This window comes from Pipistrellus hanaki (genome assembly GCF_964339955.1).
Source record: "Pipistrellus hanaki genome assembly, chromosome: 3".
Taxonomy (NCBI): Eukaryota; Metazoa; Chordata; class Mammalia; order Chiroptera; family Vespertilionidae; genus Pipistrellus; species Pipistrellus hanaki.
Genome location: NC_140505.1, coordinates 179447889 through 179550186, shown reverse-complemented (window position 1 = coordinate 179550186; position 102298 = coordinate 179447889). Strand labels below are relative to the sequence as shown.

The 102298-nt window shown below is 39.1% G+C and overlaps 1 protein-coding gene across 2 annotated transcripts; it reads right to left on the bottom strand.

The window, feature by feature from the left end:
- Positions 1–582: 582 nt before the first annotated feature.
- Positions 583–94151, bottom strand: POLR3B (RNA polymerase III subunit B). 2 transcript variants are annotated; one of them, XM_084880111.1, is made up of 28 exons: positions 93897–94150; positions 90069–90101; positions 88634–88690; positions 88489–88553; positions 86363–86438; positions 82404–82504; positions 78307–78398; positions 76661–76778; positions 74659–74767; positions 67833–67955; positions 64627–64746; positions 63721–63855; positions 55471–55632; positions 51428–51628; positions 49436–49598; positions 48431–48584; positions 46338–46412; positions 45433–45531; positions 41829–41956; positions 32977–33186; positions 30128–30286; positions 28041–28158; positions 26451–26593; positions 15411–15514; positions 14623–14789; positions 8485–8598; positions 5729–5902; positions 583–1017 (listed from the first exon to the last, which is right to left on the bottom strand). In XM_084880111.1, the coding sequence occupies exons 1-28, from the start codon at positions 93966–93968 to the stop codon at positions 888–890; spliced, it is 3402 nt and encodes a 1133-aa protein (XP_084736237.1). In that variant the 5' UTR covers positions 93969–94150; the 3' UTR covers positions 583–887. The 2 variants fall into 2 exon arrangements, with proteins under 2 accessions (XP_084736237.1, XP_084736238.1); XM_084880112.1 differs by lacking the exon at positions 8485–8598 and having other exon boundaries at positions 93897–94151.
- Between the last annotated feature and the right edge of the window lie 8147 nt (positions 94152–102298).

The following is a 102298-nucleotide window of genomic DNA, read 5'->3' as shown; positions in this document are numbered from 1 at the left end:
ACTTGATTCAAAATAGTAGCAATTAAGTCCATAAGATAAAGCGACATACTTGGCAAATTTGCTTCAGATGGTAGGAATATGTTTATTATATTTCATCAAGCTTAAAGTTAAGAATTTTGGGTGTATAAAGATTCAATTTTTAGAAATATTTATCCTCTCACAGTAGCAGATAAGTAAGCCTCTGCTCTATCAACTTGGCTCCCCACAGTTCTTCCCTTCACATATTGCTCAGATCACAGTTAACCAATTCAGATTCTTTTTTAAAAAAATATTTTTTATTGATTTTTTTTAGAGAGAAAGGAAGAGGGAGAGAAGAAACATTGATGACGGAGAAACATTAATTGGCTGCCCCCTGTATGTCCTCCATTGAGGATTGAGCCCAAAACCTAGGCATGTGCCCTGACTGGGAATTGAACCAACAACCTTTTGGTGCATGGGGCAATGCTTAATCCATTGAGCCACACTGGACGGGTTCAAACAGATTCTTTATATGCAAGTTTCATACAAACCTTTGAGTTTTATTTAACCCCCAAACAATCTTTTTAAGGAGGATGGTTTTTCTAACAAGTAAATGTCAAGATACCAGAACAGAAATAAAAGTTTATTTATCTTTTATGTCATGTCCATTTGCAAATCAAATTCAGTACATGAACGAGGACCTGCATTACAGTCCACATTGCTGGCATCTCTTCCATGGCCCGAGGCTCACTGATCAAGGGGTGTTCAGTCAGTCTTCTAGTGTTAAAAAATCCTTTCCATTGATTTTCTTTTTTCCCGAGAACATTCAAAGGAATTATTCACAGGAGCAAACATGGTCCTCGGTCCCTTCTATTTTGCACTGCGTTGGACATATGGTTTGTTCTCCTTAAATAGTCACCTTTCCATCCTCACTCATTGTACTTGGCCAGTTTTAACCTGGGGATAATGTTCATGGACTGCAGTTCCTGGAAGAGCAGCTTGCAGGCGTACGGAATACGAAGGGAAGACACGTGACAGGACGACTTGCAGTAATGGCACCTGAAACCCAAGTCGGCATGTATTAGAGGGACAACGACTCAGAACAAAGGCCTGCATGCAGGAAGTGAGAATGCTAACAAATTCTCTTGCCATTCCATCCAGTTGGTTTTCTATTCCTCCGTGTTCGGCCACGCTATCCAAAATGTACTTGTGTCCCCAAAGTAAAAAGAAGCCTCCAAAGAAGCAAAATCCAAAACAAAACAATGACCACTACCCCGGTTTTAAAAAACATACTTTTAATCAGGTAGTACTATGCTTCTTAGATCTTTCTCCTTAAAATGTAAAACCTCTGCCAATATAGTTGTTTTGAATAAGCCCCCGAAATCTGAACCATCTGAAAGTTACTCAGATATAGATTTTTCATTGTTAAAAGCATTTTAAACAGATTCAGTCTCCATGTATTGAGAAGCATCTACTACAATGTACTATTCTAGGCAAGAGCTCCACATTTACCACTTGACTTCTGTCACTGAGAGACTTGAAGCATGCTGGGAAAGATGGAACTTTCATAGAGAAAGGTGGTGGTGCACATATTCCCATTTAATCCTTACCACAGCCTACATTCCTAATCAACACGCTTACTATGCTATTAGGATTACCTTTTCTCTTCCTTCAGCCAGGGAACTTAAAGCCATCGATTCGGTCTTTATCAATGGCTACAAGTGAAGAAAGATCCCTGTCGAGAAAATGAACTATTCTGTCAGGTTTCAGACCAAAAGAGCCTCACCCTAAACCTCAAGGATTGGGGCACCTGGGACAGTAAGTACCCAGTACAAATTCTGAGACTGAATAGGTAGAAAATTAGGTCTTACCAGGAAACGGGAGAATGTGAGTGCAAGAGGAACAGCACCAAGGCTTGGAAGAGGCAGCGCTAACTGGGAACTGGAGGAAGATCCCTCAGGGAACAAGAAAGACTATTCTGGAGGGTGCTAAGGCACATGTGTAAAAAATGTAAACACGCATATTACTGAAATAATCACAAAAGTGGCAAAGATGTGCACAAGAATGTTCGCGGTCACATGATTTATAACAGCACGGAGCAGGAGGGTGCTCAGATAGTTCTGCGAGTGCAGGACACGTATGCAGGAGAACCCTGTGCAGACACTGAATGCAATGGTGCAGGCCCACATTTACTGAAATGTAAAGGTGTCCAGGACACACTGTGAGGTGGAAAAAGCAGTTTGCTAAACAGCATGGTCCCAAGCGGGTCCTCAAATGGTTTTCAGTAAAGGAATGAAATCCCCAAAATCTTATGTACCACGATTTTTTTGGTATGTATTTGAATCTCCCTGCTATTAACAATCTCAAAAAAAATTCGTGATTTAAAAACAAAAATGGTAAGAACAACTGGCAAACAGAGATGTCCCCGAAAGTCACTAAAATATTAATGGGGTCATCTCTGAGTGGCGAGAATTCTGACTACTTTTATTTTTTTTGTAACTGAATATTTTATAAAGAGCAGAGATCATTTTTGTAATCAACAAAATAAAGCTTGTATTATTTCACAAAAGAAAATCATGGAGGTGAGAATTTGAATGTGCTGGTGAGTGACTATGCAGACAGGAGCTTCTTGAGGAGAAGAGAATGGGATCCATGCTTGGGGCCCTACCAGGGGGCTGCGAGAGCTTAAGCTGCAGAGTATTTGACTCTATCCACAGTAATAAATATAAACATGGGAATTACTTTTCCTAAAAGATTACCTAAAGATTTTCTTAATGCATGACAGTTTACAAATTATGTTTTTAATATGCCTGGGTTGGTCTAATTTATTCAAGTATCATGTTCATGCCTTCACTGAATTGGAGAAATGCATTTAGCTGGAGCAACTTCTTGCAGATTCTCCTGTCATTATCCTGTGAATTCAATCCAGGCTAATCTACTTAAAATTTCTATATGTGCTGATTCACGATTCAGAAAGCCCACTAACCTTCTCTCTTATGAACTATTTATCCACTATTTAAAGTGTTCCAATGCATATATACACATATATGCATACACAAATAAAAATACATACATATATAAATAGGAATATGTAAATTACCTTACCCTGGTCTGAACAACTCCCAAAGAAAGAAATTTGACCCAAAACAATAAATAAACTGATTTTTCAGGGCAAAGCCGGCAAAAAGAAGAGGCTGTGGCTTCACATGAGAAATGACTGTCCAGTGAAATATCCTCCATGAGCTAATTATCCTAATAGGGATTTTCTTTTCTCTGCAGTTTTCCTTCTGGATCTCTCTTTTGTGATTTATACCCTTCGTGTCTGCTGTAGAACAGTCTTGCTGTAAACATCCCCATAGCAATGCCTTACTAATGTGCAAATCAGCGACAAAAGGCCAGTTTCAAGGTTCTGAGCTGCTCTAATTACCCAGCCTCCATTGTGCTGTTCATTAAAGAGCGACTCCCTCCAACAGACGCCCGTACTCCATCCCACACAACCCAGCACGCACGTCAGGTAACACGGGGAAAGGACAGCATCATTATGCTCCTCTGCCTGAGCGCAGCACACGGAGCCTGCCAGCCCTGCAGACTGGATGAGGATGCTTTCCTGTTGGCAACAGGGTGTAAGTAGGCCATTCAAAATCAGACAGGCAGTGCCCCCAGGTCTGTGTAATTACAGTAAAGACCCTTAAACTGTGTAACCCGATTTAGTGCTCCTTAAAGGATTTCAAATACAACACACACTGAACACTAGAGCTTCAAAATCAGGCACTGCCATCAGATAATCTTTAAATGTGACAGAAATGAAGCAGCAAAGAAGATATGAAGTTAACAGAATAACATAGAGACCAATTATTGCTAACTTTCGTTTTTCCGAGTATTCAGCATAAGAGGGCAAGGTTTTCAAAGTGCATGAGTAAATATGATCGTTCTTTTCTCCTATCCTTTTCTCTTTTCCCTCCTTTCTTCCTCAGTCTTTCTTCCGTTTTCTTCTTTTGTTCTCGCCCCCCTTTCTTCCCCCACTTCTTTCTTCTTTTTCCTCTTTCCCTCATTCCCTCTTTTCCTTTTTTTTAATTTTTCCTCTTAGTCTTCCTCCTTTTTCTTCCCTCCCTCCCTCCCTCCCTCCCTCCCTCCCTCCCTCCCTCCCTCCCTCCCTCTTTTCCTTTTCCTCACTCTTCCTCTTTTTTTGGGGGGGGGGCACATGAGAGAATGTAAGAGAATAGAGAAGAAAACAAACTCTTTTTTGAAGTTTCATGACCCCTATTGGTAATAAAATGACTCTTCTGAACCATTTTTTTTTTCCCCCCAAAGTAAATTACTTAAAAATCTTTGTGCCCAATTTGAAGATTTAGCCATAGTGGAGCTAAGTTCCAGGCATTTTCCTATTATATTACTTACACCTTGTTGTTGTTACACAGGACAATAAAAGGCAAACTCAATATTCATTTCAAAAGACCATGTCACTGATACGAGAAAGAGCTAAATTTATGCTAGAATATTGTCACCCCATCTCTGCAACCTTATGAAAGGCAAATGGCCACCTCTGGTGCCAGTTTTTAAAATGAGATAATTTCTTCACAGACAGGTCTCAGCGACTCTTCTGCACCAAAATAATAAAATAATTGATTTTGGCTAAAAGGATTTGACATTTAACTAGCAAGGTATACACTGTGTTCTAAGGACACTCATCCTTTTTTTCCTTCACTGTTGAGAGTATAACAGACATCCCCTTTTAATTTCTCCCATCATTCTGACTCTTAATTTGCTTTATTCAACCAAGAAACTGGCAGCTTAAGATGGCAAGAAGTTGGGGGGACTCATAAGGAAAATGTGGCCCATGTTACTAACCGTCAGGCTCTGGCAATGAATGCTGATCTGGGCATAACTACCCCTCTGGGGACTGCCCATCCCCAGGGAAAGGGGCTCTGGAAGGGAAGTGAGGGCGATGAGGAGGATAAAGCTACTTCCCATCCCTGCAGCACCTGCCTCAGATGTTGTCAGACCTGCTCTCTGACAGAAAAGTGAGAGAGAGACTGGGGAATGCAGGCCCTCCTGTCTACAGGGTATTCTGGGTTCTGGATCATGACCCACGCTAAGCAGAGCAGTGGTTCTTTGGTGATGCAGTGGAACCATTAAGAGGAGAAAAGATGCTCTAACAACACAAACAGAAGGCATGCAGCATCACCTTTTACAATGGACTTTGTGTACTGACTGTACTGAACTAATAGACTGTGAATCACATTTACCTACTGACAATCCTAGTGCCAGTTAGCGATATGGTCTCTGCCATCATGGGATTCGCCGTCCAAGTGGAAAGCAGACAAAGTACAGACAAGGGATCAGGGTACCAGGTTCTGGTCCTGGTCTGTCACTAATTTGCTATAAGATCTGGGGCAACACACCTGGCTCTTTAGGTTTGAAGCTACATGGGGGCATTCGACACAATCTTCTCTAAAATGCTTCTATTAACAATATGCCATAATTATAACACCTACCAAGGACTCTGCTAGGATTTTTACAGGTGGAGTGTTATAAAAGGTACTGGAGATAATAGTAACAAGATGATAAAGTCCTTGGGAGTTTAAACTCCAGCTGTGTAAAGAGCAGGACATTAGGCAGACAAAGTGAACACGTACACACAGAATCCCCAATTCCAGGAAAGCACGGACTGGAAGGTTGGTGAATATGTAGGTATGATCTAGAGTCAATTCTCGAGCTGTGATTTAAGAGGCAGTGGGTGTAGTATGAAAGACATATGGTATCCACTTACCAGCCGGAATACCCCAGAAGTCCACACTGCCCACAGACATCAACCTCAAAGGCATCACTTGAAATCATTAGTCGCTCTAGTAAAAGCATACTGGCTCCATAACCAATTAAACAGTCACGTTCCATTTCTCCAAGACGCAAACCACCATCACGAGATCGACCTTCAGTGGGCTGCCTTTGAAACAAGTTAAACAAATGTGTTATTATATTACACAAAGAGGCCACATCACATGCTGGCTGAGAGTTCAGCACTCTGGAGCAGGGCTCACCTGGATTCAAATCACTTATTAGGCAGTGACCTTGCACATGCTGCTCAGCCTTCCAGCCTCATTTATAAAACGTACATATGACTACCTGTTCCAAAGAGCCTTAAATGAGCAGAGATGTGATCCTAGTGGTTGGTTGCTATTTTTATTTTTAAATAGAAATAAGTAATTATATAATAATAGACACACAGCCTATAAAGTACCAGTGCTAGCATTACTATCACTATTAAAATCACTATCATTATTATTAGGAAGGGGTGTCTTTTGAGTATTTTCAGAGATGTCTTAGTTCTTTGTTAAAAACAGAAAAAGTGAGCAGATCAGAGTGTAGAAGAAACCGGGTCCTCTAGCAGTGATTCCCAGGCCTCAGGGAGGAGCTTTACTATTAAATAAACATGGAAAGAAGCAAATGGGTTTCTATAAAATTTGGAATAGGTTAGGACTCATCTGGAGCCAGATGGGAGGTTGCCCAGAGACCTACCTCCCCAGCCCCCGGTGTGTGTCCCATACGAACCCTTCCTTCGTGTGTGAAAATGCTCCATTCCTTTTCAGAGAGAGCACTTGAACTGGGCAGCTATTAGCCCCTGACTGGACTCCCTGTGGCTTATGTATCTGCTGGGCTTGAGAATACTTTAAAAGATTAAGAATCCAGGACCCAGAGATGCAGGTAAAATTAAGAGATTCTGAAACAACTTATACGCCGTATTTTCCAGAGTATAAGATGACTTTTGAACTGAAAAAAAAAAGTCAACTGAAAATCGGGGGCAAAAGACCAAAATTGCACAAAAATTACCTGCAGATCTTGACGGCAAAGTAAGTCTTTTCTTTGAAGTGGGGGTAGTCTTATACAGCGAATATAGGCCTAAACCTATGTTTTAACTGTAAAATTAGGGGGTCGTCTTATACGCCGGAAAATACGGTAGGCAATCCCACCTCGGTACTGGTGACACAAATCATCAGTGAGAGAGAGACAGAGAGTCATGAGCATCCTGGCCAGCTTATTTTGGAGTGACACTCCTTGGAGGTACTCTGAGCAGGGGTGGACTATATAAAGCTCTTGTTTGCTTTATTCCACAGCATCTTTTAATCTTTGCTATTGCTGCTGCCAGATTTCCAGAGTTAAGAAGGTAAACACATGATGGCCAGCACATGCTGAAATGTTAACTTGTGTTGTTGATAGTTACAATGGAAAATCAATTTAAGTTGTATATTATTTGTGGAAAGAAAATCTACATATGAAAAATTCATAAGTAGATCTCAATGAACACACTGCAGTGGAAACTTGATAGCTGAGCACAACATATATACTGTATGCTTTTATCTGCTAGCAGAAGCCCCCAGGGACAGGGGAAGGATCCTTCCACCTGTGCTCACTGGACAAGTGAAGGTGGTCAGATCACATGTGGGCAGAACCCAAAACTTGAATTTTAACCAACTGAGATAACTGACTATAGACAAATGCACTCCAGGCTGTCTTCATATGGAATACACAACAGTAATACTAAAGTAATAACCTTTTTTTATACAACAAAGTAAAACATAGGAAATAACTGCTTTGATATTTATATTACTCTGAAATGGTTTTTGGATGTTGTAATACAAGTTCCGGAGGGGACAGTATGCAGGGGAAAGATACACGTAATCCACGTAGGGTCTCACTGCTGAAGTCAATACTGGCTTGAAAAATGTAGTAGTAAGGACACATAAACTTGATATTTATATCAATTCGTCAAATCCAACATTGGGCTTGAATTGAGGATACACTGGTGAAGGAGTATACATGGATCTGGAGCTTATGTAAATAAGCAGGCAACTACAGGTACCTTATGCTCCAATCACAGAAGTTTTAAAAAAATGACAACTGTGGCTTAGGCTACCAATAATGTGTGCATATGTTTTCTGGGCACACATGGTACCTAAGATGCACTGCTATGCCATTAATGTGTGTGTGTGTGTAAGTGTACCTACATTCTTATAAAGGAACTGTTCTGAACAGGACCATACTTGGAAACTGGTACACAGTAAACGATTACATAGGAGAACACTGTGAAGACCTACGGAGGGTTTGCTTGTGCCTGTAAAGTGATTTTTAAAAAATATATTTTATTGATTTTGTACAGAGAGGAAGGGAGAGAGACAGTCAGAAACATCGATGAGAGAGAGTTATCGATCAGCTGCCTCTTGCACACCCCCCCCCCCCCCCCCCCCGGGGATGTGCCCGCAACCAAGGTACATGCCCTTGACCTGAATCGAACCCAGGACCCTTCAGTCCCCAAGCTGACACTCTATCCATTGAGCCAAACCGGTTTCGGCCTGTAAAGTGATTTTTAATGTAAATCAGACATATATAATTTTTGTTGATGCCTAATACCCCAAAGTTTGAAATCTCAGGAAAACAGAAACTTGGTTGAGTCTGCTTATTGCTGTACTTGGAAATACAAGGGAGATTTGACTGCCCTGTAAATTCCTTCTGTACGTGCTCTTCTCTTACCTGGTGAGGACAGCGCGCGGTCCCCGGGCACGGGCATGCATCTTATCCAGCACCATGTGTTTCAGCTTCTGGTAGTACACGGGGCCGAAGTAAATGTATGCTTCCAAAGGCTCACTGAAAGAAAGGCCAGAGTTTGGGGTTAAGAAACTAAGCTGGGCTAGCAGGAGACAGCCTTGTCTAGGTCTCAGCACTGACAGGCCCTTATTTGTCTATGAACAGATTTATGCGTGAGTGAAAAGAAAATGAAAAGGCTAGATCTGAAAATATAAAAAGTACCACGGATACATTAAAGCAGGGGTAGGGAACCTTTCTTTTGCTAAGGGCCATCTGGATATCTATAGCATCATTCATGAGCCATACAAAATTATCAACTTAAAAATTAGCCTGCTATATTTAGTCAAATGTTTAATTAACGCACCCCGAGTGCTTTGGCAGAGCCAGACCAAATGATTTGGCAGGCCTTATATGGCCCGTGGGCTGGATATTCCCCGCCCCTGCATTAAAAGGCACAGAGTTTAATTAAGAAATAAAATTTAAACAGCTTGTGAAAATGTGTGCGGAACGGTGCTTCCTTCACTGCTCCCACCCTCGCCAGGCCGCCATCCTTTCTGCCTGGACTACTGCAGTTAATCTTCTAGTTGGTCTTCCTGCTTTTACTCTCCCCTCTCAACAATCTCTTCTTCACATAACAAGCCAGAACCATTCCTTCTAAAGGGTAAATAGCAGCAGGTCACTCTTCTGCTCTAAATTCCCAGTGGTTTCCCATTGAATCCGTATCATCCAAATTTTGCATGCAGCCACAAGGTTTAAGGTAATGTGGCTCCTGCCCACATTTGACTCATATACTACTTCCTTTCTCCATCGCTCATTCTACTCCCTAACACTGGCCCCTTCATTGTTCCTCAGATGTAGTAATGAATCTTTAGAAATATTGTAGCAAGAGTTTAAAGGAGTGAATATTTTAGTGCTTTGACAGAAGAAACCTTTTTTTCTTAAGTCTGGAGCAAGAGTAGCCAGAGGATCGATGACTTTAAAATTATTTTTACTGCCGAAACTGGTTTGGCTCAGTGGATAGAGCGTCGGCCTACGGACTGAAAGGTCCCAGGTTCGATTCTGGTCAAGGGCATGTACCTTGGTTGTGGGCACATCCCCAGTAGGGGGTGTGCAGGAGGCAGCTGATTGATGATTCTCTCTCATTGATGTTTCTAACTCTCTATCCCTCTCTTTTTCTCTCTACGAAAAATCAATAAAATATATATTTTTTAAAATTATTTTTACTGCCCTAGAGTTTTCTTCCAAAAACAAAACAAAAAGAAACTACCATGTGTCACTTAATCTATAACTTAATCTGTATAAAATCTGTCATCCCTATTTTTAAGATGAAGAAAAAGGCACAGAGGGTCCAAGAGGTTAAATAAGAGCTGGTGAGTGGTTCAGGAAGCTCCAAACCCAGGGCTCGCCCTGCCATGCTGGCCAGTCTTGAGCCAGGTAAATGACTAAGAGTGGGAAGAGCAAAAGGCATGGCAGAGAGGCACATAAATACATCTGTGCCAGCTTGCTTGCTAAACCTTATACTTTCTATATCATTAGCAAAGGCTTTTGCACTTATCAAGCCATTCCGTTAGCTTAAGCACAACTAGATTCTTGGAAGACCCGAAGTGGAGTGGAACAGGGTGTCAGGAGACCCTGTTCTTGTCTCAGGTTGTCACATAGTAATTATATGAGTTCTTTACCTCAGTTTTCTTAGTTGTACAACAAAGTGGTTGGACCAAGTTTCTTTCTAGCTCTAATAATAAATGATCCTATTCCTCCAGAGTACGATTGCTCATGGTAGAATTTATGGAACTCTGTCACCATTTCATCATTAGCTGATTAAGGCCATAAGCAGTTTTCCCTCCTAGCTATGCTGAAGAATGTGACCAAGGGTGAAAGCTGGTAGGTGAATATGTTTGCAAGCCCTTTGTAGAACACTGAGATAATTGGGAGAAAAATGAAAACACTGGCTGGGTGTAGAGGACAGTGATGTAGACATAGCTATTAGCTATCTAGAGGAAGCAGAGCATAAGCCATTCAAAACTTTCAGTAAAATTATGGTCAGAAGGTCCACCAAAATGGCTCATTTGTTTTGCACACTTTCTGGGCGAGAAGCAAAGACTAAGATGATTAGTGTTGCAATAACAACAGCATTTTCTGAAATGGACCTTAGCTATTTTGCTGAATTATTTTTTAAATGGACCATTACTCTTTCCCAGTAATGTGATTTTCTATAACATCTCAAGTATGATACAGCTAAAGAAATCCATATTATCATAGGCTGGATAAATCATTTTAGAAAGCACTCAATGCTTTTAACAGATACAGTTTTGACCATTTTAATCACATCTGGATAGCCCATTTGCAGCACTGAAATCAAGCTGTGTGTTCTCACACATGCTTCCACACTGAGTTTCAGTTGTGCCTTTCAGGTTTAAAACCTCAGAAGAACAGTATAAACACTGTGTCCCAGAGTTTTACCTGGCATAAAAATACTGAGTGTGTCTTAATTTAAACAACCAACTTGATTCTTTAAAATCATGTCCAAGTTTCAAAACCGTGTCTTTCACAATAATTTCAGGGATATCTGTTTCTTCCAGATAAAAAGAAAAGCCATCCCTCTGCCTGTGTGAACTGCTCTTCCCTTTCCCCAGCCTCACTTCAGGCTGCACCACTACCTCCTCACTGCACGGCAGCTGGGCTGGCCTCTTCCAATTCCCGAACCTGCCAAGATCTGTCCCTTGTTAGGAGGTAAATATGCTTTTCCTCTGCATGAAACACTTCAGAAGCTTCACTCTTCTTATCCTTCACATTTCTGCCTTCCAACAGGGGTCTCACCTTCCCACAGTGATCCTCTAGCCTACTCTTTGTCTTCATTCAGGTGAGAGCTATTTGTATTTATTATTTGTTTTCATTCCTTTATTCAACAAATATTTATGGAGTGTGCGCTGTGTGTCAGGCTCTATGATAAACACTAGAAATAAAACAGTAAACGAAACAGATAAGCCCTGCTCTCAAAGAGGTTACATTATACTTGGGGAGACAGACAATAATATTACATAGTATCCTATCTAATAAAAGAGTGATATGCAAATTGACCATCACTCCAAGACACAAGACGGCCACCTCCATGTGATCAAAGATGGATGCCCCCATGTGGACACAAGATAGCCGCCACTAGATAGCCAGCAGGGGAGGGCAGTTGTGGGCAGTTAGGAGTGACCAGACCAGCAAAGGAGGGCAGTTGGGGGGAACCAGGCCTGCAGGAAAGGTCAGTTGTGGGCAATCAGGAAAGCAGGGAGGGCAGATGGGGGTGACTGGGCTGGCAGAGAGGGGCAATTGAGAGAGACCAGGTCAGGAGGGGAGGGCAGTTGGGGGGAACCAGAATTGCAGGGGAGGGCAATTGGGGGAGGGGCCAGGTTTGCAGGGGAGAGCAGTTGGGGTGGGGATGGGGCCAGGCCTGCAGGGAAGGGCAGTTAGGGGGACTAGACTGGCAGGGGAGGGTAGTTAGGGGTGACCAGGTCGGCAGGGGAGTGGTTAGAGGGTGATCAAGCTGGCAGGCAGAAGTGCTTAGGGGCAATCAAGCAGAGGCAGGCAATCAGTTAGGGGACAGCAGTCCTGTGTTGTGAGAGGGTGCAGGCTGGGCTGAGGGACACCATCCCTGTGCACAAATTTCATGCACTGGACCTCTAGTTATTATATAATCTACTAGAGACCCAATGCATGAAATTCATGCAAGTGGCTTGGCCCTCGCAGTCCTGACTTCATCCAGAAGGTCATTTGGAAGGACATCTGGAAGGTCATTTGGCTGTCCGGTGTAATTAGCATATTACGTTTTTATTATTATATATATAAAAGCCTAAGCGATCAAACAACCAGTCAACTGGTCAATCGGTTGCTATGATGCACACTGACCAACAAGAGACAGATGCTCAATGCCCAGGATCAGGCTCCCTCCTATCTGGATTGGGTCTGTGGGGATCAAGCCTGCACTGGCTATCTGACATCCCCTGAGGAGTTCTAGATTGCGAGAGGGCACAGGCCAGGCCGAGGGACCCTACTGATGCATGAATCCGTGCCCTGAGCCTCTAGTCCTATCTAATAAAAGAGTAATATGCAAATAACATCACTCCGCTATACCCATAAGACACACCCACCAGCCAATCAGGAGTGAGTATGCAAATTAACCCAACTAAGATGGCTGCGGCCATGGAAAGCGCAGGAGGCTTGGGTTTCCCCAGCAATGGAGGAAGCTAAGCTCTCTGTACACCCTGGCAGGCCCAGGCCTCCATTCAAGACTACAAAGTTTCAATTATAGAAGATAAAATAAATCCCAGGTACCAGGGCCTCTGCTTGGGTTAGAGGGGGTGGGGGAGGGGTGCATGGCTGGCTTGCAAACCACCATAGGCCCTCACCCAGGCCACCTCATATCCCAAGGGAACCCCCATCCTGCCCCAGGACACCCTTCGGGGCAAACCAGCGGCCCCCACCCGTGCATCAGGCCTCTATCCTATCTAATAAAAGAGTAATATGCAAATTGACCATCATTCCAACACAGAAGATAGTTGCCCCCATGTGGACACAGGATGGCCGCCACAAGATGGCCAGCAGGGGAGGACAGTTGGGAGGGACAAGGCCTGCAAGGAGGGTAGTTGGGGTGACCAGGCCTGCAGGGGTGGGCAGTTAGGCGCAAACAGGCTGGCAGGGGTGCAGTTAGGCATAAATTAGGCTTACAGCAGAGTGGTTATGGGTGATCAGGCTGGCAGGCAGAAGCAGTTAGGGGCAATCAGGAAGGCAGGGAGCCAGCAGTCCTAGATTGTGAGAGGGATGTCCAACTGCCGGTTTAGGCCTGCCTGTTTAGGTCAGTCGGACATCCCTCAAGAGGTCCCAGATTGAAGAGGATGCAGGTTGGGCTGTGGGACACCCTCCCTCCCCCCATGCACGAATTTCATGCACCAGGCCTCTAGTCCTATATAATAAAGAGTTAGTATGCTAATTAGACCACATGGCAGAACAGCCTTTCAGAACAACCAGTGGGTGGGGCCACAAGGCAGCTGGGGCTGTGAAGGCCAAGCCCCTTGCACGAATTTCATGCATCAGGCCCCTAGTATGGTTGATAATGATGAATCCTACAGAGAAAAATAAGGCTGGAAATAGGCAATAGTGGATTGCAGTATTAAATTAAGTAGTCAGGATAGGCCTTGCTGAGAAGCTAACTTTTATTTGTTTGTTGTTGTTTTTTTAATGTCTAATAAAAAAATCTTCACAGTCAGCTTACGGACCATGTCTATTTTGCTCATTGTTATAAACTTAGCACCTAGCTCATGCTTGGTATTTAACATGCCTTTATTCTGTGGATTGCAAAGTAAGGCCTCAGGCCTCTGACAGAGCACTAATTATCTAATTCTTCAACAGCTAAAGAATTTTACATTATATATAATTGACTTGTTACTTAAAGTTGTGTAGAAATCCTATTTTGGTAAATTATGTTTTCTATATTTTAAACGATAGTCCCACTAGTAAAACAACACTTCTTAATTTATCAGTTTCCTAAGTTTGGATTTTCTTTTCTCCCCATCCCTGTTTTATTGATATATAATTAACATAAGACAATATGCAAGTTAAAGGTGTACAACATGTTGATTTGATACATTTATATATTGTAAAATGATTACCACCATAGCTTTAGCTAACACCTCTATCATAAATCTGGATTTTCTTATATCAGATTTCTTAAAGTAGTAAAGTTGATTATCTTAAGGGCTCATATCTCTTCTCTTAATAAAATCATACTTTTTTGTTTTGTTAATCCTCACCAGAAGATTTTTTTTTTTCTTTGATTTTTTTAGAGAGAGTGAGAGGGAGAGGGGGAGAAAACGAGAGAGAGAGGGAGAGAGAAAGAAAGAAACACTGATGTGAAAAAGACACATCAATTGGTTGCCTCCCACATACACCTGGACCAGGCCAGGGATCAAACCTGCAAAGCAGATATGTGCCCTTGACCAGAATCAAACCTGTGACCCTTTGGTACATGGGGCCTTCACTCTTAAGCACTGAACCACACTGGCCATACTTTTACTTTAAGACACCTAAACACACACTTACCCTGTGATGCCAGATGTAACATAGTCTTTCCCCAAGTAGTTATAACCATGGCGAACGAGGTCTTCACACACATCCTTCACTTTACTGCCTCCAAAGGCAGTGCCGTAGTGAAATCTGCCATCTAACACGCCTGCCTTGCCCGCCAACAGCTCAATTAACTTTCCCACCTGTGGGATTGAGCAAATTAAGTGAGTACCTTCCTGTGGTATAGAAATCCTGTTTGTCTATTTAGCTCTGGCCTATTTCCCTAAAGAATTATGGAACTATCAATACTATTAATAGGAGTGATAAATTAATAGTAAATATTTACCTCTCTCTTACTGTGTGACTGACTGTTGGAAAAGCTTGCCATGTGTGATTTAAGTTTATGTCCCCAAACTGCTAGGAGATAGGTACTGTTATTTCCCTGACTTTACCTATGAGGAGACTGAAGTACACAGAGGTTAAGCAACTTTCCCAAGTCATATAGCCAATAAGTGCTGGGGCCAGGATTATAAAACAGTAACCACAGAAAGGAAGATGCATTAGGTTCAATACAAAGGGCTCTTTTTTTCAGAGGGGTAAGTTTGCCACCCAGAAGACTGCTCTCAAGGAAGGGAAAACCTCTCCACATTTGCTCTGTAGAGGACAGTAGTCCAGCATCGTTAAGAGCTGAGAACCTAGTTATTTGATTAGGGGTCAAAGGGCCCTTTCTAAGTATCAGTTGCAGGGTCTCATCACATCCACTAACTGCAAACCAACTGCCAGCTTTCTTCCTTAAGAGCAGTGCCTCTGAAAGCCATCCCGACCGTCATTCGTGATGGGAAGCCGTGAGGGTTCATTATGATGTCCGGGCAGATGCCAGAGTCACAAAACGGCATGTCTTCTTGAGGGACGATCAAACCGCAGACACCTGGGGAGAGAAGATTTCATGCAACGTAAGCAAACTGGCAGAAAGGAAGAATACAGTAGTTAATTGGGATCTCCCTGCCACTATCTCTATTTTCACTACACTCAAACCTGCCCCATGGTCTCTATCAAGAGTAACAAAAGCAATTTCCAATAATCCCGCTAGATGGATAGTTCAAAAATGGCTGTCCTTGCAGAAGGGCAGTGCAGCCCGTGGCCTGGCCTACTGACGTGACACTCAGTGCTGCTGCCAGGCAGCTCGCCCAATCTCTTGTGCCACCGAGATGGCAGAGCAGCAACTTCACTGGGTCTTTGCCCTGTCAACGCCTCTGAAACTTCAATTCAGCAGCAATTTCACTCCTTGTCAGCTTGTCCATGATCTGCTACACACTGCACTCAAATCACAGGAATGCAACTTCTCTGACCACCAAACCCAGAACTGACTGAATGAGAGGGGTGTTTAAATTATGGTTTTAATAACCTGTGACAAGAAGTACTCGTGTGTGGCTGACGTGCTAATGGGACTATCTATTGGCCGCAGAGTGCTGGCTGGTTGGCCGATTTTGCCAGGCTTCTCTGGTGAAGTCTAAAGTGCCCTAAGGAATTTTAATTCCTATAGCTTATAACACATTACAAAAGTGATCTTTGATTGAAGTTGTAAAGTTGAACAATAAAGTTATTCTTGGAAGAAAACACTAAAATTATAAATATATTCTAAGAATGAAAATAGAACAAAACAAAAATCTACCAACTCTGCACACCACTAATGGTCTCTTAAACTAACTGTACTTTATTACTCCTTTAACAGTATTCTAACTTGTAGGAAATTCTGTTGATTAAAAACTTGGTAATTCCTCTTATATCCTTTTCTTGGTAGGAGGAATTCTATATAATAAAAGGCTAATATGCAAATTGTCCCCTCAACTGGGAGTTTGACCAGGAGTTCTACCAGGGGGCAGGGCTGGCCAACCAACTGCCTGCATACCCTTGGCCCTGATCAGGGAGGCTGGCCAGACCCCAACTGTGCACGTATTCGTGCACCGGGCCTCTAGTAGGAGTATAATTTAGATTAGGGGTGTCGAACTCAATCAGAGAAGGGGCAAAAATCTAAAATCCAGCCTAAATCGCGGGCCGAATGGTTTACTGAACAGTCATAAACTGACAATGTCATAAACTGACAGCGGAGTGCAGTGATGACAGCGCGGTGCGGGCCACATTGCAAGGCCTGGCGGGCTGGATTTGGTCCGCGGGCCTTGTGTTTGACATATGTGATTTAGATTGTTAACCACAATCTATTATATAATTTAGAATTGAAAAACTAGTATACAATGGCATTGGACCTAAAAAATGCTTATATATTTAGTAAGATAAAATTCCTTTTTCTGTGTATATAAATTATCTGTATCTATTGAAAAGAAATTGCTCTCAAAGAAACTTTTCATTGCTCAGTTTGATTTCTACATACATACACTATTTTAAAATAAAAGTTTGGGGATGTTCAAAGAAAAAGAATGCCATTTGTGTATTTAATATTGGTTATTGATATTCTGATTTCTAGTGGCTGCCAACAATATGGCAATTAGGTTTGTGCAGTTGAATTCCACTGTATGTAGGTAGTTTAACTGGCTTTTTGGTTGAAATTACATTGTTTATTATAAAGAAAGCATGCTTTCCTACATGAAGAACAGAAACATTCAGTTCCCTTTATTTCAAATTCAGCTACAACATGCTAGAATTTAAATTAAGCACAGTGTGTGACCCTTATCTCTTCCCTCCGTAAATCCATCTTGTCCACACTGAAATTATCTGACAAAGCACTAGGGCTACTGTGAAATCCACTCTGAGAGAGATGAAATTGTAAATCTAGGTGCACAGATAGCAACACCGTTTGGCAGGGAACAAAATGTTACAAACAGCCAATCTTCAAGAGGCCAGTGGTGGGATGTGGTTGGGTGAGAATGTCACTTTGGGCTGGTGTGGCGATGGACAGTTCGGCTACATCCCTTAAAAACAAACCAAAGGAAAACTTCGGCGCCCTTCCAGCAGTATTTCACAGGGGGACGGATGCCTGCGGCTGCTAAGGAGGAAGCTGCTTGTTCACCCTCCAACAAGAGAAGGTGGAGTGAGGGGCAGGAGGTACCAAACCCAGGGAGGAAGCAGGGCGTACTTATACTGGAGGCGGGTAAGGAGAGGGATATTTGCATTTTGCATTTTCAATTTTAGCCAACAGATTAATTCCAGCAAATTAACTTTAAAATGAAAGCAATGCTCTTCCCCCTAAAATCCGAATCTCTAATAACCCTGCTTGAAATCTGATTAATATTTAGCATAGAACTTCCTCTTGGGAAATTTATTTTCTAACTAGCACTTTTCTGACATTGCACTTAAAACTACATATAAGTAGCTTTCAGATTTTTTTCATTCCCATTAGAGCAGTGGTCGGCAAACTCATTAGTCAACAGAGCCAAATATCAACAGTACAACGACTGAGATTTCTTTTGAGAGCCAAATTTTTAAAAACTTAAACGTCTTCTAACGCTACTTCTTCAAAATAGACTCGCCCAGGCCAAAGAGCCACATATGGCTCTCGAGCCGCAGTTTGCCGACCACAGCATTAGAGGTACGGCATTGGCCACATCTGAATCAAGGGCACCTGTAAGCCAAAAAATTAAATCTAAGCTAACTTAAAATTACTTTCGGCTCTGAAACCCTTTTATATGCCAAGACGGTTCCCATAGCAGACAGCCCTGTGTTGTTTGTTTTGTGTGAAAGTGAATGATAAAAGATCCATGAAATCGACACAGAAAGCCAGAACAGCAGAAAGAACTGAGGGCTCTCCATCACTGCGGCTTCTACCCTCTGCTGACTTGCAGAACAATGGAAGCTACACATCCAACTGCAGATCTAACACAGCTGTGCATTTCATTAGATGAAGAGCACTAGTGACACAAGTAAATAATTAACTTATTCTGGTCCGCTGGCTGTGCTTATGAGACCAGTCATAGCTGACAGATTTTAATACAAGTTAACACAAAGAAAACATAATGAGCTTAGAAGTTAAAACAAAATATTTAGACAGAATTTGATGATCTCAAATCTCAAATTAGACGGATGACTGTTAAAAGTTCGCATTTTACTGAATTCATTAGAGGAGAAGAGAGTTAGTTCTCAATCTCAGAACCAGACCTTTTTTTTTTTTTTTTTTTTTTTTTTTTTTTTTTTTTTTTTTTAAAGAAATGGTATTTTTCTGTTTCAGAATTATTCAAATCCTTAGTCATCGCAGGAAGCTTTCTTTTATTTTCAAATAAAAAAAATCCCAGGGATAGAGCATAAAATCTCTTTCTATAAATAAACTCTTTAAAGTAATAGTCACTTTTCTTTAAATGCTGGTTTAAAAATGTAAATGATATGCATTACTCCCTGGGTCCTTGAAAAGATGATGGACTACAAATAAACCATATCTAATGGAAGCTGTTGTAGAACAATTACTGATTCATACCTTAAATGCTTACACAGCATTTCAGATTTTAAAATAAAATTTCATCCCCTGGCCCAGGCCTGTGTCTCAACCCCATTGTATATAGCACAACCTCCTGGCAATGAAATGCAAATACACCAGTGTAACAGGCCCCAAAACATTTAATGCACTTAAAGGGGCCACTGAGAATTAGACCATAGACTATACTACAGAATTTTAACAAGTGAAAATAGACAATAAGGAAAAACTGGCACACAAAAAGAGCAGAAAGGTTCTACGGAGACCCAGTCAAAATGAAATTATTCTATCACCATCTATCTTATTTTCAAGTTGTAAAGGTGAGAATTTAGGGAGTCTAAAGAAACTACAAATCTGACCGCCAAGCCACTCAGGAAAGACAAATCTGGGGAGCCACGGTCACAGTTCCCTCAGCGTCATGACCCAGACACTAGAGGCCCTTACACTAATTTGTTATTTCTATTTTCATGGCCTACCAGGACAATATATAAATCATTTAAAGAATAGGTTTACCCAGCAAAAACAAAAACAAAAACAAAAACACAAAACCGTTAATCTGATGAATCATTCTTATGAAGTGTTTCCAATTATAAACAGCAACTGACTTGTTCAAAAGTCTTTTTTTTAAATTAGTTTTAGTGTAATGGTCCTATCACAATTCAATTAGAAATAAAGGCGGTCAGGATATAATAAAAATGGTAAGGAGAAACTAAAGCATTCTCATACCGTATGGAGAAAGGAAAGCAACTTGATAACAGAAGACAACTTAATAACATCCTGATTCCAGAGATGTTCTGATGGGATTTCAATGTTTTAGCAACAACAAATGGTTCTCTACCTTGTCGACAGCCAGGTCTCATTTTAATATCACACTGTTTCACTTTTTAACTTAAAAATGTTTTCCTTTAGCAAGTCTACCTTCCAGAACCACTTTGGGATTGAATGTACCACTCTAAGGTTGATATATGTTTTTACTCTTCCTTTTTTTGAGCAAGGAAAGAGAGACTAATTTCCCTCAATTACCAAGCATATGCTATGTGACAAGGGCTGTGATGGAGGTGGGGACATATGAAGAGGGCTCAGGGATACGACGCCACTTAAGAGGAGTCCTGTACAGATTTATCTGACCGAATATGGAAAATTAAAACGTTTATGCAATTCAGCTTGCCACATTCTAATGCTCTGCTTTCTTCAAGTACCTGTTAGACAAGGCTATTTATTCTGCCGAGTTTGACACTTTGCATGAAATGAAGGGTGAAATGATACTGAGATTTCTCTCTGTCTGTCATAGAGCAGGAAGCGGACTGATATTCGGTAAAGGAGTGATCACTGTGCAATGCCTGGTCTTAATGAGGTTCATAAATGTGTGTGTGTGGGGGGTGTAATCTGTAAAGGACTCATCAACTCCTGGACTCTCAGATCTATGTAGGGCAGGAGATCAAGGAATCCGGGTGACCTTTATTTGACTCTGTGCTGTTCCACTGACATTGTGTTTCCTGAGGATGGGGGAGGGGGGGGGCGCGGTTGGGGGGTGGTAGGGGGCACCACTTTCTAGCAAGCCTTAGTTGTTTGGTCTTTGTAATGGGGATAATTAGCACCTATCTCATGAGGCAATTGTGTCAAAAGCACAGATGAGAGGTACTAATGTTTGAGAGGTACTTTGAGGTCCTTAGAGAAAGGCAGCATCTAAATCCAAGGAATTATTATTATATAAGAAACCTAATTATTCTCAGCAGGAAGCAAACCAGCAATAATGAATGGGAGAATCAAGTGCAGTTGCACTAACTTTGGCTGAAGAGCTGAAAAGGAGCTCACTCCGGCTGGGCTGTGCAGACCGTTTCACACGACTGGGACAGTGTCTCCTAATAACTTAAGAACTTCACAGGGCTTGGGCTGAGGATTTCCAGTGCGGAGCAGTTTACTGCTGATGAATATAGTGGTAAATGGAGCCAAAGAAGCAGCAGGAATGCTTTCAAGTTTGACTGTTCGTATTAAGCAAAAAAAAAAAAAAAAAAAAAAGTTTTTGCTTTGAATAAGCTCATCTCCATAAGCCTTTATATATTCAGAAATGTAAATCTCTAAATCAAAACGTGAAAGCTAACACAGGTGGTTACTCCCTTTCTTCCTTTCCCCCTTCCCTTTCCAGTGATTGAATTAACCTTCTTTTCTTTCCCTCACCACCACCTTAAATAATCCCAAGGGGGAGGGAAGGAGACAAAAACTGTTGAATCATATTAGCTTTGTTCTGCTGTTGAATCACTTCCAGATCTATCACATCACTTGCCACTAGCCCGGTTGACATAATTTTAATTTGGCTCTCCCTCACATGTTAACAGATAAATAATGCATAAGAAAACTTGATTAGCTTTCTTATTAAAACATCACTCTAAATGAGAGGAGGCGCTAGAAGACAATACAGTTTTTACATGGCTTTCCCATGAGCAGTTGAATGGTTGATGTGATAAATTTGCATAGTCTGAAGCACACAAAGGGCTGATTAATTGAAACCCTTACAATGCTTCTGGAAGCAGCTATTGTAAAACAATAACCATAGGAACTTTACAAAACACACACGGCTGAATGTGTCAAGAGCTTAATAAAATGTGTTGGGGCTACACTATTTGGAAACAGAACTGGAGATTTTTATTCTGGGCCATAAAACACTAACCCACCCTAATTTCAAAGCTTTAGTTGGATATTTACTGAAAGGTCAGAGGGTTACTGGCTAGCTACTGAAGACCAAAACTTGTTGTTAAAATAGTAAATTAAATAAAATCTCCTCGCAAAAAAAGGTGTCTATATGGACAAAATAATCCTGATTTCGAACATTTAAGCAACAGCTGCCAGAATTTCTTTTTGGACCCAAACTCTGAGGGATCATTTGGCAACCCACACCTTATCTTGGGGCTCACGCTATTAGCTCCTTTGGCCCCTCTCCCCTCCCACTTGGACTCTTTCATTCAAGCAGGATCAAGCAAAGTAGGGAGCCAAAGATATCCCACTTTGAAGCTTCAGTCTAGCAGAGAGGATTTTAGGCAGTCTCAAGTGCTACATGAGTACAAGGTGTTATTATTATTATTATTATTATTATTATTACTTTAAATCAGAGTCTTTTCATTCTGTTTTAGAAACATAATCTACAAAAAGGAAATCCGTAAAGGTGTGGAAAAAGCAAAATTTTTACCCAAACCTTAACAAATAAACATTCCTCTCGGCTTTCTGCCATACATAAATTAAAATTTTCCTATTTCCCACAGGCTCTTCCTACCTAGTATATAAAATGCTTTAATCAAATTCTTAATAAATTAATTCACCAGGTTGTTGAATCACTTTTTAAATGCAAAGTGAAAGCATGTGACCTTATATGAAAATTCTGTTTAACAACAGAGGGTCAACGATGAATCTTCCAAACATTTTTATCCATAAATGCATAATCCTTATGCACCAAAGATACACAGGATCATCCCATTAAAAAAGTCTTTTGATAAGACTGTACTTCTACTTTAAAACAAAGGGTGACTTTACTCTATTTGAAAGAGCTATCTGAGGATTTAGGGGGAGATCCTGAGGAGTGTGTGCCATTATCTCAGATTTGCAGTTATTAAAAAACTTCTGTTTGCCAGGACACTCTTGCTCAAATACAGTTCTTCCTCTCCTTAAGAATACTGTTTGGTATTGCTGCCCAATTCTGTGATCTACAGGACCTTTGTTGAGGTGCTAATCCTTTTTCACATGAGAGACTGAGAAATGTTCTTTCAGGGAAGTGATATATTGCTTTCCCCCCACATCAAAGGAATCCACAGTTTCCTCCCTCGTTGTGAATAGCAGCAAAAGTAAGAGGAAAATATAATAATTTGGTTTGCCTGAGCATAGAAATTAAACTTGGGAATTTCTTAGGCTGACAGATAATTTTTGTTAAAGAATTAAAAAAGCAAAAGAGCTGGAAATCTGCTCACCCTAATAAGTGAACTAAGCATCAGGAAAAGCAAGGCCCAAGATAAAGATGTCTGCTTTTGATGAGTTACCTTCGCACAGAACTTATACCAAAGAGGCTTACATAAGTTATTTTGATTTTAATAAATAGTCTAGTTCCAAACATGACTCCAATACACAATATATGTGGATGTCTCTTCCTATCTTTAACTGTTTCTGTAAAGGGATCAAGAAAGAATATAAAGAGAAAACATGAAGAACATTCCAAACCCACACTCTATTTCCCTCTATGGAGTATCATTACGCATCTCTCATATAAGTCTGGCCTCAAGGTATCCAGAAGTCCAGAACATTTGGAAAGGAGATTAAGACTTCAGGGTTTTACTATTTATTCGCAACTGAAATTAAAACGAAACTAAAAAACCTTCCTTCCCTTGTAAACAAATTCACAACTTCGGTGCACAGAAGGTTATTACTAAACTAGGGGTCTGGTGCATGAAATTCGTGCACAAGTGGGGTCCCTAGGCCTGTCCTATCAGGGCCTGGCAGCTGTCGGCTGAGACCTGGGGACCTGCTGTCTGGTGGGGGGATTGAGGGGAGGGACCGAGGGAGGTTGGCTGGCCGTGAGAGGCTGGCCATGAGTGCACACTGCCCCCTGGTGGTCAGTATGTGTCATAGCAATTGGTTGACCGGTTCAATATTAATAGTTGTTTAAGCTTTTATATACTAGTATATAGATCATCACATCTTCCTCAGTAGTTTGCATTCCACAAAAGGATGAACTGTTGAAAGATTCTTATCAAAGACCCAGCTCTTTTGGGGGGGGATTCACTGTGCATTTATTGACGAGGTATATGTGCTCGCTTTGGCGGCAAATATACTAAAACATTGATGAGGTACATAATGGACTTTTAAAGACCCAAAGAGGACTGTACTTTATTAAACTTTGAATTTCTCATTAGAAAACTACACTGGAATTTCATTATCTAGAAGGTGTGCTGTGAGTGAGCCCTGACTGCTTCTCAAGCTGGAGTAGTCTTTATGTTATTTGGGACCCCTCTTCTTTATGAAACACTTTCTCCTTCCTGCATGCTTGGCTTTCTACTTTGTCATCCTCCATTCTTGAGGTCCTAGACGGCAACACTACTTACTGGGTCACATTTTTAACAGCTACTGATCAAACACTTTCACTTCAATGAGACTTCTCTGATCAATTACACCCAATCTTTGCTTATGGCACAGCGCTGATACTGATCCCCAAATAATAAGTACTAATTCTCCTGCTCCAGTTCATCCACTCATTCTGTCCTCTTCAATCTTTCTCAGCTCTTTTATAACATAAACCACTCCAGTTTAGTCTCCTCTTCACATTTATTTCATTTAGCTACTGATTATCCTACCACCTTTAAAGTGGTCAGGCTACACACTCATGTTCTGTGACATTAAATCAAGACTCCTCTGATTATTAGAGAGGATATTTTAAGAGGCATTACGTGCAGAAATTCAACCTATACACTATGCATAGACCAAAAGAATCTCTAACAACAGCTCTCTCAAAGTCAACTTTTAACAAAAGATAAAAATTGCTGGCATTTTATAAGAATATCAAGCTTTGCTCTTGTCCAAATAATAGGTCAAGTAAAACTGTGCCTGTAAATAAGGTTATAATGACCCCAGAATGACTTAGGGGTGCATCTCAGAAAGTGTCAAAATCAAGAGAGAAGAAGAAACAGAGAATTTCATTGTCACTGGTAAGCAGCAGAAAAAGCTAGAATCTCAAAATACCTTTAAAAAAAAAAAACAACCCTCAAAAGTATTAAGAGTTAGCATCTTAGAAAATTGTACAAAGCAAGGTGTCAAATTTATACTTATAATGGAACAACTCTTATAAAAAAAAAATGATAGGGTAAAATAATTCTGCATCTGTCAACTCAACTAAAATGCTTTTGATGAAATAGTATCTTAGTCTGAAAAACTTACATTGATGGAATGACAACTAAGGCTGGATTGATTTGACCAAACAAATTGTAATATTGGATATGCTTGCTAGGCAAATAAACAGTTAAAATCAGTAAGAATATTATAATATTACCAATTTTTAAAAAAAGATATCCCACTAGCAATTTATAAGCAAAAGTGAGGGTAAGATTCAAGGTTGAAAAGAGTAGAATGAGTAACAGCCACTGTTAATGATCTTGCTATCCTTTTTTACCATTAAATATGTATGTGTCAGGCACAATGCTCACTGCTTAATAATCAGAATAGTAGTTTAAGAGCATGGATTCTGGAGCCAGTCTGCCAGGGTTCAAAAACCAGTTCTGCCAACAAAATGGGGACTTTGGGCAAGCTGCTAATCTTTCTGTGCCTCCGTTTCCTCATCTATAAAATGAGGATGACAACAGTCCCTACCTCCTAGTACTGTGTGAGAAGTGAGTGCTGGAAACATAGTCACGCACACAGTACTACAATAGTGTTAGTTGCTGCTAATGCTGAAATTAGAAAGCAGTAGACAAAGCCAAAATTCAAACCCTAGGACACACTTTCTCTCTCTTAAACAATATATACATTGACTAAAAGAGACCATAATAATAGTGAGTTCATTAATAGTGACACAATGCTTTGGGTTTCGAAGATAAAAGAACAAAACCACAAATGGATGAAAACCCAACAGTAGCCATCAATGAAAAGAGTGAGGCCTGCCTGTGGGATCATATGGAGAAACACCATTTAGGAGGGGGAACACTGTGCAGTGGACAAAGCACTGCACTGGAGGTGGGAGACCTGGGTTCTTACACCACCTCAGCAACCGACTAATCGGGTGCCCCTGACTGGCCACTTAACATGCAGGATAGGGTCTCAACTGCCTTATCTGTTACATAAAGGGGAAGATAACTCTAAGGCAGGGGTCCTCAAACTTTTTAAAGTGGGGGCCAGATCACGGTCCCTCAGAGAGCTGGAGGGCCGGACTATATGAACTACTAATTCCTACTGTAACACCTCGGCTGCGCTCACTGCCCAAAAAACCTGGCGGGCCGGATCAGACTCCTCTGCGGGCCGCATGTGGCCCACGGGCTGTAGTTTGAAGACCCCTGCTCTAAGGTATCTTCTAGTGCTGACACCCTATAATATTATGACCCAACAGAACACATAGTAGTTTAAATATGTACCTTTCATTAAAAAATAGGTATTACTATTGGTTTTTTGAACAGCTACCTATATTTTAATAGGTACATCACCGAAATGTATTTATAGTTATAACTTCGGTCATGAAGTTGCAGGAAAATGAAATAAATAGCACAGAGAAGCAATTCTACAGTATATTTTAAAATATAAACAGATTAATTTGAGAAATAAAACAAGAATAATTTTGATGGCAATGTAATAATTTTTCAAACATACTAAATTTTTTAATAGGGGAAAGATATCAAACATCTCTTACATATGTGGTTAATAAATATTTTAGTATATTCAGTTTTATAATATACTAAAGCTGAGAAATGAAGCAATTTACCTTTTTGCCCATGACGACTGCTGAATTTGTCTCCAATTTCTGGACGCCTTGTCTGTCTCAGAAGCATTTTGATTAGGAAAGCATCTTCGGCATTTGAAGATATCATCACTTTTTCAATATATGAATCCGTTGCCCCTTTGTAGCTAGAGGAAATCAACAAAACAGAGTTCCAAACTGCCAAACCTATCATCCCCAGACCACAGATTTTTTTAATACATACCCCAGAATATTCTGACATTCCCATTTGGGCTCTTTACTTTCCTTTTTAGTATTAACTCAATTATAATTTCCCATTTCTAGTCGTAGTTTAAAATGGCTAACATTTACTAAGCATTTATTATGAGGAAGACATAATGCAACTTAATCTTCACAACACATATTATTTACATATTGTTATTCCCTATTACAGACAAGGAAAACTAATGCTTAGATGCCCCGGACATATGAAGTGGACTTGGGATTTGAGCTGATGCCTGTCAGACTTGACTCCAAGTTCTTAACCACTTTTACTGACTGAGCTTTCCGGGGAACTTTTTCACATACTTTGCCTCTTCTCTTACCTGTTTTTCATACAATAAAAATTAAGAGTCTGCTCTGTCAGACCCTTTTAGTTTCTGAACATACAAAGATTAAATAGACATGGCTACTGCCCGAAGGAACTCATAATACAACAAAGGATGAGAAAAAGGCAAATACAGTGAAGATGCCAGGAAAGACATAAGGGAGACAACAGTCCATCCTGTTAGGGGTTGGATATGGCAGTAGTGATGGGGAGGGGCAGGCTGTCAAGACTGCTCCATGAGGAGGTGACCCTGAGGCTGAGACTTCACCAGTTAAAGGGCATTCAGGTAGGGGGAGCAATGGGAGCAAGTGCTGCAGGCCTGCAGTAGGATGATATGTTATGGAGAATGAGACAATTCACTAGAAATATGGGGCCCAGTGTGCAAGGGGGTAAGGCTAGAGAGGTATGCTGAGGATCACAGTCAGGCCTTTTCGTATTATTATTTTGTTTTGGCCTTTATCCAGCAGGCAACATTGTCACTGGGAGTTGTACTCAATCTACTCAAGTTTTATTCTATTTATCCAAGAGAATCCCATGACCCGATAAGTAACTTAGAAAAAGGAATCACTCTGGCAGTACCATAGAGATGGCCTAAGAGATGGGGAGGGTGCAGAGCTGGAGCAGATGTGCAGTTACGATTAACTAGGAGTGCGCAGGAGAGGAGGACTAGAACTCAGACGGCAAGCACTGTCATCCAGAGGATAAGGGGGAACTAAGGAGACTGAGCCTATACATTTTGCTGAACCTCCAGGCTTTAGGCTTTGTGTGGCAGGCAAAGGAAGAGTCAGGTTTGTGTTGCAGGTGACTGGCTGGATGGTGGTGCCACTCATCAAGAGAGGGACCCTGGAGGAGCCTGTTTGGGGTGGAGAGGATGGTTTTGGTCTGGATATGGGACCCTGTAAAGCCGTGCAAGTATGGAGCTGAAACCAGGCAGGTGTCTATCTGGAAGTCAGCGGCAAAAGGAGAGTGAGTGGAGCACTGTGAGGGTGAATCTTTCTGTGTCTTTCCAAGGCACAATCAATACATACGTGATGGGCACATCTTTGTACTGTGGTTGCTGCGGCACATTGCTTCCTTCCAAGGGGATCTGAGTTACTGTGGGCATGGATTTATTTACGAGCACTTGTTTGTTTTCTACTTTCTCACCTAAGAAACAACGGTTAGACAAATCATTACCATCTATGTGATATGCAAAGATTACTGGGGCATAAAACAATGCGATTAGACTTGGTCCATGAAGTCTAGACATGGGGAAAAAATGAGTTCATATAGTGGGAACCAAAGTCCAACAGGGCTCGCTTGTAATTCTGTGAGCCCAATTAAAAACAAATCAAAGATTCAGATTACAGTGTACTTAAAATTAAGCGACTGATTTAGGAACCACATTACAAGAGAAATGTAGCAGTTTTAGATCTCTTAGGTCGTCAGAACAGATTTGGATCATTTGTTTTTATTAATAGTTATTTCAACCAGTAATAAGTCACTGCCAACTTAACTTGGGCAAAAGAAATAAAAAGATTTCTTTGATTTTCCTGCTGTTGTCACCTTTGCTTTGCATGTTTGGTAAGCTCCAAAATCAACTCTTACAGTACTGGCCCAGCACTTATTTCCCAGAACTGAGTGAAGAGAGGAAAATTCTCCAAGAAGGGGAAGCCATGCACCATATGGCTCAGGGCACCACAGTGGATGCAGTACTCACCACCCATGCATCATCATGGCAAGGTGAGGCAGATTTCCCTCCTAAGAACCTCCTCCACCCAGCCCTTCCCTCCACATCACCACAGTCCTGTCGTCTGGTCCTCTGTGAGAGCTCTCAGTTGGTCCTCCTTTATTTTGGCTCCCCTTCTACTCTTCTCCCCGTGGTAGTCAGGATGATCATGAAAATACTAATATGGCTACAATGCTTTGCATAAGGCCCCTGCAACCCCCTCATTTCCTTCTCCCTCTAAGACTCATGTTCACCATGCTTCCCGATACTCTCTTTGTTGTAGTTACACTGGCCTTCTTTCAGATCCTTTAACTATCAAGCTACAGGACACTTGCGCAAGCCCTTCCCATTGCTTAGAACACTCTCTCCCCTCTTCATTGGTTGACTCCACTTATCCTTGATTTCACCTCACTTCAGAAGGAAGGCTACCCCAATATTACTGAGTCAAATACTCTTGCTGTAAAATGGCTTCATAGCTTCTTATATCTTTCCTTTATCTGGTTGTAATTTGACATGTTTATATGTGCTTCTTTGATCAATGTATTTCCCACATAGTCCATAAGACTCAGGTCAGGGGCTGTAGACTGCATCAACAAAATTCATTATCCTATATAATAAAAACCTACTATGCTAAGTGTCTGGTCGTCTGGTTGTCAGTTCAACCAATCCAAGTGTAATATACTAATGATATGCAAGGCCACTCAACTGTTCGCTATGATGTGCACTGATCACCAGGGGGCAGATGCTCAATGCAGGAGCTGCCCCTTGGTGGTCAGTGCGCTCCTACAGGGGGAGCACTGCTCAGCCAAAAGCCAGGTTCAGGTGAGAGCAGTGGCCATAATGGGAGCCTCTCCTGCCTCCACAGCAGTGCTAAGGATGTCCAACTGATGGCTTAGGCCTGCTCCCCTGCCATCAGTCAGATATCCCCCAAGGGCTCCTGGACTGTGTCAGTGTACAGGCTGGGCTGAGGGACCCTCCTACCCACCCAAGTACATGAATTTCATGCACTGGGCCTCTAGTAAGCTTATAATTACAATAGAGTCACACTTTTTAGAGGCATTAGATTCTAAAGTCAGTCTGTGAACTAAGTGACAAATAATGATATGCTCAGGCAGATGGTGGAACATGACCTTCTTATTTTAAATATTTCCTTAAAGTGGCTTTTCTATGATTTAAAATTATAACTAGGAAAGTAGAATTAGAATAGATTACTGCTATGTAAAATTATATGCATAAAAAGACAGAACTGAAATTCACCAAATAATGAACATACTAGTACTGGCTGAGTTAGGACAGTGGTTTCATTCGTTGATTTTTTTCTATCCCATTTACCAAGTATTTTAATATATTATTATATAACTTTAATAATTTCAAAAACCACACATTAAATTTTTTTAAGGCTTTTACCTGGAGAACATATACCATCTGCATCTAAAATCTCATGTCGCCAGATGGGTTTCCTTGTGGCAGCATCCAAAATCGGCCCCATCACTTTATCAAAAGTCTGATTGGTATATCGTTTCAATGTGCACTTAGCATTTTTATATACAAGGCAACGCCCAAAACCTGAAGTGAAATCAAAATGGGTATGAGAACCACCAGTAATATAAAACTGAGAAAACACAGATTTGTGTTATTCAACAACCCACCCCATTCCTATTGTACTCCCCTTCCTCCCTCCCAAAAAAACAAAACTGTTCTACATTTGGATAATCTGGGACTGGCCAAACCAAATAACAATCTACTAATCTGAAGAACTAGCTCAGGAATTCTCTTCCTATCTACTGTCCATATAAACACTGGAATTCCTACAATAATTTTCAGCATGGACTATACATATTTTACCACAGAGGAAGGTGAGAGATTCTTTCAAAGAATTTTAAATTCTTTCAAAGAATTTTAAAATTTAGAGCACAGAGCCACAGAATGTGAGAAATGAAAAGGGCCTCAGAGATCACCTAGCATAACCCCTCTATCTATCAGGTGCTACAAGTGAAGTCCAAAAAAATTAAATGGTCATGGTCACCAAGCAAGTTGGTGGTAGAATTGAGACAGACCAGGTCTACTGATCATCCAGGGTTTTTACTAGAAATCATTTTGATGCATAACTTTGCTAACCTTATCTGGAAAGTTTTTCTTTTTCTGATATTAGCATGTAGAGAAAGTCCCAAAGAAGCACATACAAAATTAGTTTTTCTTCAAAGAGCACAGAAATTGAAAAGAAGCAATCAAATGACTTTAATGGCAGAAATAGTTCACTTCTATCCTGAAGATTAGTTTACTTTGATTATATTTTTAGATCACATTTATTTAGTGGATGAAGGAAAAGGCCCGAGACTAACTAACAATCTAAACATGAATAAAAATAAGCAAAATGAACAGAAGAACACCTTTAAGGGGACAAAAAACTCAACCACCGAATCGCACAAAAAGATCCATCAGCTATAGCATTGCAAAAAAGAGCTGTCATTCCTTCAACACTAAATATATTTTCCCAAGGCTTTGTGACTGATTTGTTTTTTTCTCCCACTTTGCTTTGGTTAAGCAGATTTTATTTTATTTAAAAAAAAATGTTTTTAATTGATTGTTTTGTGTGTAATCCTCACCCAAGGACATGTTTTTATTGATTTTAGAGAGGAAGAAAGAGAGAGAAATATTCATTGGTTACCTCCTGTATGCACCCCAATTAGGGATCAAGCCCACTGGTGGGGACTTGAACCCCCAATCTTTTGTTGTACGGGATGAGGCTCCAACCAACTGAACCACCTGGCCAGGGCTGTTCCCCTAACCCCTATACAGTTATTTCAAACTGGATTTTCTCTCTAATCACTTCAGGACATACTGAGCCAAGTCAAGAGTTTACTTAAATAGGAAAATGTCTCAGGATTAAATGCTAGATATTGCTGATGAAATACGCGCATGGCTGTAAAATCCTTCCTTTAAAACTCTCCAGCAAAAGCAGAACACTTTCAAGAAATCTAAGAATATGAATTTAGAAAATCAGTGAAAAGTGGATTTCTAAATAAACTATCCTTGCTCTAACATAAATTTTTAAATATGAAGGTGACCGTTCAATGAAACATCACATTTCTACAAGTGGACAACAGATAAAGACATTTGTGTATCTCTGAAAAAGGTCTTAGTCATTATGGCTCCTAGTTAATTGTGTATGGTCATAATACACCCTGCTCCAAGAGACAGCTCCTCTGGAAACATTACATGATCTTCAGATTTTGTACAATGGCCATTAACTGCAACATGCTGGAGTGCAATGTGAATCAGAACTGCATGAAATCAAGAAGTGTTTTCTTCTAAGGGTAAATGGACATTTTATTTACAGGTGGTAGCTTCAAAGCTAGTGGACAGTAAACTCTAATCGTTAAATTGTGCTGTGGAGTTTCTGACAGATATCACAAAGTCTTCAGATTTCCACATAAACGTTACCAGTTAATCAGAAAAGAAAACATCCAGTTTTAAAGCATGGCTGTTGTCATTTGGAGGAAAAAAAAGAGGCATAAATTAAGTGCAGCCAACATTAATGCCAAAGACACATGTCTAGGAGTACTATTATGGCTGCCTAGCAACTACAAAGAGGGAAGGGAAGGCAGAGTGGGTATGCCAGAGAGCAGAAAAAGAAATACAGATTATGAAGACACAAGTCAGACTTCAGATCAGGTGATGGCTAACAAACCATTAAGTGGTGACCTGCAAAAGCAAACTATCAAGAAACTGAGAAAGAAAATCGTAAATACTGTAAGTCAGGGTTGATATATGTGTATTTTTAAACTTTCATAATTTTGCCAACAAAAAGGTCTAACATTATGGGATTGAGATATACAATAAATAAAATAGCCTTTTATTAGGTACCTACAAATACTGCTACCACCTTACCAAATAGGTTTATTGTTAAATATATATCTAGATATATTAAAAAAATTTCATTTATTATAATTTCTGCTGGAAAGTAAAAAAAATTGTTACATGTTTTCTGTTGAGGAATTGCCTCAAGTCACCAATAAAGTAAAATAAGAAAGAAAAAAGACTACTGAATAATACACTTAACAAACTACCTCTATATAATGTTCATTTTTAAAAAATCAACACAACATAACTGCCTCTTGTTTGTATATTATAAAATTATAATCACTCGAAACTGACATTAGCATTTTGACACCAAGTGATTTTTACACTGATCATCCCTACATCTAATTCTGTACCAGGCACTTTTGGTGTCAGAGCTTTGGAAACTCACTCACCTCTGTCCAGGGAGGCCTTGTTTAAAACAAGAGCATCTTCAATATCATAGCCACTGTAACTCATCACAGCAACCGTTGCATTCTGTCCAGCTGGCAGTTTCTCAAATTCTATCAACTCAATGGTTTTTGTTTTAACCATAGGCTTTTGTGGGTATGCTAGCAGATACATGAGAGTATCAATTCTGTTCCGCTGGTTATATCCAATGGTACCTTCATCGACATTGAAAAAAAACCAAAATGCAATATTCTATTATGTCAAATAATTAGGCAGCAATGAATACAGTGATAAACACATTAATTTCACTAATTGCAATGAAGAAAATCTTCAGGTCAAACATTTCAAAAGCAATACCCTCATAGTGGCTAACAACTTTTAAAAGCATTTTTTTCCTCATCAATATTAAAATTCTCCCACAAAGAAGAAAAACCACACTCAGGTATACTAATCTAAATAATTTTAGGCTTTAGATTTATACAGTTAATCCCAGTTGAGGAATTTAAGTCTCCATTGGTTAATATAGCAAGTAAGTCAGCAATTCTGCATTGGGTCCTACTATATTGCAGGCGTATGTCCAGTTGCTGGGGGAAGGTAACGGGAGAAGGACACCCTGGGCTGAGGCAAGGAGTTTATACAGGCAGACAAACATACAAAGAGACCAACAATTATGAAAGTTTTAAATGAAAAAGAAAGTAGGAGAAACAGAATAGAGAAGAGGAAAGTGAAAGCAGAGGAGAACAGGCTTATTCATTTGCTTACCCATTCATTTATCAAGCAGTTAAACACCTACTCTGCCCAGCAGTGGAGATAAAAAGGACATGCCCTTCCTTTAAGGAATCTAAGGTCCCGCTGAATCAAGCATGGGCTCTTCCCTCACTAGCAATCAGCCTGTCCATCTGATTGGTCCTTGAAATAGGTTTATTGTTAAATATATATCTAGATATATTAAAAAAATTTCATTTATTATAATTTCTGCTGGAAAGTAAAAAAAATTGTTACATGTTTTCTGTTGAGGAATTGCCTCAAGATGGACCAATCAGCCTGTCCATCTGATTGGTCCTTGAAAAGGTATAACTGTCAACTAAAAATGAAATTAAATCCAAGTGTTACCTGCCTCTCCCTTTTCCCTCTAGGGGTTTATGAGGGTTCACAGACCTGCCTGGGGGAAAAAGAAAAAAAAAAAAAAGCCTTCACTCTCAGGGGCCTGCTCCTACTCAGAGACCTTAGAACTGGGAAACGAATGTTTACCCTCCTGCTGAGCTTGAGTGTGGGCCCCCGAGCCTCTTTATCTCTCTGGAGTCTCTCTTCTTTTCCCCCTTGAGTAGCTAAGAAGTCGCTCTCTTGCATGTGCTTCTCCAGCGATACGTCCACCACACCCATACCCCAAGATGCCTATGTGCCACTTAATGGAGTTAAGCTCTAAGGCAAGCCGACACTAAAACTCACTACTTCCTTTACCTTTTTCTCTTTCCTCATGTCATTAAATCAATGGTGATTTCAATTCAGGGATGAAAATAACCTATTCAGATGTGATGAGAGAAATGCTGAAATCTGTCGAGTACTAAAGAAATGAGCGCCTAGTACATCGCTGGGTTCACTATAGATGCTAAACAAATGTCAATAAATGAAATTGAAGAACTGCATTATATTCTTTACTACAGTATATGTGTTTAAATCTCTAGAAAATTTATCAAAATTCAGCTGAAATACAATAGCTAATGAACCTTTTGTCCAATTTACACTCTATATTGCCAATTAATTTGTTATTTCAGTGGCAACTAATAAAAGGGACAGGATAGATCCCTTACTGTAATAGATCGCTTACTGTTTTAGAAATAAAATTACTGCTGCTCGGACCGTGGTAAAGTTCACTGGCAGTAAGTTTGTCCTTTTACATGAAATCATTTAAAATTTATGTTGAGATTTCAGTTCCAATTGTACACTTTAGCCACTGTCCCACCAGGCTGCCAAACATGTCTTCTGAACCCTGAGACAAGCATTATTATGTAGCAGGGGAGCATAACGGCTGCACCTCTAAACAATGATGAGAGAGACTGGATCCTGTTGTAAATTTTATCAGGCCCAGAACATAATTCTTGAACATTACAACTGACCACTGAATGGATGCACAGCAACGCAGTTTAGCAAATGTTTGGTGCTTATAATCGTATCAGAAATTTTTCTTTAAAGGCTTTTAAAATAAATGGAAGGTATATACATGTAAATCCATTTTTAGCAGCACTGACAGTGGTGTCCAGGTTAAAACATGATTTATCAATCATGACTTCTACAGTGAAACACTTCAAAATGCCACCACACCCCATATAATTGTTATAAAAATTACAATGGACTAGTTAGCTACTTTGCCAATAATAAGTTTTTTGAGAAAATGTCATACAGAAATTAAATTATAAGACTAGTCTGGGTGAAGCACATGTTCAAATTAGAATGTCTCTATTAATGTTTTCAGCTTCCTTAAAAAAAACATTATATATATATTAGAGGCCCAGTGCACTCGGGAGCGGTGGAGGTGCGGGAGCTCCTCAGCCTAGCCTGCACCCTCTCGAAGTCCGGGAGCCCTTAGAGGAGGTCCAACTGATGCCTGAGGGCAGTGGTCAGCAAACTCATTAATCAACAGAGTCAAATATCAACAGTACAACGATCAAAATTTCTTTTGAGAGCCAAATTTTTTAAACTTCTTCTAATGCCACTTCTTCAAAATAGACTTGCCCAGGCCGTGGTTATTTTGTGGAAGAGCCACACTCAAGGGGCCAAAGAGCCGCATGTGGTTCGTGAGCTGCAGTCTGCCTACCACGGGCTTAGGGGGATGTCCTAAGCCAGCACTTGGACATCCTAACCGCTGCTGCAGAGGCAGGAGAGGCTCTGGCCACCAGTGCTGCGCTCGCCAGCTGGGAGTCCAGTTCAGGACTTCTGACTGAGCAGTACTCCCCCTGTGGGAGCACAATGACCACCAGGGGGCAGCTCCTGCATTGAGTGTCCACTTCCTGGTGGTCAGTGTGCATCATAGCAACCGGTCATTCCACCCTTCAGTTGATTTGCATATTAGCTTTTTATTGTATAGGATATTGACAATAAGAATATCTATAAGCTAAATTATTCTTTTACAGACCATTTTGCCACAACTGTAGGTCACCAATGATGTCAATTTTGTACTATCAGGAGATAATTTTTCTTACAAAGTCTTATTTTCTTGATCATAACTTTCTTAAAAAGTCATAAGTTGGCACAGCAAGGTATCCAAATGTAGGTTAAAATAGTGAAGAAGTTTATTTTTAAGGTGGGATGAAAATGGTTAGTAAGAATGCACTTAGCAAAAAAAAAAAAATGTATGCTGGGGAAAAAATGAAGTTTCATGCATTTAATTATTTTTCTGTCTTCGTTTGCCCAATTTCCCTTCATTAAATCAACATATTGAATACAAAAAACTTCAACTGATGAGTTCTGACAGATATATACATCTGTGAAACCACCACCACAATCAAGATCTAGAACATTTCCAACTATCCCAAAGGCCTGCCTCTGTCCTTGGCCCTGGCAACCACTAATCTAATTTTATCATTATGGATTAGTTTGCATTTTCTAGAACATTACATCAATGGAAAAATACAATATGTATATTCTTCTGCTACTTCTTTCATTTAGCATAATGATTCTGAGATTCATCCATGTGGTTGTGTGTATCACAGATCATTGCTTTTTATTACTGAGTACTACTCCATTGTATGAATATACATTTTGTTTATCCATTCACCTACTGGTGGGTTTGGGTTGCTTCCACTCCTGGGATATGGTGAATAAAGCTGCTCTGAACCTTCATGCACATGTCTCTGTGGTCATTTCTCTTGAGTAAATATCCAGGAGTGGAATTTCTTGGTGGTTTGATAAGGGTGGGGTTAACTTAAATAAACTGCATAAGAATTTTCCAAACTGATTTTTTACATTCTCACCAGCAGTATATGAGCATTTTGGTTGCTCCACATCCTAACCAACACAGTATGTCAGTCTTTTTGCTTTAGTCATTCTAATGAGTATGTAGTGGTATCTCGGTTTTAATTTACATTTACTTGATGACTAATAATATTGAATATTTTTTTCATGGACTTATTGATCATTCCTATTACTCTTTGTGAAATGTATGGTTTTTGTTTTTTCTATCTTTTAACTGAGTTGTCCTATTAGAAAGGGGTTCTTTCTACATACTGGATACAAATCCTTTATCAGATAGATGTATTGCAAATAACTTGCTCCCAATATGTGGTTTAAGGTCTCTTTCATATTAACAGTGTCTTTCAAAAGCTTAATTTTGAGAAAGTCCAAGTATTCACTTTTTTTTCTTTTATAGTTTGTGCTTTTCATATTCTATCTAACAAATATTAAGTTATTCAAGATTATGAAGGTTTTTGCTCATTTCCTTCGGTAAGTTTTATGGTTTTTAGCTCTTACTTTTAGGGCTTGATTCATTTTGTGTTAATTTTTGTATGGTATGAGGTAGGAGATGATACTCGTTTTATTCTACATAGATATACAGAGACATTTTATTTTATTGAAAAGATTTTCCTTTCCCTGAATTACCCTGACATGTTCATTAAAAAAATAACTGTCCAAAAATATGTGGTCTATTGCTAGATTCCATTGATCTACATATTTACCCTCATGTCAATATCATACTGTTTCCATTACTATGGCTTTAGAGTAAGTCTTAAAATCAGTTTGTATAAGCCTTCAAACTTAGTTTGTTTCAAAGAGTCTTTTAAAAATATCACCTAATTTCTTAACCATATTAATGTGCTCAAAGATTCATTCATTCATTGTGGAAACATTGATTACTTGCTATGCTCTACCTACTTAAGCTGGCACTGTGCTGAAGTTATAAATAACACACAGTCCTTATCCTCAAGGAGCTTAGAATCCACAGTCTAATAGGAAAGGCCCCTGGATTATGATCTACATGGAATAGGAAAAAGTGAGGGAAGAAATTAGCTTCAGTTGAGAAGAATTTTAATAAGTTTTATAGATGGCACTGCACAGATGTCATCTTTTAAAAGATTCACTTGCTTTGTTAGAAACAAAAAATGCATGCATTTTATCTCACAGCCTTACTATTGTATTATGAATAGAAGAAGAAATGCACATGTATCATTTGGTTATTCAATAAGTAGCAACATTCATCATGACTAATATTAATAATAATAATAATAAAATCATGTATCCCATCAGCCTGCAATGTCACCCATTCTACCTCCAACTCTGACTTATATACTGTATTTTAATTTCACCTCCATAAGTACTCATTATTCACACACTAGCTGCAAGAAATTATTATATCAGCTTACATCTAAATTAGTTAATAAAGATTTTAATTTTTTTTAACCAATAGCAAAATTCTAAAACAAGAATTGCCAGGGGCAAATTGAGCAAGACATCTTTTCATTTTTGTACTCCTAAGTGGGTAAAGAATTCATTCTAAAATTTCAAACAGAAAGTGGGGGAGGAAATGTAAAATAAAACAAAACTTTATGAGGATCTTTGAATATTTTGTGTTTTGAGTATCTCCAGACATCCCATCCTACTGCGAAGTGGGAAATACAAGAGAGGAGACTATCTGCTTAGGAATGGAGTCTATTGAAAACAACAAAATTAGAAGCTGCATTAGGTCCTGAGTTAAAAAAGAAAAAAAGAAAAAAGTGCCAGCAATCTGAAACTGAAGGGAAGGGGGTGGTGAGAAGCAGCCAAGACGAGGGGAGGCATGTGATGCATATTTATTAACAGAGCTGATAATGACTGAAAGATCCTTTTAAACAGGAGAAGTTGTCCCATTAGAGGACTGCCAACTAATAAAACAGGCAGATAAGAAAGCGTGAGTCATGTGAACTTGGCGTCTGGTGCCAGGGAGAGTACATACAATGCGGCTCCAACACACAGTCCTTACTTGTAGCAGGGAGTGACCTGGAGACCTCGCCACGTCCACACGCGTCTCCTTGATTCTTGCTCTGAACCAGGTCACAACAAACAGAGCCGTAGCCGTGGGAGGGAGGTGTCGCTCACTAGCACAGTAAGATGCGGTATGGAAACTTTATTAGAACCTTAGATATAAGAAACACCCTCTGCCGGGGTTTCATGTTGGATTAAAGTCAGCGCTCTCATGTATAAGGTAAGGCTTTCAGTCTCTGTGGTTTGTGCTAGTTTTGGTCTCCTTCGCAGTGACAGAAAGTGACTTTCACTCATTTCTTTACTCTGTCCCACGGGAGGAGTTTGTAGTGAAAGGCAGACAACAAATTTTCCAGAGAATATTCAGTGCATTAATTCTACTGTCCTCCGCCTTCCACATGGACTAATGGATGAACAGCATATAGTCTTCAGTGCATTTTTAAAATGGGAAAGTGCGCCTTTGACTTATCAGTTGTCAAGACTGCATAGAACCAAAATGACTCAGAGAAACCCAACTCAAAGTGCTGGGTCTGCTTTAAAGAGCCAGGTCTGAGCTGCGGGTTTTCGCCCTCTGTCAGCCTTTCCCCTTTTGTGATTTGTCGGTATAGACCTCACTCAAGACTTCTGCAGCTATTTCAGTGTCCAAAGAAAAATGTGGCCACATTATGTGCAAACGTTAAACGTACTTTTATCTCTCTGCTTTTCTTTCCAGTCAGGTGTTTTATAATAACAAACAGCAACAAAAGCTTTTTTTTTTTTTTTTTTTATTACTTAAGATATTCAGCAGCTTTTGTCTTCCTAGCGTCAGCAGTAACGTCAGAGGATTGTATCCAAGGAGCTAAATGTGCAGGACCCAGGGTCAGAGCAGCTGAATACACCAACCTCAGAAAACACAGACAATGAATTGCAAATGACACTCAAAACAAAACGAGGAAAAAAACCTTCACACAGAAAACTACAAAAGAACTCTACAGACACTGAATTGGCTTTCTGTACACACTGATCCTGCTTAACTGTGTGTGGTAACTAACCGAATGTTTCAGATACTCATGGCCACAAAATAAAGGCTTGAGGGTAGGAAGGGGGGGAATGGAGAGAGAAGTTACAAAAAATAAAAATATTATTTCTTTCCTTCAAGTCTCTTATTTTAAAAACACACACATACCATTCAATGAGTGGAGATAGATGCAGCCCTTTCTATTTCACTCTTCAAACAAACACACTAAAGAAACACACTAAAGAGCGGCATTAGCGATGAAGTGATTAGTCTTCCGTTAATTCTGCTGAAGGTTCTACACAAAAGGTGTATTGTTTCAGCTGGGATTCACATCATGAAACAAAATGGTTTGGTAAACCCAATGGAAGTGATAGCCCTTTCATGACACACAGGGTTCAGTACTGTATATTTCAACTTGTTAGCAAGTCAGAAGCGCAAGCGGGAAATCGGCCCCTGCTGCAGCTGAGGATGAATGGGAAAGGCTAAATTGATGAGCGGCTGTTTAGATTTTCCCACTGGGAATTATTCTGAACTGTCGAGGCATTACATCATTCAGGTAAATGGTAGCAGGACAACATGCTTCTTATTTCTTCATGGCCCACCAAAGGGCAATATAAAAACTTGAAAAGAAATACAGTCTCTTTATCCGTAATGAGAAATAAAATTCCTTAATTGTCAAGTTATAGTCAATTGCAGCTGATTCTTGGTAACTGAGAGCTAACTGCATTCTGGTTGTAAACCAAACACAATGCAAAAAACCTTTTAGAGATTTTTTTTAAATGAAGTTCCTTACACCATACTTTAAATCAGAGACAAGTCATATTGATGTCATAGACATATGTGAAAATAAAATTTACATTTATTAGGATTTAAATTATTTTTAAAAAAACCATTTCAAATGTTTATAAGCAAAACTTTTTTTGCCTGGTATTCTCTTTGTATCAAATTCAAGATAAAAGCCAAACTCATTAATATACGGCATCTCTACACCTATAATACACTAAATAGCCACATCAAAGTAGCAAGACTTTCTCATGAAATGGTTGCTTATAATATCCATTATCATAAGGATACCAGTGTCTTTTAAGACTTAGTTCAGTTCTCCTCTTCAGAAACAGCCTACTCTCTAATCTTAAGTGACCTTCCTGCTCTTCTTCCCTTAGATTCTGGCTATGAGTCTATTATAGAATTTATCATACTATATGAATTACATTTTATTTGTTAATCTCTCCTACTAGAGTGTGAGCTCCTTGAGGACAGGGCTCTGTCCTCATCTCTATATTTTCAGGTTCCAGCCTCACTATCTGAGCTATAGTTGATGCTCAATAAATGTTATAGATGGGTATATAGATAAATTAATAGATGGGAGGATAAAAAGAAAGCAAAATATAAGAAGAAAGGAAAATGAGTTCAGAAACTGGTGTGACATGAATTGGACATTTCAAGAGCTATAGGAGTAATTACATGAATGTAATGGGTCCAATGACTATCATCCAGACAATTACTAAATACATTCTAATACACACCATGCATCTTTATTTCCTTTTCCTCTCAACCCTTAATCTTGAGTTTTCCACTCTTTCTTCCATCTCTTTGGATTAACAACTTACATTTCACAGGGCTTTCTCTTCATACTTACCCCTTCATAATTCTGTGACGTTTATGGTATGTCCCTTTGTTTAGTCAGGGGGACGAGTTCAGAGAAGTTTTCTCCATTTTTGTTTAAGCTTTAGACATGATAGGGGCAGCTGCAAATATTGCAGAATTCCTTAGGCAACCCTATGAGTTAGGTTAACACTTAGGTGTTAGCAATGCCTGATTAGCCAGACACACAATAGTAGTGAAGTAAGAATAAAGTCATGTCTTTTATCCAAGAATTTAGAAGCAAATTCAAGAAAGGAATCTTACCCATGGCTTGTTTTCCCATAGCACACTGATACGTGTTTCTTGGGGACTGGTTATGATGAGGGTATGGAATCAGGCCCGCGCAAACTCCGAGAAGAGTAAAGGGTTCAATCTCCAAGTGAGTGGTATCTCTAGCAAGTTAATTAAGAATTAGACATCTTAGGCAACAAGGATAAAATAAATATCACTGAAAGGGTATGAGAATATTACTATCTAAGTCCCCATAGGATCTAGATAATAATATTTACATTTATATAAATATATATAATAAATTTATATAATAAAACCTCAATAACAAAATTTGATGAAAGCAAAACTGATAAATATATAAACAAATTTCTTAATGAAAGAAGTTTCTATTATTTGTAGAAAGATAAGAGGAGGAAAACAGTATGGAACATCTGTATAAAAAAGTATTATTATATACTAACTACTACTAACAATAACTAGCATTTATAAAGAAATTATTAATTGAGCATAGAGAAATGCAGATCAAAAATATCCACATGGATAAGTAACTTGCTTTTCTTCACTTTTCCAACTTAGATCAATGAGAAAATTGTATCACCATTTTATTTTATTTATTTTAAATATGTCTGTATTGATTTCAGAGATGGATAGGGAAAGAAAAATAGAAACGTCAATGATGAGAATCATTGACTGGCTGCCTCCTGCACGCCCCTCACTGGGGACTGAGCCCACAACCTGGACATGTGCCCTTGGCCAGAATTGAACCCCGAACTCTTCAGTCGCAAGGTGTCGCTCTATCCACTGAGCCAAACCAGCTAGGGCTATATCACCATTTTAGAGGGAGAAATACATCCCCTTTAAGAATCCTATATAATAAAAGCCTAATATTCAAATTGTCCCCTCTGGCGGTTGTTTGACTGGGAGACTGGGAGTTTGACTGTTTGCTATGACATGTGCTGACCACCAGGGGCTGGCACAAAATATGGTGGGCATCAGCAACAAGGTGTTGGCAGTGGGTGGCAGTGGAGGCACTGCAGGCCCTGATGGGCCCCAATGAGAGTGGGATTGTGGTGGGACAGTGGAGCACGTGAGTGGGCAGTGCTAGGCCAAGGTGGGTGCCAGCGGGGCCCAAATGTCCTACAGACAGCAACCAGCAGTAGCAGTGGGGCGTGAGGTCACTGCCTGGTTCCCAGGCGCTAAGAGGGGGGGGGAGGGGGCAGCTGAGGAGCAGGTGAGGGGGTGGTGCCAGGCGGTGCTGTGGAACTGTGAAGCTGGGGGCATAAGTTAGGGGCCCGATCTCCGCAAGCTACCCCAAGGGACCCCACCCATGCATGAATTCATGCACCAGGCCTCTAGTAGTTATTATAGTCCTAAAGGGGCCAATGCATAGTTGTTAAGCACTTGAAAAGTTAGACTAGTATGACTAAAGGACTGAATTTTTAAATTTTATAATCACGTTACATCTTATTAATTTTAGAGAGGAAGGGAGAGGGATAGACAGAAACACTGATGAGAGAAAAACATCCATCAGCTGCCTCCTATACGCCCCCTACTGTGGATCAAGCCTGTAACCCAGGCATGTGTCCTGAATGGAAATTGAACTGGTGGCCTCGGTTCATGGGTTTACTCTCAACCACTGCACCACACTGGCTGGGCTAATCACCTTAAATTTTAAAACTCATATTTAAATTGAAATAACTTAGTTCAATCATTTTAAACCTTTTAGTTACGTTTGTAACAACTTAACATTTGTGAGTCTACTTTTTCCAACTGTGTTAATGAGTTCAGATCAAGAATTTCAAATAAAATTTAGCATACAAATTGAGATGTGCTATTAGTGCATACCAGGTTTTAAAAACTTAAAAGAAAATGTGAGCCCTAACTGGTTTGGCTCAGTGGATAGAGCGTCGGCTTGCAGACTCAAGGATTTCAGTTTAGATTCTGGTCAAGGGCACATACCTTGGTTGTGGGCACATCCCCAGTAGGAGGTGTACAGGAGGCAGCTGCTCAATGTTTGTAACTCTCTATCCCTCTCTCTTCCTCTCTGTAAAAAAATCAATTATATATATATAAATATATTTTATTGACTTTTTACAGAGAGGAACAGAGAGGGATAGAGAGTTAGAAATATCAATGAGAGAGAAACATCAATCAGTTGCACACCCCCTGCTGGGGATGTGCCCGCATCCAAGGTACATGCTCTTGACCAGAATCGAACCTGGGACCCTTCAGTCCACAGGCCGACACCCTATCCACTGAGACAAACCAATTTCAGCAATAAAATACATTTTTTAAAAATGTAAAATATCTCTATTTTTTCATACTGATTACATTTTGACATGACAACATTTTAGATATATTGGGCTAAATAAAATTACTGAAATTAGTTTCATCTGTTTCTTTTTTACTTTTTAAATGTGGCTGCTAGAAATTTTAAGTTATATAGGTGGCTTGCATTTTATTTTTTATTGAACAGCTCCACTATAGACATTGAACACAAAATAAGACTTTACATACTAAGTGTCAGAATCTTTGTTACTTTCATAATACATTTTTGCAGAGAATTCAGTTTTGGCTAAATGTTTAAGCGATTCAGAAAATATCTGAGAAAAAGCAGCCAATTATGTTTAGGTCTTTGCTGAAAGTAACAGATCACAGCCAGGATATGTGGTTGATTGTCTATGCCTTTCTCAAGTGTTTCTGAAGCATACCGGTAACTTTAATAATTTCAATGGCTTATAGTACCTGTAAAGAGAAGTAATTTCCAAGATAACCCAATCCATCATAAAAAAATAATTACAACACACATGACAAAGGACTCCTGCTTATTGATCTTTTTGTGTATTGAATTATGTCTCTAGTTGGGTTATAGAATGAACACCAATCCTTTTAAACACGTTAGACCTTTGTCAGGAGAAGAAAAGTACTTTGAGAGATTCATACCTTTAAGGATTTAAAATTCTGATTGAAAGCATTATTAACTAACTTATAAGTAGACAAAAATAAAGTAGTATATTTCATTTGGTAGCAGGAAACAGAAAAGTACTTGCCAGAGAACATAAATAGTTATCAGCTGGTAGTATTAAACTCCCTATTTAACAATATATTCCCACTTCAGGTAAGCAGTACATCAGTAACATGAAGCAGGCAGCAAGTTATATAAATGTCCTCTAATGCTTCTAAAAATACCACTGTTCTAGCAGAAACACTGTAAACATAGCATCATTTCATGTTTATATTACACGTAAGTTTAGAGGCATCTTAACTGCATACTATGTAGAGAAGAATTCAAATGTTCACTGATAAAATCCTCTCGAGAAGAGATAAATACATCTTCTACATATCCTGATTCATTAGTTCAATTTTGTTAATAATTAAATATTAAAATCAGAGCAGCAATTCCTTTTAAAATATAAATACTAAGTATAATGCATATGAAAGATAATTAAGTCTAAAAATGACTTGTTCGCAATTTTGTTATAGTCTTATATTGAGATAAATGATGGGTTATGATTTATTATAAAACAGTATACTTCTAGCAAAGCACACAAGAGAAAAATTGAAGATGAAATGGAATGAGAAGGAAGTTCCTAAAAGCAGACAGGTTTTACTTAAGGTTGTTATGGATCCTACTTACTTATTAATTGTATGCTCATAGAGTGCAATGTTACAATCATTTTCTTCATTCACATCTAGATATTCAACCAGACTCTCATGTAAGAAATCCTCAAAATTCCTGGGAAAATATAGGTAAAACATACATTACTAAAAAGCATTTCAATACAATATTATATACTATGTAATAATGGAAGATCTGGCTTTCATTTACCCAAAGCACCTTTCTCTCCCAGAGAGTTTCAGAACAATGAGATACTTGTAACATGCTGTTCTTGGGTCCTACAATGATCACAAATCACGATCAGTAAAACATCTGTGATTCTTGTCAATCCAATCCCCATATCTAAAAGTATCTTTGATGAGTTTAGGAACTCCATATGATGAGAGCCCAGTGTCTATTTCAACATATTAATGAAAGTCTGTCTTTTACTACAAATACTTAATAGTACATTAATTTACACCAAGAATCTGGAATCCTCATGATCTAAGTTGATAAATATTTTATAATACCCAAGCAAGTTCACATAGTGAAAAATTGATTTTTAATAGGCTAATATATTTAGTGAGGAATTTAAGGGTTAAAAGTGAAAAGATACTATTCTTTTTAAAAAATATATATTTTATTGATTTTTTTACAGAGAGGAAGAGAGAGGGACAGAGAGCCAGAAACATCGATGAGAGAGAATCATTGATCAGCTGCCTCTTGCACACCCCCTACTGGGGATGTGCCCGCAACCAAGGTACATGCCCTTGACCAGAATCGAATCCGGGACCCTTCAGTCTGCAGGCCATCGCTCTATCCACTGAGCCAAACTTGTTTCAGCAAGATACTATTCTTAAAAGCTCAGATAAAATAATGTTACTGCTGATTATATCATATGAATACTAAGGAGACTCAGAAGTTTTGCTTTCGGCCACACTTACCTGTACCCCTGAGCCAGCTCTTCCATATGCTTATTCGTGACTGCAGGCTTTCGTTTCTTAACAATTATGTAGGGTCTGGAATGGAAAAATAAATTCATAGTAGGTCAACAGAAAAATTAAGTTAGCACAAAAGTTTACTATAGGGAAATGAGGGAATTTTTAAGTATAAGCAAACTTATTTCTGCATTGCTTGAGGACAACAGGTAATTTTTACAGGTGCATGCACAGAGGCTTCTTTTCTCTCTCTCACATGCACATGCACAGACATATCAGCCCATGTCTGTATGTGTGCACAGATTCATGTATACACATCCAGTGCTTTTCCAAGTATCTTGGGTAATGCGTGGTTCTTAGTGAAAAGACAATTAAAAATGATTCTCAATAAAGTCTAAAAAGGATATAAATCCTTTAGTGTCATATCTGAATCTGTGTAAATGCATCATACTAAAAGCATCTCCTATTTCATACTGGAAATATGTCATCTTCTACCCAAGAAGTCAGCAGAGAACGGTCACTGAGGTTTACAACGGCATTTTGCAGTGAGAGCCTGATGACTATCCGCTTGTTCAGAGTGATCTGCTTTAGGATAAACATCACTGGGCTACAGAGCAGGCTACCTGAGGCTACACATGACCAAAAAGAGTAGCAGTCAGTTTGCAGAGAATAAAGCCTTTTTACTTTGTAATTTTAGCAGCGTCCTGGGTATAAGGTAGAGAGCTTTGGTCTACATGCTCTGGTAGATTAAACTGTAACTGTCTGCTGATTTGCCTTTGAGGGCTTCGCCACCACGAGGAACACCGACACAAAGGATGGCATGTGGCACTGAAACGTCAAGGGCTGCTGCTATTTGGATAAGCAGCTCTTACAGAGGAGCAAGGCACCAGCAGACACTTGTGCGGCCCACCCTAACATCCAAATGACCACTGGAGGACTAATGAGTGCTTTTAAGCAGTTACGAGGAGCTGTGCAATTACGAGTTGCTGAAAAATGAACAGGGTGAACTTTTTGTGGAAATAATCTACAAGGGCTGCAGTTTACTAGAAGTTCAGGTTAAGGGACCCAGAAGTGATGACAGAGCAGTAGGAGAGGGAGAGGTTCATATTTGGCTATTTCAGTTACCTTTTACTTTTACTCAGTATATTCTAATTCTTCCTGCCAAATCTATGATATGCCATTATAAAATTACTTCTAAGAAAGAATTGGTTTTCTTTTAGACTATGCCATATTATTTTAGATGTAAGGAAAGAGGAAAATCCTAAAGGAGTAACCAAGAAAATGCCATTGCCTTTCCTACCCCTAATCAGGGGTCCTCAAACTTTTTAAAGTGGGGGCCAGATCACGGTCCCTCAGAGAGCTGGAGGGCCAGACCATATGAACTACTAATTCCTACTGTAACACCTCAGCTGCGCTCACTGCCCAAAAAACCTGGCGGGCCGGATCAGACTCCTCGGGCCGTAGTTTGAAGACCCCTGCAGGTCAGCCACAAATAAGCACTTACTATGTATGCTCTGCACCCTACAAGGCACTTCCCACAATCCATGATTTTTCTTCTTGCCATTCCTTAGCTTTTCTCCTTCCCTCCAAGCAACATAATCCTACTCATCCTTCAAAACTCAGTTTATAGTGATAGAACACAGTGTGTAAAACAATGAGTGTTGAGTCAAATAAACTCCAAAGACTTTCCAATAAAAAGCAAACTCTACCAGTATCTAGCTTTGGGTAAGTTACGTAGTTTCACAAAACCCATTTCATTTGTTAAATGAAAATAATAATAGAACCATAAAGGGTTGAAGGTAAAGCCTTACATATAAAAACATCTATTAACATAAAATAATAAATAATGACTATCATCTACTTCTAACATAGTTGGCTGTTATTATTTTTGCTTTTGCCAGCAGACTGAGCTCTCTGACGGCAGAGACGCATTAATCTTTGAATCTTCAGTAGCCAGGATGCATATTCATGAGGTGTTTGCTGAATGAGTGAAATTTATCTTAACAATAAAAGAAGTTAAAGCAGATTCAAAAATAAAAAAGTCTATTTCTTTCCAAAGTAAACATAGATTCTTGAAAACTCTTTTTAGCAACTTATACCTGCACAACCTTCCTCCATCAGAAGAAATATAGACACATCGATCTGTAAGATTTGTTGAGATGGAAACAAATTCATTGATGTATCCTGCTCTTCGCATCAGTCGAAATGTATTCACTAGCTTCTTATGGTCTCGAATGACACCCAGGATGTTACCTAAGCAGTAAGAAGAATATTTAAGACAGAAATAAAATAAAAACTACTATTATTAAATAGCTCTTGTTGTGATCATCATCTGTGAAATAAGGAAGGTAGATTTCCCTTCCCAGGGTTAGCTTGAGGATTCTTAGAGGTGCTGGCAGAAAGTGAAGAGTAATAGCTCACTCAATGTTGGCCGTTGGGATACACTAAATGAGGCAGTCAGTTAATCGACATTTTCCTACTCACCAGCCCATGCAGTAAAGGACTGAGTCCTCCCAGAGCGAGAGGAAGAGGAATGTTGGGGCTAAGTGGTCAGGAGGAGCACATGGAGCACAATGGTGAGGTGATGCCAACGAAACCACCAAATCTCAAGTAGAAAGACCAAGGCACATTTGCTAAGAGTTTTGGAGGACTCTGAAGGGGGTAGCAAGGGGTAGGTGAAAGGAACGACTAGAGCATGAATGGAAGGAAAGGGACCTTTTTGCCACAGCTGTTGACAATCAACTCACTGTCAGGGCTGATCTGTTTATTTTTGCAGAATGCCACACATATTTACCTTCAACTTAAAGATATCATGTTGAGGCTTATTCCACTGTGTGTATGCTGATAGCTGCGAAAGTATACAAAGCAGCCAGTCTTTGCAATGTTACCCTCTGGCTCTGATAGCTGTATCCTTTCAGAACCTGGATGATCCAGCCAATGGGATAATGATTTCTGATACCCTTTCATACCTTTAAATTAAGGTCAACCTGGGCCCAGGATACTAGCAAAAGTATATTTGTGTTTTAAATACATAAATAATAATGGCTTCCCTTCCCCTCCCCCACAGACTGTTTATGATCAACATGTTTCCATAGTATGCTCACCATTGAGGAAGACGAGAAACACATTTGGGTAAGAGAGCTCTTCTCCACATAATAAATTCACATCTTCTACTCCCAGGTTACTGGCTAATTTAACAATGGGTCCATCTTCCATGTCAGTCGTGATGTGCGTCATAAGGGCCAAGTTTTTAACCAAACCACATGCCTAAAGAACAAAACATAGTCATTTCTAAGAATGAACACTAGTGATACAAAGTTCAATTTGTGTCTAAAAATAGTTCGACTTTTTGCTGACGTAATGTAAAGCAGTGCAACCTTGTAGAGGACAGGTTGGCAATTTATACAAAAGTCTTAAAAAAAAGTTCATACCCTTTAACCAGAAGAATGTATCTTAAGGTCACAAGAAAGGGTATACACATAGATTGAGTGACAGAAATGCTTAGCATTGTACTATTTCAAACTGCAAATAATGAGAGCATCATAAACACCATCATCCCCAAAAGAAAATGATTTCATAAATTGTTATCCCCAGACAATAGAACATCATAGTCATTAAGATGCATTATATAAAAACATTAAAGAAAAACATTGATAAATAAGGACACATAAAATTTTTGGCCTGAAATGAGAGATAGTCTACAAAACAATGGCCAGTACTCTATAAAGTTTCTTGGTCATAAAAGGCAAAGAAAGACTGAAGAACTGCTCCAGATTAAGAGACTAAGGGGACATGACAATGGAATGGAATGTATAATCCTGGATCAGAAAAAAAGACATTAGTGGGACAACTGACAAAATCTGAATAAGATCTATAGGATATAGTACTATTATCAATGGAAACTTTAAGAGGTTGGTAACTATGCTATGGTTTTTTCAGATGCTCACATTTGGGGAATTTAGGTGAAAAATTGTGAAAATTCTTTTATAACTATTTTGCATGTCTAAAATTATTTCAAAATAAAAAGGAAATAAAAATTTTTAAACTACTATACAACCAAAATATAAAACAAAAATATAAATAAACATATAATATAGCAAACAGACATGTAAAGATTGCATTTTCAATTATTAAAAACCATTCACTGTAGTGATGCACAAAATAGTTATCTTATCTGGGTCAGTGAAGCAACCTTTAGGAAATTTAGAGTTTCAAAACTCAAGATTTTTCTTATGCAAATTTAACAAGCTAAATAATTTTAGTATAAATTTTATATGATTTATGAAAAATTAGAATAATTTCTAAAAATTATACCCCTGCATAAACTATTTTTTATCACTCCCAAGTCATAATAAATCCCTACACTTTGGAACTTACATCTTTTATTTGTCATAATTATCTCATTTAATCATGCAGCATATATTTATGAGGCCTTCACTCTGAACAAGGCTCTGTGCTAGGAGCTTGGCTTACATTGATGAACCTCCCTCTGAAGTTTACAATTTAGAACAAATACAATCAAGTGAAACCAACAATGGTTAGCATGAAGGAAAAAGGGTCATGACATAGGAGGCAGTAAATGCTATGAAAATACTTATTCATACTCGTTGGTTTAGTGTTTAGGTAACTGTTTGTGTATCTGACATAAATGAAATCCACTTTAGGTCTTGGGCTGTGTGCTCTCAGTTGGCTGCAATTGCAACTATGATGTTCTCTAATGACACCTAAAGAAAATGAGAAGCTTAAAAAGAGCTCCTCATAAGCCAAAGTAATGGGTCTCTCAATTTTCTTTCATATTCTTGTCTCCACTACCTGGCTGGATTCTTGGGTTAACTGTTAAACAAGCCAGAAAATTTGGACCATGTTTCTATAATATTTAGGTGAGATACTAAATCAAATGCTTCTGTAGGTACTGATTCTGGAATGATACTGATATTATCCTGACAAGCTGCATTAATACTTCTCGGTCCGATAAGTGACTGACCCCCCCCACCCCTACCCCCAAAAAAGAATATGACCTGGGGAAATGGAGCAGAACCAGAACACCACCAACGGGTATTAACTCTGACACAGTACAGACTCCTCAGGTATCTTACCTCTCCTTCAGGAGTGTCTGAAGGACAGAGCATTCCCCACTGAGATGGTTGGAGTGAACGAGGACCGCTCACTTTTCTTGTTTTTTCAAACTGGGAAGAGATTCTTGTCATCATGCCTAGGGCAGATATATATGACAAGCGAGACAACACTTGAGTCACACCTTGACGGTCCATTTTAAATCTCTTTAGAGACCAATTTCCCTGTAGAGAGAAGACACAGAACCCCTGATTATTAATAAATTGTCTAATAATTCCCAGTTACTCTGAGAAGTTCATCGTAGGAACTACATGTTTACAAAATTAAAATAAAAATTAGCCAGGTCACTTGCTGGGGTTTTCTAGGAATTTAATGAATATTGCCTATCTATCAATCATCTCAGAATGTTTTGATGGATCAACCTTATCACATCAGAGCAGTTATTTTCTGAAGAACTAATTATATACCAAAAAAGTCAGTTCAACTAGAGATTTACACTTGAGGCAATAAGCTAGTAAGAGAACAGTAGCAATTTCTACACATGTTGGAATGTGCCATTATTTAAATGACTTCCAAAATTAGTCTTAGAGAAAAATATAGCAACAGAAAAATGACTCTAATAGCAGTCATCAGGGATAATGAAGAAACTATAGGCTTCATAAAGGCTAAAACCTTCATATATGTTCATATTAAATATCATATCTCCTCTGTGGCTATCATGTCAATCTTAAAATAGATCCATATGAAATAAATCTTGGAACATTAAAGTTATTTTATCTTCTATATGTAAAATATATTACATTAAATATGCTACTTAATAGTTATATTAACTGCACATATTAAATATTTTCAATGATAAAGATTAAGGTTAGAAATTGTTAACTTTTAAAGTCATTGATAACATGAATTAATGGTAGAAAATAGTATGCATAAGAAAGCAAAATAAGTTCTAGCTGTATTACTCAGTGGATAGAGCATCTGCCTGAGGACTAAAGGGGCCCAGTCAAGGGCACATGCCTGGGTTGTGGGTGTACAGAAGGCAGCCAGTCAATGATTCTCATCATTGATGTTTCTCTCTCTCTCTTCCTCTTCCCTTCCTCTCTGAAGTCAATAAAAATATGTATTTTTTAAAAAGTAAAATAAAATAATTCAATGATCTTTGATTCAAAAGAAAAAAAAAATGACATCTGCCAAACAGTAGTTCTTCATTTTTTTTGGAAATCTGATAAAATCTATGACTGTTTTCTTGAGAAAAGCAAATAGATCATGAACACAAAATTTTTCATTCAACTTCCAGGGAGTACTCATGGATCCTGGGTTAAATCTCCTCCTAGAAAAATTGCTAGGGTTTCAGAAGCAGATGTGCTTTGTTTGAATTAAAATATGTGACTTTAGTGTGCTCCATCACAAATTAAAATGTAATCTTTATTACAGTGAAAGTCTATTTCTTCAAAAACTTGAGTTTTTCATAACATGAAAAAGAGCTAAATTCTAAGAAGCTATCGTTACAAAGCAAATAAAGCAAATATATTTATCCCATAAGTTAACGTTTTTACTGCTTTTCCTGTTAACTCCTTTTATGCTCTGAATGAGAATGAACCTCATAGTCTACGGCCATACCACCCTGAACGCGCCCGATCTCGTCTGATCTCAGAAGCTAAGCAGGGTTGGGCCTGGTTAGTACTTGGATGGGAGAATGAACCTCATAAACTGACTGATGCCCAGAAAGTAAGTGTAAGGTAAATAAGTATTCTGCACAGACTGAAATAAGGCAGCAGCTTCTGGCAAAAGGGAAGTGGATGGGGAGTGAAGCCAAGATCTTCAGCAAGAGAATTTGGTCTAGCATTCTGCAGGAGTATTACAAAAGGGGCAGAGAGGAACAGACAGGGTCTAAAACTGCTCTTCTGATAAAATTCATTTTTTGAAAATATTCTACTAATGGCAACACAGAATTTTAGAAGCTGACTATCTTCTGGTTGCCTATAAATTGGGGTACAACTGCAACAAGGTCTGCTACTGACTTTTCTAATAAGCAGTCTTCTCTGGGAGATAATGCAGTATCACGTAAAGGCAAAAGAAACCCAGATTGGCTATTATGACCTGAAAATAACGGGAAAGCAAGGAAAAGTAATCATAACAGAAATGTGTTTAAATGGTCTCTGGAGGCTTCTCTTCAAATATCTGGGGATCTACTTTCAGGCAAACTCGGACCACAAGAGCTAAATGTGCCTAGATAGGCACAAAGGCCTGGCTCTCCTCAGGTTTAGATGTAGCTGTCAGTGCAAGGGCTGCTCACAATGATTGCAAATTTCTAAAGTCAAGGACTGCAAATCTGCCACTAATTCTTTCATTAAGGGAATCAATGTGTACTACTATACTATTCTTTTGTTGAGGCAAAATCCCATCCATAAAACTAATTTTATGTCTGGCACACAAAAACGTAAACCAGACTTTATCAGATAGACCTATAGTTGTTACACTTTAAGAAAAGGAGCAAGAACCTATCTGATAACCCTTTATGAATAGCCAGAGGCTCTGAAACACAGCAGCTGCAGAGGCCTGAATTTATCTCTATGTGAGGAAGAACTGACAGCCCTTTGAGGAATATAGAACTACAATGAAATGAAACATTTTGTAATGTTATGGGCAAAAGCTGTCATTAATAAACCTATTTGTAATATGCCCATTTTATTACAGAAAAAAATGGGAAATGTATACAGGAAAAGAATGACTATTAATGGTGAAACAAAGAATATACTTATTTTCTTATTGCCTCGTATAAGACAAACTATAAATTGGCAATAAAAGTCATATAGCAACAAAAATTCCTACTGATAACATTTATACTGTAGACTATCTTTCTAAGTAGAAAATTTGTGATTTGTAAACATCCTTTTGCATATATACTAGAGACCCGGTGCACGGATTTGTGCACTAGTGGGATCCCTTGGCCTGGTCTGTGGGGATTGGGCTGAAACCAGCGCTCTGACATCCCCCAAGGGGTCCTGGATTACGAGTGATGCACCCTATAATCGGGCTCCCTCCTCTCTGGTTCCAGGTGTGTCACCTGAGAAACACAGCTGCCAAATCACTGCAGCTCGGCAATTCCTGTGTTGATCGTCTGCCCCGTGTTGATCGTCTGCCCCCTGGTGGTCATTGTACATCATAGCTACTGATTGGACGGTCGAACAATCGCTTAGGGGTATATATATATATATATATATATATATATATATATATATATATATATATATAAATAATATATATATACTGAAGGCTCGGTGCATGAAATTTGTCCAGGTCCCCTCAGCCCAGCCTGCACCCTCTCCAATCTGGGACTCCTTGGGTGATGTCTAACTGGAGACTGGGCCTAAAACAGCAGGCGGATGTCCCTCTCATGAACCTGGACTGTTGGCTCCTAATCACCCACCTGCCTGCCTACCTGGTCACCCTTTACTGACACCCCCCCACCCCCCATGGCCTGATCACTCCCAATTTCCTCCCCTCACTGCTGGCCTGATTGCCCCTCACTGCCCACCCCTGCTGACCTGGTCACCCCTCACAACCCCCCTGCCAGCCTGGTGTTCAGTCTGTGATCGTCCCTCACTAATCCCCCTGATGGCCTGGTTGCCCCATGCAGCCTGCTTGTTCAGTCGTTTGGTCGTACCTCACTAACCCTCCTGCTGGCCTGGTTGTAGGCAGCCATCTTGTGAGGGTCAATTTGCATACTACCTCTTTATTATCCTATATAATATATATATATGCCCCCCTCCATGTAGATTCTTAAAGTATTTTAAAGTATTTTAAATTTCCATTCTACTAAATAGATTTATAAAAACTCTAATGACTGTCTGGCCTGAAGGCCATATAAAGCTCGAGAAATCATTTGGTCTGGCCCTGGCAACGCATTAGGGGTAAGTTAATTAAATGTTTGATGAGATATATATAGGAGGCTCATTTTTAAATTGATAATTTTGTGTGGCCTGCAAGTGATGTTATAAATATCCAAATGGCCCTTGGCAGTAAAAAGGCTCCCCACCCTTGCAATGAATGATTGAAGACTTACAGTAGAAATGGCATTCACCATGCCATTGGTAATCTGGTCTTGACGCATGTGTTTGACTACATCAAACTGGGCTGCTCTTTGCTTAGGAATCACCTGGTCTGCAATCTTCTTCATTTCAGAATTAAATTTTTTGAACAAATCTTCAAAAAGAAGAGATAAAAGCTAAAAAAAAAAAAAAAAAAAAAAAGTATATGGTGAACTTTCAAAATGCATTACTAGCTTTAATACATTTAATACGTTTTAGGTTCTCATTAAACTGTTAAAAAACAAAATGAAGAAACTGCTTCAAACTGAAAAAACATTTTTTAAAGTTCAACTTGATAAAGATGAACCTTTTAAAAAATATGTATTTTTATTGATTTCATAGAGGAAGGGAGAGGGAGAGAGAGAGAGATATAAACATCAAAGATGAGAGAGAATCATTGATTGGCTACCTCCTGCATGCCCCACAACCCAGACATGTTCCCTGATTGAGAATGGGAACCATGAACTTCTGGTTCATAGGTCAAGATGCTCAATCACTGAACCACACCAGCTGGATGGTGGTATAATTTTTTTTTTTTTATGTTTTCATTTCTTAAAATATTTTATTTTTAAATTACAGTTGACATAGAATATTGTATTAATTTCAGATGTACAACATAGTGATTGTTAGGTAGAGGCTGGGGGGAAGCCCAGAGCCGATAAAAGCATCTGCAAGGTGGATGGTGACAAAGATAGCTGGCTAGCTGGCGCCTTCCTAGGGCCTTCCTAGACCCCTGGCCCTAGGCAGGAATTGGTGGTATAATTTTTTAAAGTTGTATCATATAAACACAGTTTTAAGTATTTACAGAATGTGATTTGATATCTGAGATATTGAAATGATTTGATACCCTAAAGATTCGACCAAAAAACTATTGGAACTGATAAGTAAATTTAATAATATAGCAGAATACAAAATAAATATCCAGAAATCAGTTGCATTTTTATACAACAATAATGAACTATCAGAAAAGGGAACTAAGAAAACAACCCCATTTACAATTGCATAAAAAACAACACACCTAGAAATAAGTTTAACCAAAGAGGTAAAAGACCTGTATTTAGAAAATTATGAGACACTGAAAAAAGAAATTAAAGAATATACAAATAAATGGAAGCACTTACCATGTTCATGGATATGAAGAATATTGTTAAACTGTTCATACTACCCAAAACAATCTATAGATTAAACACAATTCTTATCAAAATACCAATGGTGTATTTCACAGAACTAGAACAAACAATCTAAGAATTTATATAGAACCACCAAAGATCCTAAATAGCCACAGCAATCTTGAAGAAAGAAGAATAAAGTTGGAGGAATCATGCTACCTGATATTAAACTATACTACAAGACCACAGTAATCAAAAAAGCCTGGTACTGGCATAAAAACAGACATACAGATGTATGGAACAGAGCAGAGAGCCCAGAAAAAAACAACAACAACCAAGCTTAAAAGGCCGATTAATATTTGACAAAGGAGGTTAGGACATACAATAGGGCAAAGTCAGTCTATTCAATAAATAGTGGTGGGAAAACTTAACAAATAATGTACAAAAAAATAAAACTGGACCACCTTCTTATGCCATATACAAAAATAAACTCAAAATGGATTAAAGACTTAAATGTTAAACTCAATACCATAAAAATCTTAGAAGAAAACATAGGCAGTAAAATTTCAAACATTTCTCTTAGTAATATTTTTTCTGAAATATCTTCTTGAGCAAGGGGGGGAAAAGAAAAAATAAACAAATGGGACTACATCAATCTAAAAATTTTTTGCACAGTAAAGTAAGCCATCAACAAAATGAAAAGACAACCGATTGGGAAAACATTGATATATGTGATAAGAGGTTAATATCTAAAATTTTAAAAGAACTCATACAACTCAACACCAAAAAGCCAAACAATCAATTGAAAAATGAGCAGAGGACCTGAATAGACACTTTTCCAAAAAGGACATACAGATGGCTTATAGACATGAAAAGATGCTCAATATCACTAATCATCAGAGAAATACAAATTAAATCCACAATGAGATATAGCCTCACATCTGTGAGAGTGGCTATCATCAATAAATTAACAAAGTCCAGCCACGGTGGTTCAGTGATCGAGTATTCACCTATGAACAAGGTCACAGTTTGATTCCAGTTCAGAGCACATGGCTTTTTTTTTAAAGCTCAATCCCTAGTAGGGAGTGTGGAGGAGGTAGCCGATCAATGATTCTCTTTCATCATTGATGTTTCTCTCTCTCCCTTCCTCTCTGAATCAATTTTTAAAAATGTATTTTAAAAAAAGTAAATAAATCATCAAAGACTATTTAAGAGGATGTGTAGAAAAGAGAACCCTCATGTACTGTTGGTGGAAATGCAGATTGGGGCAGCCACCATGGAAAATAGTACAGAGGTTCCTCAAAAAATTAAAAGTGGAACCACCTCATATACCACCTCATATATGTAGCCCTATGTTTGCTGCAGTGTTATTTACAACAGCCAAGCTATGGAAGCAACCCAAGTGTCCATCAGTAGGCAAGTGGATCAAAAAGCTGTAGCACATATATACAGTGGAATATTACTCGATCATTCAAAGAACAAAATCTTAACCATTTGCAGCAGCATGGATGGACCTAGATGATATTATGCTAAGTGAAGTAAGTCAGAGAAAGATGATATGATTTTTACCTACATGTGGAATATAAAGAATAATACAAAAGAACAAACAAAACAAAATTTTGACTTCTATTGATAACTGAGTCCCATGATGGATATATGTGAGCAAATTTTATTTGCTAATTCTATTTTTAATATTTAATATTTAATATTATTTTAATAGTTAAGTCTATTTTTACATATATTTTAAATTTTATACATGTTTAAAGATTTTTAATGAAAACTAATTCAGAAATTGACTTATAGATAAAGAGAGCAGACTGATGATTACCAGAGGGACGGGGGTGTTTAAGGGGTTGGATGAAACAGAAGGAATTGAGTTCAGATTGTTTATTTCTCATTGGTATAATAGTTTTTTTGATTCATAATGAAAAATTCAAAGCCAATGAATCTTCTTTAGTCATTACTGAAGAAAGAATTTCCTAAGTAGAATGTGACATTATGCTTTTCCCCCTTATTAAGTTCTATTTGAACCGACTTTGCAGATAGGAAAGCCAAGATTCTGGACTTGCATTTATCCTGTCAGAACAGTTCTAAAAGAAAACTTCCTCCTCTAAAGAGCTTAATCCTTTCTTCCACTCAGATCCAGCAGGTTCACTCCTGGAAAGAAAGACTGTGAGAATGGAAGCAGGTGCAAAGGGGTGAAGAGAGGAAGAAACCCATTTCAGCAACTTCCTGAGGAAACTGGCAAAAGGAACTTGAATAAGCATTCTGAACAGAAGCAAACGGCCTTACCCTACAACACAACAGCGCTGCTCTATTTTAATTAGTCTCTTACACTTAGACTTTTGTGTCTCAAATTATGACAAGGATTTTTTTAAATCCCAGCTGAATGTGTTGTAGCCCCCTGATTCAAACACAAGGAAATGCTCCTGGTACTAAACAGGTAAAAAGTAAGAGCACAATCATCAGAACTACTGCCTAATTAATATATGTCTCCACCCCTAATTTTCAATTTAAGAAAATGTTCTCCAGTTCATGGTGTGGTGAGACACTACCAGGCCAAATCACACAATGAGCCACATTATTTAGGTCAAGAGTAAAATGATGAAAAGGGATGGAATGCTGGTGATAATATTCAATACCTTTCGTGGCTAGTATGAGGCTTTTCAGTTTGCTTAAGACAGGAGTACTGAAGAGCACATTACATTTAAGGAAAAAATGCTGACAGCTCATCAATTGATTTTCAATGAAAATCCTAAAAAAAATTAATAAAGAAGTTAAGCTGCTGAAACACAGTTTCACCAATTAGCTTAATGTCAGAGAATTCTAATTAGGTGTCTTGAGAATGCTATTTAGTGTTTAAGCTTTCCGAGTGCCAAATTCTCCTTTTCACACAAACTGGTTGCAAAATTAAAGACATTAGGCAGCCTTAATTACATTATCAGAACAGCTGGGATTAGGCAATCTCTGAAGTCAAGACGGCATTCTTTTGTCACAGAGTGGAAATCCCTGGCTTTCCAGGGTGCCGGATTTTGGGGCCGTTCCATATCTCACCCATACAAAGCAAGCTGCATTAGAAACAAAAAAATTGCAGACAAAGAAGAGAGTAATGCTCAGCAAATAATGAACACATTACGGAAAAAGAAAAGGTAGGTGAAAAGATTAAGCCTGAACTGGGCAGGTTTTGCTAACACCTCTACTGGCAGCTGGCCTGCCAGCCCTCAGGTGGCAGCAAGACTGAAGGAAAGCTCTGTGGACCCGTTTGGCCGGTGGATACAGCTCTGTTATCTAAAGCTAAAGCACACTTATCCTCCCTCATCCCATGGGGTGGGAAATTAGCAGCTATTGTTTTTACACATTTTAGCCAACACAATGCCTTTTATGTCTTTACATTGTTTGGAAAGTGATGTCTTCTTGCACATGGGGACCCTCATTTTAATTTTAATTTTTAAGCAACAGGACAGTTTCTCCTCTCCCCTCCCCTGACTCCATTCCTTATTCCTCTAAACAACCAACTTTTTTTTTTTTTAATGAACTCATTTAACTACATGATTTTTTTTTCCAATTAAAAAACTAAAAATTAGGACTGATGGTGGTGGGGATACCCATAACCCCTGAACAGTCGCCACCTGAAGGTGGCCCAAACCCACCTGCTAGCATCAGCTATTAACCAAATAGAACCTCCCAAGTATTCAGACATTAACTTTTCCCCAAACCTAAAATTGCTATTTTTTTATTTTAGTTTTAAAATTTTAGTTGTGGTAATATCTGCTGGTTACCCTCTCAACTACCACCATCTGCCATGCAGAATACTGCCATAGCCTCCTAACTGTTCCACTCCTGGCCTGTTCATCTCAGAATCAGATCTCTCTAAACTGAAAATCAGGTTGCATCATTTCCCTGATTAAAACTCTCCAATGGTTTCCCACTGCATGTAAAATTAAATCCACCCTCTTCCATGACCTACAAGCTAGTTCTCCAATGTCATCTCTCGCCACCTCCACACCCCATGCACTCCAGCCACAGTGATTCTCTCCCTCTTTCTCCAGCATCAGCAACATTCATAGACATACTGCTTTGGATATCTGTTTCCTATTAATGAGGACAAATTGTTTTAGCATAGAATTTCTTCTAAAATTGCAAAGCCTGACTTCAAACTTGCCTCTGACAAAGGACTCAAAAATGAGGCCCATAAAAATTTACATAAATTCACACATAGGCCTGAATGTCTGCAAGACAAGACTTTCTAACAGTACAACTTTAAAGTGATAGTTAATAACGGTATTTGTATACACATAAGATGTCTTTGACAGGCTAGAGTAAAGAAAGGGAAAAGGGATTGTCACTGGAGAGCAAAACTAGGGAACTGGGTCATGGGTCAGGTGGGAAAGGAGATCAGAAGTAGGAGATTTCTTTTCACTGTTAACTTTCTTATAATTGTCTGCAACCCATTTAATGATAATATGTTATTTTTAAAAGCATTTTTACTGTATACTGTGATTTTTATTTTAATATATTCTATTTGTTAATGCTTAATTTACTGTTCTATTTTTTAATCATAACATTATTTAAAAACTAAAAATACTTGTTTGAATTGGTAAGACAAATAACCAGGAGAATAGCAAAAAGAGCATCTTACTGCGATTAAAAGAACTAAATAGAATGTTTCAGCTGTTTGATGCAAGGAGACAGAACTCAGAGGTTTATAGCCAAGTTAACTGCCTTAAAGCAAACAATAAGCAGAACACTCTTCAGAGGAATAAGACAGAATCTAGAGACTCTACAACTCATTATCCATAATACTCATTAGGATGCAATCCAAGACTATTAGATATATGAAGAAACAGAAAAATATGACCCATACTCAAGGGAAAAGCTAATCAAGAGACTGATCATAGATGACAGAGACATTGGAATTAGCAAGCCAGGATTCTGAAGTAGCTATAAAATTCAAGGATATAAATGAAAATATGATTGCAATGGATGAACGAAGAGGTCTCAATAGAAAAACAGAAGCTTGCCGGCACCAGTTTGGCTCAGTGGATAGAGCGTCGGCCTGCGGACTGAAGGGTCCCGGGCTCTATTCCGGTCAAGGGCATGTACCTTGGTTGCGGGCACAACCTCAGTAGGGGGTGTGCAAGAGGCAGCTGATCGATGATTCTCTCTCGTCAATGTTTCTAACTCTCTTTCCCTCTCTCTTCCTCTCTGTGAAAAATCAATAAAATATATTAAAAAAACAAAAAAAAAAGAAAGAAAAAGAAAAACAGAAGCTTTATAAAAATACCTAAATGAAAATTTTAGAAGTAAAAAATAATAATTATCTAAACTGGACAATTATCTAACAAGATATTAGAGAAGACATGAGAAATAAGTAAACCTGAAAGTAGATCAATAGAAATTATCTAATCTGAAGAACAAAATTGAAAAGAAAAATTAACAGTGCCTCAATATCCAAGTGTCTAACAATATAATTTGAATCAGAAGAAGAAAAACTAGTAAAAAAAAGATAGCATAAGATATGAAACCTAAAAATTTCTCTAATTTGCTGAAAGACATAAATTTACAGATTTAAGAACTTAGCTAACTCTACACAGTACATGCACATGAAGGCAATTCTTTAAAACCAAAGGTAAACAGAAAATATCAAAAGCAGCCAAGTCTATTTTCTGGCATAGTCTAACTATTTGATTTAAAGGCAATTTCTGATTTAAGTGCTTAAACATGAAGGGTTTTTTTTTTGTGTTTTTTTTTTAATATGTTTTCATTGATTTCAGAGAGGTAGGAAGAAGGAGAGAGAAATAAAACATCAATGATAAGCGAGAATCATCAATGAGCTGCGCCCTGCACACACTATCAGGGATAGAGCCCGAAACCCAGGCATGTGTCCTGCCCAGGCATCAAACAGTGAACTCCTGGTTCATAGGTCAATGAACCACACCAGATTGGCTGAAACATGAAGTTTTGAAGACTTTTAGATACTACCTAGTTGAAAGGGGTACATGCTCTCAGAATAAAATAAAATTTATCAGCTAAGACTTAAAATGAGATTAGAGACATTCTCACTAACCCACTTCTACTATGCCACCAAAAGTTAGGAAATTGTTTACTTGTTTACTGTCTATCTCTCTTAATAACTAAGGACTAAGAGAAAAGGGAACTTTGTCTTATTCCTTCCATAGTCTCAATTCCTAGGACTATGAATGGCATATGGCAGCTGAACAATAATAAATATTACTGCTCTAACAGGTGTGGGTATGCAGGTTCGATCCCCAGTAGGGGCATGTGCAGAGGGCAACTGATCGATCCTCTTTCCCCTCTCTAAAGTCAATGAGCAGGTCCTCAAGGGAAGATTTAAACAAACAAACAAACAAACAAACAAACAAACAAATAAATATTACTTTAAGTTATACTTCACTTCCTACATTGCACAGAATGAGGGCAAACATCTCAACGAAAGATACAATACTAGAGACCCAGTGCACGAAATTTGTGCATGAGAGGTAGGGGGGTGGAGGGAGGGTTGGTGTGTGTCCCTCAGCCCAGCCTATAGCCTCTCTGACCTGGGACCCCTCTCACAATCCAGGACTGCTGGCTCCCAATTGCTCTCCTGCCTGCCTGATTGCCTCTAATCGCTTCTGCCTGCCAGCCTGATCACCCCCTAAACACTCCTCTGCCAGCCTGATTGATGCCTAACCGCTTCCCTGCTGGCCCGATTACCCCTGACTGTCCTCCCCTGCAGGCCTGGTCATCCCCAACTGCCCTTCCTTGCAGGCATGGTCCCTCCCAATGATCCTCCCCTGCTGGCCTGATTGCCCACAACTGCCCTCCCCTGCCAGCCATCTTGTGGCCACCTTTGACCACATGGGGACAGCCATCTTGTGTGTTGGAGTAATGGTCAATTTGCATATTACCTCTTTATTATATAGGAGGATACTAGTAACATATTTAAAGAAGATAGTTTTCATAGTTAAATAAATTCTTAAGAGATAGTAAGTCATATGTGAAATGTTTATATATGAATGTATATTTCATTCAACTATCTCTTCCTCCTATTTAAAATTAATACCAAATTAATTTTTATTAAATAAGATTTCTGACATAAAATAATTAAATTACCTGTCCTGCCAACTCCAATCGCTTGTTACCATAATAGTCTCTGTCATCAACTTTATTATCTCCTTGGGCCAGAATTACTCTTCTTACCATCACTGCAGTATAGATACATTTGGCTCGGAAATTGAATTCTTTAACCTGTAATTCAGAAATTAGAGAAAAAATTTTGAGACAATGTATATTACAATTTAAGATGCCTCAAGAAAAGGACTGAGATAATGACCTTCCATGTTTGTACTCAGTACTTATGATAGTTTTCCTTCAGAGATGACCACTATCAACTCCTTCCCTTTCTATAATATTTCATGTCACCCTTTCATTAGGGGTAGAATCCATCATCTCCCTGTGTTGGTCTGTAAACTAGCAGTTTCTACTTCCTCTTAGAATCCTGAGGTACCACATGAGAAGTCCAGGACACTCTGTTGGGGAAAAGGGGGTTACTTGGAAAAGCTCTGAGAAGTCAGAAATATGAGTGAAGACATTTGAGATGTCCAGCCCATTTGTTTTCAAATAACTCCAGCCTCAGCTGCTCTCTGACTGCAACTTTATGAGACCCATGATGAGAAAGCCCTTCTCCCACTGTTGAGCCCAAACCTCCATAGAATCATGAGCGATAGCAATAAGCAGTTATGTTGAGCCATTAAGTTTGGGAAATGTTTGTTATGCAACAATAGATAACAGGAATAGTCCTAAAACATCATCTGGCACTCAGTTATCATTGGATTAATGAATCCACCACAAATATTCTATTCAATCTTCTCTAGTACAAACCCTGAAATCCTTATGAATAAATATGGCTCCATCAGTAAGTTAAATCATACTTGGTTAAGTAATTGTACTGGTTTGTCTGGAAAGACAAAAACCTTAGGAAAATGGGTAAATCCTTTTTCTAGATGCAAAGGTACTCACTGGTACGTGGGTCAGGATGGTAGAAGCCAGGAGCTCTCTTGCTTCCTCTATTTTGGTCTTCTTTGGTCCACCTCCCCACATCCTTTGCCTTCTTACTTTGTTCCCTATATATTTTAATGCCTATAAAAAAACAGAAGACAGTATAATAATGTTTAATGATATCATCGAAGACAATTTATGAAGCACCTACCCAAAGGTAACACTATAAGCAAAAAGACAAGGGTCCTAGTTATAGAAAAAGTGCCCAGCTGGTGTGGCTCAGAGGTTGAGCATTGACTTATAAACCAGGAGGTCATGGTTTGATTCCCGGTCAGGGTCAGGGCACATGCTTGGGTTGAGGACTCAATCCCTAGTGGGGGTTGTGCAGGAGGCAGCTGATCAGTGATTCTCTCTCATCACTGATGTATGTCTCTCGCCTACTAAATGTTGCATCATCTTTTTCTTTGATTCCTAATGACGAGTACAGTGCCTGGACTCCTCTGTGGTAAGATTTGGGCATCAAACCTAGGATCTTCCCTATTAAAAGGCCATTAGAATTTAAGATAAACTAAGACCCTGTAAAAACGTGTAGCAATAACCTAGCAGTAAGTAGTAACTAAGTAATTGATTAACTCAGCTGTGTAGATGGGTGGGGGGTGCGGGTGGTCCAGGAACAGATAGGCAATTGGGTTTTCCCTAAACTGATCTATCTTCATTAAATTTTGCTCTTCCAGTTCCCTTGGGGAAAAAACTAAGGATTCTTCACTTTTTGAGGAAGAAACAAATAACACTGGGGCACCTGGTACTACTTCTAATGTAGCAGAAAGTCACCTTTTCCCTAGAATATCCAATAACATGACCAGGGTTTCACAGTGTGAGGGTAAGAGCCCTGTCTGATTTACAAATAGGCCAAGATGCATCAAATCTTCCCCAAAAGGGAATAAATCATTTCTTCTCTATGTACCAGATCCCTTGGCAAGAATGATGTAAAATGTACATAACCTATAAAGAGCAAAAAGGCTTTGTGAGCAGAAGAAAAAGGAGATGGGACTAAAAGGAAGGCATTAAAAACAAAACACTGGTTTTAAGCAACCCACTAAAATGCCATGTTGTCAAAAATTCTATTACATAAATAAAGTGTACTTGCTACATTTTCATCTAGAATAACAATATATTAATGTTGCCCTAACTCCTAATATATGTTCGATTTAAGCATTTTGGGTTACTTATATATCTCTACAACCTTTTATTAGTAGCAAATAATTAAGCTATGTCTTAATCCAGCATAGAGTACAAGCCATCTCAAATTTAAACTTCTTGCTTGTTTTTCTCATGTTAGAAACATTTGTGTTTTTTGTTAACTAACTGTATATTCCTCTCATCTTTTTCTTCCTTTTTATTGAATTTATTGGGGGAGAAGTTGGATAATAAAATTATACAGGTTTCGGGTATACAAGTCTATAATACATCATCTGTAACTTCTCTGATTCAGTTAGCTAAAATTTTCTGTCAATACCTATTTAAGAGAAATAAATGAGTAATTTTCCAACCCACGGTTAGCCCCTGCTCAAACAGCTTTATGATGCTAGGATTATGTGACCACCAATGATGATGTGCGTAATAAAATGAATAATAGATCTCATTGAATCCACTGGGGTATCATTAAGGCAAATTGTTCTTCCTGAGCATTACACAGCTTTAAAGGATAGAGTGTATCTCCTCACCCTGAACCTGTCCCTGAGTATTTCTTAGCATTTTCCTCTTCATGTTCTAGGAACCCTGGGATAATATAATTTCAGTTGGTTACAAAGACTCATGTTCACTAAATATTTCATTTACAGTAAAGACCCAAAATAGAATCTCTTAAATCCCAACCTCTTTTCCTGCCCAATAACTAGAGTCAACTATTACTTAACTGCAGAAAACGAGGAAGGTGGTGATGAGAATAATCCCTACTGATTTGTGCTTTGAAATTACATGTACTTACAGATGGCAGTAACCTCCTAAATGTTAGACTCAGCCTTTGAAAATATCAAGTTGAGTTTGATTTTTCAGAGCACACACTAACTGATATAAGTGGGAAAATGCTATCTCTACAAGCATCCTAGGTGACAAGAAAAAAGCAGCCTAGAATCTCTCTCTTGTTTATAGACAGAATAGACAACTTACATATGGATCGATAAAAACTGGGGTATCATTAGGGCAAATTGCTCTTCCAGGGCATTACACAGCTCTAAAAGATAAGAATGTACCTCCTTAAACTGCACCAGTTCCTGAGTATTAACTCACTTTGTGTTAACTCAATGATATGTGCTTCTACAGCAGGGAATTCCCACCTTGCAGGATGGCTCCCAGGGATGTCACCATTGATTTCCACTTAGTGAAGCACTTTACAAATGTTGGGCTAAGAATTCTAAGTATGGCTGTTATATATCTATCTATATCCCTATCTTTATCTTTGTGTCTTGTCCTAAAATCCCCAGGTTCCAACAAGGAGTGCCTCAGCAGGTCAGTGAAGACTCTGTAGTTGTAAAGGAGTCTCTGATCAGGTCTGGTCCTGCTGATATCACTGGGAATTCAGGAAAAGGGATAGAAATCACATTATATCTAGATGTCAAAAGCAATTAGAAGTAGGGAGTACAAATGGATAAGAAATGAAAAAAAAAAAAAAAAGCCTTCTACACTAGAGTTGCTATGGTTTTATAAGATATAACTCAGGCAATTGGGGAGAAAAAAGAGAGTATTTCCTATCATATCAGAAGAAACGCCTCTTGGCCACGTATCACCCCTTCTAAGTTAGGCACCAGAGGCTGATGATTTGTCTAGGCCCATGGTCAGCAAATTGCGGCTTGCGAACCACATGCGGCTCTTTGGCCCCTTGAGTGTGGCTCTTCCCCAAAATACCACAGCCTGGGGGCGTCTATATTGAAGTGGCATTAGAAGAAGTTTAAGTTTAAAAAATTTGGCTCTCAAAAGAAATTTCAACCGTTGTACTGTTGATATTTGGCTCTGTTGACTAATGAGTTTGCCAACTACTGGTCTAAGCCCACCTCTTCCTTCAATCCCTAAATAAACAAGTCAGAGATGCTTCTCTATTACTCCTTCCATCTCCCCAACACCCCTCCTAAACCTACGCCCCCAAAGTCACTGCATCTCATGCTTTATCAATGAGCCGCATTAAATCTCCAATTCCCTTTCATAGCAAAGGACAACATGAAAAGACACACCTGCATCTGTGTGAAAATCTGAGCTTTCTGGCATTCTTCCAAACTGGGCCCAAATGCAGCCATCACGTGCTCCTCGGTTCCAATCATCTGCACAATTTCTTGGTCACTCTCAACGCCCATGGCCTAGGAAGGAAAGAAAGGAGAAAAAGAGTGTTGGCTTTGTGTTAACTCACTGACATTTGCTTATGCTAATTTGGCATTGTTTGTGGGTATTACTTCTAAGCAAAAGCGAGCTATTTCCTCAGAAATGGTGCCATCTGGCATTGGCAGCCAAAGCCCAAGCTGCAGAAGAACCTAAAACAGAAATTTTGATTAGGAAGAGGAAAACAAACATTCTCAAGCACTTTTTGCATGTGTACTATCTTCTAAAATTTATAAATATTCTATGAGTTTCATCGTGAAAAAAGGAGGCAAAGAGATACAATGGAGACACTGGTCACAATTACAAAGGCAAACTGAAAAAAAGAAAAATTAAAAACAAACAAACAAACAAACAAACAGCCAAAGAGCAAATCAGGAAATGTGCAATGCTGAAAATAAACAGAATCCCAAATAGCTTTGTTAAAAGAATGATATTTCTGAAAAGTGTCAAAATTCACATTCAGGCTAAAAACATTTTTCCTAAGGGATGTTTTACCTCACTCTTCCAGATACCAAGCTATACTTTATGCAGGTTTTAAAAGTGATCGTTTAAGAACTAAGAACACACTTAACAGGTTTAAGAAATCCACTTATCTTAAGTGCTTCAAGGTGGCAGCGACAATGTAGGTCTTTGTAGATTCCATATGGTAAGAAGGCTCACTCCTTCACACACTTGCCTGGAATTCTGCCATATCAAGAAATACAGCATAATTGCACTAACCTTCCCTTTGGCAGAAAAATAATCTGCTTCTTAGAAGTTAGGGGGAAAAGTTATGTTTGCATTAAAATTTTTCTTTATCTATGTAGTAAAACAGAACCAGAGGTAATTGTCTCGTTAGACTTTGATCCTGTTTCTCAGTTCTTCCTGAGAGAGAGGTTAAGTTGAATCCCAAGTTCCAATACAGACCTTCAAGAACATTACCCTGAGTACAATGGAAAGGGCACCTCCCTGAGGTGTCCATCCTCACATAATGCAACAAACCTAACCACCGCTGTCATGTCACCTCTTTTGCCTGTTTTCTCATTTCTGTAACAAGAGGGCACAAGTAAGGCCCATTCAGCTCAAAATTCTACAATTCTACAATTGAATTTTAGTATGTAGTCTGTGAATCTGACATGGATTCTTCAGGATCAGAGGTAATCTTACTGAAAATTTTGAAGTTTTTGCAGGGAGCTATATATATGCTTATGTACCTTTCAGGCCAACTGTATGGTTTAAAAAAATTTCACCAATTCTTTGACGCTCTCTTCAAAAGGTGAGGACTAATTCTCCTGTCTCTGAGTGTAGGCCAAGCTTAATGACTCACCTCTACAGAAAAAATGTGGAAGTGACAATACGTGGCTTTGTAGCCTTGGTCATAAAGGCACTGTGGCTTCCTGCTTCTGCCTCTCAGAGTGCTCCTCAGGGGGAAGCCAGCAGTCCTGTCATGAAGACACTCAGCAATCTATGGAAAGGTCTGGTGCTGGTGCCAACGGCCATGTGGGTGAGCCATCACAGAAGGAGACCCACAGCTCTAACTGAGCCTTCAGATAAATGTAGCCTTGGCTGATACCTTGACTCATGAAAGACTCCGAGCCAGAACCACCTAGCCAAGCAACTCCCAAATCCCGGACCAACAGAAACTGTGCTATAATTTGTTACCTGGGACAGATAATTAATAGACCAAATTTTGGAATTAAATTCGCATTTAAACTTAAAAATATTTTTTAAGTGTATAACTTGTTCAAAATGTTTTTGTTTAGTGAACAAAGAAGTTCTCAGGATACAAATCTCTTTTTTGTACTGTAAGTTTTGCATACTTTTATCTCTAATTTTCATTTATTAAAATGGACACTAGACATTCGTTAAAACACTTAGCCTTTCACAGATTAAAGAAGTGTAATCCTAAAAAAAATTATCACTCCTAATTTTATTTGTTTCCATTGCAAATTTATTATGCATTGGAAGCTTAACTTAAGAACAAATGGCATAGTAAAAAGATGTCATTTCTGTTCATAGCAGAACAAGTTTCAAAATTCTCCAAGTGGCCTAACATGGATCGAGATATTTCTAAGCTTTCCAAGTATGTCTTAGTTATGAAGCAAAGATATGCCAAACACATGCTAAATACTAGTAACAACATATGTGCAGAAAGAATGATCAGTGGCAAAGCTTTTCTCTAAAAGAACCAAACTCTTCCTGTATCTGAAATACAGGGTGATAACTCAGTCAGATATCATCAAAAGCGCTCCAGTTCCAAACTGACTTTATGACTACTTAGCCTTCAGAAGTCACAGCTACAAATAAATGGCATATTGCTATGGAAACGACAGCAAAACGGCCAACCATTTTGCTTTACAGACATAATTTAGACATCTGAAAACTAGCTTTACATGGAGCTCTTTGTACTCTAGGTAGCTAAAATCATTTCACCTAATTCAAGTCAAAAGTGAATGCTAATAATAACCTTATGAAAAAACCGGCAGAATCTAGCAATTAGCAATATGAACAGAAATAAGGAGACATGTTCTTTAAAAAGTGGCAAAGTCTTCTCCTTGGATAGCTACTGAGTGTGACTAAAAGTGTGACTTTTAAGAGATAAAAAGAATACTAATGAACAGAAGAGAATGAGATGCAGGCAAATGGTGATATGCTGAAATATATAATGTGAAGGAAGGAAAGGGGATCACTTCTTAAAACATCTAATATTCAGAAATCTCTAATTTTTCTTCACAGTAGACAGAAGTCAACTTAATATTACCAAAAGCAATCCTGGCAGAAAATAAAAGAACTGTGATAGCCCTTTTTAACTGTGTGATTTTTCCTCTTTAAAGATAAAAAATTTCAATTTAAGTTAGCTTCCAAGAAACAATGCCCAGCACCCCCTGAAATTTGATCTTTTCCACAAAAACTCTCAGACTGCAGATGCCATCATAGCACAACGGCTGAATACTTGAGAATACAAAATGCAAAGTGGGGAAGATTCATGGGCAGGAAAACCTTTGTAGCGATTCAAGTCCATAAATAAGGCTGATATAGGTCTTAAAAGCTTTATCCATCATATTCAGACTCAGCATGGACTCTAAAACCCTGCTGTTTCTGTCACTTTTAGCCAATTGTTGATTACACACAACAACCATCAAGTCCTAATGACTGTCAAGGTCTGTGCTAAGGTCACAGAACACAAAAAGAGAAATGATGTGACTTTTTTGGTATCCTGTTATTTTCCTGGGCTTCTGGCATCAAATGTGTAAGGAGAACTAAGGAAAGAGAAAAGGCATCCTCTTTTGGGGCTGTCTTAACTTTAAAAAAGCACATGATATCATTTGTTCTTCACCACGACCCGCTTAGGTGAAATTCTCACTTTATAATTGAATTATCTAAGACCCAAAGAGATTGGGAAACTTGCCCAATGTCACATAGCTAATAAGTGGAGAAGCTGGAATTCAACCTAAATCTGTCTGATTATAAGCAATACAATACTCAATCTACCTCCCAGATAGAAAGTCTAAATAGTGGTTATCAAATAAGTTTCCACTGAATTATTAAAATATCCCTATAGTAGGAAACAAAACAAAAAAGTGACTGAAATTTGAACTGAATATTTAAACTGAAAAGTCTGGAAATTTTAAAATGCTTAATTCTTATATATTGATGATACAATATGTATAAAACACATTATACATAGAATGTAATACATACATTTCAGGAGAAAAATGTGTCAACATATACCAAATTGTTTTTTTAAAGATGTAATTCCACTCCCAGGAATTAAGTCTCACAAAATAATCAACAACATGCACAAACATGTATATATAAGGACAGCCAGGGTTGTATATAAGAGTGAAAACTTGGGTGAGAGGGGGTGATACCTGAATGTCTAACTATAGGAAATTAGTTAAATATATTATATCACACATATGCAATTTCCATATAATACCTGCTAAAAGCAATGATGTATAATAGACTCATATTTATAGACATCAAAAACTATTCACTGCCCTAGCAAGTTTGACTCAGTGGATGGAGCATTAGCCTGCAGACTGGAGGGTCCCAGGTTCGATTCCATTCAAGGGCACATGCTCAGGTTGCGGGCTCAATCACCAGTAGGGGGCTTGCAGGAGGCAGATGATCAATGATTCTCATCATTGATGTTTCTATCTCTATCTCCCTCTCCCTTCCTCTCTGAAATCAATAAAAATATTTTTAAAAATCACAACTATTCACAATTCATTGTTAAGTGAGAAAAATAAAATGGATGTATATATTACAAAAGCAAAGGAAAATGAGGTCAGCAAAAATATACCCAAAAATGCTAAAACCGGTTTGGCTCAGTGAATAGAGCATCGGGCTGCGGACTGAAAGGTCCCAGGTTCGATTCCGGTCAAGGGCATGTACCTTGGTTGCGGGCACATCCCCAGTAGGGGGTGTGCAGGAGGCAGCTGGTCGATGTTTCTCTCTCATCAATGTTTCTAGCTCTCTGTCCCTCTCCCTTCCTCTCTAAAAAAAAAAAAAAAAAAAAAAAAATCAATAAAATATATTTATAAAAAATAAAAGTAAAAAATATATACCCAAAAACATAGTAATACTTTTCAGTGGCTTTAAATTTTTACAATGCAAGGATTATTTTATAAGCAGAAAGAAATTTGAAATCTCAACTACTCGTTACATAAAAATATACACTGTTAATAGCCCTTTATAAAAGGATTTAAGTCAGCTATATTTACAGAATAAACATTAAATAAATTTGACAGAAGAAACTCTTATCAAGCATTTGTCACCTAGCAAAAAAAAAAAAAAAAAAAAAAAAGGTAGTTAATATAGATTTTCTGATTTTATTGCATATGCCTAGTGATGCATTTTCCCTGTGAGTGATATAAGATTACATACATTATAATTAATTTATAATTTCTGGTGTAAGAAAGGTAGGTAGTGCTTCCTATGGATCTTCAAGCATCAAAACCTTTCAAATACGTAATTCCTTTTGATGCATGGGAGCATACTGCCCTCTGCTGGAGATGTAATTCTATATGGTTACATAAAACTTTCTTTATTAACCACTATGTAGATAAGACATTGCATTATTTTAATCAACCTACTTATCAAGATTCATTTAATACCCATATGCAGTAGATCACCGTTATCCCCAGTAGCTATGTTTTACAAAGTTGCTGGAAACACTGAATTAATGAAGAAGCCCTGCTCCTAGGGGAAACAGGTTTTTGTGAACCTCTGGTTAAGTTTTCTTCAACTGTTTAGTAATACAGAACCTGTTTTACATATGTTTCTATTTAAAGATACCTTATTTTACACGTGTGTTTGATTCATTTACACTGAAGCCAACAGCACTCATGCCTGAACAAAGCTTATCTAACAAATATTTTCTCCATCAAGCACATCATAGCCTTCTTGCGCTTAGGAACACTTCAGCACTATGCTTGGGGGGGCATTTTAAACAGCAAAATCTCTAACAAAGGTACAAATATGTGAAAAACAACACTAGACAGAAAAAAAGGGGACCTTTTTCACAGTATGAGAGCTGAAATGAGAAATTAGCGTTGCCTTGTTTGAGCTCGGCTGGGAATGTGCCTGTTTGGTGACTGAAATTTTTCATTATTCTGTGCCCGTACACACCCATAAATAATTGTAAAAGCACCACAAATATTGATTTGCAGTTACAAATAAACTTTAGCAAGTAGAAGAATTGGAAAATATAGAATCTGTGAATACTGAGGACCAACTGTATGATATAACAGCAACTATTTTTCTGTTTTGCTAAATACTAATACTGTAATTTAACTGTTCAGAGAATGGGCATAATATTTAAGTCTCAGAGAAGATTAAATGAGCTACTATACAATTATCCGAGAAGATAACATTTAGACATTATTTCTATGGGAAAAGTTTTGGATTCTAAGCCAACAATTCACAAACAAGTGGGGGGAGGAAGGGAATCAGTTGTAAATTGAAGGTTAATGGTTATGCAGAAACTCACTAGAATCCAGAAGTCCATAAAACAGAACAATGAACTTGGTCCATACTCTTTGACCTAGAAAATTATACTACTAGTAATTTAGCCTATGGATATCCTTGCCCATGTGTAACATGATACTGCTGCAGTTATACAATAGCATGAGATATGTATGTCCACTGATAACAGAATGTTAAATAATCATACAGCTATAAATAGAATTGTTGGAATGAATACAATAGCTCTGTATGAAGTAATATAACACTATTGCCAAGATGTAAGTTACCAAAAAAAATAAATTAAATAAAATAACAAAATAAAATAAAATGCATTACATGACTGTCAACTTGTCCACACTACAAGTCTCTCTATTCTTGTTATCCTCCAAATTTTTAATTACATATGAAAAACGAGAGAAACAGACTCAGATACAGAGAAGAAACTGATGGTTGCCAGTGGGATGGGTGTTGGAGGCTGAGTGAAAAAGATGAAAAGATTAAGAACAAATTGGTATTTGCAAAGTAGTCACAGGTATGTAAAGTACAGCATAAGGAATATAGTCAACGATATTATAATAACTATGTATGGTGCCAGGTGGGGATCACTTTGTAAGTTAATAAGTGTCTAATCACTATGCATACACCTGAAGTTAATATAATATTGAATGTCAACTGTAATTGAAAAAATTTTAAAAATTTTCCTTTATAATTTTCAGTAGATACCTGCAACCTTACCTTAAATATAATTACAATGGGTATATCTTCTGATAAAGTATTATGCCTCAAATAAAATCGTCCTTGTTTCACAGCCATATTGGTTCTGCTTTTTTTCTCATGGGTAGAGCTACAAGGAAATACAAGTTGGTTAAACTGCATCCCCATTTAGTTTCAAGCTAGTAACATGCAATAGAAATGTATGTCAATCAATAAGGTTTAACTATCAATAACAATCAGTGAGGTCCTATCAATTAGATGTTTTTTAAAGGTGCCCAACTCCTCTCCTGCCCCTGCCACTTGCATTTTAAACACTATACATGTTTCTTTAGCTTTGAGATTATGGTGGAAGTTTTGTGGGTGAATTTATTTTGACCTACTCCACTTTGATTCCACCTGAACTCCTTGGATCCAATGTGGGGCATATATTCACAATCAATTTTATATGTTTGAAGAGAAAAACCTCAAAATGAGCCTGTACCCTAATAAGAAACTATGAAGAAATGAATTTATATATTAATAATTCAATAAAACATACCTAAAGTCTAGGTATACTGTGAAGAAAAAAAAAAACTAAGGCAATCTCCTCTTATTGATCTCTATTTACTATAAAATTTCCAGTGGGTTTAAAAACATTTCAACACTTTATTCATTCATAAAAGTAACACACACTAATCATCAGCTACATATTATGTACCTTTACAACCTATTTATAATATATTTGCTCTAATCTCATACATACTAAAACTTCCTTTGAAGTGTTGCCTCCTAATCACATATCAGGAAATCAAGGCTCAGAGAAGCTAAGTAACTGCTCACCCAAGTACCTCATAGCTAGTAAACAAAACCTTTAGGATTCAAATCCTGATTGCCCCGGTTCCAAAATTGCAAACAATGGGAAGACATATTGTAGAATTATTAGATCTGGGTTCAAATGCTGGTTACCTCTAATGATGGATGTAACCTGCACTCAAGGTCTGTTACTCAGCTATTAAACAGAGATAATATCACTTATCTTGGAGGACTGAGCTGACAAATAATATATGTAAAACACCTACTACACTACCTGGTTCCTAGTCACTGCTCAATAAATGGCTATTAGTGTTAGTTGCCTCTCTATCAGAAAGAAAAACGAAGAAACTCAGTTAAGAAGTTCAATACAGGTTGTTATCAACTCCATACTGACATCTTAACTATGTCACCAATTTTTTATACCCAGAATCCATTAACTTCCAAAATTCAAATTACATATGATAATAAGCCAGAGGAAAAAAGTTATAGTAGTAATATAAGGGATACTGTTATAGAAAAATGAGTATATGCCAAAACCGGTTTGGCTCAATGGATAGAGCGTCGGCTTGGGGACTGAAAGGTCCCGGTTTCGATTCCGGTCAAGGGCATGTACCTTGGTTGCGGGCATATCCCCAGTAGGGGGTGTGCAAGAGGCAGCTGATCGATGACTCTCGCTCATCGATGTTTCTAACTCTCTATCTCTCTCCCTTCCTCTCTGTACAAAATCAATAAAATATATTTTTTAAAAAATAAATAAATAAAAAATAAAAATAAAAATGAGTATAATGTGAAAGAGGCTGGTTTGAAAACTAATAATAAGATGTTAAGTTCATAAAATAATTCATTAAATATTAAGTATAAAATAGTCTCATTATATCAACAGAAATAACCAATAATAAAAACAATCAATAATAAAAATAATGGAATACAAATGTAAAAATCGGGAAACATTTATTTTTTTTAAAGTTCCTTTAATACTATAACTTAAAATGCAACTTTTAAAATAACTAGCAGCCTTTTAAACAATATCTCATACATTCATCACAAAAAATTTTAAATCAATACTCAATATTTAGTGTTACACAATAAGTTGAATACATATAGTTTAAATATTTCCCTGCCTAATTATCAGAGAGAATAACTAACTGGGTACCTCCATATCAAAAGATAGCCATTTGATATTAATGAAATTAACAATATTTCTTAAGAACACCATCTCTGCTTTCCATACCTGGTAACTGAAGCACCAACTGTTCCTTTTCTGTCAGCCTCCACAATAATCCTGTTCTTAGACAGCTGCTCTTGGATAAGAATAACTTTTTCCACTCCTTTAACAATGAAGTAGCCACCTGCCCAGAGGAAACAAGAACAGTTCCACCATCTAGTCTTTTAACTAGATGTGATTTAATAATCTCTGAATTAGAGATCATTCTTCCATTGCTTCATGGCACTTGGCCACCACTTAATTCAAAGAGGTTTGTTATTTTATTAATTAACTAGAGGCCTGGTGCACGAAATTCATGCATTGGGGTTGGGGGTCCCTCAGCCTGGCCTGCCCCCTCTACAGTCCAGGAGCCCTCAGGGGATATTCTACTGATGGCTTGGGGAGCAGGCCTAAGCCGCAGTCTGGCCTCCCTCTGCGGGAGGCGACCAGGCCAATCACGGGAAGGTGCCATCTCATCACCCCACTGCCTCTGCACTCTCTCTGTGGGAAGTGACTGAACCAATCAGGGAAGGTGCCACCCCCATTACTCTGCTGCTTCTGCCACTGTCGGCCATTGCAGCTGCTGCGGCTTTGTCCGCAAGGACATCTGGAAGATGTCTGGTCTATCTGGTCTAATTAGCATATTACCCTTTTATTAGCATAAATGATAGGGTCAGCACATGATTTTATATAAAATGAAGCACAAGATAATAAACTTCTTTACAGGAAATGTATCTTAGTGGTCTATGTATCACCAGCACCTGACATACTGGTAAATAGGAGGTGAATACAAGTAATTATGCTAAATTAGACTGCAGATTTCTTAAGCAGAAAAAAAGCTAACAATCTTCAATATAAACTGAAATTTGCTCTAAGTTTTCTAACAAATCATGATAAAATAAGTTTCTGTAATATTCTATACTAAATAAAACATTACCATATATATTTTTGCACACAATTCAGCATAGGATAAAGGTACATTTCATTTTACCTTCAGAATGAAGTAGAAACAAAGCAATATATTCGACCTATGCAACATTTTATTATAGTCTAAAAGTCACGTTCTTTGTTAACTTCTTTCTAAAACCTTCTGGGACTCTACATCAATGCAACTTTAAAGGAAGCAGTCAAAGCAACTATAAATTAAATCAGTGTGAAATATGAGTTAAGGTATTAAAAGAAACTTTCTGTTAAGTGCTAAATTTGAAACTTTATAGAAAGAAACTTCCTAAAAACAGGTACAAATATGTGATTTTTAAAAATTTAAAGAGAAGACTTTTATCCCCCCACCCCTGCAATGCATTTAAAATAGCCTGAAATTAGACGTTTGAGTCTTAATAAACTAGATAAGTAACTTTGTGAGGTTATTTTTGAATTTTAAGTACACCAAAAGAGCATTATCCTGGAGCAAAGAGACAAAGAAAATACTAACAAACCACAGCAATAAATACTTGGGGTATTAAAATTTTAAATCTGAAATAAAAGAGGAAACCATTATCTTTTAGAAGAACAGACCAATAGAATAAAATTGAAACCAAATTTCTGGACTTTTGAAAACAAAGTTTTATCAAAGTTCGTTATAAAGCAGAAAGAGTGGTATTGTTTTAAGGAAAATGTAAAAAAACAAAACAACAACCAAAGGAAGTAGAGCAAATGCAAGGATTCGCACATACCTGGATCTAAAGGGCATTCATTCAGTTTGGCAAATTCTGCTGGCGTTTTCCCTGTAAGAACACAGTTTGAACTACGGAGCATTATGGGCATTCTGTTTAAAATAAAACAAAAGAAAACATCACTTAAAGATTGTCACTGGGTGTGAGTGACATGTGCGAGGGCAGGTGTAGCTGTGAGTGTCTGAGGAAGGACTTGGGCGGGCAGTTTGGGCTATCCTGGCGGAGGAGCTGCACAGGCAATTGCCAGGAGTCAGGGTCCAGGGACTGCAGTATTTGCTGGGGAGGGGGCTGTTGCTTCCCCTCCCCGCTTTCCTGGCTCTGGGCGCCTTGGCTGGAACCGCAGGCGGGAGAGACTGAGAACGATGCAGCTTGGTCCCGAAGCCAAGAGAACCGGGACTGAGAGGTGGCTGGGTAAGCGCTGGCTGTGGAGGCCATGCCAGGAGCAAGGTGGCAGAAGTCCAAGGCTGAGACTCACGGGAGGGAATAGCCAGAACACCCCGCCATCATCCTACCTGGGAAGTTCACCCTGACCTGTGTCTGCGGGAAGAGCCACATGGTGAACTTGGGGGCAGGGGAGAGGTCTGACCAGCATATTCAGCAGTGAATCTGAGGGACAACTCAAAAGTTCCGGAAGAACTTTTGGCAGAGAGCAGTGTGGCCCAGGAAAGAACATTGGTCCTACCCACTTCAGGTACAGGGGAGGCATGCAGAATGGCTGCAGCAACCTGAGAAAAGGGGGACCAGCTCTGGGCTGGAAATCTACACACCATGGCTGGGTCTGGTGGGTGGGGAACTTCGACAATGACCTGGTCAGAGCCTGGGCAGATGCCTTGCCCAGTGGTCAGACACACTAAAAGAGTGCTACGCAGGGATGGTTTCTTTTTTGTCCCTTCCTACTTGAGAAGGTAGAGGGGAGGAAGGAGGTGCCAACGAGCCAGGCAGAGCTGAGGAACTGGAAGGAGAGGAAGTACTCACCACCCTCCTACAAGCTACATGTACCACCCCCAAAATGAGCCTGCTTAAACCATCATGGTAGGACACAGAGCCCAGCTCCATGGAGGCAGGCTCAGCCTCTGGGTTATGGAGGCCCTTCCTACCAGACTACTTGGAGCTCTGCCCTGCCAGTGCTTCAGGCAGGTTGCCCAAAGGCCAGGCAGGGGCAGCAATAAACATTGGCTGGCCCGAGAACCTACTAGGAGGCCAGCACCAAAATATCAAGGGGATCGATTCATTGGTTTAGAACAAAATCTAGCAAACTCCACAAATAACAGATCCAAATTTTTTTTCTCTCATGTCTCTTTCCTTTTATTCAATTTTTCCCCCTTTTTTTCTTTTTTTTAACTTTTCTGTCTTCTTTCCCATTTTCTTTTCCTATTATATATTTTAATTTATTCATTATAGTTACTTTAAAAAACAGTATTATTTCATTTTTTTATTTTCTTTTTTAATCTTATGCTATTTCTTTTTCTTTCACATTTTCTTTTTTTGGTTCTTTTTTCTCTAATTCTTTTGGTCTCATGTCTTTTAGTACCCTTTTTTGTTTTCTTTTTCTATTTAGTCCTTTTGTGTGTGTGTCTGTGTGTGTGTGTGTGTGTGTGTGTGTGTGTGTGTGTTGTTTTCAATTCAGTCTTGTTTTGTCTTGATTTGTTCTGTCAGCAACTGTATAACAGTTGGCATGATATGGTTGGGGTTGAGCCCAACCACAAATGTAACAACAGCAACCGAGACCCAAATATGACAGGAGGGCCCATATAATCCATGCAAGGGACATTCCTAGTGCTCCCAGCTCAGATCAAGGAGACTACACACACCACTGGTCCCACTCTACAAAGAAGTCCACTCTACAAAGACTGGGAGGCACAGCAGTCTCATCCAATACACAGAAACAAACACAAAGAAATAGCAAAAGTGGAGAAACAAAGAAACAGGCCCCAAATGAAAGAACAGGAGAAATTTCCAGACTAAATGAAATGGAGGCAAGCAATTTATTAGAAACAGAGTATAAAGTAAAAGTATTTAGAATGCTTAACAGCATAAAAAAGGGCATAGAAACCATGAAAAACAGCCAGTCAAAAATGAAGAATGACATAGCTAAAATAAAGAATACACTGGAAGGAATTAACAGTAGGTTAGAAGAAGAGGATAGAATCAGCAAATTAGAAGATAGAAAAAAAAATCATTCAGTCAGAGCAGCAAAAAGAAAAAAATGCTTTAAAAGCATGAGGACAGTTTAAGGGAACTTTGGGACACCATGAAATAGAATAACATCTATATCCTAGGAGTGCCAGTTGGAGAAAAAAGCGAGTAAGGGATTAGAGAACTTGTTTGAAGAAATAACGACAGAACTTTCCTAACCTGATGAAGAAAAAACTCACTCAAGTTCAGGAAGCACAGAGTCCTAATCAAGATGAACCCAAAGAAACCCACATCAAAACACATCATAATTAAAATGGCAAACATTAAAGACAAAGAATCTTAAAGGCAGCAAGAAGGAGAGGAAGTACCCACCACCCTCCTAACAAGCTACATGTACCACCCCCAAAACTAGCCTGTTTAAATCATGGTAGGACACAGAACCCAGCTCCATAGAGACAGGGAGAGTAGTTACCTACAAGGGAGTTTCCATAAAGCTGTCAGCTGAGTTTTCAAAAGAAATACTGTAGGCCAGAGGGAATGGCATGAAGTATTCAAAGTAATGAAAAACAAGGATCTGAAACCAAGACTACTCTGACCTGCAGGGCTATCATTAAAAACTGAAGGTAAAATAGCTTCCTAGACAAAAAAAGCTAAAGGAGTTTATTACCACCAAATATTGCAAGAAATGTTAAAGGAACTGCTGTAAGAGGAAGAATACATATACCGTATTTTTCGGACCATAAGACGCACTTTTTTCCCCCCAGAAGTGGGGGGAAAAAGTCCCTGTATCTTATGGTCCAAATATAGCCTACACATATACTGTAAAAAAAAAGTTTTTTTACTTGCCCGGCTCTGTGTGGTCTCTGTGTGCTTGCCCGGCTCTAAAATGGTTCTAAATGCTGCTGTTTACTTTACAGGGTTGATTACATGTGTTTATGACTGTGATGTTGGGTTTTAATGCACATAAAATATTTTAGGACACTATTTGTTTCAGAATCTTTTTTTTCTTCATTTCCCTTCTCTAAAAACTGGTGTGTCTTATGGTCCGGTGCGTCTTATGGTCCGAAAAATACGGTATATATTTATTTATATTTATATGTTTATACTAATTTACTTATATTTTTATATTTAGAAAGAAACATAGGCATAAAAAATAAAACGGCCATTAAATATATACCTATCAACAATCTTAAATGATAAATGGGTAAAATACTCTCCAATCAAAAGACATATAACCTGAATGTAGCTGACAAGAGCTATATCATTATCTTTCTATTTACCTGAACACCCATCACAGTGCATGACAAATAATGAGAAGTTGATGCATATTTGTGAACTAATGAATTGTTTATTAAGCTCTTAGTACTTCTGAAGGAGGAAAAACACTTGAATGGGAATTATGTGGAGTAAGTTTAAAGTCCAATATCATTTATAACCATTATTATTGTTGTTGTTATTGTGGGTTTTGTCCATTTCTACAGGAAAGTCAATATATTTCTCTAGTTAGGACATGCAGACTGCAAAAATGCTAGCAATCATTTCCAAATCTGGGTAAATAAGTAACTTCTCCCTTAGATACTACTATATGAAAAACAGTTAAATAGCCAGGAAAATCAAGCTTAAAATATACATGAATCCACCAAGAAGACCAGTCCAGAGAGTTCACTGAAATGCTTTCTTACCTAATGTTTTCCTAAAAGCCTGGTATTATAGGAGGAAATGAAAGCATTTTCTTTAACTTTACAGAAAACATTTCACAATTAAAAAACAGTAACCACAAATATGTGCTGAATACCACTTAAGTATTTTATATCTACTGACTCACTGAATCCAGAAAATAAGCTATAAACAAGGCAGCATTTCCCACATTTTTCAGAAGAGGAAATGGGCAAAGAGAATTGCTCAAGGACACAGGGCTGGAATGCAGGTAGTGTATCTCTAATACCAACATCATTTCTTACCTGCCAATGGGTAAAGCATTGCGGATGATCCTCTGGCTGCCTCGGGTATATTCAATATCCACTGTAATGGGGGCAGAGTATGTCATGTCCCGCAGACGGCACTAAAATAGATTCAGACAGTTACTGCTCCTTCTCTCTGGAAAAGAAAGGTTCTGAGAGCTCCTTCTTTAGTAGAAGTATGGCTCACGTTGAACTTGGACCTGTTCATGGAACGCTGAGCTATTACATATGCTACCTTAGGGCACTGGGAATAATGAACGGGAATGATACCAGTGATAGCTCTAGACATCACCACAGTATCTCTGCCCCTGTCAGCCCAGATATGAAACAATAACTCTAGTACTGATTTTCTGCTTACTGATCTGATGCCATCATCAGTCTGCTCCCATACCTTTGTCACTGCCTTTTTCAAAACAGTTGACCAGTATAATGATAAAGTACACACACACACACACACACACACACACACACACACGTATATATACACACACAAACTAAAAAGTTTAAACTATACTACTTTTTATTCTCCAAATAAACAAAACTAGATCACAAAATTCCTTAACAAGTGATAGGTTATAGCACAAATCATTCATCACATTGTTCTAATAATTGCTGAATCATTTGAGGAACTTAAGAAATAGCTGCTGAGTTTTATGTGGCTCGCAAAATTATGTCCTTGCCAGAGATGTGATCAGACAGAGGAAACCTCATCAGAATGGTCCAGTGACTTCCCCATTATATTGATGGTCATCAGGTGGCTTGTAGTCAAAAGGAATTTCTCTGACCATCAACCTTACAATTTATGGTGCTGATTCGTCTCTCTGGTTTCTACTGAACCAAAGACAGTTAGATTTAAACTTTTTCTAGTCTTTATCAATGAGCCTGGAATTTTAAAATATTAGATATTCCTATTATTGATCAATAGAAATTATTTACTTTATATTTAATTAGATCATGACTGCTCCTTCAGGTCAGACCAAAGGCAGGGTGGCATGGTGGTTCAAAGTATGGACTCTATTGCCTGTGCTCAAATCTTGGTTCTACCACTTAAATTTTACATCTCTTCCTATGTAAAATGGGATAAGAATCATTTTAATTCCCCAGAGTATAAATATGTATTTTTAAAATGGTGCCTCACACAGAACACTATATAAATATTATCTTGTTTTTATTAATAAAACTAATGTAATGTCCATAATAGGCAAACATTTGTGGTTTTAACAAACTTATCCCTTCACATGGAAATGAAATTCAACAGATGTCGTAAGAACTGGGTCCAATCTTCGTAGGTTCCCAAACTACTTCCATGGGTTCCCTCCATCCCCCTCGGCCCCTCTCTGATTGCAGGAGTAGGACTGCCCTGGTGGAGTCTGCAGTGCCTGCACCCTGCCAGTCCTGCTGTGGGTCCCATGACTGCCCACCCATCTGCTCTCCCAGTCTCCCCAATTCTCCAAGAGTCAAAATCTCTCCAAGAAATCTCTAATTACAATAATACTTATATGTTTTTCAATGTAAGAATAATTATGACAATTGTAGCTTCAGCTTCTTGAACTAATTCAGACTACTTTGTCTTCTCCTTTCTCTGAACTCAGTTTATAGTTTATAGTAATATAGTTTAGATAACTTAGAAATTGCTAACCTTTTAGTTCACAAAAAAAATGAGAAGTTCTAGCAAAAGGGAATGGGAGGTGGGGAAAGCCAAGCTGGGCAATCACCTTCCGATATCCCACAGTCCTCACCAATTCCTACTCAGCACAACTCCACCTATTTACCTTACCTACCTGATCATTCTAGACATTCAAAGTGTGTAACCCCTGGTGTCTGTTTGACATGTTTTATTATTTTAATCTCTCCATAAGAGTATGAACTCCTTGAGGAAGGATATGTGTCTCATTTCTTTTATATCTCTTAAGGTTGAGACACAAAATAAATGTTCAACAATATTTGGTGACTAAATATCGATAGTACCAAAATTTATTTTTGTAAAATGTCTTGTTCATACTTCCTATGTAATCTTACTTAGACAACAACCATACAATCTAACACCTTAATTGTTGTTTAATAAGATCACTGTGCTAAGTTCCACAATTGCTATTTTGGCATTATATTAATACAAACCAGATAAATCTACAAAAATCATTTTATTCCCTGAATCAATTCCCTATTCTGGATACTATCGGGTCTAGTAATAATTAATGTCGTTTTTTAACATTCGTTTAAAATCTTGCTTGGCGTTGACTTGTATTGACATAACCTTCAAACACGTGGTATCTACAGAACATGTGAAGTGCAGTTAACAAGTTTTGCTGGAAAAAGTTTGTGTTTGGTTTGGTTTTTGTTGCAGAACTAGGGCTAAGAAGATGGCGGATGAAGAGCATATTCGGCACTGCATGCTTTACGAGTTCCAATTAGGAAGAAAAGCAAGTGAGGCTGCAAAAAACATCTGTAGTGCTCTTGGTCAAGATGCAGTTAGCGCCAAAAAATGCCAGCGTTGGTTTGAGAAATTTCGCGAGGGAAATTTTTCGTTAGATGACAAGAGTGGTCGAGGCCGTGTGTCCAATTTTGATCAAGAAGCTCTTCAAGCTCTTTTGGTGCAAAATCCTAAAATTACCCAACAAGAGCTTGCGACAACTTTAAATTGTTCACAAAAAACAATTTCCAATCAATTGCGTGCACTTGGCAAAGTCCAAAAGTTTGGAAAATAGGTTCCTCATGAGTTGACCGACAACAACCGTAATCAGAGAGTCACAATTTGCAGTTCGCTCCTCTCTCGTCAAAACCATTTGCCGTTTTTAGAGCAAATTGTTACCAGAGATGAAGAATGGGTGCTGTATGTTAATTTGAAAAGGTGGCCTCAATGGTTGGACAAAAATGAGGCTCTGCAGCCCACGCCAAAACCTGACTTGCTTGCGAAAAAAGTGATGTTGTGTGTTTGGTGGAATTTTAAAGGAATTCTTCATTATGAACTTTTACCATCTAACCAAACCATTACAAGTGCAGTGTATAGTGCCCAATTGGAAAGGTTAGCCCAAGCTTTAAGAGAAAAAGAACCCGCGCTGATTAATCGGAAGGGCGTAATTCTTCACCACGATAACGCACGACCGCATACTGCAAGAATCACTGCTGAAAAACTGCACCAGTTGGAATGGGAAGTTCTCCCTCAACCTGCATATTCTCCTGATATTGCCCCGTCCGATTACCATTTGTTTCGTTCTTTACAAAACTTTCTTCTTGGAAAAAAATTTAATAATGAAGAATGCCTCAAAAATGCATTGACCGAATTTTTTGCATCAAAATCACAAGAATTTTACAACAGAGGGATTAAAATGCTTCCTGAGCGTTGGGCACAAGTAGTAGAAAACAACGGCAACTATATTGTTGATTAAATTTTGTTGTATTGTTTAAATAAATTCGATTTAAAAAAAAGTATTAGAAAACGACATTAATTATTACTAGACCTAATAAGTGAAAGAATTTGAAAATAAGTCTTGTATCTGTTAAAAGCCAATAAACAGACCTATTCTATAACCTTCTGTCTGCATATCTGTTAATAATCTGGTACTTAAATATCTTCTCATCCACCTCTTCTATTGGACTGTGAGCTCTTGGTCCTTGGTCTCCCCTCCCTAACACAATGCCTGCTAACCCTGCAAAAAAACAGCACCATGCTAGGCATAAGTGGCTGGCAAGGGGGTGGGAGATACCACTGAAATGCTCAGAAACAATATAAATAGGACAGTTACATAACAGTGCAAGTTAATAACATTAAATGATAAACTAAATAGTACAGAACTGTTCCCTAATATAGTATAGTATTATACAAGTGCTTGGGTATTTTGCTTACCTGCCTCATAAGAGATTTTTTTTTACCTGTTTTAAATCATCTTTCAAGAGTATATATTAAGGGCAGACTCTTTGAGTTAAAGTACAAATTCAATTAAAGTAAGGTTGAAAATTACCTCATGAGGGGACACTGGTCTGGTTACATTGAAGCTTTCTTCAACATCGGGAAGCCCAACATATATATTAAGATATCTGAAAAGCAAATTATTCCATTACCAATTACAGTTCTCCAAAGAACATATAAACAAAAAAAGACAGTTTCCTTCTATGGAAAGGATTATGCTTTGACAATTGTTTATCTTGCTAAAAATGACAAAAATTATAATTGGAGAATTTCTTCAAGTGATAGTACACATAACTTACAAAGGAGGGAAAGTACTCTCTAACAGAGTGTCTTTTTTAAAAACAGTGTAGCCCAGCTAGCTCAGTGACTGAACGTTGAACTATGAATCAGTAAATCATGGTTCAATTCCCGTCAGGACACACTGAGGTTGCAGGTTCAATCCCTAGTGTGGAGTGTGCAGAAGGAGAAGCCAATTAATGATTTTCTCTCATCACTGATGTTTCTATCTCTCTCTCCCTCTCCCTTCCTCTATGAAATAAATAAAACTGTTTAAAAAAAATAAAAATTGCCGAAACCGGTTTGGGTCAGTGGATAGAGCGTCAGCCTGTGGACTGAAGGATCCTGGGTTCAATTCTGGTCAAGGGCATGTACCTTGGTTGCCGGCACATCCCCTAGAGGCAGCTGATCGATGACTCTCTCTCATCGTTGTTTCTAACTATATCTCTCCCTTCTTCTCTGTAAAAAAATCAATAAAAAAACAAATAAAGCCGAAACCGGTTTGGCTCAGCGGTAGAGCGTCAGTCTGCGAACTGAAAGGTTTCAAGTTCGATTCCGGTCAAGGGCATGTACCTTGGTTGTGGGCACATCCCCAGTAGGGGGTGTGCAAGAGGCAGCTGGTCGATGTTTCTCTCTCATTGACATTTCTAACTCTCTATCTCTCTCCCTTCCTCTCTGTAAAAAATCAATAAAATATATATTTTTAAAAACAAAACAAAGAAAAACAAATAAAATTTAAAAAAACTAAAATATAACTTAAAAAAAATAAGAATAGTGTAAATCTCTACAAAAATCCTAGAAACCTAGCTTCCTTAAAATGACACTGAAAAAAGCAAAGTACAAAAGAGTACGTATAGTATGCTATGATTCATTTAAGAAAAAAGAGGAGCTAAAATCAGTTTGGCTCAGTGAATAGAGCATTGGCCTGCAGATTGAAAGGTCCCTGGTTCAATTTTGGTCAAGGGCATGTACCTTGGTTGTGGGCACATCCCCAGTAGGGGTGTGCAGGAGGCAGCTGATTGATGTTTCTCTCTCATTAATGTTTCTAACTCTCTATCCCTCTTCTTTCCTCTCTGTAAAAAATCAATAAAATATATATATATTTTTAAAATAAGGAGAGAAGAGGATGTGTGGGGGAAAATATATATGCTCATTTGTAATCGAAGGAGCTTCTAAAAATCAAACAATCAGAATTCCTCAAAAGTATCAAGGTCATGAAAGACCAAGAATGCTTAAGGAGCTGTCACAGACTGGAGGACAGTGAAGAGGCATGACAATTAAACATACTGCCGAAATCGGTTTGGCTCAGTGGTAGAGCGTCGGTCTGCGGACTGAAAGGTCCCAGATTCGATTCTGGTCAGAGGCATGTACATTGGTCGCGGGCACATCTCCTCTCCTCTTCTCTCTCATCGACGTTTCTAGCTCTCTATCTCTCTCCCTTTCTCTCTGTAAAAAAATCAATAAAATATATTTTTTAAAAAAGAAAAAAAAGAAAAAAAAAAAACATACTGTGGGTCCTGAATCGAACCCTGAACCAGAAAAAGGACATTAGTGGAAAAACTTTAAATAAGATCTGTAGATGTGTTGCTAATATTGTATCAATGCTAATTTCCTGGTTTTGCTAATTGTGCTATAAGATGCTAACAGTAACAGAAGCTGAGTGAAGAATAAAATGGGAACACTGTACTATTTTTGTAATTTTTATTTTTCAAAAATTTTAAACGCTAATAGTTTTAGTAATTTCTTAATCATAATGTTATGTGTTAGAATTAGTTTACCAATTAAGTCGAACACCTGATAATTAACTTATTAAACAGATTAAAAAGATTTTGGTAGCATCTACATTCACTTTTTAAAATGTCAGACATTATCAAAAGAGTAATTGATAGTTGGGTTTCTTACTTTAGGTACCACATGGGGTCAGCATCACTCGTAACCTTTTCATTGGCTTTCATGATCTTCTTTATCTGCAGTGGAAAGAGTAGCATTAGGAAAGACTCTGGCTTCCAATTCTTAGCTGTGTCTAATTCTAAGATCTGATGCTTACCTCTACATTAATGAAATAGTTGAAGGAATCTATGTGCTGCTTTACAAGGCCTTTCACCTAAACAGAAAAGGGGAAACAGTAGATTATCAACAAAAGTAGGTTAGCAGATAGTATAATAGACTCTAATCATAGATAATCAGCAAATTTTTCTCAAAACTAAAGGGGGGAAAATTCATGAATTTTGTAAAACTTTACATTTATATGTCTTCATTCCATTTCTTCTCCATCTTACTAGAATATCCTCAAATTTCCCTCCTTGAGAAGCAACCTGACTTTGGAAAATACAAGTATTTAAATATACCTAATGATTTCACACAAGCTAATAAATAAGGTAGAATTTTCTTTGCATATTTTAAATTGTCAAAAATATATAGCAATTGAGCATAATATAATCTCTATTCCCCTCAAACAATGCCCATTTATTTTTTTGTCTTTCTCCTGTCTGGACAATTTTGTCTTTCTCCTGTCTGGGCAATTTTCACACATCAAACTGGTCTTTCATATAACTTTATAAAAGAATGAAGGAGGAAAAATAATAATCTTTATTAAGAAAATACTTGTATTTGATACTGAAAGCAGGTGAAACTCAACAATCCTAAGATCGGATACCAGCTAGCAGTGACTTCCTTTTCATCTCAGCAGTCAGTAGTAACTGTACACAGATAGCGCTGTGTACTGCTATGGAAAACAATGAAATAATAAACACACAAACTCCAAAATCTTAAGATTTAAAAGGACTGTACATGTTCATTTTCTTACATTAATCTTCAAACACAACTAATTCAACGCTTCTAGAACTTTCTTGACAGATAGTCATAGAACCTTTGTTTTAATTATACTTCCCTATTGGGAATCTTGCTGGCTTACAAAACAACCATCCCATATTTTGAAATAGTCCTGATTGTTGGAGGGAAAAAATTCAACCTTATAATGATGAGGTCTACCTTCCTAAGTTCCTACCAGTTGGACTTAATAATCTCTTATGATCTGTATATACTACTTCCTCTCTAAAATCAGATTACCACTTCCCCAACCAGCAGGAATACTGCCTCTTAATTCCTTGTATTTCCCAAACCTGGCAATATACACAACTGCATACAGTAAAAAAAGGTGATGCCAAAACCAGTTTGACTCAGGGATAGAGCGTAGGTCTGCGGACTGAAAGGTCCCGGTTCGATTCCGGTCAAGGGCATGTACCTTGGTTGGGGGCACATCCCCAGTAGGGGGTGTGCAAGAGGCAGCTGATGGATGATTCTCTCTCATTGATGTTTCTAACTCTCTATCCCTCTCTCTTCCTCTCTTAAAAAAATCAATAAAATATACTAAAAAAAAAAAAAAGAAAAAAAGTGATACAATTTAATCTTATTTGTAGAAATAAGAAAAAAGGCTTATTTCTTGACTTTTCATCAGAAAATTATTACTAAAGATTCATTACCTTTAAAAATGCTGGAAGCAGCCTCCATTTTTCCTGTGAATCAAAATAGTAAGAGTGTCAGGATGTGTGCCAGCAACCATTTTTATGTCATTTTAATGTACCATAGATGACTCACTTTATCACAATAAGTGAAAGTAAGTCAAAATGAAACCAACAATTTTTACATAGTAATCACTTTTATGGAAATCACATAGGTATGTATGTGCCTATACGCATTCAAATATATGTATAAACACATATGTATTAATATACAACAGATTTCTTAAATAGAATCCAATTTAATCTCTTCTTGGTGACTCAAGATTCCAAGTATTTATTTTATTTTCATGACACTTTGTGAGTAAGTGGGTCTGCCAGTTTGATAAAAGGGAAAGCAAGCTTCAGAGAGTCTGGTGGGGAAGCCAGGTCTCCGAGTTCTTTCTCTCTCCCATTTTCAGTCAACTAGTGCATGGTCAGAGCTCATCTCAGGGCAGCAGAAGGACGGCACACACGGTGTTCACCTTCTACATTAAAGAGCTGCAAACTGGTACACTTCTTTTGTTCTCAGGCCTGTTATTTATACTTTCCTGAGGTTTTAAGTAGCTCACCACGATACGGCTCTTTTCATGAATGGCATCTAATCTGCTAATCGGAAATCTAACAAATGTGTAGAACTGAGTCTAAAGAATACGCTGTTTCTGAATAAGGGCCTAAGAATCATGTTAGACCTCACAGCAACTGCAAAACTTTTGACTTTCACTCTGACATGAGAAGCATTGGGAGGTTCTGAACAAAAGAGTGACATGGTGATGTGACTCATTTTAACTGGATCAGTTAAAATAATAGGTTGAACTGCTGGACTAAGGACAGACAAGTTAGAAGCAAGGAGATCATTTAAAAGTCTACTGCAATACTCCAGGCTGATAACAGTAGAGAAAGCAAGAAATTGTTAGCTAGGAGATTCAATGTGAAGTTCAAACCAACAGGACTTGATACATTAGATAGAGACTCTGAGAGAAAGAGGAGTTAAGACTGATACCTTAGAGTTTCATTTATGGTGATGAGGAAGTAGGGATGCTGTCAAGAGCAGCAGGTGTAAAGTGTGAGGGGCTATTAGGAGGTTGCTGGAGGCATGCTTAGTTTAAGATATCCACTAGACCAGGGGTCGGCAACCTTTAAGACATAAAGAGCCTCTTGGACCCATTTTCGAAGGAAAAAAAAACACCTCGGAGCCGCAAAACCATTGCGACATAAGTGATACAGCTCCCCGCCCCCCCTGCTATCTGCCCTGCTAGTGTCGGACCTGCTGGGGGCCGCAGCAAAGTTTCAAAAGAGCCGCATGCGGCTCCGAAGCCGCAGGTTGCCGACCCCTGCACTAGACATTGAGGTGGAGATGTCAATAGACAACAAATATGAGCCTGGAACTTGGGAAGAGAGTGGCCTGGAGATACACATTAGGAAAAGGTCAGCAAATAGATGGGAATTATAGCCACATAATGGATGAGCTTGCCTAAGGGGTATAGATGGAGAACTTCAAGAACCTTTTAATATATATGGGGATTGGTAAGATATGTACACATATAATACCTCAATAAAAAAAAACAAAAACCTTTTAATATTTAGAGCTGAGGAACAGAAGGAAGGCAGATCTAGCAAAGAAGACTAAGAAGAAGGAAGTTAAGCCAAGGATGGAGGCAACCAGGAGAGAGTAAAAACATTTTTCAAGAAAAAAAGGAGGGGGGTGAGGGGCATATGAGAGACCTCTGTACCTTCCTACTTCACTGTGAACCTAAAAAACTCTAAATAAATTCGAGTCTTAAACAAACAAAAGAAAAGGAAAAAAAGAGGGAATCAGGCAAAACTAATCAATATGAAAGAAATCAAAGGTCCGGGGTAGAGACAGACTGAAAAGGGAACAGACTTTCTGGAGTGATGGAAATATTCTGTTTTATATTGGGAGGTGGTTATTTGGGAATACATAACTGTCAAAACTAATGATTGGAACAGTCAATATTCCTGTATTTTATTGCATATACATCTACAGAGGAATGAGAGAAAGATCAAAAGGAAGTATATGAGAAGAGTAGAAATATCTTAGGGAAGCAAGGAGTGAAGGTGATGAGGGAGAGAGGCTGGAAAAGTTAACAGAGGCCAGACTGAGGAAGGCCTTATAAACACAGTAAACACTAGATTTTACCCTACGAGCAATGGGAAGAGAATGAAGAAGCTTAACGAACAGAGCAGCATGATCATACTTGTGTGATAAACGGATGGCTGTTACCACAGAGCAGAGAGACTGGAGTGAGAGAAGTTAAATGCCTAGGAAGCAAGAGATGACAGTGGGTCAGACTTGGAGAACCGAGGGAATGATGGTTCAGACTTGAGTCTGTTTAGTAGGCAGGGCCCTGAAGATGGGGTGGATGGTGGATTGGATGCTGGGGGCCATTCCTGAGTCAGACAACTCAAACTGTTGTTTTAGTTTCTCCAGCGCTGTACAAATTCAGGCAAGAAATTTCAATCATGTAGACTTATTCCTTCCCCTTTCTCTGGAGGAGCAGTCCAGTCAGCAGTTAAGGATGAAGACTCTGGAGTCAAGACTGCAAGTCCAAATTCCAGATCAGCCACTTACCAGCCATCTGACATTAAGTTACTCATTTAACCTCTCCGGGCCTCAAAAATCTTCATGGCATATGATGGGCACAGTACTTATTTCAGAGAATTAAACAACAATGCGTGTGAGGGTGACAGAGCCTGGCACACAGGAAGTACTCAGTAAATTCCGGCTCTTCCTATAAGCTCTTCAAGAGCGAAAATCCAGTATTGCCTGGTAATGACCAGCGGTGTATTTCTTTGCAGACTCGTCACAGACTGGATCTGAGGGGCTGATAATCATTCGATTTCATTAATCAGCCAAATGATTAGAGAAAGGTTTTATAATCCGATCATGTCACTTTCCTGCTTCACCCCTTGGACGGCATCTCGCTCCTTGAGATGTCTGAGGAAACTTTTCGTAACCTGGAGCTGTACCTATGCTGCATCTTACCTCCTCTCCTCTCCTCTTCACTCTAGTCCTTGTTTTAAGCTCCTCAATGCCTCTCAAGTATCCGGTTCTCTCTACCTGAAATCACTCAGCTGTCTTTCCAAGCCTCATTTCTCCAGATTCTCCCACTCCAAGCCAATGAAGATTCTGAGGCCCGGAGAGTGAAGGGAAAAAAAATAAAAAATAAAAATAAATAAAATAAAATTACATATATATATATATATAGTGCCTTTCTAGAAAAATAAAATTATGTCAACAGCTGAACTTCATTAGGCAAGCTGCCACTCCAGGGCAGTTATTTTCTTTCATTTCTGATAATATAACGAAAGCTATGGGGCTACTGTCCAAGAAACACCCAGGCAGAATTCTGAGTGAGTTTTCAGGGCGTTTAAAACAGTCCTGCAAGTCCACATTTGAATTCCAGGTTCAAGGGGCGGACTACTCAGCCTGGCACTGAGACGATTTGGTTTAACCACCACAGGCAGCTGTGCGACCCCACGAGAGGGGCCTCAGCTCCCTGGGCCTCAGTGTCCTCCATAAGCCCGCGAAGATGGAGAGTGTCCCCCAAAGGTGGGCGCGAGGACCAATCTTGCCATCACACACGAGCGCTAGAAAGGGCCCGGCGCGAGAGCTGAGCCTGCGCGGCCCCGGATGGGACAGCACGGTCCCCAGTGCGGAGGAATGAGCATGCGCGAAGTTCTGAGCATCCGCAGAAGCTACGTCCCGCCCCGACCCTCGAGAGCTCTCAGGGTCCCGCCTCCTCGGGACGCCTCCCGGCCCCTTCCGTTCCGCGCGTGCCGGGCCTTTACCTCTACAGTCGGTATTGGCGCAGCTAGCTGCTCCGGGGTCAGGTTCCCAAACTCCTCCGCAAGCACGTCCATGCTGCTCCCGGCGAAGGAAGAAGCAAACAGGCAACCCGACGCGCCGGCCTCCGCCGGCTCACGCAGCTCCCGTAGATAGCGGTGCGCGTGGCCTAAACGGTCCCCGCCGCGCAGGTGGATTCAAGGCGCGACAGAAAGGTTCCGCCCCGCTCCCGGCCTGAACCTGAGGTGGAACCCGGATGTGGCTGAGGCGAAGCTGGGAAACTGCGCCGCCTAGTGTCGCTCGGAGGTCTCGCCCGGTAATCCTAATCCCTACAGGACTGGTTCATTGCCAGTTATCCTGTAATTGAGACAAATAGAGCATATTGGTTGTAATTTTAAAAATAATTCAGAGAGAGGGGCAAACGGATAATTTAATAAGCTCCCACTGAGACAGGGATCTTATTTAATCCAAAACGACGCGTTGTATAGTATGGAAAAATAGGAAATTTACCAAATGCCTAGTAGTAGGGAAAGGGACTGGTTAAAAAATATAATGCGTGCACGTGATAGAATATTATACAACTATTAAAATAACCATAACATGAGGAGGTATTAACTCACTTAAGCATAGAGTACAACGGAACAGTAATTAATACTGTTAAATTCTAAAAGGACTGGATATAAGGTCCAGGAATAAATATCACATTGGGAACTTGAGTATGAAACGGTAACATTGCAAAATCAGTACGGGGAAATGAGCTGGAACAATTAATAAATGTTGTTGGAACAGTTGATTAGCTATTAGAAAAAAAGTAAATCCTATATAGATGAAATATTTAAATGTTAACAAAACATTAGAAGAAAATGCAAGTGAATATATTCGTAACACTGGCGATGTAGGCCTTCAAGGGTGGCGACAGTCAGAAATTATAACAGAAAAATATTCATAGATTTGGCAATATAATTCTAATCATAGTTTCATGAGTCCATTAAAAACTATGTTTTCTGAACAGATTTTTAAAAATCACCATGAATAAGAGTTTTGTTGTTGTTTTTTAAACAAAAAACCAGCCAAAACCGGTTTGTCTCAGTGGATAGAGTGTCGGCCTGAGACAGAAGGGTCCCAGGTTCGATTCTGGTCAGGGGCATGTGTCTTGGTTGCAGGCACATCCCCAGTAGGGGGTGTGCAAGAGGCAGCTGATGGATGATTCTCTCTCATCGATGTTTCTGACTCTCTGTCCCTCTCTTCTCCTCTCTGTGAAAAAAATCAGTAAATTAAAGCACACACACACACACAAGTTGATAAAAGATATAGGCTTGGTATCCCTAGTTTAACATGAACTCATGTTAGGGAAGGCAACTGATGATGTTTCCCTCTCTCATTGATGTTCTCTCTATCTGTCTCTCTCTTCCTCTCCCTCTCTCTCCCCCTTCCTTCCTCTCTCCCTTTCCCTCACCCTCTAAAATCAATAAATTAATTAAAAAATATATCATTGTGTGAGGATAAAAAAAGTGAACTCATGCAAATCAATAGGAAAAATATCCCACTGGGAAAAAACTAAACAAAAGATACCAACAGTTGTTCAATGTGTGAGGAGTTTCCATTTAGGAAGATGCAAAAGATCTGGAGACGGACGATGGTGATGGTTGCACAACCATGTGAGTATACTTACAGCCACTGAACTGTACACTTGACATGGTAAGCCTTATGTGTGTTTTACTACAGTAAATTACAAAAATTTGCCAGTTTCTCACAAATGGATAGGCCTTGCACCAGGCTAATTTCTGAATTAGCTACTTCAAGTAAATGTTAATGCCTGTGTCTTCTAAGTAAGGTGCTGATGGATGTCTGAGAGCATCAGCTCCTGCTCTTGCGGAGCTTACATTTCACTTAGAGACAGATACACTTTTCTGTCATCCTTGTGAACTAGCAGAGAGCAACCTATTTGGAATCTAGCCTGGAAGGGACTGTGAAGTGATTTTTTGCTAGCAGAGATGTCAAGGTTGGCTCAAATGTGTTGGCTTTCTCTTGGCTTCCACCGTTAGCCCGCATCACCTGGAGCGCTTGTTAAAACCACCTCAGCTTTCCGACTTGGTAGGTCTGGTCCCCGGCCTCCAGATAGGCATTCTAATCAGTTCCCAGGAGATCACACTTTGAGACTCACTCTCTAGGGGTCCTCAAACTTTTTAAAGTGGGGGCCAGATCACGGTCCCTCAGAGAGCTGGAGGGCCGGACTATATGAACTACTAATTCCTACTGTAACACCTCGGCTGCGCTCACTGCCCAAAAAACCTGGCGGGCCGGATCAGACTCCTCTGCTGGCCGCATGTGGCCCGCGGGCCGTAGTTTGAAGACCCCTGCGGCGTATCCCTCAATACCATATCCTCTGCTCACGTCCAGCTCTCCTCCAGGTGGGATCTTCTGGAACAGGGGCCCTCTTGTCTGTCTTTGTATTCCCATGTTCTGTCCCATTGTTTCTTCCTGAAGAAATTCGTGTGGAAAAAGCAATTTGAAAGAAAAACATGCAGTAAATGATTTAAAATTTCAAAACTAAATTTCACATTATTTTAAATCTCAATTTTTTTTTTCCTCTCGAAAAGAGGAAGCTGTGGTGGCCATAGTCCCAGAGTCCTTCACGGCCATAGTTGGCTGACACTGAGCAGCGTTAGTCCACAGCCCATAGCTGCCACAATTCTTTATTACATCTGCCTGGCCCCTGAGGTATCAGCATTGGCACCGGAGGAAATCCATGACTTCTTTCTGATCTCCTAAGGCTGTGGTCGGCAAACTGCGGCTCGCGAGCCACATGCGGCTCTTTGGCCCCTTGAGTGCGGCTCTTCCACAAAATACCACGGCCCGGGAGAGTCTATTTTGAAGAAGAGGCGTTAGAAGAAGTTTAAGTTTAAAAAATCTGGCTCTCCAAAGAAATTTCAATCGTCGTACTGTTGATATTTGGCTCTGTTGACTAATGAGTTTGCCAACCACGGGCCTAAGGGAAGAAACAAAATCAGAAACCAAAAAGCCAGGAACCGTCTTCTGGTTTCTGTGTCTGCTGCTGCCACCTCCTTCTCCTGAGGTGTTGGTACAAAATGAGTGGTGGTTTGAATAGAAGGCTGGGCAGTTGGGAAAGGAAAACCCCAAGGGCAAATGGTTGATATCTTGGACTACTCCACCCCTTACGGTTCAAGGTTTAAGTAGCCAGGGGAGAGAGTGACCAATGACACCAGGGGGAAGAGCAGCGACATTGGTTAAGACAGAATAAAGGGTTCAGGCTGGGCCCTGAGATATTGGTGAGAGCGCCCGTTTCCTGAGTCTTTACTCTCGGCCAGACATTGGAACCCCACTCTACGTGCACTCTCTGACTTAATGATGGACCCCCCGGGGGATAAGTAGGATGATCCCGCACTTGACAGGTGAGGAGACTAATGCTCAGAGGCGGGTAAGAAGTTTGCTAAGCAGAGGAGGAACGAATAATTATCTGATGTCAGAGCCCATGCTTTCCACCAGAGAAAAACAGCCTGAGCGATGGCAGAATGCCGCCTCCTGGTGATGGAGTGTGGTTCTCCCGTAGGGCTGTCCAGGCTGTGTTTATAGATGACACTAGGAAAAATCCACAGGGGCTGAACCATTAGTGGCTCTTATGCCACGTTAAAGTTAGACTTTATGAGAGGCTGCAACATGCAGATACTAGAAACGAAAGAAAAAAATTACCCTCTCTTCAAAAGCCTTGTGCATTCAGGCTGGAAAAAAAAATGAGTGGACTTGATTTATACACCCGAATAAATTCATAATAGAACTAGGGAAGACCAAAACAACATTGGGAGAAAGGATAAGGGCTCTTCAGTGTGAAAGGCAAGGGCAGAGGGGGAGACCTTGAAGTGGGTCATTTCTCAGGCAGCAAGGTAAGAAGGAATACAATCGGAAGTCTCTACTGCAAGCAGAGAACATTCTGGATTTTTTAAAATTTTATTGATTAAGGTATTACATATGTGTCCTTATCCTCCCATTACCCCCACAACCCCCCCCCCCCCACACACACACACACTCATGCCCTCACCCCCCTGTTGTCTGTGTCCATTGGTTAGACTTATATGCATGCATACAAGTCCTTTGGTTGATCTATCTCCCTTCCCCCCACCCTCCCCTACCTTCCCTTTGAGGTTTGATGGTCTGATCGATGCCTCCCTGTCTCTGGGTCTGTTTTTTTTTTCATCAGTTTTATGTTGTTCATTATATTCCACAAATGAGTGAGATCTCTGACTGTATTATTTCGCTTAGCATAATGCTCTCCTGTTCCATCCATTCTGTTGCAAATGGTAAGGATTCCTTCTTTTTCACTGCAGCATAGAATTCCATTGTGTAGATGTACCACAATTTTTTTAATCCACTCATCTGCTGATGGGCACTTGGGCTGTTTCCAAATCTTAGCTATGATGATTTGTGCTGCTATGAACATAAGAGTGCCTATATCCTTTCTGATTGGTGTTTCTAGTTTCTTGGGATATATTCCTAGGAGTTGGATCACTGGGTCAAATGGGAGTTCCAACATTGTGCATTTTGAGTAAGACTGGGTGGTCCCGAAACCTCCAGCTGCCTGCCATACCCACAGGTCTTGCTCCCAAAAGCTTTACCCTGTATCCTGTGATGTTATCATCCTGTCCAAAGCGGTAGGGCCAGGAATCTTCCAAAGACAGTCCTGTGAGGGAGGTGAGGTGGTTTGTCATGAGGTCCCCTGCCCAATGAGGGACAGTGGAACAGAAGTTGTCCATACTGAATAGTGACAAGTAGACCAATCATATTCTCTCTCCTGGGACTATTTATTTATTTATTTATTTATTTATTTATTTTTAAAGAGGAAGGTTTTTTTGTTTTGTTTTATTTTAAATATATTTTATTGATTTTTTTACAGAGAGGAAGGGAGAGAGTTAGAGAGCCAGAAACATCGATGAGAGAGAAACATCGACCAGCCGCCTCCTGTACACCCCCTACCGGGGATGTGCCCAAAACCAATGTACATGCCCTTGACCGGGATCGAACCTGGGACCTTTCAGTCCGCAGACCGATGCTCTACCACTGAGCCAAACCAGTTTCGGCTCTCCTGGGACTTTTTAATGAAGATGAACCAAAAGAGAGGGCAGCAACAGAAAGCAGAAGCTGAGAAGTAAATATCAAGTCAACATTTGGTAGCAACAAGACAATAAGAAGTAAATTTTCTGCCCTAGATGGTTTGGCTCAGTGGATAGAGCATTGGCCCACAGACAGAAGGGTCCTGGGTTCAATTCTGGTCAAGGGCACATACCTGGATTGCAGGCTCCATCCCCGGCCCTGGTCAGGGAGTGTGCTGGAGGCAACCAATCAATGGGTCCCTCTCACATCGATGTTTCTCTCTCTGTGTCTCTCCCCCTCCCTTCCACTATCTCTAAAATCAGTGGAAAAATATTCACGGATGAGGATTAACAACAGGGGGGAAAAATCCTTTGGTGATGTAAGGAAACCAATGTAGCAAATAGTTAAGAGCATGCATTCCAGGGGTCAACCCTTTGAGTTCAAATATACTTAACAGCTCTGTGACCTTGGATGACTTCCTTAGCCTCTCTGAGTCTCATTTTGCACATATGGAAAAACCAGAGAGCCTGCCTATTGTGCAGTTATGTGAGCCCATTTATATCAAGTGCTTAGGGTAGTCCTTGCCATATGGTAAGTGCCTGGTGGCTGTTATTATTTTATTCTGTTCTGAAGGGAAAACGTTATAGTCAGCTTCTCCACCAAGTCTGCCAGCGCAGCTGCTGGAACAGATTCCTGGGTTTCTTTTCTTTTTCGTAAAGCCTTCCACCAAATCTCTAGGCCCCTTCCTTTGAAACTGGAAAGAGGCTAATGTAGTAAGCTTAGAAATGAAAAGATAAAGCTTCGCTTCAAAAAACAGAGAACAAGAGGGAACAAGTTGATAATACAGAGCTACTTCTCCAAGGTTCGATTAAATCATGGAGAATAAAGTCACGTTTGATTAATAAAAGGAAATCAGAACATGTTGGGTTTTGTCACTTATCCTTTGAAGTTGACATCAAGGACAATAACCACAGCCTTCCACCTACCCTTGAGTTTCTCCGCCAATGACAACATTGAGCTTAATGAGCCATGGTCCTGATGAGATACGACAATTTTTGTTCTTGTGTACATAAGCACTTAATCATCGCATCTCACTTTACTAAAACCTCTTGAAGCTTGAAAGAGATTGAGGACTATAAATTACAGTTATTATAACGCATTCTGGCTGCATTGTACTTTAGTATTTGCAGGCAGTTTCAAGTACATTGTCTCATTTGATTCTCGCCATATCGCTGTGAGGCAGGCGGGCAGGAGGTTAGGCAGGTGGGAGGTTCAGGGAGATGAAAGACTGGCTTGAGCCCTGACTGGTTTGGCTCAGTGGATAGAGTGTCGCCTGCAGACTGAAAAGTCCCAGGTTTGATTCCAGTCAAGGGCATTCCAGTGGGGGGAGGGGGTGCAGGAGGCAGCTGATGGATGTTCCTCTCTCATCGAGGTTTCCAACTATCCCTCTCCCTTCCTCTCTGTAAAAAAAAATCAATAATATATATATTTTAAAAAAAGGAGTGGCTTAAGTTCACATAGCTATTAACTAGAGAAAGTGAATTCCACCTCAGATCTTGTGACTCCCAGTTTCATGCTACTTTTACTACAGGAGTGGAAAATTCTGCAAGTTAACATCGTCAGAGGTAGGACATGCTTAACTTTGGTTTCAAAAAGGGGCTCAAGTGAGAAGTAAAAATATGTTGCACAAGAGGTGTCATTCCTGATGCCCAAGGCATATTTTACTAATCAGACCCAGAATTCTCCGCTGCTCGTCCTGGGTCCGATCTCCTGCTTCAGAATCATCCCAACACAGTGCTTTGGGGAGCTACTGAAAGGCCAGAACAGACACATGATTTTAAACTTTCTTTCATGAAAAGAAGGTTCCTGGGGCATATTCAAGGAAGCTGGATGCTTGCCAGTATTCATGTCAGCCTCTTTCTCCTGGGTACATTGTCCTGCCTCCCTTGCAGTTAGATGAGGTCATGGGATTGGGTTCTGGAATGGACCATCATGGAAGTGGGCAATTCTCTTCTTTCCCCATCTGCTGGGTGAATGGAGAAGACTGAAGATGTAGGGTTCAGCTGAGTCACAAGATGGATGGAAGTGGGTCTTTGAGTGGCTGAATGATTATCCCCAACCCCAAAGCCACATACCCCCTGCTCTGAGCTATAATTTGAGAAATAAGGCTATGCTGAGGCCACCATGACTTGGGAGCCTTTGATCAGCAATAAAGGGTGACTTCTTGTGATTATGCCCTTCCTTGAATCATCTTTTGGTGTCCTTCTCAGAGGCAATGCTGGACTAGGTGGTCTCACACATTTCCTACTTTCAAATTTTAAAGACCTTATGAAATGTACATGGTAATGGACTTGTTTTTCTCTTTCTGCTCCTCACTACACCCTTCCTATTTAGGGGAAATGCCTAGTGAGGTGACTTTGTCGGGACCACGGGAGTCTAAGATCAGCTATTCCCTCGTTCCATCCCCTGCAAATCAGAGTCTGGGCACTTGACTTAGATCCTTCCACCTGAATGTTGATATGCGGGATGCTAAAACTTAAGCAACTGGGGCACAGCAGCAAGGACAGTTGAGAATGCAGTCTCTGAAGCCACACCCTGAATCCAGCCTGGGTGGCGTCCTGCAGCTTGCATTGCCTTGCTTCTTACCCATTTCCCAAGCCTGGTTCCCCAGGTCAAGTAGATTCTGTGAGGCACTCGATACCTATCCGGTAAACCCCTTCTGCTTCGGTGAACCAGCGCCTGCTTCTGCCACCTGTACTCAGTGCTCATGTGTAAGTGCATGTATGCATATGCACACAACACGGGGCTATGCCAGCACCAGCAGGAAGGGTTCTTTGCCAGGGCAATCTCTCCAAAACAGTAATTTGTTGGCAACCTTCTCCTGGTTCAAAAGATTCAATGATTCTTTATCTCAGGGCAAAGCCCACCCATTTTAGTATGACACTCCAGAACCTGTGATTCTGTATCTCAGGGCAAAACCCACACATTTTCGTGTGACACCCCAGAACCTGTGTACCGTTCTTGTTTCACTCTTCTACAGTACGCCGGTCCCTGAGCTCACCCCTTCTCCACACCATCGCATTCACTGTGCACGTGGTCTGTTGCGCTTTTCTGATGCTTGGCTCCGTGGCGAGTTCCTGCTTCCATGTTCTAGCTCAAGAATGGTCTCCAGGAATTTGATCATTTTCCCTCTAGCACTGTGTGTTCCTGTTTTTTAGCCCTTGTTACACTTTATTGTAATTATTCACAATTTCATCCTTCCTAGTAATAAACTTTTAATTAAAAAATACTTTTTTTTTAT

What these genes read in the sequence shown, in the direction of transcription:
- POLR3B (XM_084880111.1), bottom strand. Translation starts at nt 93,968, where the DNA reads ATGGACGTGCTTGCGGAGGAGTTTGGGAACCTGACCCCGGAGCAGCTA. An exon ending in TATGAGCATACAATTAATAA is followed by an intron (nt 41,957 to 45,432) that starts GTAAGTAGGATC and finishes TTAACTTGCTAG; the next exon opens with AGATACCACTCACTTGGAGA. An exon ending in CCGCGCGCTGTCCTCACCAG is followed by an intron (nt 5,903 to 8,484) that starts GTAAGAGAAGAG and finishes CTTGTTTCAAAG; the next exon opens with GCAGCCCACTGAAGGTCGAT.